Genomic DNA, 106,408 nt, shown 5'->3' on the forward strand with positions numbered 1-106,408 from the left:
ATTTAGGAAGAGAGTCCTCAGAATGAATCAAGGCTGATGTTTCTTACCCTTCTAAGAGTCTTTATCTCTTTTGGTAATAGAAGGATGGTGTCATTTTTTCTGTAAAAAGCAAGACTCTTTAAGCTTTTGTTTTGTTTTAGAAGTAAAATTCTGGTGCTTTGATTGAATTGAAAAAGGAAAAAGATATGAAAGTATGCATATCTTCAATGCGGTTCTCTGGATGTGTAATGCAGTATCAAGATCTAGGGAAGCTGTGTAATGATCCAAGAGCAAGGGCTGCCGTCTTGGCTGACATGGATGCTGTTGGGAGGGAAGCTCAGGCAAGTTATCTCAGATTCTCAACACCATGCCGATCTGGCTGTCCGATTTCTCCTTTAGATTTCTGCCTTCAAATTTTCTTCTTGACTTTACAAATTTCATTTACAGCTGAGAGGTTTTGAATTTGCAAAAGCTGTGACCTTGGTGCTTGAACCGTTTACGCTGGAGAATGACCTGCTTACTCCAACATTTAAGGCAAGTATTCAGTTTGAAATTCCTGAGAGGAATTACACGGCTCGATTAAAAATGAGTTTCTTGACTATTTTCTTGTGCTCCACCAGATCAAGAGACCTCAAGCAAAGGAATACTTTGGAAAAGCAATATCTGAAATGTATGCCGAGCTCTCAACCTCGGACCCCTCCCAGAAATCACTGTGAAGTAGAGAGCTTGTGAGAAGCAGAGCAAGTATGCCCCCCACAGAGCTTCTTGGAGCTTTCATCATCTAGTGCTAACCATCCTGCATCATAAATTTTTCTCGAAATAAAATTGAAATTAATTTATTATGGTGTTCCTCAGATCAGAGGATTGTACATTTTTGCCCCACAATAAGAAGCAATAATTTTGAAAGCTTCAGTTTCAATGTCCCAATGCACTGTCCATAAATTTAGAAGTAATAAGTGGACATACTGCATGCAAGATAGTTGATAGTTGATCAACTATAAACTAGCTAGCTAGCTAGCTAGTTTTTACTTATTTAGTTAGTTAGTCATATAAGGGCTAGCTCTTCTTATTCAATTCAGGATGCCATAACGCGTACGTTATTCAAACTGTATGTGATTTTACACATGATTCCGTTTTCCCCCCCTGTTTTTTTCCACATCATCAAAGATATTGTTCCATTTGTTACCTTTTTATAGGCGGACAATGAAATGCATATCAACAATAATATTAGATACAGTCTTAGAATATGTAAGATTGGCAATCTCTTTAAAAAAAAGTGAGGCATGTCATGAAAAATTGAGTTTTTTTTTCACTAGGATCTCATATGTGCTCCACTTTTTATAAAAGTGTCCACAAGTTTTTTGCTCTACATTTATAGAATGAGATTATGTGAATATAGGATGAGAATTTAGATCAATTCATGTCTCAGTACCAACACTAGAAATGAAAAGGAAATAGATAAGAGAAATTTTTCATCATCATCAAGTGAACTCAAACATAATAGAATTCTTAAAAAATAAATTCCAATATTAACATATATATTTAGAAATATAATCATAGAGAAAAGAAAAGAAAAGGAAAAAAAAAAAAAAAAACTCATGCGATTGAGCACCTTTTTGGCAATTAGGAACATTACTAACATCTTTATAAATTAATTACTTAATATGAAAAATAAAATTTTGATGGTGAGCTAAAATATTCTAAACAAAAGAAAATTGTAAAAGAATATTATAAGTTTAAATTATTAAGAAAAATAATTCCAATTTACAACTTTATTCTACCCAACAAACTTGTAAAAAAAAAAAAAAAACAGCTAATGTCACTACCATTTTTTCTTTTATAAAACTGTTGTGTAAAATCATTTATTTTTATAAGCTCTCGGTTGTAAAATAATTTGTAGTGGCGACACCTTGGTCATTAAATTGCTATAGACATTCTTCTATATAAATTAATTTATAAAAAAATTCAAAATTCAAGACTAGTGAAACAAAATTCGTGCAAGGTTTGGATAATGAATTGAAATGAGATAAAATAAAAATTAAATAAAATATTGTTGAAATATAATTTTTATTTTAAGATTTGAAAAAATTAAATTATTTATTATATTTTATATAAAAATTTAAAAAAATTGTAATTATAAAATAAAATGAGTTGAGAGATTTCTTATATCAGACAACTCCTAATTTGGTGGATATTTGTGAAAGAACCGTCTAGCTTGGGTTTTTTAGGAATGTAGGTATTGGTTTTTCTATTTTTAATTCGATTTCTTCCTTTTTTATCTTATTTGTTTTTCGACTCATGTGATTGACAATGAATAAAGGAAAGTAAAATGACAAGTAAATCCCACACAGGTCTTTTGAAAAATATGAATCTCCCTTTTTAATCAATCACGTGCATAAATGTTTTTAGTCAGGATGATCACGTTTGCTATAATGTCAATAATCGTTTTGCCTTTTTTTTTTTTTTTTTTTTGTTATCACGAAGATGAGTACGAAGAAAAGAGTAAATCCACAGCATTATTTTTCTGTAACATGCTCGGTGGACCGTGGAATGTGTTTGGATGAATAAAAAATGTAAGAAAATTTAGTCAAATTTGATGATGACCTTCCTCCAAGAGAAGAGAGACAACCAAGATTTACTTTATATAGCTTCCGAATGAATTTCTTACCCAACCATTGGGCCAAGCCCAGAAATTAGACTTTGGGCTTCCACTCATTTTACATTTTTCTTTTGATTACCCAGTTTAGATTAGATAAAATGAAATATTTTATTAAAAATTAAATAAACTATTATTATAATATTATTTTTATTTTAAGATTTAAAAAATTAAATATTTTCTTATATTTTGTATAAAAATTTAAGAAAGCTGTAAGATTATATAAAATAATATAAAATAAAATAGTTTGATTTTATATAACCAAACTATTCCCGCGCAAGACATTTTCCTTGACAGCTCAACCCTCAGAAATCAGAAGCCCTACAAGAGCAAAACTCATGCTTCGTTCCATCAATACATTGTTGTCTTATTGCTTTTAAGGTCCCATTTATTTTTACAAATATTTGATATTATCTCATCTTAACATCTAAATGCTAAAAATATAAATACTTTTCAATTTCAAATATTTATTTTTTTCATCTAATCATTTTAATTTTTTCAAATTTTCAAACAAAATACAAAAAATAATTTAACTTTTTCAAATATTAAAATAAAAATAATATTAAAACATAATATTCTAAAAATAAGTTAACTTTATAATATTTTCATTCAACTTTTTCTCTTTCATTTCTCAAAATTTTATAAAATATCTTAATTTAAATGTTTCACTACTATTTACAAAATATCTCATTACTATTTACAAATTTTTAATCTCATCTTATCAGTATAATTAAACGAGACCTAAGTCAATTATTAATTGAGAAGGTGGTATAAAATCTTCATTAATAATTTGTCTTTGCAAAACGATTATAATTATTTTTAAATAAAAATGTAATGTAAAAATTAAAATTAAAATAAATTTATTGAATTTTACGTTCTAAGATAAAAAAAAAAAAAAGGCCTTATTCCAAATTTTCGCCTTAGGCCCTACAATCTATTGAGCCGACACTGTCTCATCTTATCTGTGTAATGTGTAATCTAAAGAGACCTAAATATTATTTTACAGATAACTAAATATTATTGAGCCGACACTGTTTCAATTTTATTAGTCTGCTTTGAAGCCAAAAACCACTTGTAGGTTTGTATCTGAAAGTCGAAGGTGGCTTGGGTTGATGGGAACCAAAATAGTTAGGTACATGGTCCTCCTCCTTGGTTGTTTAAAACAACTTGCGTGTTCTATATAATTTAACCATAATCTTCTAATCCGTTTGAACAGTGGGATGAGATTATTTTTTATAAAAATTAAAAATTAAATAAAATATTATTTTTTTAATATTATTTTTATTTTAAGATTTAAAAAAATTATAATAATGAAATGGAATGAGATAAAATCGTTTCTGTATCCAAACAGAACCTTCATTTAATATTAATTAATTAAATATATTAACAAATCAAAATTAAAATTTTATAAACGATTGAAATTATTGCATTTTTAGCAATGAGCTAACAAAGTTTAAACATTTATCGTCTATCTTTTAGTATGTTACAAATTTAATTTAATTATTTTTAAAGTGATATAGTCTACGTGGTATAATATAAAAGTTATATAAAAATAAATTTATAAATTAACGTAATTTTTTTACATAATCTTTTAAATATATTTTAAATTTATTATATACGTTAAAGATAAAATTTAAAATATATATTTTTTTAAAAGCTTGCGAGTTAAAGAAATCAATTCCCTTAACAGAGCAGCGAGGCCACGTCATCATCCACTGCCGCGAATTCACGTTATTGTGCTGAGTCATCGTCAAATGAACATGACAGACTACAGTTCTACCGGTCATCCAGCGCGTTGGGGAAGCGAATGCACGAAGTTACTCTAAGCCTCGATGTACCCGACTGGGCCCGTGGTGCGCCCACCCCACTCCTTCGCTGCAGAGGAAATGGCAAAGACTCGAACTCTCGAAGAAACAAATAGACAGAGAAAGCCGAAAGGGGAAGACTGGAGAGAGACAAACACGGTTCGACGCTGCAGTCGGCAATACTTCTCAAATTCCCTCTCTCTTTTCTAAGCAATTTAATCTCAGTTTCAAGTAAAAGATTCTCCAATCTCTGCTCTGCTCCTCTTCGATTCTCGGGAATAACAGACTTGACTTCTTGAAGAAGACTTTGGGAATTAGATTCTAAGGGTGGTTTTTTTTTTTGGTCAAACTTGGGTTTGGAATTGATACGGACCGTTCAATCATGCTCTCCAATCACCTGCAAAATGGGATCGAGACCGCGAAGATGGTTTGGTCTCGGATCCCGAACGCCGAGGAAGGTGACCACGAGGACGCCGGGCTCTTGCGGAAGAGCGATGGGAGCAGCGTCGAGAGCCTTGAGTACGAAGTCGTCGAGAATCACGCTTATTGGGAAGAGCAGGTGGGATTTCTGAGTTAGTTCAGACGTTGTGATTCGGTTCGTTTTCCCGAGTTGATTTCTGAGTTCAATTTGTGTGCTTTGCGATCTACAGGACCAGCGAGGGAAGCTTTTTCTCGTATATTATGTGGTGGTGAAGTGGTTCTTTGCTTTGCTCATTGGCATTGGTTAGCTCTCAATTAAGTTTTTGGTTCTATCTACATATTACTTGGATTGATTTTAACGAGGATTGAATTCCGATCACTGGTCTAATTATTTTCGCGGTAGTTAATATATTATTGATTTAAGTGTCACTGCGCTGGAGATTTCTGTTTTTAGTTTAATGATGGTGATTAAGGACCGAAGACACTTCGGATGAAACGCGTGTTATAATTGCAATTGGTGGTATCATGGAAATCGAAGCACTTCAGCCTGTAATCAGATTTCCACTGGCTCTAATAAGATTTATAAATGACGTTTTTTCCCAACACTATTTTCCAATCAAAGCGTCAGGCCGTTGCATCTGCTCAGTCAGCCAATGATATATATTATAAAATGATATAAGGGGTATTCAGGTTGGGAGAACAAAGATGGACAGACAGAAAAAACAACACACACACACACACACACACACACAACTCCCGCATTAGTTAAGAGTGAAATTCATGATGTTTTTCTAGTTTTTGAGTTATCATTTCATTTTGGCGTTTAGATTATCGTGAGGGTATCAAAGCCAAGTGTATAGTTTTAGTTACTAGTGATGAATACCATGTTTGTTTGTTCCTTTTTTGTTCTTTTAATGTTTGTACATTCACTAGTGCACAGCTATTCATATCTTTTGGCGTTCATCTGATATATTGGGCTATTTTTCTGATTTCCATTTTCATGTTCCAGGTACTGGATTAGCTGCCGTTTTCATAAATCTTTCTGTTGAGAACTTTGCTGGTTGGAAGTTTGCATTGACTTTCTCTATAATACAAAAATCATATGTGGCTGGGTTTATCGTCTATGTATTAATCAACCTAGTTTTAGTCTTGTCCTCTGTATATATCATTACGCATTTCGCACCAGCTGCAGCTGGATCTGGAATTCCCGAAATCAAAGGTTATTTGAACGGTAAGCTGGGCCTGTCTCAATTTGCTTCTGAGATCTATTCATTAGTCAACTATCTCAATGTCATATATGTTGACCATGCCATGTCATTCTAATGTACAGGAGTTGACATTCACGGGGTTCTTCTTTTCAGAACCTTGATTGGAAAGGTATGGTCTATCTTGGGATTCTCAGCTATTTGTTAAGGTTACACTTGATATATTTTTTGGTTGTGGTCTTCCCCTTGCAATTTACAGATATTTGGAAGCATTGGCTCAGTTGGAGGTGGTCTAGCTCTGGGCAAAGAAGGTCCTCTTGTTCATACTGGTGCTTGTATTGCTTCTTTGCTTGGACAAGTAAGCACATGTTCTACTCAATAAAGGTTCTTATTTACTTATTAAAAAAAAAAAAAAGTAAGCACATGTTGCTGAGAATTAACTGCGTGTTGTAATTGGGCAGAACATTTTTCATTTTTTAATTTCTTTTGTGCCAATGAGCTTTTCTTAGATTGCACCTACTCCTATAGGAATGGGATAAGGGGTGAAGTTGTCGGTTTAAGATTCATTGGTGCATGTGTGACTTACCCATAAGAAATATAAATAAATTCTTATGTCCTCTCCCCACCCACCCCCTTTTTTAGAAAAAAAAATAGGGTTTCTATGGTCTAAATAAAAGATTAAAATTAAAAATATAATACAAAAATACCATGGGTTACATGGTTGTAATATCATTTGAAAATTATTTGCCCAAGAGCCTCACACAAAGAAGAAAACCAAATGTTTTTAATGGGCAGCTTATGGTCATTATAAAATCATATCTAATACATGGCTCTTGATTTTGTTATCTGGGAGGAATTTCTCATGCCAACACCACACAGCTGTGGAATTAAGGCACCAAGTGATGGACTATCACTTCACTAGGAAGCTACATATATTACCATATAACTGTTTTGACTTTTCCAAATCATGTGCTCATTTTCATTCCCCCTTATGAGTTTTAAATCCGTATCCAACTCCTAATTTTGTTGCAACAGCTTGAAGGTCAAATTTTTAGCTTGGAAATTATTTGTCTGAGTGGATGGTCCTTTTCATTGATACCAGTCATCTGGCTGACTCGTTGGTATCAATATTGTATTTAGGGTTTAGTGGGTTGTCTTTACTGATGAGGACATCTCCTATTAATGTTTTATCTATTTTATTAATGTCTTATCTATTTTGTTTAGGGTTTGTATTACCCTACTATTTAAGGACATCTTCTATTATTGTTATTTTATTAATGTGTTATTTGTTTTATTTAGCGTTGTATTGCCCTACTATTTAAGGACTTGTAAGAAACATTGGAACAATAGGTTTTGAATTAAGAATTGAGCGCCACAGCCGCCTCCTTCCAACCCCTCTTTGCTTTCTTCTTCTTCCTTTCTTCTCCTCTGGTTTCCTTTTCTTCTCTATTTCCTATTATTCTGCTTCTATTTCTTGTTCTCACTTCTATCCTACGTCATTTACTGTTATGGTTACTCAACCTGGCTTTGCCAACATGAGTCTTGGTTGGTTTTATAAGAGCTGCTCTGCATGATTTTTGATATCTAGACTCCCAGAAATATTTGCTTCTGCAACTTCTTGTAGAAGAAAAGAACATTTTTAAACACAACCATTTGTCATGTATAGTTCTCTTAAGCTTATCGTTGTGTTGTGGTAAAAGATTGGCTTTTGGTATGCTTGAAACTTGGTGGAATGTGTGTTCATGATTTTCTTGTTTCCGTTTCTTCTTCCTAAATAGGTGTTACATCTTGTATACGCCCTTGTTGCTGGTCCTTAACAGTTAGGTTAGGAGTATGGGTAGATGGAAAAACTTACATTCTAATACTTTGGTGGTGGAGTATATTATCTTTCTATGGCTAATGCTAATAACCAAACCTGCCGGCTAGATTGACGAAAGGAAAAATCTTACCTAGTGCATCTTAAAATCATGTGTTACAGAAGCCTTCTTCTTTTCCTTATGAGCTAAAATTTTCATTTTCTATGTTGTGTGTAATTCAGGGTGGATCCACCAAGTATCATCTAAGTTCGAGATGGTTGCAAATTTTTAAGAGTGATCGAGATCGCCGTGATCTTGTGAGTGGCTTTCACCTTTATTTTTGGTAGTCTGAACATCCATGCACGTCGTGATTTCCAAATTCAACCGAGTCTCTGGTATAAACATCATGCATTCTTGTTGATGATAGAAGAAAATGAATTTTCTTTATTCTTCTCCAAAGAGTAGGAGATAGTATCTTCTGGATTTGTGCTCTTGTCAGGGGTCTAACTTAACAATATTTTTTCATACTTCTTAGCATTTTTGTCCGGTGATGCTGTGCTTTGTCTAATTGCTTTTTGAGACAGCCATATTAATGATCTCAATGATTTATGTGAGTTTTATGGATATTATTGATATACCTTTGGATATTGCACTCCGAAAAGTATTTGGATTGGGTTTACGAAAAGAGAGAGGTACTGCATGCCATAAGAAACATGAAACTTTTTCCAGTTCAAATTTCTCTAGATGTTTCCATTGTTAGGTTATCTCTGTGTTAATATTTATTACCATGGTTGTTTCCTGCATAACGCAGTAAGGTTTAGTAATGGTGGATATCAGGGATTTGCCAATGGAATGTGTGTTTGGATAATTAGTTGGTTAGAGGGGGTATTACTGGAGGTAGGGAAGTGACTTGTTTGAATAATTCTATTTCTCTATCTGGATTTCAACTCCAAAATGATGGTACAAACTTTGATACTTCTCATTTATTTCATTGCAATCCATCAGTTTGGATGCATTATAGTATGTCAATTTTATAGCCCACTTCCCTTCCCCCCGACTGTACAACCATTGGGCAGAAATCCAGTCCATAGGAAACCTTTTCTATCAAATGTAAAAGCTAGTCTTTTTTTAGAACTGATACCTTATTACAATGTACTTTGGCTTCATATGGGTATATTCTACATGGTTTTCTGTGACAAACTGCTCCAAACGAATAATGACGTTGAAGTTTAACATTTTAACCGATAATCCTATTTTTCCTTTCTCATAATCAATTGTGCATATATTAATTGGCAGTACTGCAACCTCTGTTAGTTTTATGTTGACATGAAGACATTGTAAGTTGTAACTCAATTGTCATCTTATTATTTCTCACTGTGATTTGATATTATCTGACTATAGAGATGGCATAGCTCTGAAGTTTGCTCATTTTATTTGTCTGATGTTTTGAAAAGGTTACATGTGGGTGTGCAGCTGGAGTTGCTGCTGCTTTTAGGGCTCCAGTTGGTGGTGTATTATTTGCATTGGAAGAGGTTACATCTTGGTAAGAAGATCTTGTTCTTGATTGCATAAGTAATGTAGCATAAGGGTATGTGTGGGCGGGGGTGCCTGTTCATTTTCTCATCTATATCTTTGGACGCATTTTAAGTATGCTTCAGCACCTGCCTTGGTTACCTTGGAATGTGCTTCCTTCTATGCTCTTGCATGTTCCTTCTAGAAGTGGTTTGGTTTACACATTGATCTGTGAGAACTTTTCAATTCACTTGCACCATATGATTGAAGGTGGAGGAGTCAACTCATGTGGCGTGTCTTTTTCACTTCTGCTATTGTGGCTGTCGTGGTGCGTACTGCAATGGGGTGGTGTAAGAGTGGAAACTGTGGACATTTTGGCTCCGGTGGCTTCATTATATGGGACATATCAGGGTTAGGATCTAAGCTTCCTTCAGCTTCATATCTGCCTTGAGCTTTTGCTCCTTTTCTGACTGCTGCTTTTTTCAGTGGTCAAGAGGACTACTCTTTTGAGGAGTTGCTGCCAATGGCTGTTATCGGAGTTATTGGAGGTCTACTGGGTAAGGTTTTGCACTATGCATAATGCCCGAAATTTTTGCACTATGCTTGATACCCGAAATTTTCTTCATTAAGTTTTGGGTTCAATGTTGGGTCTTCTTTTACAGGAGCATTGTTTAATCAGCTTACTCTTTATATATCTTATTGGCGCCGAAATCATTTACACAAGAAAGGGAACCGAGTCAAGGTAGGCTTGTAAGTAACAGATATGGAACCTGCATGTTCTAAATGCACATGTTTGTTCTTCCAATTATGTACAGTTGTCTAACACTTGATTCATACCATTCATCTCTCCCCAAAAAACAATGCAGATAATTGAAGCATGCCTTGTCTCCCTGATAACCTCCATTATTTCCTTTGGATTACCACTTCTAAGAAAATGCAGTCCATGCCCTGATTCAGATCCTGATTCCGGTTTAGAATGCCCAAGGCCTCCCGGAATGTATGGGAATTATGTAAATGTAAGATCTGAGGCTGGTTGTTACTATCATTTTGGATTACTTTTCTTGTGTTGGCTATATTTGCTTCTTCTTTTTTTTTATGCTTTTTTATCTGCCATGTAGTTCCATTTGTGGAGTTCTATAGCGTACTAAGCATAAACTCCATTTCTCCATTTGATCCCACTGTTATAATCTTTCTCTACTGATGAAACCTGAAGTATCAAACTATTACATTCGACCATTTATTAAGCTTAAAGTCTATTTGAAATTTTGACCTTAAGAAACCAGGCTGTGAAAGTTGCTGACTAAATGTTTGTATAAATGTTTCACTTTCCCCCTTTTGGGGATACAAATGATTGCTCTCTTATTTTTCTAATACCACACCTGCCTCAACCAGTATTCATTAAATTCTCTTTCTCACATGACCAATATTTTGCATGGAAGATAAAGAAAACATTTTGTTTTATTTCACAGATAGAATCTTCTTTTTTAAGTTTTGAATACAAACCTTTTTTCCCCTCTTTTGTGGTGGTTTTGAATTTTTATAGTTCAGATATATGTTGTGGAAACTTGACATTAGCAAATTATTATCTTAATTTATGCCGTTTTCAGTTTTATTGCAGCAAGGAAAAGGAATACAATGACCTTGCTACTATTTTCTTCAATACTCAGGTTTTGTTGCTGAAAACTTTACCTCGTTAGCTTTACATGCTAGATTGCCATGGCGCCTCTTTGGTTTCTTATTTAAAGAAATATCTTTGTTTGGCAGGATGACGCCATAAGGAATTTGTTCAGTGCAAAAACCATTCATGAGTTCAGTGCCCAAAGTTTGTTGACCTTTTTGGTACTGCATTATCCTCCCAGCTTGTTGCGTAGTCTTTTGGACAAATATACTGCTCATGCACTGCCATATTTGGACTTTCTTACTTCATAGCATCTTGTTGTGATTAACTATGTTTAATCCTTGTGGTTATGAAGTCCCAGTCTTTAAATTTTGAAAGCCAAAGGTGTTTGCACCCCAATCATTGGTTCAACAAATTTGAAGCACTTTTTTGGCCGACCTAGTAGACAAGAAAATTTACTCTGAACCAAGGTGCTATGTGTGCATATTCATATACAGGCAGTGTGCAATAAATACAGCAGGAAAGGGTTGCATTACCACTTGCTACCCTAAAGAAAGCTTTTTTTTTTATAAGTAAAACCCTAAAGAAAGCTAGCTTTACAAAACTTAAGAAATAAACATACCTGTTGAAAGATATTAGAAAAGCATATGGTTTTCGACAAATTCTTTGATGGTTATGGGGCCCTTTTCACATGGCAGCTGAACCAGGACTTCTAATTAACATTTGAACCTAACTTTTAAAGTTCACATAATGTACGGAAATATTATTGCTACTTTTCTGCATGTGTTATAAGTTTGTAGAATTTTCAGTTTTTGCTTTCTTTTAATCCATTGCAGGTTATGTTTTATACCTTAGCTGTGGTGACATTTGGTACTGCTGTTCCAGCTGGTCAATTTGTTCCTGGAATAATGATAGGATCAACATATGGGCGTCTAGTCGGCATGTTTGTTGTTAACTTTTACAAGAAGCTCAGCATCGAAGAGGGAACGTGAGTAATATCATTTTTCTATCCCATGGAAATTTTGTATCAGATTCATATTTTACCTATAAAAACGTACCAGATTCATATAATTGTTATTCAAGCTTTAGAATTCTTCTTTGCTTTACAATTGGACTGGATGGGGACCTTAAATTTCTACTTGATTTCATCTTTCCTTCATTTTCTTGTATTATTTAATTTTAGATAATAACTTTGGGCATACTCATTTTATTTCATCCATGTACTTGGCCAATGCCCCCTCTCTCTGGTTTAGTTTTTTCTCTTTAGGAAATATTTTGTTTACTGGTAGTCAGAGAAAAAATCATTTTTATGTACTATATAATTCCCTACTTATGTTGGTTGGGGACTATAAAAGGTTTTTTGCTTGCCTTGTGTTTGTTTGTATACATGGGTTTTACCAACTCTTTTGATGTTAAACATATCATGAAAGGAACTTCTATTTTACTTCTAAAAAAAATGAAAGGAACTTCTATTTACTTTCTGAATTTCTAGAGACCAATTTTAGCTAAAGAAAACTGCCCTGAAGCACTGGGAAATGGGTTCCTTGTTTACCTATGATGAACTTTTGGATTGCTACCAACAATTGGCAAGAAAGAGTATATACCTTTTGTCTAGTCATTTCTAACGCTTAACTATGTGCCCTCTTTTTCATATCTTTCTATCTGCACCTTGCCTACACTTTTTGATGTGCTTTGTGTAATTTTTTGTGGAGTTTCTAGATATGCTTTACTGGGAGCTGCTTCTTTTCTTGGAGGGTCAATGAGGATGACGGTGTCTCTATGCGTCATTATGGTTGAGATAACAAATAACTTGAAGCTTTTACCCCTTATCATGCTTGTTCTTCTTATTTCAAAGGTATTTTTTAATGCTTGTCATTTTAGTAATAATTGCTCTGTGAAAGTACTTAAGAGCCTTCTCATGGCAGGCTGTTGGTGATGCTTTTAATGAAGGCCTATATGAAGAACAAGCACGACTTAGGGGCATTCCATTGCTGGAATCAAAACCCAAATATCAGATGCGGAAAATGACAGCGAAGGAGGCTTGCGGACAACGGGTTAATGCCATTTTATTGCTTTAGTTTTTCCTATTTACAATGTGGATACATTTTTTCAAAATTGTCCACATTTTACATTGCAGAACACGTTTGGACATGGGTGCCCTGAAGTGTTCATGTCATACTTACATTGAGATTTCTATTCTGTTACTTGTGTTGTTCATGCCATCATGAACTTACTTGGCACTGTTTTTGTACCTTTGAAGGTGGTGTCCTTCCCTCGCGTTGTTAAGGTTGCAGATATAGTTTCTATTTTACGGAGCAACAAACATAATGGTTTCCCTGTGAGCGCTTGTACTTTGCTCTCTATTCCTGTCTTTTAAAATAATGTTTTGGCCCTTTCTCAAGTATTTTTCAAACTTCGACTGACCCAGGTGATCGATCACACAAGGATTGGGGAAACACTTGTCATTGGACTTATGCCTCGCAGGTATCTCATATTGAGTTTGTTTTCTTTTTATATAAATAGTATCATTTCTTTCAGAAGAGGAAGCATGAGTTTTGTTGAAAACAAAATAACATTTTCATGGTTGGTTCATGATGCAGTCATTTGTTGGTACTTCTGCAGTCAAAAGTAGATTTCCAACTTAGTCCTTTGCCCAGTGATCCTAGACCTGGATCCAGGCCGATCAGGTAGGTGGAGGTTTACCACAGTTTAGTCATGCCTTTTCTTCACTCTCTGTAAAGCTTTTGACGGGTCATCTAAACTCCAGGCACACTCCTAGTGAATTTGTCAAACCTGCTTCCAGTAAAGGAATATCTATAGAGGATATACATCTTAGTTCAGATGACTTGGAAATGTACATTGATCTTGCCCCATTTTTGAATCCATCTCCATACATTGTCCCTGAAGATATGTCTCTGACAAAGGTGATAATTCCAACTCTTCTGCATATGATTGTTTTGCTTGTACCTGTGCTACATCCATTTCTAATCTTATCAACCAAGTATTGCATCTTCTTAATTGTGCAGGTATATAATCTTTTTCGCCAACTAGGTTTGAGACATATATTTGTTGTCCCTCGGCCATCTCGTGTGATTGGTTTGATTACCCGAAAGGATTTGTTGATTGAGGTATTGCTACCATGTTAGTACTTTTTATATTCTCCAATACATTAGGCATGTAATGATGGATATTGATGGATGCTAAAAAAACTGTATTTGATGGTATGCATGGCAGGATAGCGAGGAATCAGATACAGTGGAGCTCCAATCGACTAGTGTAAGGTCTCTATGATGCTTTACTCATGTTAGATAAACCAACTTTGATACTTGTGCGTTGGATAATCTAAAATTAATCCATAGGGCCAGCATAGTATTTTTATGTGGAAGTACAATTTGACCTTTAATTTTTGGAAGGTAACATATTGCCTATGAAAATGCGTTTAATTTCGGAGGTAATATCTACTCGTGTATGGTATATTAGATGTCTAACAGTGTATGATGTGGAAGCAAGTAAGAAGACAAGTTCTTCCTACTGTTTTATATTTTGAGCTTTAGCACAAATTACACTGCAGTTCTTCTTTCCTTTGTTCTGATGGGGTTATTTAACCGTCACCCCCTATTTAGATTTTACAGGACTAATAATATTTCCAAAATAAATTTTCTTTCTGGGAAGCTGCTGGATAATTAGTCCTTTAAATGCTAGTATTAGATACCATTAGTGAGTTTGTCATTGATTTAATAGTATCAGGGGCTTGCACTTATGGGCTTTCTTAAGCACATAGTGATGTGCCTGCATGAATGTTTCTTTGATGAGCATAACTCATATACCTTAATTTGTATATTTGTTGTTGTTCCTTCCCTAAATTCAGATTCTATTTTTTGTGTTTTAGCGTATTCCATCTGAAACAAAGATACAGCTGCAGAAATGGATTGGAACAAGAAAATAAGTCTTAATGTTTGGTGTACTGCAAGATGGCCCGGTTTGGATACAAATCAATCTCAACTCATCTCATCTAACCATTACAACTTTTCCAAATTCCCTCACAAAATATAATAAACAATTCAATTTTTTCAAATCTCAAAACAATAATAATATTAAAAAATAATATTCTAACAATATTTTATTCAACTTTCATCTTAACTCATCTCATCTTAACTTACTATCCAAATGGCACCATAGTGAATTTCTTTTCAAAATCTCTTATATTTAATGCTTCTGTTTGTAAACTGTACATTTCAATGGTAGTGAAGCTGCCAGTTTCTTTGAAAGTTTACATTTGGAATGAATCTTCAGATCTTGTGCATGTCAAATTATATTTTGCTTTCAAGCTTAAGTGTCAATGACCAATTTATATATTGTTCAGTTAAATTCTCTCTAGTGGAACTTACTCTCTGGCCTTGCACATAACAATCTGGTACTTGACTCGGCCATTTTGTTCCAACCCGTGCTGTCATTCTATTACTTGTAGAACTTTTTACCTGTATTTTCAAATCTGAACAGCAGTCTGTTGCTATTTATTTTCAATATTCTTAATCCTGTCTATAATCATCTGAATGCAGATCTCGGCATCGTGATAGAAGCATGTTGAGGAATGGAGATGCAGAAAGCCCACTTCTCAATGTTCTTCTTGTCCAAGGTCATACATCCAGCTGATGTTGATGTCCAGTCTCCCATGAAAGCAATTCTTTTAGCCTAATCCATTCTTTCCTCCTGAAATCTATTTTTTTTAATTTCCATTTTGTCTTTAATCTATTGAGCTTAGGCGTGAAATTGTTAATTGAATATTCCCCCCCTTTGAGCATGGGGGGATCGCGTGTCACGCCATCTGAATTTTGTATTGCATACACCAAGAAAAGGCATAATGACATGATAGATTAGAAGAGGAGCAAGCTTGTTCATATCAATCAAAATAACAAACTAACTGAGCTACTATGGAACTGTAGAAGAAGATGAATTTGGCGCGATGAATATGAATATATGCACGACTGAAATCTATAAGGGCTCGCTAGTCGGCTGCCCTGCTCTTACTGCTAGGCATGATTGCTTGTGCATTCTTCTTTTTTAAACATTATAATCCCTCGTCTTCCTCTGCCCTCTCCCTCCCTTTTCTTCATCTTCTCTTAGCTACTATCATTTTATTTTACATTTCACTCCTATCTCCTCACCTATCCTCATCCTTTTTCTTCTGTCTTTACATAAAATCCATTTCTACTGGATTACCTATTGCATTTATTACCAAAATCAACCTCTTGCTACTTCTATGGCTAGCATATTCAAATGTGATGTTGTAGTTGCAGATCTGAATCTTGCAAGATATACATGAACTTCTCTACTGCATTCAATTCTTAAAACAAATGAAGATGAGATCTACCTTTATAACCTATAAAGATGGAGTAGTGATTATTGAGCTGTAAATGACCTCGAGATTGGCTCGATCAAGTTTGAGTTCAGTTCGATTCGTTCATTTAACGAGCACCTTTCTAATTATTGCAGTTTTGATGCTCGACAATGTTGTTGTTTCCATGATTAATTATGGACAGGATGACCTCGTTCTCTTCTTAATGCTGGACAATGCTGCTATATTGAACTAATAAATGAGAATTTCAAAGAGTTAGGGCTCATTTGGATGTTGAGATCATCTCATCTCAAGATCCAAATATTACTCAAAAATTCAAATATGACTCAAATACAAATACTTTTTAATTTTAAATATTTAAAATTTTCATCTATTTATTATTAAATCATTAAAACTTTATCAAACTTTCAAACAAAACACAAAAAATAATTCAATTTTTTCAAATCATAAAATAAGAATAATAGTAAAAAATTATATTCTAACAATATTTTAATTTTATAATATTTTTATTCAAACTTTTTTTCTATTTTTTTTCAAAGTCTCATAAAACATATTAACTAAAATAAGTTTACTACTATTCACATTTTTTTTTATCCCATCTCAATATCCAAACCATCCCTTAGTCTAATTGATGTAATTAGAGCATCTTCATTGGCTTGACCAAATGAGAAGGATAGCCAAAATTTGGATAATCTGTGCCAAAAAGATCCCACATTGGGTTGGGCATATCTAAAATAATTTAGATTTCATCTACAGTGCTTGGCCAAAGATAGAAGACTACTGCTGGTTCATCAAATATTAAAATATTAGTTTCTCACTCCAAGCAAAAATACAATTTGGTTTATAATTAAAAAATTTAAATAGAAATTTAGATGAGTTTAATCAAATATTTGTTGTTATTAGCATTAAATAACTTTTAAAAATATGAATTTTTAATATGAATTTAATTAGAATATAATTATTATTGACATTTAATTGGTAGAATTACAAAATGTGATAAAAATAAATTAAATAAAAATTATTAAATTAATAATATTTGATTATTATATAGAGAGTGAATAGATAATCCAACGTGAAGATTGAATTTAAATAGAATACGTAAATGCAAAAAAATATAATATTGACTAAATTTTAAAGATGAATTTGATCAAGCCAACGAAGATATCTTAGAAATTTTTAAACTTTGTCAATTATCGAAATGTTTCAGAAATATGTAAGCCATGTCTATATATGAATCTATGATATGACATAGCCAATGAATATCACTCTACCACCATGCCCTAAATAATTCCCGGAAAAGTCCCAAAACAACATAATCCCCATAAATCCCACCAAAAAAAGGAGGGTTTAACTAAGAAACCCCTGATTAAGCAGAGCCAAAAACCAAAAGAGCAACAACAGCCATAGCCATTAAACCAAACGATCCGAAGCCATCCTTCAAAGCACTGAATGGAACAGCCTTACTCGGAGAAGGAACGGGAATACGAGCGGGAGGAACCAGAGGAGAGACCAATGCTGATGGAGTTGGAGCAGTAGTTGAAAGATTGCGAGGCACATTAATGTCGACCTTCTGGCCAGCTTGGCAGTGGCCGGGGACGCCGCAGAAAAAGAAGTGGTGACCGCGTCTAGTGATATTGATGGTGTCATTCCCAGTGGTGTAGGTGGCTAAAGGTGCTGACACATTACAAGCCCTGTACATTGCATGCGTTACTCGCATCACGTTGTGGAATTGGGCGTTGTACTCAAAATCTGTCACAAAAAAATACCAACCAAGAAAACGCAACACTGTTACCAGTAATCCCTTCTTCCAAGTATTTTTTTTTTTTTTGTTAGTTTCTTGTTAAGTGTCCAGATGAAGTTTTCAACCTTTACCAAACATTCTGAATGGACGTGGTGCCCTATTTTGATGGATACCGTGGAAACGCATTATTGAATGCAAAGTGAGAGTATAATCATGAAAGCGTGGATGTGTTGGTGGAAAGGAATGTGTGCGTGTGGGGGCCAAATGCCCATGATGTAGCATGGCCGACCTAATCATGTAGCCTCCTTCCACATACGGATAGTTTCTTTGTTATAATGGCATATTGCAGTTATCCATTCTTTGTTTTGAGACGTCATTTCTAATGTGAGAACAGTAAGTAGTCAGACAATGCCTACACTGATAACTTGATAAGAAATTGAGGCAATGGCCGGCTGGGAAACTCATCTTGCGATGAAAACTGCAGTAGGTTGGTTCCTTGAAGAGCCCCAAAGCACACTTTAACCAGAAATAGAAGAATCAGGGGGAACTACAGATCGAGAAACCTCCCAGGCTTTTACGAGTATTTTATGCTCATCTAATCTATAACCCAAAACAAGATCCTTTTCTCGCCCAGAATGAGGCCAGATGAGTCGAGCCAAGGATTATGCTGGAAAACTCAGACCCTATTTGTGCGCAAATTAATGAACATCCAATTCCAGGTAAATGGTGAATTAATTACACAATCCGAGAAGAATGCTGCATAACCCAATACCCCAAAAACTGCAGACTACCCAGAATGAAAATGAAATGAAGTCAGCAACATGTATTTTAGATTATGAAACAAACTTACGGATAATATCACCAACTCGAAAGGTCTTAGTAGCGGCCCACTGCTTATAGTCAATATTACCAATGGTGGTCCAACCAGCCGAGTCCCCAACCTTGTACACAGCCGCATTGGTTATATGTACCGCCGCCATCACCATGAGCAGAACGAAGCCTTTCCCCGCCAAAGCCATAGCCTGGAGCCCTGGAAGAGAGTGAATACGTTTGGTGTTGGGTGGGTGGTGACAATTTGGAGAACTTTCTGTCTACGATCGTTTATAAATCTTTTGGACTACTGACTTGCTCTTAACCGTTGGTGGTTGGAGCTTTAAGAAGAAAGTGTGTTTGGTCCTTCTGTACTTTTTTCTATGAATTATACGCTAAGCACCCTTTGCATATATATCTTGATTTGAAATAAAAGCTCTGAGAAAGAGATCAATATCATGAAAGCAGATTCTCAACAAAACTATACTCCCTAATTAAGAAACGATCCCTTTATTTTTTTTCCCAAACTTCATGTTAAAAAGGATTGAAATATAAGCAAAAAGGATTCATTCGTGACTGATGATTTTGTTTCCCTTTAAAATTATGTTTGGATCGGACTTGAATTAAAAGGGAAGAATGTTAGGGTCATATTGCAGGTGTGGTGGGTTGCGCATTAATTCGTCTTTCATTAGAAATTTGGAAGTTCCATCATGACACTGCCTACCCTACACTTTGATTTACTCATATTGCTTTGTATAGGGGAGAAGTACAGGCTTAATCTTTACAATTTCCTAATGAAAGTGTCACAATTAGCAAGCACGTGCATGCGTTTCATTAATATAAGGTCATTCCTGTCTGGTAGAAGTTGATCTCTAGCTCGCTTGCTTCTCAAGACAGTAATGTTCTCTGAACTATATCTCTCATGTGTACTGTGGGTTAATTAATGGATAATGACTTTTTTAGTATTAGAGACCATGAGATGAACTAAAGGCCATGAAATGAACATCTACAACTCACACAAAACCTTGAAGAGTTTTTTGTATATTAGAGAATATGGACAATAATTCATCACCATGTAATGTTGCGGCAATAAGAATTTCACATGCGTGGGGAGCTACAGACTAAGGGAAGAAACACAAACACTCTCTTAAAGCTTTTACAATCATAACCTTCCAAAGGAACCTAATCGACATGGATATTGGCAACATTTATCTTTTGTACCTCTTCAATGTCCAGTGTCTAATGTTCTTGTATAGCAAGTTCCTCCTAATACAATACTTTCTCTTTCTTTGCTTTTTGGTGGGTAAGGTAAGTATACTTCTCTAGTTTTACAGCTGATAAGAAGGATCAAATCCATTCTTGTACCCAATTTTCTTTTCACCATCGTCTTCATGGTCATCCATAAATCTCTTCCAAAGCCAGTGTTGCTTCCAGACTCTCTCTGCCATCTCTTCAATTGGGATGTTCTTCGTCTCCGGAAGCAGAAACAGCACGAAGCATGACATGATGAGAACCCAGCCGGAGAAGAAGAAGAAGATACCATACTTGAAATGGCAGAGCATTGAAAGGAATGCCTGTGCTATAACAAAAGTGAAAAGCAAATTGATACACACAGTCACACTCTGCCCTGCAGAGCGAGTCTCCAGTGGGAATGTCTCACTTGGGATCAGCCAACCTAGAGGCCCCCAAGACCATGCAAAAGCAGAAACAAAAGTGCACACCATGATAACAACTATAATTGCATAAGTTTTGTGGAGGTCTTCAGAGTGGTCCTTGACCTTGATTCCTAGAATGATTGCTATCACCACTTGAGAAAGGAACATCTGGACCCCAGCTTCCAATAAGAGCATTCGACGGCCAACTTTGTCCACCGAGTAGATGGATACAAGAGTGGAGAGGACATTCACAGCCCCTGTAATGACAGCTGAGTAGAGGGCAGCGTCACTGCCAAATCCCAGAGTGTCGAAGAGAACTGGAGCATAAAACATGATTGCATTGATGCCAGTGAATTGTTGGAAGATCTGTTGCAGACATTCAATTCAAATTAGAGAACAATATATAGGATAATCAGATTTTTTAACTAATCGACACCTATTGAGTATGATAATTGTTGTGACAATATTTATAAAGATGTGTAGAAAACAACGAGAGATGCTGACCTGCAAGGCTACGGCAATGACGAGCTGGGGCCTATTCCTGCGCTTAAGGAGATTCCTGAAGGGGTGCTTCACTAGTTTAGCCACACGGCTTGCCTCAACAAGCTCCAAGAACTCAGGCTCAATATTGTCAGTTCCCCGAATCTTTCTAAGCACAGCTTTTCCTTCGTCCAAGCGACCACGCTCGATCAGACTGTTGGGAGTGTCCACCACGAGGAGAGCCCCCACCGTAAGAAGACCTGCAGGAATGCCAGCCAAACCCAACGACAGCCTCCAACCCCATCCCCCTTTGATTCTGTACGTAGTTGCATAACAAAACATATATCAGTAGCTGGTTAATTAGCAACAAAGCCTACATGACTAGGAAACAAAACCTTACAAGATGATGACCAATATATCATATACTCTCTCCAAGCTAACATCTTGAATGAAATAATACTATGCTCAGGTATAAGAGTTTCATTTAGGTCTCGTTTGAATATAAAAAAACTCTCAATCTATCTCATCTCATCATTACAATTCTTTTAAATTTTTGTACAAAATATTAGAAACAATTCAATTTTTTCAAATATTAAAATAATAATAATATTAAAGAATAATATTTTAACAATATTTTATTTAACTTATTTAAAACTATTTCATCTTACTATCTAAACAAGTCTTTAGTGTCTGCAAATTTTGCATATGCAAATTAATCTCGAGAAAAAATATATATATATTTACAAAGCTTCATTTTTTATTGACTTAACATGACGTAAAAGCGAATTTCTACATACATTAGCTTATAAAATTGGTGTTCTTAACTTTTTCAAAATTCTAATCATGTATTTCCCAACAAGCAATATGTTAAGACACTGTCTTCTATATATAACAAAAGTTTTTCATAAAAAACATTATCCTCGTAATGAAAATAATTAAAGTGAAAGGTCTAGAGAAGTGATCATCATAGTATACGCCGCTAGCTGTACAAGTGATCAAGGGTTTTGACTAAATAAATTTTACGGGTCTTGTCGTGATCTTCAAAAATTTTAAAAATAAAAAATAAATATCCTTTTCTCTTCCTACAATATTAATATGCATGGTTGATATAATATTAGACATATAATAGGGATTAGTAGGATTGGTAAGTCATCGATCATTAATTGTTCAACAAAGTGAACAGGTGTGCCCTCTTGAGTTCAAAATAAACACGTCATGTTCATTATTAACTGCATGCGCTGTGCCTGTAGATGTATTGAAAATATATATATATGTTTGCTGGCCTTTCTAATACTGACATTTATATTAAATGAACTGATATAAGATAGCTGGGACAGTACGTTACCTTAATTAATTAGAAGGGATTTAAAATTAGAAAAAACCTTTGTGTCTGGGAATTGCTGCCAATAACTCGATCGAGTACTCTATATATAGCTTAAAAAAATTGGAGCGAAGGAATAGATCATCATCAAAATGAAGAATAGGAGCTTACTTAGCAGTGCCATAATTGACAAGGCTCGCGAAGAGTATGCCAATGGTCACATTAAGTTGGAATAATATGTTCAAACCTCCACGTATCCTCGTCGGTGCTATCTCCGATAGAAACAATGGCACAGCCTGCAGTACCTCATATATATATCCAACATATTTCAATTAACTTTATAAGATCAAATTTAATATATATTATAAAAATAAATCTAATTACGTACTTTCTATTGTCCAGCAGAAATTACTGTGCAGTACGCGGAGTCGTTTCGCCCCCACAAAATCAAGTTGGGATATCTTTTGATTTTTTTTTTTTTTTTTTTTAAATTTTTCCCACCCCATAGACCAATGAAATTAAGGACCAAGTAATTAATACAAAAGGATAAGATGAACTATCCAACAATATTGCAGTACTGTAGTACTACGTACCCCACACAAAAAAGCAAAGTCAAGAAAGTAATTTAAAATAGAGATCCAAAACATCACGTTATTCCACAAAAAGATCAATGACGTTTCCAAAAGAAAAATGATTCGAAAGCAGAAAGCCAAGATGCAAAGAAAGTGGGTTTTTAGTCGGCTTTCTCTGGATGAATCCAAGAGACTTTTATCATGACATTTTGATGTTTTCTCAAGCTAGCTAGCCAAGGCATGAAATGATACAAGATGCCTGTCTCTGTCACATCTAAGAATTTCACGTGCGAGAATATTAATAAAAAACAAAGCAGGTAACTCTCATAGCTTCCAATCGATGGTGATCTTGCATTGCAGTTCCTTCCCAGTTTCTAACCTATGGTTCTTGGGTCGTTATTAATTCGATCCCACCAAAGCCTTTCGATCACTTCCTTTTCTCTCTCTACTTTTAGATATTTCTCCTTCTGATCTTTGCATGGGAGATATTTTATTTTATTTTTACATATTTCACCAAATTAAGAAGAGAAATGTTATAATTATTACAAAAATATATAAAAATAAATTCATATAATATATTATATATTAAATCTATTTTATAATAAAAATAAATTTACAATCTAACATATCACATGAATTCATATCATTTTGTAAAATCTATTTGTGTTTAGGCCGGTTAGTTTGATTACACAAAATTAAAATATCTCATCTTATTTAATTATTATAATTTTTTTAAACACTTATATAAGATATAATAAATAATTTAATTTTTTTATATTTCAAAATAAAAATAATATTATAATATTATTATATTTCACTCTTAACAAAATATCTAATCATCTAAACTGCGTAACCATTCAAAGTACGTAAAGATATATAGAAGTACTACTACTGCATCCAGGGGCATAAAATGAAAACAAACCTGATTAGCGAAGCCAACCCCACATCCAAGCATGATTCTACCAATAATGAGCATGGCAAGGTTTTGGGCAGCAGCGTTAAAGACAGTCCCAGCGATGAAGAAAAGACCAGCAATCAACATGGTTAGCCTTCGACCAAGCCTTCTGGTCGTGTAGGAAGCGAAGAAAGTCGAGGTTAAACCGGCCAGGTATAGCGATGATGTGAACAATTGTAGGCCCTGATTATCATATTTGCAGTAATTGCTATTGATGTTTGGATCCTTCGTTTTCAGATAAACCACCGGGAAGAATTTTTCCAAGAAGTCGGGCATGGCCGTAACACCACCTTCATCATCATCATCATCAAATCGATCAGCCACCAGTAATTAAAATAATTAATAAAAAATTTACTGAACTTAATTTAAGGTAAGACAAACATATATAATTAGCAGTAAATATTAATGCATCGAAGATTTTTTTTATTGGTTTTGTAAGTTCATTTACATCATTTTCACAGTACCAAACAAAAATATTGAAGAAATAATAATTAAGCAAGAGGAAATTAATTTTTAAATCGCCGATTTTTAGGGTAATATAATTCGTATAAAAAGTTTGCCGACATGGTGCACATGATTCGGACCCAGCTAGATTCTCTTGGTCATCACGCTCAGCTGGAAAGCCAAACAAAACCTATTGAGAGTTGGGTCGATCTTCACGATGGTAGTTAAACTGTTAAAGGCCGTGAGGTACTCCCTAGAGTACCCTTATCTCTTTGATGAGAACAAGGATACATTTTTTTTAAAAAAAATCTATTTATCATACCGACATATTACTCGTAATATATATATTTTTTTAAATTTTTTTTATTAAATATGTAGTAAATGAATGATGAGTAAAAAAATTCTTAATTAATTTAAAAAATATATATATAAATAAAAATGGTATGAAGAGATGATGAGTAGCAATTTTTTTTTTCCTTTTTATTTCTTTTCTTGATAAAATAAACATGATAAGAGAAATATGTCAAAACTACATACGAAGAACGTTAAAAGAACGAAAGCTTTTAGCTATTTTCATGATAAGAAATATATTTACATGTACAGACATATGAATCTATGATCATGAAAAGTACTAAGCGTCCTTAATTTCTTGCCAAATTTGGAGACACCGAGACCAAAGCAATTCCTCTGTCTCGAAAGAAAATAAGCTAAAAAAAACATCTTAATATATATCATATGCACGTGCATACTAGAGAGAGAGAGAGTGAGTGCTCATGCGTCTGAAATATGAAATTACTTACCGGAAACACCAATATCGTAACCAAACATGAGGCCTCCGGTGGCGGCCATAACACATGATATGATAACAATAGGCGTGATCTTGGCCTCGAACTCGGTGCCTCCGCTGGACGGAACCGAGAACCCTCCCGCAGGCATGATTCCTATATATGTGAAAAAAGCACTCTGATATACAGGGAGAAGTTCAAGAAGAAGAAGAGAGTTTTGGATAATGTGTATTTGGATTCGGGAAGGTTTTGTGTGAGATGAGATGAGTGGCAGCGCATGGGCACGAGGGAAATATGAAAAATCAATGGGATGATGTTAAGTAAGAGTACTGGGGCACCACTGCCACATCTTTCCACACGTACTCTACTATTTCTATGGCCGAATCATGAGTTCACACTTGACGGCTAGTCAGCCAGGAGCGCGCTATGACTTCAATTTTAACAAGTTTTCTCTTCCATTTTACTTTGTATTTTAGTTGGCCGGTGACTTTGATATAAACCCAAAACATTTTAATTAAGAAAAATAAGGGGAAAAAAATTAAATATCGTGTAAACGAAAGAGAACTACTCCACATCATGATCTGCGGGTCTCTAAACCATGCATACTCTGAAGCAAATTGCGTGTGAGAATACGGCTTGCTTGCTTACAAATATATATGACATCATGAGGATGATCATGAATTTCTAACCAAATGTAATTAAATCAAACTCGGGAAAAAAATATTGTAATTAATTCTAGTGGGCGGAGTGGCCATCAAATTATAAATGGGTCATGACTCATGTATAATGACGATGGTCAAAGTCATGATTGGATTATAATCCACTCGGAAAATGGGAATTAGATAATCATGACTTGATGAGGAAATTTCAACTTAAAAAGAAAGCAAAATCATGAGCAGTACGTACGTTCGAAGAAGCCAGCAAAAGCTTCTTATAAAATTAGAACCTGCAAGTAAAAGCCATGCAAGTTTATTTACTGCAGGGGATGATGAGAAAATGGGAAATTATAAGTTATTAGGTTTTGAGGAAACAACCAAATAATCATCATCAAAGTATGACCTTTAGTTTTAGCCCTGTTTCCAAATTCCCCATGCACCATTAGTAGTGCTGAGTATTGTTATAGCTACCGTCACTAAAATTAGCTAGTAATAATGATAATATAGTAGTGCTACATGTAGTATTTATAATTTTTACTTACAAAACTCATTTTATTAATTTTGTTTTGAAATTTAAATTTTAAATTTTAAATTTTATAATTTTTAGCATATTAATAACTGACACATGTAAAAATAAAATTTTTCTAAATTTTTATTATGTACAAATATCATTTTTCATGACGATAATAATGTGTTATGCAACGCTTTTATATATATATATATATATATATATATAATAATGTTAGATACTGTTATAACAGTGTTTAACATTCAAAAATTATTATTTTTTATATAAATTTTGTATTTACTTATTTTTTGTATTTTTTTTTTTAAAAAATCAATATGCAACGCTTACGTACTATATTTAAATTATATTTATAGTGATGCTGATTCATTGATGAATGATACGGCCTACCGAAATTCAATGCGTGTAAAATGCATTTGTTGAAAATTGAGTTAAAAAAATAATAAATAATTATTGGTTACCCAATTCATGAGCATCCAAGATTTGAGAGTGATCTGTCGTGCTGATCTTACAATTATTAAATATATAATATCTGCTTTTTGGTCAATAAAAATTAATTAACAATGAGTCGTCGGTAAGTGACATTGAATGAGCAACCAATAAATTAAATACCAAAATTAGGAAGTAACTTATAGAATTATTATTGATAAATAAATAAATAAATATTTTATGTGTAAAGAAATTTTACTTTAAATATTAACATGATTTAATATAATCTTTTAAATTATAAAATTATTTTTATTATAAAATAAATATAATACTGTGTATATATATGTCTATTGGTTTATTCTTTATGACATGTACAAGGCGTCTTATCCTGATCGTGAATTAATTTTCTTATTTGGTTTCAATAACATTTTCTTGACTAAATAAAAAGTTGATTATTTTGATTATTAAGTTCATCTCAATTCATTATTATAATTTTTTAAAATTTTAATATAAAATATAATAAATAATTAAATAATTATAAATTTTAAAATAATAATAATATTAAAAAATAATATTTTATAATTTCAACTAAACTTAATTTAATACCTAAACGCAGTCAAACAGTACGCACACTTAACGAGGAAAAAGATGGAGTGGTACACTGTAACTGAAATGCTTTTTTTCAGTATTCACTAGCAAAAAAAAAAAACATTTTCCTCGTAAAAAATGTAGCAGCAATCGAAAACCAATTTGAATGTTCAAACGTCCAACAATGGTTTCAAATCCAAATAGCTCGAAATTCTCAAACTTTTACTAAGATTCTTTTTTTCTTTGACCACAAAAGCAACCAAAATTGACTATATATGTAATTCCATGTCAAAAACGAGTACTGACAGTAGGTAGTATTGGAGTTTGAGTATAGATCCATTAATATTAATTATGTTCTGTTCTCTTCGGATAATATATATATATATATTAATAAATATATAAAAGATAACATGATCCGTTCAAGGTGGCCTTTGTTGGCGTTCACGAGAAAACGAAGAAGTCGTTTCTGAAAGGAAAAACAGAAGTGATATATATGTGCACTCAAGTGCAAACATCGAACATCGCACTTTTTTTTTTCTTTTTTTTTTAAGTAGATAAATTTGATATCTATAAAAATTTATTTTTTTAAAAAATTAAACTTTATTTTTTTATTAAAAAGAGTATACGGTCTTGTACATTGAAATATTGTATCTAACATTATTTAGGACTGAGCCAAAATTTGACAATCTAACTCCGAATCCGAATCCGTACCGGCTCCGCTCCGACTCCGGAGTTGGAGGTTTTTTTCCCTTGGAAGTCGGAATCAGATTTGGAGTCACTGATGAACTGACTTCGGCTCCGCTCTGATCTGCCTCCGACGTGGCCCTTCGACTTCGCCTCTGCCTCCGATTTTATACTGATTTTATAAAAATATGTGTTTTTCTATATATTAGTTATTTAAATTTTATACAACTATATTTTTTACAGTTAGTTAAACTCAATAATATACTAGTTAAATAATATATTTATTTAAAACAAGTAACATACTAACATGCATTAAATTGAGAAAATTGAAATTTGAAAGCCTTCCAATTTTTTTTTTTTTTTTTTTAAAAAAAAAGGGGGTCAAATATGAAATTAAAAAATAAAAAAATCCGACTCCACTCCGACAAGTCGAAGTCGGAGGTCGGATTCGACCTTCGACAAAAATCAGAGTCAGAGTCGGAGGTTGGGCCCTCCGACTCCGAAAGGGTCGTTGCTCAACCCTAACATTACTATATTGACTCGTTAACAAAAATTTTATGACAGTCACTTTTGCGTACTCCTTACTCAATTCATTAATGTGATTGATTGCGTCATTTTTTTTAACATAAAATAAGTTTTGATCAATCACATCAGTAGAGTACGTAAAAAGTACGCAAAAGTGACTATATATAACATAACTCATTGGTTAAAAGGGTTTGGTCAAGAGCTTTGTTACTCATCATCTCCACACACCACACTTACTTTATTTTTTTAAAGCTGGTTTGGAGCATGAGATAAAATATAAAATTCTCATCTCATCTAATCATTACGCATTTTTCAAATCTACATACAAAATATAATAACTAATTCAACTTTTTCAAATATAAAAACAATAATAATATTAAAACATAATATTTTAAACTTTCAAACAAAACATAAAATTATCATCTCATCCTCCAAACCTGCCAAATTCTTAGTTTTATTCTTTCTAAATTAATTAAATTCTTCTACTCATCATTCATATATCACACATTTGATAATTGAGGTGAAACACCTTTTTCCTTTGAGAGAGAGAGAGAGTATTAATTCACAGCGGTGATAATTGACTTTGGTAAAAGAAGAGTGTTATAGCTACAAATGAATTATATAAAAATAATTCCACAAATTGGTATAGTTTCATATGATCCGTCAAATCTACTATATAATAAAAATAATTTTATAATTTGATAAATCACATGAAGCTATATTAATTTATAAAATTATTTTTATATAATCATTTTGTAATTATAATATTTCTCTTTGTTAAAAAGCTACTTCGTGCATGGGGAAACTTGGTCAGCTCATTCCCAAAATGGATTAGACTTTAGCTTACTTTGGGCCTACGAGGCTGGATGGGGCCTCATGGAATCAGATGAGCCTCCCCTCCCCACATACAAAAAGGCTTTTACTTTCAGCTTCTTCCGTTTATTAGCTTGGGAGCGATAATATCGATAAGATTTGTTTGTTGAATAATGCTAAATACAATTAGATGGAGTACAAAGACTTTTAAAAAAATAGGACTTATAATTTTTTTTTTAAAAGAACTTGGACATGTTTGTACATCTTGGGCTTGCACTAATCATCTATTATTTTAGAGCAATGTTATTCAGTACTATCTTCTCAACTATCATCCTTATCTTCCAAACATTTGATATCGTATAGAGGATTACGAGAGGATAATAATAAAAGAGTACAGCAAATAGCATTTTTCTAAAGAATAATGTTATATACAATCGTGAAATGCGTAAAAATCATGCAGTCATTTTGAAAAAAAGTGAGGTCTATTATTAAAAAATTAATTTTTTTTTATGTGAATCTCATATTTATTTATTTTTTTTAAAATGACTACACGATACTTGTACGCTCACGACTGTAAATATCATTTCTTTTCTCTAAAATAACAGAATCCAAATAACAAAAGACCCATTTTTAGAACCCAAATCCAGAGAATAAGGTGGCCGAATATAACAGATAGTTCTCGTCATCCCGCCATGACATGTCCTATTGCTGGCAATCTAGGCAACCAACACCGCTAGGGCAGGAGCTGCCAGCCTCTTCACCTTGGGCAAGTGCCCGCCACCTCGCCTAGGGCAAGTACCCTGATCTAGTACTGGCGATATTAGAAGGAAGTGTTGGTCAGCATCACATAAAATGATCAATTTATTTGGAACGAGTTATGAACAAACTTCAAGAAAACGGGATAATAAATGCAGAAAAGTGATCATATAGAATCATAGATCATCGTGTTCGCCTGCCTGCCTGCCTGCTCCAAAGTATACGTGACGAAATGGCTGTTACTAACTCTCCAAATAGAAAAACATTTAATACATCCCTCTCAATATAAGGGATAACTCCCACTCGACCCCTCCACCAAAATATCAACACCACCATGTAAACGGGAGTAACTAGTTTGAAAGAGCTTACTATGTATCACCTAAGATCCTAACTTGTTAAAAGTATTTCGTCTAATTGGCATAATGTCTAAGAATAATATTACATACAGTCATAAAATATATAAATACTGTATAGTCATTTTAAAAAAGAATAAAGTTTACTATTAAAAATTTAATTTCTTTTCATATGAGTTTTATATTTATTTATTTTTTTCAAAACGACTATATAATACTTATATATTCACAACTGTAAATATCTATTCTCATCCAATAAAGATTTAGAGACAAGAGTTTCTTCCTTTCTAAGGTGCATTGAACGTAAAAATTTCCCACTGTCAATATTGCATTGAAAACAAAAGTGGCCATGTTGGGTAATTTCTTGCTCTGTGTCTAAATTTCATAAAAAAATAAAAAAAATTGATAATTTATAGATTGGCAATCTAAGGACTGATGGCTTGAAAAGTGACACTTGTCACCATCCTACAACTCAACATCATGGCCATACGAAGCATCCATACACGTGACCTGAACCACATCATTATTTCAAACAAAAAGGAAAACTTTGACATGTCTTGGTAAAATTTTGACATCGTACTTCACTATTATATGTACACGTACCCATAGCGAATTTATCCTATATATAGATAGATAGGGGACCGATTTCCCAAAATGTTTTATCTAATTCCATTTGTGAAAATTAGAGATGAAATAATTGACATGTCATTAATTAAAATTACCATGTACCGGCCAAAAGAATTTTAGAGTCTAGCAACAAAAATGTACTAAACATTTTGATTTGTATCATTTTGATCTTTAAGTTTATATTTTTTAATTAATAATTTATGATTTTCAATTTTGAATAATATTAAATATAGTTCTATCACGTGCAAGTTCTGTCTACTCATTTTAAAAATAAGTGAGGTCCACCATTAGAATTCGTTTGGATATAAAAATCATCTCATCTCATCTCATTATTAAATTTTTTTTAAATTTTCATACAAAATGTAAGAAATAATTTAATATTTTTTAATTTCAAAACAATAATAATATTAAAAAATAATATTTTATTAAACTCATACAAAATCATCTTATTTTTTAAACAAACCCTTAAAAAAATATTTTCAATTGAGTTTCAGATTTATTTACTATTTTTAAAGAAAATATACGATATTTACGTATCTTAAGACTCAAAAAGTAAACACAATCTTGAAAAAGTGTTAAAAAACTATTTCTTCTGGTATGGTTCATTTTTTGAACAATGAGCATGCGCCAGACCTACATTTTAGACTCATACCTAGCATAGCATTACTTGTGTAATATATATGTATATACATTTGAATTTAAAAGCGGATAAAATTAAGAACAAGATCAAAGGTTGTTTGAGTTGCCCCAATATTTCGGTCTGACCAGTTAATATTATTGGTGACGTTACCCTTCCATCTAAATGCAAAAGTACTCTTCGAAGTGCAGGGCTGTGTTCCTACGACCTATGCATGGGAAAGGAATTAAGGAAGAGAAAGTTTGTGCCCCTACTGACTCCATTTTCGTACGACTCATACTTTGGAAAATAAAATTGTATGCCAAAGTAGCATTGATATTTCTGTACACCTACTCTATAATACACAGTCACGCTCTAGTGTCTACATTCAACAATATTTGAGTAAGTGCTTAAAATTATTGACGTTTAATATCTTCTCAGATTCTACTGTTAATTATGCTTGTCCATTGAAATCCAGCCAAAATATGGCATGAAATTGATTATCCTCTCCAAAAATATTAATTTTAATTTTATGTTATTTTATTACGTGTGCTTTGATTATTTATTTATTTATTTATGAACTTGGTTTATTTATTATTTTTGAATATCTATTTGGGGATTCTGCTTTTAATTGGTAATTTCTTACTTTCTAGGCGGCTCTGACAGGATAGATGGATTGCTTGAATGCAAGAGTACAGGGCATGCACCAAATCCAGGATAAGACATCATGCACCATAATACACCATAAAATTAGGGTCCCAGCCTTCAGGTACAACTCTAGTGGCATCATGATCCCCTATCTCATTTTCCTATCATGGCCATCATGATTATATCATCATAATCATTATACAACTGTACGGTGATCGTTATTCCCATACTAGTTTTACTCTTTAAACGAGTAACCATATCATAGCGTTGCAAATTTCGCATAATTTTTTTGTTTAAAAATAAATTAAAATTTATTATTAAAAATTAATATTTTTATTTAAATTTTAAATTTATCTATTTTTTAAAAAATTACACAAAATTTATACATTTTAAAATTATAAATATCATTTCTCAACTATAATGTTTTTTATTTTATTTTTTCCATATATTGAACTATAATTCTTGACCTGACCCCACTTTCCTGGTGCAGCCCACTGTAGACTTGACCACAAGAAATTAATTGACCAGAATCGTTTAAAGAATCACAAAGGACTTGTTTAGTGATCCTTAATGGTATTCTTTGGGAAAACTAATGGCACTCACTATAAATCCTCGTGGATGTTAAATTCTGATTTGCATCCATCCATCCTTTCAATTACTTGCACTTTTTTTCATTTTTGTCATTGAGTTCTAAAATCATAATCTGAATCCATTCATCTTGTATTTTGGTAGCATAATCTGTATTTAGATTTGGATTTTAAAATTATCCATAATTTTCAAATCCAAGACTTTAAAACAAGTTTCAAAACTTGTTTATTTTTATACAAATTCGAATCCAAATTTTAATATATGACCCAAATAAGACATTAAGATCTTAAAGTCCCGAATCCAAATCCATTCATCTAAATGTATTATCACTGAACAACTTTTGGTAAAGCATTTAATTCCTTTGAATTGTCACTATATATATATACATCTATGTATATTTTAAATAAGTTTTATAGTCATAAATAGCATATATACTTAAGAATAATGTTACTCATCATCTTCCTATCATTTCATGATGTGGTATTAGATTATTATAAACTATTTATTATATTTTACTTCTAAATATATTATTTAATGCCACGTCATGAGATGATGAGAGAATGATGAGAAAATAGATCATGAATAAATTTATTCTATACTTAATAATAAAAGTAATTTTTATAATCTAACATACATATAAATTACATCAATTTATAAATTTATTTCTAAGATATAATTTTATAATTAAAATATTTATATGCATATTAATAAGACTTTACAAAATTTTAAAATTATTTATTTATATTACTGTACTTTGTTTATATCACATCATATTCTCATTATCTTGTGGTCTGGAATTAAATAATTATAGATTATTTATTATATTTTATTTATGAAATTATCATTTAATATTAAATTACGAGATGATAAAAAAAAATATGAATAAATTTTTTCTTTACCTTATAAATGAGAGCAGCTCGGTTTCTCCCAACGGCTCTCTTTGATTAATTTTATTTTTTTAATTTATTGTGAAACGAAATTGAATACTAAAACAACAATAAAATTATGGTAAAAAACAGCCAATGACTGTTTCCCACTCGTCCAAAAAAGAGGCCAAGAATCTCTATTCTGACACGAGAGAATAAACAACCCTAAATATTGCCACCTTGCACTTTTGCAAACGTCGCACGTGGGATCTTCTCCACGTGGCTTATAACACGCTCGGCCCCATTAAAAATTTGATCGTCCGGAGAAATTTTATATAGATAAAAAATAATTCTTTTGTCCATACTCATAGCAGTGGGTTGGATCTTGTGCTCTTTTAATACAAGATAATCGTATTTTTTTAATCCCCTCCCTATCTTTTTTAATTAAGTATGAAAATACTTGTCGTGAGCCATTACAACTAAATATGGGTTTTTTAATGAATATAATAATATAACCAATAAACAAATATATATATTTAAAAGATGCATTAAAAATTTATTAACATGGCCATGTCAGGTAAAAAATAATCCAATTTCTAATAGAATAAACCCAACATGTCAGTATATTTTAAAAAGCAAAATGCCTTTATTTATATATGAATATTGTTCTTAATATTTTTAAAAAAATGAAAATATATAAATATCATACAATTCTTTTAAAAAAATAAGTAAATATAAAATACACATGAAAAAAGTAATAATTTTAATAATAAACCCTATTATTTTTTAAAAAGATATAAGATATTTATATACTGTACGACTGTATATAACATTACCTTTTCTTTTTGGCCGGAAATCATTAGGAAAATAGCATATACAGTCACTTTGATTATTAGAAAGAGATAATTAATTAACAAGGTGGAGATTTAAAAAACAAATGCCTTTTATTGTCCCACACTATGGACCTTTCTCATTGACATTTTTTGTTTCCATTATTTTTAATTAATATATAAATGAATAATTATAGATACAGTTTTTGGATCTAAAAGTCCAACACATTTATTTCAAAAAATAATAAAGTCCAGCATTATAAATTAAATATTTTTTTATGTAGATTTTAAATTTATATATATATTTTTTTATGATAGTGCACATAACTTATATTGTACAAATTATTATTATTGGATATTCCCAAGCATTTCAACCATTGGACTTGGAGGGATTTGTTAGGGTTTGGGTCCCACGTAAATTGCTCCACAGCTCGTCACTACCGAATCATTCTTTACATACAAAACACAGTACTAGAAATTTACAAATCGACCTTTAGATTATAATATTTCTTAGATGGGTTCTTTATCTCTTATCACTCTGTAAATTTATTTAATATATATAATAAATTAATCAGGATGCTATAAAATTAATACTTCTTAGCTGTTTAGCAAATATAGGTGCTTACAACTATATCGTTTATTAGTATTATCTTCCATTTAAGTTATATTTTAGTAAATAAAATAATATGTTTTTATTACTTAATTTAATAATTTAGCACGATTCGAGCTACATAATTATTATTTAATTTAATTTAATTAATTGAGTAGTTGGTGGGACTCAATTCTAGGCGAGAACAGTGAATGGTACTGCTCCTGTCGACGGCTAGGGTTAGGTTCTACGGTGAGAATAAAAGCCACGGAAGCCTGCGGTTGACGTAGCAAACTCCATGTACACGTGGCACATCTTATGGATTTCGTGATAGCGAAGTGATTTTTTTTTTTTTGTTTTTTTTTTTTTTTGGGAGCTTTTTTTGCCATAAGTTGCGAGGGAATGAAAACACTCCTTGCAAGAGCGACAAAGGGAGGCAAAAGGGTTCCCTTTATGGTGGGTCAACAATTTCCCCGTGGGCCACCTTCTCTGATGCAGACTCACTAGTCTCTCCCAAATCTAGCTATTTTTTTTAATGGATCAAATTGAGTTTATTTTAATATTTAAAATATATTATAAAATATTTATTTTAAGTTTTCCTTACATTTTAACTAATTTTTTTTATCCTATAAATTATCTTGAAAAATACATTACAATTTTAAAATTGAGGGGTAATTACTGAAAGGAACTTATAATAATTTTAATAATCTATTTTGTGATATATAAAAGAATGTCCGATAATCTAAAAAGATTATAAAATATATTTTACCGGTAACTTTTTTTAGCGGCATCGTAAATTTCCCTTTTTCTCGGTAATAAAAGATATTTACTGGCTTGTGAGAGGAAAGTGGGAAGGGTAGCCAATCAGAAGATCCAAGGTGACGAATAAAGCAAGAGACCGGATTAAAACGTGTCTTTTTCATGGGTTGACACGTAAAGACAATGACGTTGCCACGCTTTACAATTTTATGGAGCCCAGTAGTACTACTAAAATACAAATGTGCACTCCGCCATAAGCGCGTGGAGTACAACCAGGAACACAGCGGGGACCCACACCTCTCGGAAGTTCCATGACCGTGACTCGAGTTCTCTCCCAATCTCGGCCGTCAGATGTGATAAGCCAACGGCTGGGATCAACAGGGAGGGCCGCTTGGTTCGGTGCCAGCACGGACTTTGCTCGATCGTTGGAATCTGGTCCCGGTGGTGGGTTCGTTACGTTCGTATGCTTTAATAGAGTCTGTCTCCACGTAGGATAAATCGAACGGCAGATAAAACTCATGCCACAGGGTAATGGTTAAATATGGTACGTCCGATGGCAATTTGTATCCTTTCCAGGTGGTCCCACGAGTCAATTGCCGAAAATATTTTTGTGATTCAATATAATAAATAAATAAACATCCTTAATAATTGTGAACGGGGGAAGTGGGAACCGGAAAAAAGAATTTTGACCGGTTGGGGGGAACGATATTTTCTGCGGTCACCTAGATTCCTTGTGAACGTCATATTGCTTTTACCAAGGTCTCTCTGGAACCGGCGACAGCCGGTCACGACATCTCATGGGGAAATTCCAGCGCCTTCCCATAACAATGTTTCTGGCTCTAAATTTATTATTATTATTATTATTATTTGGTTTAAAATATTCATACCAAATCGGCAGTGAAGTTAAAGTAAACATGGAAGCTTGGGGAGGAAGAAATGACACTGACACGTGGCAGTAATAGCGGAAAATGTTTAAGCGCCCTCCGAGAGAAATGAGTTGGACGATGGAGATTATGCCATGTTGGTTTTAGCGACTTAGAACCGCTGGATATGTTGTGGAGTGAACGGCTAAGATGGAAGTATGTACTGCTGTGTGTGAATCCTGGTCGTTGACGGGGATCTGTAGTGGGTTTGGCTGAGAGTGAAATAGCGAGATGATGATATTATGAGATTAGACCACAAAGTGAAGACAGAAAGGTTGGGAAGAGAGAGAGGAGAGGGGCAACGGAGAGTGGGAGCACACAGAGAGTGAAAGAAGAAAGATAAACTAAAACTGAGATTTTTCTCTGCCTCCGCTAATACGTGGATGAGACAGATCTTCGACTCTAGTGAATACGCTTGCCGCCGGAGAAGCTCGCTACCTGAAATTTTCACTGGCCGCAACTCCATTTTCGGAGAATTATGGTCGGTTTCTCTTGATGAGCTACCGGATTAATCTTTTGGATGTAGCTGATTTGACAAAAGCAGATCGAAGCAGAGATGGATAGGAATAGAGAACAGAGAAGGGCAACCATGGCGGCTACGAATGGTTTATCCAGGCGTAGGCATAGAAATAGCAGTCTCAGAGACTCCCCAGGTGTGTAAATTTCTATTAGATCTAACGCTTCTCACCAATAACCACTTCTTCGACTTTGTTTTCGCTGATTTTTAGTGGCTTTTTGTCTTTTGTGGTGCACGTTTTGCAGAGGAAGACGGGCCGGTGGAGCTGCAAGAGACAGCGAGGCTAAGAGATCGAGGAAGCGGAAAGAAAGATCGTGATCGGGACCGTGACCGAGACCGAGACCGCGATAGGGATAGGCTGAGCCGTAGCAAGAGGAGAAGAGGCGATAGATTATTGCACGGGACCAACAGAGATGATGGTGGCGAGGAGAGCTCGGAGGAGAGCGTGAATGACGAAGAAGAAGACGAGGATGACGACGGAGCCGCGTCCATCAGGATGCTTCCGCCGAACCCCGCACCGTTATCTTCGTCAACATCGATACCCAATCATCGGAAAAGCTTTCCTCCTCCGGCCAAAGTTTTTAGAGCAGCGCCGACTTGGAAGGCCGCCGACGAGATGATTGGCGTTTCGGTTCCTAGAAAAGCACGGTCAGGTAAGCTGTGGAGGAGAAGGATAGCGTTCTGGATTTTACCATGTTTTTGCTGAAAAATCTTCAACTTTGTGGATATCCGATTTTGATGTTTGTTTTGTTTTGTTCTGATTTTTTTTTTTTCCCAGCATCTACGAAGAGGTCGCACGAATGTTGGGCGGGTAGTGGCAGCGTTGGTGGGGAGCAAATTAACCGGCAGGCGTCAACATCGCCGGTGAGACCAGGCCTAGTTTCAATGGCGGCGGCCGCGTCGCCGCCTCCGGCCTCGCCGTCTTCTTCCAATGCTTCGGGGCGGAAGAAGATGGTGAGTCCTGGTTTTGCAATTTTTAATTTCAATTCCATATGTATGTTTTCCTTGAAGTTTGTGGTTAAGTAACGAGGTTCTCTGCTGTTGTAGAAGCCCAATGGACCGAAACTGCGGCCGCCGAAATCGTCTTCCAAGCCTTCGTCGTCAGCTCAGGATGAGATCGAGATAGAGATAGCCGAGGTGTTGTACGGAATGGGAAGGCAGTCCCAGGGCCATCCCAAGCAGGAAATCTTGGCAACCGATTCTCTGAAGTTCGAACCCAGAGACGCCAATAGATCCTTCTGTGATGCTAAACCAATGGTCTCATCGCCGATTTCGAGCTCAACGTCTGCTGTACCTCAGTCATCGTCCATTTTGCCTCAGAATTGTGGCTCTTCTATCACTCCAATGTCCACCGTCGGTGGGTAGTGTGGACCTTTAGGGCTCACTGATATTGTATTTCTTCAATACTAATTTTCATTGTTTTTGCAAGGCTGAAATTCTGTTTTTCCTCGACTGACAAAATTGGTGTCTTTGACTCATAACAGTAGCACCAAAGAGGAAAAAACCGCGACCAGTCAAGTACGACGACGAGAACTCTTCGATTTTCACGGTCAGGAGCAGTCCCATTTCGTCCACCACGAAAGCCGAGACTGATAAGCCGACGAACATTGAAACTTCATTATCCTCTAACTTGGAGAAGAACTCGGGATCCACAGCTGAAAATGGTGGACTTTTGTACGATTTGGCCAATCCCGAAGCCGTTCCGGCCTCCGATGCGCAACGGGAGTTGACTGTTAAGCAGGAAAGCAATTATACATCGGATTCGAAGCTTTTGACCGAAGAGTCGGAGGATAAGGATGCGGGGGTGAGTAAGGAGGAACCTAGTCAGACGCCCAGGAAGGAATCTCCTGTGCTTAGATTGGATGATAATCGAGAAGATGCGATGGCGAATAAAGCGTGAGCATCTCAGATTTTTTTTCTTCTTTAGAACTTGTCAATTAAGCTGTGAAATGATATCTGATTGATTTTGGCGGGTTTGTGCAGGAATTCGACGATCTCTGAGATTGAGGGCCACAAAGAAAAGTTGCAGATAGATCTGATGGTAATGATCTTGTTGACGGCCTCCTCTCCTTGAGTCTTCACCAAAATTTTAATACCATTTAAAATTATTTTTGTCTTTTACTGAGTTGGGTTGGATTTGCAGGCTCCTCCCCCACTTCCGTTGAGAGCATCACCGGAAAGAGACAGTGAGACTGAGTTTGTGGCCGTAGATCCTAAATCTATGGTCGCAAATGCGGATACGGTGAGTGGGCCAGCCTGTGTCGCTTTTATCATTTTCCTCTCTCTCTCTCTCTCTCTGGTATTTATTGTTTTGGGCAGAATTTCATATGTTAACGTTTTGATCTAATTGGACGTGCAGGAAATTAAGAAGGAAGATGAGAAGGCAGTTAAAATAGGAAAGGAAGAGGCCGTGAATGTAGAAAACGAAAGGGCGAAAACTGTGGCAGCGGTAGAAACTGAATCTCAAAAGCCGGTTGATGGGCATGAGAGGAACATCGACCTCCAGCTGGACTTGGAGAAGACCGATAGAGATAGCGGCACCGCTAGTGTAAGCGGCAACAACAAGGTACACCATCATGTTCAGAAACACCACCAGCAGCAGTCACAGCATGCTATCACCGAAAGATCTGGTACTTCGCCTTATATTTTCTCTTTGCTTTACTGTTCTCCTGGAACATCCTCATGGCCTAATTGGGTTTCTGATTTTAATTTATTTTTCTCGTCTTTTCTGTCTGGCAGCCCAAACGAGCTCTCTACCTTTGCCAATGCCTGTTCCTGGCTGGCCGGGCGGTCTTCCTCACATGGGGTACGCTCGGGTTAATTTGTTTGTGTGGTCCTTGATCTTTCAGTTATTCGCGGTATGCCAGTGCTTTTGATAATCTTCTCCGGGGAAATGACACTTTTCTCTTCAGCAGATATATGGCACCTCTGCAGGGAGTTCTATCCGTGGATGGGAGCACCGTATCTCCTGCTGCTATACAAGTGAGTCTATACCACTTGGGTTATGTTTTTGGATATTCAATTCACCTTTTTCTTTGTGCTAATGAAGTTTCCAACTTTTGCAGCCACCACAGTTGCTTTTTGCTCAACCTAGGCCTAAGAGGTGTGCAACGCATTATTACATTGCTCGGAATATAATGTATCACCAGCAACTTGCGAGGATGAATCCTTTCTGGCCTGCCTCAGCTGGGTCTGCATCACTCTATGGCGCCAAGCCCGGCAATCTTAATTTGGCGCCTTCAGCAGAATTGCATGGAAACATTCCTGGTAGGGGTGTGAACTCCGCCCAAGACAAGGGGCAGGGTATTGCTGTGTATCCTGGTCATACCGGGAAGGATAAAGGTTCTCAAGCAGCAGCCAACATTGTGGATGCTGCCCAGAGAAAGCAAATGTTGATTCAGCAAGCTATGCCTCCTGGAGCACCAAGTAATATCTTGGTACGTTTATGTTTTGTGTGTACTTGCTATACAATTGTTTTTGCAACTTTTGTTGATAGTTTCTGAGTTTGTTGTGTATTGAATTGCAGCATACCCCTGCTTTCATTTTCCCCCTGACTCAGCAGCAGCCTGCAGGGGCAGCTGCTCCTGTCCGATCTGGCCCTGTAAAGTCTCATGTTGCTGGTAGTGTTGCTTCGTCAAGTGCATCTAGTTCTGCTCCAGTGAGTGCCCCAGCAACTGCGGCAGCTCCAGCAATGAGCTTCAACTACCCAAGTATGCCTGGAAACGAAACTCAGTATTTGGCAATTTTGCAGAACAATGCTTATACATTTCCACTTCCTGCTCATGTTGGAGCACCGCCAGCTTATAGAGGAACCCATGCACAGGCAATGCCATTCTTCAATGGGTCCTTCTATTCTTCTCAAATGCTCCATCCTGCACAAATTCTTCATCATCATCAGCAGCAGCAGCAGCAACAGCAACCACCTGCTCAGTCACAGCAAAGTCTACAACAAACTCATCAGAATGCAAGCATTGCCAGTGGTTCCTCGACTTCTCAGAGGCACTTGCAGAATCAGCAGCAGAGAGCACATGGGAATGGCGTCAACGGTGGTAGTGGAACTTTACAAGGGTTTCCTGCCCCCAAAAACCAATCTTCACAGCTGCAGCAGCAGCGGCAGCATGTACCTCACCAGCCTCGCCAACTTGAGTCTGAGATGGGTGGGGAAGATAGCCCGTCGACTGCCGATAGCCGTGTTACTCGTGCAAACATTGCTGATAGCCGTCTTTATAGCCAGAATTTTGCAGTACAGATGCACCCTCCAAACTTTGCTTTAATGAATCCTGCAGCAATGGGCTGTGCTGGTGTTACAAGCGGTGGCAGTACTGAGAAAAAACAGCAGCAGCAGCCACAACAGCCGGGCTCAAAGCCGGGAGTGGAACCTGTACCCTCTCAAGCTTTTGCAATGTCTTTTGCTTCCATTAATGGTGCTACTAGCACTCCTGCACTGGGCATTACATCGATTGCCCAGAGTCAAGCTTTTCTTCAGAGCCTTGGATGGCAGCCATGCACGGGGAGGGGAGACTCATCCTCCCCTGAGATGTCAAGGCAAGGTTATCAGAATATGGCTGCCGCCACTCAAGTGGCACAGCAGAAGAAAAATTTCCGTGCTTCTGAAGAAGGGAAAACTGGAGGCGGTGATTCTTCTAATGTGGAAGAAGAAAGAAAGGCCATGCCGGGAAAGGTTCCAGTGCCAGTTGGACAGTCTATTGCCTTCTCCAGGCAAGATTTGACTGATACCTCAGTTAACACCGTAAAGGGTAACAACGTTGTTGATAGTTCAGCTCGAGCTCTTAATCTTGGGTCTGCTCCTAGCAGGAGTTCTGGTCCTGTTATGCCTGCTGCTATCAGCACCGTCAATGCTCCTGGTTCCCAACAGCAACTGCACCGGAATCAGCAGATGCTACAACTTCAGAAGCAGAATCAATTCGCTGTAGCAGCAGCAGCAGCCACTGCTGCTCGAAGCAAAACTCCAGCGAGTAATGGAAGTGTTTACTCAGATCACCTCCCTTCACCTGTGGCCGCGAAGTTTACTAACTCACTCTCTTCTTTTCCCCAAAACCTTGTCCAAACGAGCAACAACACCCCAGCTCAGTCTCCTCAGTGGAAGAATCCTATACGTACAACCACTTCACAAGTTCCTTCTCCGTCTGTATCCTCTTCAACCTCCTCATCCCTTAAAAACCTTACTCAACAGCAAGGTAGAAACCAACAAAGCCACACGCAAATTTCTTTTGGAGCTAGTGCAAAACCATCAACAATAGCACAAGGGCAACAACCTTCCAACGGCAACCAGTCCGCATCTCCTCAGGTAATGGTTGGTTCACCCACAACTTCCTCGATGTCAAAGGGTGCTGGTGGAAGCCCAAGGACTACTGCTTCCTCTTCCACAGCCAACAAAGCTGGCCCAGGTTCTATGCTGTCATCAACGCAGGCCAAGGACTCAACATCGGTGCCCATGCGAAAGTCATCGCCAGTTGGGGGGAGGAATGTTCCTTCAATCCTTGGAAATTCCCATGTTGCCTCTACCTCGGGCAATTCAACTAGGCCTCAATTGCTACAACAGCAGCCACAGCAGTTACCAAAGCAAACAATGCAATCCCAGCTTTTCTTCTGTAATCCCTACATGCAAGCACCAACCAGCACAATCTCTGCATCAGCTGCTGGTGGCTATAATCTTCTAAGAAACCGCCGTGAGCAACAGCAGCAGTCACAGGGGTCATCGGGTACATCCTCAACTGGGATGTTGTCGTTGTGCCCTCCAGTTACACTTGCGAACATTAACACCTCTAATCCTGGAAAGGCAGTTGCTGCTGCTACAGCTGCTAGCCACATGAAGGGTGGCGGCTTACCCTCGCAGGGTATCCTCCACGTTACCCAGTTTGGTGCTGCACAGTCCTCCGGGAATCAGCATCAGCTTTTACCCTCTGGCTTCTCCTATGTTCATGCTATTCCCACACCGGTTCAGGTGAAGCCAGTAGAGCAGAAGCAACCTGCTGGTGAGTGAAATTCCCTTGGTGCTTTACATTGCAACGCTCCCATATGGGAGAAGTGAGCGTGAATTATGAAAAAATGTTCAATTTGAGGCTTAGTTTGTGCGAAGGAGGTTTCTTGCGTAAGTTCATTTGCATACCTTCTCTCAGCCTGAGAAGAAATGGAAGATGGTAACATTCGAGGAATCACGGCTGTGGAAGGCAATGCCCAGAGTCGGAACCCACAATTTTGGGTAGTTGAGCCGAGTGGGGAAGATGGTTCCATGTTGCATTTGCTCGGGATGTATGTCTATTCATGTGTGCACACTTCTTGTTCATATTTTGACGGGATTGATCCTGGATTATAATTAGAAATTTATATTGATTCTAATTGGGATGATGACATTGGAGGATGCTGGGGAAAAGGAGGGGGTGGATCGATGTTTCATTTCGTTGGAAAGATGAGGGAGAAATGGCGTGGAAGATGGAGAGGAAGGCAAGACCAACTCTTTCTCTTCTTTTGGGGCTGTAATGGAGTTCCGTTTTGCTTTAAGATTATTTCCGTTTGTTTCTCGGGTATTAGTTTTCCAGGGAAACCCGCAAAACAGTAATCTTTTTGACGTGTATATATGTCTGGCACATAAAACAGTAGTCCTCAATTTTTTATTTAAATCTTTGAGCCAATCTTTGTTGTCTTGCATGTGCTGCTGCTGCTGCTCCTATATCTGGAACCTTTATTCCCTTTATGCGCTCACGACGATGCTATTTTTTCTTAACCCATGTGCGCGTGAGAGAGAGAGAGAGAGAGAGATACGTCTATTTGCGGAGCTGTCAACAATGGAAAGAAGATACCGAGAGATTTGTGACCTTTGCCGCTGGCTTTGTTATATATAATATTTAAAAAAAAAAAGAAAGATAAGTGCACAGTGAAAAGTTGTTTCGTATTTGAATGAATAAGCTCTATTTTGGAGTCTTGCTTGTCTTTATATGGAGAGTTGGGCGTGGGCCATACTCTGTCTTTCCAGTCTGCATAGTGTATGTAGTAGTATTTGGATAACTACTATACTCAATACTCCCTTTGAAAAAATACAAAGTAGGTTGTTGGAAAAGGCCTCCCTCCTCTTTGTTGTCAGCATCATCGTACACGTGGCTCATACCCATTTTTGCAGATGTAATATGACTTAATTCTTTGGATTGAATATTATTCCCTAATTATTTTACAGACTAATTAAAATATATAACATTGGTCTAAACTCAAAAAGTCCACTTCCAATTTTGCTGTTCCTTGTGGTGGTCCAACCTCAAAGTTACAGTTCTTAGATTTTGGACCCCACTCTCCTCCCTAACTCAGATCGGTTTGAACTTGTACCTTCCAGAACACTACTCAAAGTAAAAAGGACTGAACTTCTGACATCCTCTGCCTTTATCCTTTGTAAATAAATTTATTTTTTTATTTATGCTGTGTAAACGTGTAATAAAAGATGTTCTGCTTAAGCATTCATCTTCAACCACACACGTGTTTGCACTCTCCTCTAATTTCCATTCCATTTACCGTCCAGTGTTTGAAGAAAAAGGGCAGCAGCCTCAGTTCATGAACCTAAAGAGTTGCATAGAATCATTGATCCAAGAAAATTAAATTGCTCAACTTGATGGAATATGGAGGAAATGAGAGTATTGGGACGGTTCCAACTTCCAAGTCACAGATCTTCCACTTTCACTTTGATTTCGATTTCTCATTCTCTCTCGCTTTTGATGATCAGAAAGACAAAATGTAATTTTTTTTTTCTTTCTTTATGTTGCTTTTCGTTTTCTTTTTCCCTATCTTTTTCGTGAAGATGGGACCCACAAAGGGAATCGATTTTTACGAAATGGGCATGGGCATGGCTTTGTCAACACATTAGTCTAATATAATATTCCAGCAACTCAAAAATGGATGAACACATCTATAAAGTAGTCAGGTTATATCACTTGGTGTTGACCCCACAATCACCGTCTATGACCCCAACATGCCAACAAACCCCATACCCACCTCCATTTTTCCTGTTCCCAACGCTTAAACCACCTTATAAAATACGATATTGCTGGTGGTCCAGGCCTAGGCCGGCCGTCACTCCAATAATGTTTCGAGGATTCATATCTCTCCCGATGAATTTGATATATATATATATATATATATATATATATATACTTTGGATAAAACTTCTTTTAATTATTTATAGTCACAACAACATCACTATTAATCTATTTGCAAATCTGTTACACATCAAATACACTCCGACACATCAACCAAGATAAACAAATATTTGTATTTTTCAAATTTTCTAATGACCGACATGCGAGTATATAGGTGACCTAATTGGAGGGCCCCTCGGGGGATTCAGTGATCTTTAGGCAAATCTGTCGAGGTAGGGGTGGGGGCATTTGTTCCCGGTGGACATTGATCAAATGATGCGATTGGAGAAGGTAACAAGGGAGCAAAAGCCTTGCCAACAGTGTTGCAACAATGTTTTTTTTTTTCATGAAAACGAAAGGCCATGTTAGCTAGGGAGCTCCATGCATGCGCAATATGTCATGCTTTTTTTTTTTTTTTTTTTTTTTTTATGGGTCTCCTAATTGTTTATATTATGGTAGTTGAGAAATGTCAAATCTCGAAAATTTCAAATATTTATATTGTGGCCCCTCCCCATGAAGTCATGAAAGTTCCCTTACAACCGATCACCTATGGCGATTTATGATTCGTAAACTGGCTTTTTCAAATGATATTATCTGAGAAAAATAGAATGGGCTGGGGAGAACCTGATCAGCACAATTCATCACCTTGTTATCAAATAAACGCCAAAAGCACACAAGATGATCATGAGAATAAAGAGAAGATCAGAAAGAGCTAAAAACACGGACATGTCTTCACTGTTCAAAAAATCTTAATTCGAACGCAGTTCATATCGAAGAACATACCATCAAAAGTTGAGAAAACGCATAGTAAATACAGGAAGTAGTTTAGTATTGCCCATCATATATCCATGCACGCATACATCCTCAATACCCAACGCTGCCATTGCCAATCATTGCATCTTTTCGTCATCGATGTCATTCCACTCATCGATCCTACTCTGCCTTCTTTCTGATCCCAAGTACTCTTTGATCGATGTTGGAAATAGAGCTCAACAGGATTGCACCCTGTCGTTTAACTTCGCTGGTCGGAACTAGGTTGCCTGGGGATGACCGGAAGTGGCCGGTAGCTAGCAGAGTCTGTGGAACAAGCTCTGCCTACACCGGCTTTTCCTTTCAACATCCTAGAGACGACTACTGACTGACTGACTGACTTAAATTTCTCAGAGAAAATGGCTCTATAGGGAAGGGATTTATTGTTGGGTGAGGTCCATCTACTCCTTTAGTTAACTGATGAAATCCGGCAAACATCTTGTCAATGTCAGAGATTTTAATTCTTCTTTGCACCACTACCATACTTTTTGAACGGTAGTTGGATAAACTATTATTCTTATTTTTTAGTTAATCGACATATTTTTTTAAAAAATAATTAAACTAAAAAAATCACTTAAATTATACCACATTAATAAATAAACTAAAAATTAAAAAATAATATTATATTTTTTATCAGCATTGTTGTTTGTTTGAGCTTGACTCTTGAGCCTTGATGGCAAATTCTATTTTATTTTTTTATTTCAGGATTTTTATGTGATAGCACTTGATTTTGATCTTTAACTTATTGGGCTTTTGGGGGCCAACCATTGATCAAGAGTAGGAAGTGGAAGGGACCCAACCCGCCACCTAATTTGGTTTTTAAATCAAAGCAAGTTAATGAATTGCACTTTGACGTGTCTTTTCAAACTTAAATTAGACAGGCGGGAAACTTTTATTTGGTTTCCTTAATCCTCCTTGTCTATGTTCAACTCAACTAATGCGGTCAATAAATTAGACAGGCGGAAATGATTTCAAGGTTGTTGCCAATTAATTACTCCTATTTTATTTTATTTTTAATTTATAAGGAGAAAAAACATAAATAGATAGAGTAATGTTAAAGATAGTTTGAAGTTGTGTAAATTTTTTTTTTAATTTCTTTTAAAAAGAGTTCATCGTTAAAAAGAAATATTTTTTTATATATTTTTTAGAATTTTTTATAAGGGTGTGCACAATTTAAATATAATTTCTTAAATAAATATATATATATTTTTTTTTTGACCACCATCCAAGCATTTACCAGCCAAAAAGTCCAAATTGGAGAAGCGTGGGTGGTGGGGAAAAGATCGTAGGGCCCACAGTTACATAACTGTGTCCAGAAAACTGACAACAATGTTACAAACAAGATCACAACCGGAAGATGGGGTCCACCCCCATCACCCACGTCAATTGTGTCGGTCCTTTCCAAAATCCCACGAGCCCCCTCACCACGCCGACATGTGTCTTTACGTCTGCCACGTTTTCCTTTCACTTTGGCTTGGATCTTCAGTACTTCACGTCCCATGATTTACGCACAATATTTTTATAATATTTTATATAATTATGTTTTAAATTAAAAATATTTTTATAAATTAAAAATATTTTATATAAATAAAAATATTATATATAAAAATAAAGAGTCAGAAAGCATTTTTAGATCTTATGCCATTGACCGAATATTGTAAGAATAAAATCCATCTGAAAAAACTGGAATTTCTAATATATTTTCTATGAATAAATCATAAGATTACATTTTACGTAATTTTAATTTATGTTTTTATTATTCTAATAAATATATATTCGGCGCCGCCCACTATTTACGATGGGGCCCACTACCACGTTGTTGGAGGATTAGCTGTCACACAGTATGTCAGTATGAGCATATGAATGACCCGATGTTGGGAATTTTGACTCATATTTCTCAAAATCCAACCCGAAAATCTATCAAATTGATCAGATGTGACAGTCGGGTAAGTTTTGGAGGGACAATAGAAGCTACACTACAGTAGACTAATCTCGGTCTAGTTTAAATTTGTACGCTTTATATATGATTTGTATTTTTTAATAATAGATCATGTAAAAAATAAATAAATAAATTCAATTTTAGATCCAACTAATTTCAAGTGATTTGTCAAATAGTCTTCTTTATTTATAGACTTTGTATTATCTAAACAAAATAAAATTAAAAAAATAAAATCCAATATGGTACCCATATTTCAACATAAAATCAAAAGTTTTATTTATTTATTTTCATTTATTTCTATGATAAAATATATTTAATTTTAATATTTTCCTCAATTATTATGATTAGAATATTATAGTGCTTATTAAGTTATTAGCTGATATAGGCCTGTACAAAATAACTGATAAATTATTAAATTATGATTAGAGTGAACCCACTCGAACCGGTTTTATCGGATTGTTATCAACCCGACTAGGAATAAATTTTTTGTCTCAATGTCAATATGTCGATAAAATTGCGAGAAACACGACTTAAAGAATGATATGATGTAATAAAGAAAATAGAATTTTTTTTTTTATTCCAGTGAAAAGTTCACGGGGGCTACACTTTTCACCTCAATTTTCGATACTGTGCAAATATTCCCTTAGACTCAACGGCAAAGCAAATTGAAGCCTTCGTTTTCGTTCACTGCAGCCTAGAGTGGTTACTTTAGCCATTTTGCTGACCAAGTTGAAGCTCTCATTTTCGTTCTCCGCAAGGATGGGCAGATGTGCGTGTGTTTAGATTCAATTTCCAGCTAGCATTCACCCATAAACAACTAGCACAAAGAGAGAGAGAGGTTACTGAGGATGTTTGACGTTTGTTGTGGCCTCTCGAGAAAGGGGAGATGGGAGTGGGTCACTAGGCATTGTAAAGAAGAGTGGGGAGAGGTTCTGTTGAAGCTACGAAGTGAAAGTTAGGGATGAGTTTTGAGAAATTCCAAACGTAACATCTTGGTGATGGCGATGATGATGTTTTCCTTTTCCTTTTTCTCTTTTTATTTGCATTTGTTTATCTTCTGCAAGTATTATTTTTAAATTAATAACATTCCTAAGTCCCAACTTAGTTTCAAAAAGGGTGGCTTGAAATGCAGAAAAAGTCTCTGCTAGCAGTTCATCTGGATATAAATCCCAATATTAAGATTGATGTTACCCCACCATATTGGAAAAATCAGAATCTTTTACGGGGGGGAAAAAAAAAAGAAAAAGTCTAAACACCAAGTTGTCTTACTTGTCCCTTATCTCTTCCTTTCCTTGTTCTGTTTGATCTTCATCCTCATGCTTACAACAATTTATTTAGCCATTCATTTTCAGTTTTTAAGAATTATTTTCTTCTATTTTCTCATCTTTTTATATATATAGTTAAAGGAAATGTCCGATGTAGTGTCGTTCGCCTCATCAACGCCTACACTTTATCCTTTTTAACTTCTATCGGGTGCCATCTACCACCTCATAAAAAATATAAATAAATAACTAACGCATGTATCCCACACGTTTTCACTAATGCATATGGCACAAATGTGACAATCCAGTACCAAAATATTTTCTTTCCTTGTTAAGAAACAATCCTTCAATTTTATTTTCTATGGAGTTTCTCAAGAAAGGGGTAATGAATATCTCTATGGGATGTTGAGGGGATATTCCCATCCTTGACCCTAGCCTGGGTAGGATATTGAAGCCCATCTCGGCCCGAATTGCTCCTCTCTGATAGGCCCAAGAATCACCAACGAAACTCGGCCCATAGATTGTACCAGATGAGGAGAACAGACAGTAAGTAAATAGAGATCATAGACAACCCTCCATTCCTTGATGATGCAGACGGGAAGTAACTGCATCAATTGTCTATCATCAAGATGCCATTTAGGAAGCCACACTGCATTAACGTCGCCACCTCAGAAGTCACGTTGCATTAAAGACTGCAGCCTGGCAACTGTAACAACGATGCTTACCCTTGACACATGGTATGAAATGTTTTATTTATACTTCGTATGAAAGTCAGACTCCATGTTAGAATAATTTCTTGGAACACTTTAATTCTACTATAATTCTCCAAGAAAAAAAATTGACTTTGGCATCAGAGGTTCTCCCGACTACCACCGAGCCCACCTTTATCTATGTGGTTTCAAGTAAAAGGATTCAGGCCTGGATTGCTGTAACTTGGCTTAGGTATACGAACTACGTCATCAACTGGATGTTTCAAAACTACAAACTATGGTACACCTTGAATTGATCGGGGTCTCCAATTATATATAGCTTCTCAATCCGCCATATAAACCATATCAAAACAGCACTTTCGGTGGTCACTTCTTTGGTTAGTAAAAAAATATGGATGGAGAGCAATTCATTGAACCCATATCGTTATTTATTTATTTATTTTTTCTTTTTCACAAAAAAACACGTTTATTGCAAACTTACAATTAGAATGTTAAACTGAACTCTCCACTCCCTTATTTTATATAAATTAATTCTTTTAGGTAATGATAAATTACACAAAAAGGGGTCCACAAGGACTACAACATTATATGAAAGGATGGTGCGTGTGATAATTTTTCCTTGATGAGTTGACAAGATAGTTTTTATTTTTTTTAAGATTAGACAATCATGTTCGTATTTTGCAGAGTTCCACACTCCCCAAGGCCATGATCTGAAGATAAGAGTCGTGCTGCGACGGTGTAGCACGAGATATTTCACCATAATTCCAAATGTATCGTTTTTCTAACTCTATTATTCCTTTAATTAAACTCATTGAACCTGCTTTTTCCTTCTATTTTCTTGACGTGTCTTTGTCAAATCAAACTTAAAAAAAAAAATTAAAAAAAAATGTCTTTCCTCCAACAATGATTGTATGAGAAAATCAAAGCATTATTTTATATGAAAATGGATCTTAGACGTAATTATATATATTTGGGTTGAGATTTGATATATATATATATATATGGCATTCGTGTGGTTACTGTATTCACGACCGCCAAGAAATCTATGGCGTTGGATATGCCCATCAGAGTTTAGTGCTTCTTTTATATATAATAAATATCAACAAATTTATTTTATTTATATAATTACTGCACACCCATCATCACCTGTGGCCTATGATTAATTAATTAATTATTTTTATTTTTATTTTTATTTTTCTAAGACATCATCAAAAGCTTACTTTACTTTGAAACCACATCGTTATTTTATTCTGTACTAATCATTTCTTTAATCAGTTGCAATCTTTCTCTTTCTCGATTTTACTCATAACATTATTGAGAGGGCAATTTGATTATTTAATCGAAGCTCATTCGTGGCCATGATGAACTGAAACCATCAGTGTATATATATATATATATATATATATATTATACATACATCCAAATAAATAATTGAATATTATTCTATTTAGGATGTTTTGAGTTTTATCTCTTCCATAAATTTAGAGAAGTGTTAAGAGTTGCATGAGATTTCATAAAAATAAACTTACAGATTAATATGATTTTATGTAATAAATTATATTTATTATATAATAAAAATAATTTTATAATGACATACCACATCAATCCTCGAACTTAGCAGGAGAAACACATGCTTCAATGCACCATGAAGATAAGTTATTAGGGTTCAATGCACCACTTTATTCCCTAACCTCTATATAATAATTTAAACAGGGCTCCTTAAATATATTTCTAGATGCCATTATGCACCCACTAACCAACTTGTTTAGTGGAGAATCCATGACTGAATCCTCATTTCTTGTAGTAATCTTTTAAGCAACTTCTATGGGGAGTACTTCTTCCATGAGCATCTTTAAACTACCATTTAAATAATAAACCACTTCAGAGGAATGGTGTGAGTGTCAAAGATATAACAGAGATGTTTTAAAACCTCAACTGTTAATGAGCTTTATATAATCTTTGCTTGCATTGCAAAAGAATAATAAGATTCCAGTTTCTAATTTCATCAGAAGTCCACAATGGGCTAAAAATTACCCAAAACAATGCTTCCCTCAGCTTAAAACAGGGAAATAAACCTGCAGATTTTACTTCTTGTCCATTGTTTTCCTAATTCTATACAGGCTTCTAATAGGGGCTTCCGATGTAAAGTTTTTGTGTGGACGTCACATATTGCCTTGTTGAAAATTCCATAAGTTCTACTTGTAGGGGACAACAAGGCTGCCACTTCATTTGGGTATTAAGTGATAGATTCAATTGAATGTGCTGATGTAGATGACCTGTTTGTCGATGCAGCTACCTCATTTTCCTGTTGTTTCTTCAGATAACTTTGGGCAGTTGCTGTCACAAACTTGACCAAGAAGTTCATGAGCATGAGCCACACAACGGTATTCCAGATTGAAGCAAGTGAGAAGTCCCATTTCTTTACCTGGGAAGGTTTTACAAGATATTATACAGAAAAAATGAGGTTAGATGTCTTTACACAAATGATGATGTGAGGCTCTGACGTCAAAACCTTGCCAAAATTAGATGGATGCCTCATATGCCATGGCTGAATACCTTAATATTTGAGGCCACAGGAGGAGGTGCTGTTAGATACTTGGCTTTGACAGCATTGAGTTTGACAACAAGGCCAGGCAAGACAGAAGCAAAACCAGGAATAAGGCTCAGTAACCATATCAATTCGTTTTCAATCCAGTTAAGGAGTTGATTATTGCAAACTGAGATGACAAAAACCGTCTGCAGAAAAAGATAAAAAAATAAATAAAAGCCAAAACAGATTAGGGCTTATGAAATTAACACCACACACACACATATTCTGATGATGATGAACCTTGGAGACCGTGCAAATGATACATGTTTTTTATCCGGTTTAACTCTGGACCCACGCAATGCACTCACACCATATGGAAACAGATTTGGGCTTCTGAAATTAACACCACACACACACATATTCTGAAAATGATGAACCCTGGAGACCATGCAACTGATAATGATCAACTCTGGACCCACGCAATGCACTCACACCATACGGATTAGGTAAATCATCGGCTTTTCAACGATGGGATGTGACCCTTGGATAGAGTTCAAACCTGATCTGGTGGGATCATATCCCCAAAACCAATGCCCTTACGACTTGAGCCAACCCCTAGGGGTTTATATATGTATATGTATGTGTGAACGAATGCATGCAAGCATGAAATATATTTTCCTCTGCCATACTTCATTAACGGATTGATATATCTATACATATATATGTTTTAAATGGCAGTCTGATTATCCAACTGTTGTAAACGATGTGAACAACGCAATTGGCAAGGCCATAGGAAAATACTAAAAGCAAAATGAAACAAATTACAAACTAAAACTAAGAATATGATCCGCAGAATTTGAGAATTCACAAACCTGTATGTGAGTTTTAATAATTGCCTTTCCAATCAATGTGGCAAGAAAAAACTTCCAAAATGAAATCCCAAATTGTCCACACATAATTCCAGCAAGGTCAAATAGAGGATTTGGCACCTGAAAAATAGTAGAGTTAATTGGCAGCATACATAATAAAAAACAACACTGTTGCCATTGAAGAATGCACATCACATGAAAAGTTATGAGAACCGGAACTGTCTATGATAAGCATTGCCATTGACATATGCTGCGTTATATTATTTAAAATACAAGAAAAATATAATTTCAAATTGAACTTGGGAGCTCATAAAAATTTACAAATGAAAGTAATTGTCAGCACAGAACATACAGGTTCAGGTTTTAGAAATTCAGGGCCTGTTGAGGTATTAAAGGGTTTACATTCCACAAGGGTTGAGAGTCCACTATCTATTCAAAATTCTTTTAAGGGATTGTTAGTGAAAAAAAAAGGAAAACAAATTATTATACAGTGTTGCATATTAACCGGTTCCAATAAGGCGATATATAAAGTATTTGAGTAACAAAGTTGGAGAAACTCCAAACTAACCGATGCGAGAACTAAAATTGTAAAGAAGTTCAAGTGCTGCGAGTGTGATAAAAGCCAGTGTTTGATTTGATTTAGTCGAGTAGCAATGAATCCTTTGCCTTCAGTTGGGGAGGCATCCAATTCTTGCAAAGCCTCCAATTTGCTACCTGATATGCTTGCTGCATTAAGTGGTATATTAGTAAGAGGAAGATTAGTATATGTGCAAAGTAATATCATCAATAAGTATAGTCTTATCCTACGAATGCTAATGTTGATCCTTAACAACACATCAAGCATGATTGGCATATTTGTTTAGGTTGCTAAGGAAGTGCTGATGTTTTTGCCAAGCCAAGGAAGCTAGCTAAGCAGTATGATCATGCCCTTGATGTTCAACTTAAAACATTAAATTTCACTCAAATGAATTTCAATTTATATACTATCTTACTAACCTTTCCTTAGTTTGGATATTTTGGGTATCTTATATTCCTTATTTTGAGGTTTAATATAGTGAATAGTTGCATTGGAAGTTTACAATGTTATAGAACTATTATTAGCTGGTGCTGTAGTATATGAGAATGTAGCATGCCTAACCTTAAAAAAAAGGGGGTGTACAATTATCCTACCCATGTATCTATGAAATGCTGTTACATTTTTATTTTAACTTGCAATAAAATGCATCATTATAAGGCCCAGTGAAACTGAAAAAGAAAAAAGCCCATGGGCTGCTCAATAAGTACAATCAAGGTTTTAACTTTGGCTCAAAATTAACCTAGGGGTTGGCTCAATTCAAAAAGGCCTTGGGCTTGGTGGTATGCTCCCCCACGTCATGGTCTAAGGTTCAAATCCCCTTGAGTGCAAACAATCTCTAGGGGCCATCGGACTGAGATTTTTCCCTTTAATTATCCAACGTGCAGTTGCGGGAAACTTCTTGCCGAGGGCCTGTGCACCCCCATGATTAGTCGGGACACTGTTCCCGAACACCCGGTGCCAATAAAAAAAATTATCCTTTCTCCACTAATATTTCATTTTAATAAGAAGAATATACAGATATATGCAGAAGATAGCAAATGAGCATCAAGTTAGGTATATTTTATTAGTAGTCAAACTATAATCCTTCCACTGCAATCTAATCCATGTATTTAGGTTTTATAGGGTTTACAAAAGTTATATAGGCTTAAGAGAATCCTAGGACATAAATAATATTGACATCCTCATGTTCACAATAATTTTTTCATCTCGGCAATCCTCATTTTCACAAAGTCAATAATACATCTGCCTCAACACAAAATGAATAAACCCCCCTCCCTCTCTCAGGAGGTCCAACCCACAGAAATTATAATTAGTCCCAAAAGTATTATTTAAGTAGGAATATATATATTTTTTTATAAGTAAGAAGTTTTATTAATCCACGTAAAAAGGCAATGCCCAAGTACACAAGAAGTATACAGCCTAGTTACAAACTACACGCTACGGAAAGTAGCATAAAAGGTTATTAAAGTTTAAGTAGGAATATATACTAGCTCAAAACGAAGTAGGGAGATATATTAGTCTCAGAAATCTCAGTTCAGTAGGAAATATAACACAAGCTATATTCTTCATACCTGCCCTTGAGATGAAGTATGGAGGAAGCTCACCAACAGCAGTCCCAAGACCCCATAGAACAGCCTCAATCTGAACCTGTGGCAATATGCTGCTAAGTGGAACACGCAAACCATGTAATGATGGGAACAATGGGGGCCCGAATTCAGAGCAATCCTTATCAAGCCATGAAGGACCGTTTTTCAACTGAATAGTATCATAAGGGGCACTTTTTAAATCCACGCGTCCACACTGCATTGCTTTTATGGTGAACAGTGCAATATGGGGCCCCAAATAAAGGACAAAAGTATGCAAACCAGATCCTGAAGAAAAACAAACGGAATGAACATTGATTTTACAATTTCAGGGTTCATACATTACACAGGACTGGTCAAGACATTTCAAACTAAGATGTTTCTAAAAAGAATAATGGAAAAAATACTTCCTCAAGTTATATACTACCTACATATTTTCAAACAAATATAAAAAAACCAATTCATTTTTTCCTAGTTCATAACATAATACCTATGATAACTAACAAAATTTGCCGCCTAAGATCAATTAGTTACATGAGCACAAAACTCATCTGACCACTAACACACATGACCTTCAAGAATTTGTTTTCCTTACCAAGCCCAATCGAAGATGCGACTCCAAGAGAAATCCACCATAGTCCAAACCGGATATATTTAGAAAGCTCCTCAACGTGCTGCAGAAACATGAGTCAACATCAATTTATCTGAGTGACAAAACAACACGAAGACAAATGCCAAGAAAAGAATAAAAGCTAAATAATCAACAATAAAATGCTAAAATTGAACTCAAATGGAATCCACCATCCTGTTTGCAGAAAGAGAGAAACTTTAATCTAATTTTTTTTTTATAAGTAAATAAACTTTAACCTTATTACAACCAAAAACCTTAAAATATTGCTAGGAAACTGATTAAAGGTCAGAACTATAATAATTATATGCAATTTAAGTTGGTAACGAGACATTTAGAACTAATCGCACATACAGGATGGTGTCAGGAAGTCAACATTTTAATCAGAACAGGGAGATTTTTCCCTGGGATACAAGTGAGCCAGATATTCACAAATGGGATATGAACCACATTTAGGTGGTCTTTTTGACGTAAACATTTTTTATGGGGAACTTTTCAGCATTTTCTGATACTTGGTTTAAGCATAAAGTATTGGCAAACAGAAAGTGATTTCCAAATCAAAGAAAGTTAACCCATTGTGGGTGCAACATGACTTCCTGAAACAGCAAAAAACTTATTTTCCTTGGTCCATCTCTTTCCCTCCCAACTCGCCATATGGGGGGGGCTGAGTCATCACAATGCACTGGATGGTGACAAGGCTGACCATGTACTTTGGTCTGTGTAGATTGCATTCATGCACTCACACACAAGAACATACTAGTCTCTCAACTCCTTGGTCAGCGCACTGACTTCAGTCTAGTCTTAGAAGCAAGTGCAGTGGCAACATTCAATTGGATTTCCCCAACCAGGTAATCACTGTAGCCAGCAGAGAGCAGCTCCTCATTGACAGGGAGAGATTATGCGTGGAGGAAAAGGCAGTTTCCTAAAGAAAGGTGGAGCCTCTGCTTGGCGGCTCAGTTTCTAGTGGCCTTCTCGCTCTGAGATTAGGAAGATTCATCCTCATAGTTGTTTTTGTTGTTATGGCTGATTTTTTGACATCAAAGAAATAAGAGGATAAGAAGGTGGACAATAGAGGGTTACAGAAGGTTGTATTTGTGTGAGAGATAGGAGTGCAGGTGGAGGAGAATGACCTTCTGTACGGTACGAAAGTGTTTTCGACATCATTTCCAATATTTTTTAAAACATTTAAAAACCAGCAATTTTCCCCAAAAATAGTTTCCACTGAAACTATTGGAAACTATTTTTGGGGTGGGAAACCTTCTGTGCAAAACAAGCATAGCCTTATAAATTGCTGCTTATTTTCTTGTAATATTTGCCTATTAAAAAAAAGGGTATAGCCTTACAAAGATCCTGTCATCCACTCACAAACAATAATGTGCTACCAAAAATGGAGCTGCTAAGATAAAGAAAACCCAACAGTAAAGCACAGGCAGTGCCCATTACAGTCTCCCCCTTTTGAAAAAGCTTTTCCCCCCAAAACTCCTCCCCTGCCCCCAACTCTCAGGACGAAGGGAAAAGCCTCCTCCCCCATCTTTGAATCCAAAATCCCCTCCTTCCTCCCTCTTCCCCTTTCTCCTCTATCTTTGGTCCTTCTCTCCCATTTTTTCCATTTTTCCCGCTTTCTTCTTAGGTTTTTGCAAGCTAGATCTATTACTTTCAAACCACCACCAACCATTCAGCCAATGCACCCCATACTGATGGAACCATTGCCTCTCCATCTCCAAGCTCCATTGATCTGTAGTCCCTTTCAATTGATGTGTGGCTGTCGCATGCCGTTGCTAATGCGTGTGACTATCACACGCTACCTCTGTTCCTCTGTTTACGACATTCTCGGCCACTTTAAGACTAGGTTTTGGAATCCAAGCCCCTTTTAGCGGATCATTGGTTTGTTTTCCAACACTTTTCCTTTATTTCTTTTTCTTTTTTACTCCGTTTTCGTACCCATTTTATCCAGAAGGAAAAAAAAAACCCCTAATTTCCCAGGTACCAGCATGCAACCCGACCTAGCGGCACCTCAAAGGAACTTCTTCCTTTGAGAGACAGCCTTATGTCATCTCTTTGCATGAAGAAGAAATTTGTTCTTACTTTTTTTCCTATGATAGTGAGAATAAGGGCGTGGAAAACTCTACCAGATGGTCTGAAGCAGTCAAATCCAATGCAACATTAGTTGTTGCGGTTATACACAGCACCGCAAACTCAGTAGGATTGCATAAAAAACCACCCTTTATGAAAGTTCCATCCTTGGTTCTGTTGAGAAACATGGATCTGGACCAAAATTTTGGCTCTAATGCCCTTCTTTTATTTATTTATTTATTTTTTGATAAGTAAAACAAGTATTTATTAATCCAACAACTGTCAATTACAAAGTCAAAATATGCCCTATTTATGTAGGTGCATTAGAAACAAGAAGTCATGAAAATCCATGCCATTAAAGTCCACAGCAATGGCCCAAGTACAAAGAGTCCTAAAAAATAAAATTTTTAGCTCCGCCATAGATCTCTCTTATCTTAAAAAATCCTCTTATTGTGCTCCTGCCACAAGCACCACATAATACAGATAGAGATCATCTTCCAAACCGCTTTGATCTGTCACACACCTCGAATTGAGGTCCAGCAAGCCAAAACATCCAACATGGTTTCTGGCATAACCCATGCTAGATCCATTCTGTTAAACACCTCAACCCATAGAGTCCTGGCTACCTCGCAATGTAAAAGTAAATGATTTACCAACTCACCCCCTCTTTTACACATGTAACACCAGTCTACAATGATTATTCTCATATTTATCAGATTATCCGTAGTGAGAATCTTGCCTAAAGACGCTGTCCACACAAAGACAGAAGCTTTAGGAGGAGCCTTATGACGTCAAAGCCTTCTCCAGGAAAACTGTATCTTAGGAACTTGTGTGAGTACCTTGTAGAAGGAACGAACAGTGAACACCATTCCCTGTTGGACTCCACCACAAATCATCTTCATGCTGGATATTTGGACGACAAGAATATAAGAGACTATAAAAAACTACAAAACTCCCCATCTCCCAATCCTGTGCCGCCCGGTTGAAATTGATGTTCCAGTGAATGTTCCTTCTTGAGACTTCCATAACCTCCGCCACCGTGGCATCTATAGCCCTTGCGATCAAGAAAAGTGTAGGAAACAAATCTTGTAGAGTACTGTTGGTACACTATGCATCCTTACAAAATCTGATCTTGGAGCCTGTACTCAATTGCAGTCTAGTGTGTTGATGGAAGACCTCCCACCCTCTTCTAATATGTTTCCATAGCCCAATTCCAGAGGCCCCTCTAACTTTTCTAGTACACCAACCCTCCCCTAAATCCCCATATTTGTTCTCGATCACAGTCTTCCATAAGGCTTATGGTTCATTGATATATCGCCACAACTATTTGCCAAGTAACGCTCGATTGAACAACCTCAAATTTCTGATACCCAAACCACCATTAGAGATAGGACGGCATACCATCTCCCACTTGACTAGATGAAATTTAAACTCTTCTCCTAAGCCCCCTCATAGAAAATCTCTCTGTAGCTTCTCAAGTCGACCCGCCACACTTGCCGGTATAGGGAATAAGGATAAGAAGTAAGTGAGTAGATTAGAAAGTGTCCTTTTGATAAACGTAATCCAGCCCCTTTTTGATAAGTACATTCTCTTCCATCTTGCTAGTCTCCTCTATACTTTTTCAATCACTGTATCCCAAATCGAGCGCGCCCGCGAAGCTATACCCATCGGTAATCCCAAATACATCATAGGAAGAGATGCTATCTTACAACCCAGTGTGCCAGCCAACTCCCTTATATTCTAAACTTCTCCCACCGGCACCAACTCGGATTTATTATAATTCACTTTTAAACCAGACACTGCTTCAAAACAAAGCAACAGCGCCTTCACAGCCCTCAACTAGTCTTGATCGGCCTTGCACATAATAAGCGTATCATATGCAAACAACAAATGAGAAATAGTAGTAATACCTTTACTCGGCGATCCAATTTGGAAACCACTAATAAAACCATTAGTCACTAAAGTCGAGATTATCCTGCTTAGTGCCTCCATAACAATAACAAAAAGTAAAGGAGATAACGGATCCCTTCGTCTCAAACCACGAGAGCTCGGGAAAAACCTTCTAGGTTGCCATTGATCAACACAAAGAATCTTACCGTGGATATACACCAATTGATCCAAGACCTCAACTTTTCTCCAAACCCACACCTACCTAGTAGATATAGAAGCAAAATCCCAATTAACATGATCATACGTCTTTTTCATATCTAACTTACACATAATCCTAGAGTTGCCAGCCTTCAATCTACTGTCCAAACATTCATTGGCAATTAGAGTAGCATCAAGGATCTGTCTACCCTTCACAAAAGCATTTTGAGGCGTAGAAACAATCTTCCCCAAGACCCCACTTAACCAATTAGCAAGCACTTTTGCAATAATCATGTATGCACCATTCACTAAGCTAGTAGGTCGAAAATCTGTAATCTCAATGGCCCCTACCTTTTTAGGGATTAATGCAAGAAAAGTGGTGTTGAGGCTTTTCTCAAATTTTCCTACCGAGAAAAACTCCTGAAACATCTTCAAAAGATCTTCTTTAATCACCTCCCAATATTCTTGGAAAAAACCCATAGAGAACCCATCAGGACTAGGGGCCTAATCTTTTTCCATTTTCCTTACTACATCATAGACCTCTTCCTCTTCGAAAGCCCTCTCCATCCTAGCTACATCCCCCAGCTCAATAGTGTCAAAAACCAATCCATCCAGAGTAGGCCTCCACCCCAACTTGCTCAGTGAGGAGCTTTTCAAAGAAATCGATCACAGGGCCTTGAATAACCTCTTCTTCTCTACACTTGACCCCCTCAATTTTCAGCACCTCAATGTTATTATTTCTTCTATGAGAGTTTGCAATTCTATGGAAAAACTTCGTGCTCCGATCCCCTTCCTTTAACCAAAGAGCTCTTGATTTCTAGCGCCATGACATTTCTTCTTGTAGGATTATCTTCTCAAGATCTGCGACCAGCAAAGTTTTCTGTGCTTGCTTCTCCTCAGTAAGTGGTATCCCTTCTTGTAGTATTTCTAAATTCTGTATTTCCATCCACTTGGTATTTTTGTTCTCCTCTACATTGTCGAAAGACTGTTTATTCCACTCATTTAAGTCTCTTTTTAAGACTTTCAGTTTATTCACAAAAATGAAACTCGATGTACTCTCAAAATGATACGAAATCCACCATTGTTTGATCTTTTCCACAAAACCTTCAGACTTCAACCACATGTGCTCGAACTTAAAATACCTTCTACCACTACGAATACCTCCACAATCAAGCAAAATAGGCCAATGATCCGAGGCTAGGCGTACCAAACGCGTTTTCCATACATCCGGAAAATGGCTTTCTCACTCAGGTGAAATTAAGAAACAATCCAAGGGGGACCACATCTGATTATTCGACCATGTGGCTAGACCCCTACAAGTGGAAGGTCGATCAAATTCAAGTAAAAAATACACTCTGAGAACTTCAAACTTGCTGGCCTCAATCTTCTACTTCCAATACTTTCACTTTGGAAACAAACCACATTGAAATCCCCCCCAATACACCAAGGGAGCTCCCACCAGCTATGTACCCCTGCAAGCCCATCCCACAATAATCTTCTGTCGACATCTAGATTAGGCCCATACGCACCTGCAAATGCCCACAAGAAACCATCTGACACACAATTAAAAAAACATGCTATCATATATCTCCCTATGTAATCCTCCATTTTCTCCACCACCCGCCTATCCCACATCACCACAATTCCTCCCGATGCCCCTAAAGAGGCCAAGTATACCCAATCTACATAAATACTGCTCCATAGACTCCGCACAGTCTTCCTATTGATCATCTTCAGCTTCGTCTCCTGTAAGTATACAATGTCCACTTTCCACTCAAAAAGTAAATGCCGAATCCGGAGAAGCTTCTCTACCTCGTTTAGACCCCGAACATTCCAAGATACAATCTTGGGTTTCATTGGGGAACAATCAGCCCCTTCCCTTTTGCCCTATTCCTACTAGAGCTACCCTCCGAGTTCATTGACTTCATCAATCTTTTTAGTTCTCGACTTTTCTTCGAGTCCCCCTTCTTTTTTTGGTGGTGTCCAACTTCCATAGTAGTTAACAAAGCTATGAACTGCTCCTCATATCCATCACATTCAATCCCCACCACATGTTGAATTTCTTTTGCTTTATGTATTACCCAATCTGAAACTTGATCTAGGAAATAGTAACTCAATGGGATAGGATTCCCCATCTTGTTGTTCTAGAAGTCGTGAAACTCTCTCCCCACCGAAAACTCCTCCAAACCACAAGCCTCAGGGACGAAAAGTTCATCCTCCACTAAATGCATAAGGCCATCCGAGTCCTTCTCTTCCTCAGCTAACTCGAACTCCTCAAAAGGTTTCACAGACAAATCCGTTGGAGCCAAAAACACCCCAACACCATTCGTCGGCGAGTTCTGAACCTCCTTTGACGGAGAAAACCGAGAATCGAAACCCACCAATGTCTGTTGCACATAGAACACCGGAGACACCTCATCAGTGGCCTCCTCTACCTCTGTCGGCGTCGCCTGACCACTCGCCGTCGGCTGGCTGTCCGGCACAAAGCCAAGACTGTGTAGCTTAGCTGGGAATATCGAGCTAGGGCTCTCGACAGGCGAAATGGGTATGATCTTGGGCTGAGCTTCCCCGGGCCCTTGCCTACGATTTTATTTTTAATTTGATATATTGTACTTGTTGAATGGGAAGTTTTTTAGGACTCTCGACCTCCTCGTTTTGTATACTTATTTTTAATAAATTCAATGTTACTCATTAAAAAAACAACGGTAATGCAAAAGCTAGATACCTTCTCATGAGGGCCATCAATGGCTATAACAAGAATTCCGATAGCCACTGCCACTGTGCTCAAAAGCATTAGCCATCCACCTTTTGCTAACAGATATAATAGTGACCGCTTAAAATATTGAACAATAGCCAAAATGAAAAACTTCAAAGTTTTTATAGGTTGTGCACTGAGTGTCAGATTTTCAACTTCCTGTTGATGCTGCCTCTCATGGAGTTCTGCAAAATTCAACAACTCTATCAGCTAAAAAATTCATAATAAATACCAAATACCAATATTGGTCTTAGAAAGTAACAAAGCAATCTCTACTCTAAGAACAACAACGGATTTGGGGAGACAATAAAATCCATCCCTGTAACTAATTTCACCCCTAAGGAATAACTCATTCCACCAGCAAAGCTGCGAGGCATGGTAGATATACAACACATGGATCTCCAAGATGGAAACTTTAATTGAAAAAAGTCCGTAGAGAATCTCTCCTATATAATTTGATAAAATAGTTCCTAACACAATACCATTGCATATTACACACTCGTGAACCGGAAACCCACTGAAACGCGGATTTCCAAAGCGATGGAATTGCTTTTTGTTCACCATCACGAAAAAAAAACATAAAGTAATATAAATTTTGAGCATTTCGGTAAGCAAAGTCCAAGTCACCTTTTAATCTAGGAATCAGCTCGAAACCTCTTCTGGGTATCACCCACTAATATTTACGCTAATTCGGAGAGACAAAATCCTTACGGATCCAACAAATTTCAAACCTAAGTTTTTACAGCAAAATCTCCAACCTAACCCACATAAAGAAATTGAATAAAAGAAAACAAAATAGGTTTTTTTTTTTTGGTAAAATCAGCAGGCTAGAATATATGAAAGCAACGATTCAAAATACATAAAAAAAAATTCAAATATACAGATCAAAAATAAAAGTTTCAAATCAAAAGAAGGAAACTTTAGAGAAAATCCAGTAGAAACGATAATAATCAACAATGAGAAAAATAAGAATCAGAATCGCCTGCCTGAGATCGCCACGTCGTCACGTCGAGAGGGAGGAGGAGGAGATGATCGTGAACCCATTACTCTGACATGCCAGAATCGAAACACCCGATTCGGCTATATTAATATCTGAAAAAGGTGAAATAATTTCTGCAGGGGCGAGGTCTTTTATTCCCTTTGTGCGTATGTGTATGATTGGTTGCAAAAAATGGGGGCATGAATCAATTGCCGGAATTCGAAATGCCAAACATATCGGTTTAGAAATTTTTTTCTCTTTCTTTCTTTCTGGTATTTGAAATATGCTAAACAAAATCAGGCAGAAGTCTAGAGGAGCTAAAGAACAGAGAGGACTCGGGAGAGGAGTTTCCTTGGAGATCCGTCTCTGTAGATTTTATCCTCTCTCTCTTTCCCTCTCTCCCGTCGCTTACAACGAAAACAAAAAATGAAATATATATGTAACAAATTTAAGAACGGGTGATAAAAATAGTAATTTACTTCTTTTTTTTCTCCCAGAAAGGTGAGACTAAATTACATTAACACCCCTAAGCTTATGAATAATTTCGGTTAATATTTTTTCTTGAAAAATGCTAATGGACTTTAAAAAAAATTTATACATTCACTAACTTTTCACTTTTCTTTCTTTATGTTTTATTCTTTTTAATGTAAGTGAGTGGATATGCAAGTTTTTTATAAGTTTTTGTGAGTATAGTTAGTATTTTTACCTGATATTTTGATAAAAAAAATAAAAAATTAGGGACATGCTTTATAACAAGAAGAAGAATATTTATTTTTTAATAAATAAAGAGAAACAAAAAATTAATTGTGATATAATAAACAATTTTTTTCTTCATTTCTTGGAAAGACACATCCTTTGATTTTTTTTTATTTTTTTATTTTTTTAATTTTTGGTGGAGGTAAGTCTATCACTACAAATCCATATATACAGCAAAACATTCTTTGGGTTTTTTTTTTTTTTTCTTTGGCATTACTATTATAAAGTAAGAAAGAAATCAAAATTGTCTTCCAATCATGATCTCTAGACATCAATACCATTACAAGTCAAAGAGGGGGGAGTAAGAGACGGATATGTCACCTTCCTAGCTAGAAGTAGAAGATGTCCTTCTGGTACTTTAAAAGGATATTTGGACTTTATAGTTTATGCATCTATTGAGAACGGAATGAATAATTTAAAAAAAAAATTAAAAAATTAATGTCTTAGTAATTAAATGAACGAGTTGGATACGTAGTGTTGTTGAAACATGAATTTTTCTTTAGATAGGGGAACAATTTACAATGTCAATATATACATTCATTAAACTTTGGCTTACTATCATGATTGAGGCCTCAATCTGAGTTTTAGGCTTTTACCCTTCATTTAAATGAGGGTCCAAATAAATGATTGTAGTAATGTATTTTACCCTACTTTCTTAGATGGGACATAGTGTGGTTGAAACATGAACTTTTTTTAATTTACAAAAATGTTTTAGTCACAAAAGAAATTTTATAAAAATAAATCCATAAATTAACGTAACTTGATATAATACGTCAGATTGTAAAGTTATTTTTATTATAAAAAATCTAATAAATCAAATAAAACTACACCAATTTATAAGTTTAATTTTATAAAATTTCTTTGTGAGTTTAACACATCTATTTTCTTTATGGAGGAGAACAATCTAGGATGTCAATACAAACGTTCATTAAACTTTGAGCTACTACTATAATTCAGACCTTAAGTTGAATTCTTCTACCACCTCAGCAAAATATCAATTTTAGTTTTAGGCTCTTAGCATATATATATATATATATATATGGGTGGTGCTACAGCCCCCGCTGGGAGCTCCCGCTGGGGCTGTAGTATTATTTACTATATATTTTATTTAAATAATTTTTATATAGATTTTTTAATATTTTAAAATATTTTAAAAAAATAAAATAAAATTAAAATATTATTAAGAAAATATTTTTTTAATTCAAAAGTAAAAAATATATATTAAAAAATACTTTCTTAATCACGAAGTAAAATAAAAAATTATAAAAAAATATTTTTTTATAATTTTTTATTTTACTTCATGATTAAGAAAATATTTTTTAATAATATTATGATTTTTTTTTAAAATATTTAAAATAGTCATATTACAGCCCCCATTGGGGGCTCCCGTTGAGCTTAACATGTACTTTTTTATATGTAATTTTTTAATTTATTTTTTATATAGATTTTTTTTACACTTATAAATATTTTTAAAAAATAAAATAAATTTAAAATATCATTAAAAAAAATTTCCTTAATCAGAAAGTAAAAAAAAAATATCATTAAAAAACACTTCCTTAATCAGAAAGTAAAAAAAAAAATCATTAAAAAACACTTCCTTAATCAGAAAGTAAAAAAAAAATCATTAAAAAACACTTTCTTAATTAGAAAGTCAAAAAAAAAAAACACTTCCTTAATCAGAAAGTAAAATATAAATCATTAAATATTAATTTTTATTCTACTTCGTAATTAAGAAAATATTTTTAAATAATATTATAATTTTTTATTTTATTTTTTAAAATATTTAAAATTATTAAAAATATCTATATAAAAATAAATTTAAAAAAATATATAAAAAAAATGCTACAGGCCCAGCGGGAGCTCCCAGCGGGAGCCCCCAGCGGGGCATGTAGCATTTTCCATATATATATATAGAGAGAGAGAGAGAGAGAGAGAGAGAGATGAAATTACCCTTAATAACGAGGGTACTCCAAATTATCATTTGATGGTAGTTTCGAGAGGAAAAAAATTTATAAAAAAAAAAAGAAGCATTTTTGCCTACTTTCTTGGATGGGACATCATCTATCGATCAAATCCACGTAATAAATTAATAAAACAAAGGGATTCCTTGTAAGTAATTATTTAGGTAGGAACATTTTTATATCATGTGGTTTTGAAAGCAAGATGGAGCTAATAATAAGATGCCTTGTAAGGGATCCCAACAGGCATGCAACGGGAACAGAATATGCTTTAATTCCAACATCCTACTCAACCAAACAAAATATCTAACGTTTAGAACAAGTTTCCACCTTGGTTGGGTTGATTTGAAGACACGCTTTCTGACATGATTATTATATCATTCTTTTTCGTTACTATTATTGGCTTTCTTTTCTGATTGCTAGCTAGCCGTTCTTCCCCAAGCCGGAATTTTTTATATAGAAGACAAACCAATCGACAGTGCCATGATCATGAGCATGGGTTGGGCATGCATGCAGCTTATCCAACTGCTAAGCAACTTATTATTATTTTTTCATATATGCATGCATGCATGCATGATTTATGCCACTTTTTTCGACTAACTGCATGCATGCGATACATGATTAATTCGGTAATTTTTTTTTTTTTTTGAAAAATGATAAAAGCTGTGTCATAATTTTCAGTTGCTTTGCTTATAAGTCAACAGCTAGCGTTTTACATGTTCCTCTGATTGCAAATGCGTATGGGTTAAATCCCGCTTGATCACGAATATTGCTCAAAATAAAGGCAGTGACAGGGTTACAATCTTATTATTATCTGTCTACTATTTAAGTGCATTTTAAATTTTTTTATTTTATTATTATTTTCTCTTAAATATTTTTTTAATATCTTTAATCATTACAAAAAATTAAAATAATATATAACTTTATTAATATACACTTCTTTAATCATTAAGTAAAATATAAAAAGAATAGTAAGTGAGTAGTACTAACTCTATCATTATTCCCAAATAAAATCATGCAAATAAAGAAAAAACTAAACTGTTATAGATACATAATAATAAGTAATATATATATATATATATATATATCTTCCTATAACTTAAAAGAGATTATATTCTTATTATTGTTTATTATTGTTCATCAACAGTAATGAACAGTAAAGATACTTTCTTTTTTTTTTATTTTTCTGTTTTCTTTTTGGGTTCGTCCATGTGAATGTATCTTCCTATTACTGTTTATTACTATTCATCAACAGTAATGAACAATAAAGATTTTTTTTTATGAGTTTTTTTTCCTCCTATGTTTGTTTGGTTTTTCTATTTCTTTTTGAGTTTGTCCGTGTGAATGTCAATGTGCGACGTAATACCACAATCCACGTCCCTCTCTATATCATCACAACAAAACCACGGTAAAATCATAATAAAATCACCACAAAATACCACAAAATAAAAAAATCATCACACAAGTCATCACACAACTCACCAAATCAACACACAGATTTTTACGTAAATCGCAAATCATGGTCATCAACTGGAGCTTGGGAATGAGGGAGAGTCCGTGAGAGAGTAAGAGAGAGTGGGCATGCATGAGGGGTAGATCGGGGCCATGGGTGGTTGTAGTAGGTCGATGGTGGCTAGAGAAGGCTCATGTCATGACGGTGGCTGGACACCGTGGGTCGTGGTGCACGGTGGTGGAAGTGGGAGAACCTGTGCGTGAGGGAGGTGGACTTTGTGGGAGCAAATGGCAGGGAGATGGAGGCCGAGCTCGCTGGAGGGGGATGACCGATGGAAGAGGAGGCTACCGTGGAGGTGGTGGCACCAGAGGATGGAGCACGGCGGCGCAGCAACATCAAGCCCATTCTGTCTGTGCATAGCCGAGAGAGAGGAAGAGAGAGCGTGAGAGAAGGAGACTGGTGTAAGGGGACTCGCCGGAGTGAGGTGGTGCTGGTGGAAAGGGCGGTGAGGCTCACCGGTGCACAGCGGCATCGGGCTGGGCAGAGGAAGATTCGGCTGGGAGAGGGCTAGCGTACTGTGTACGCGTGAGCTGAGGGAGGAGAGAGAGAGAGAGAGAGAGAGAGAGAGAGAGAGAGAGAGAGAGAGAGAGAGAGAGAGAGAGAGAGAGAGAGAGAGAGAGGAGGAAAAAGTGAGGGAAAATGAAGAGGGTCTAAGTATTTATCCAGTCCTTTCGTCTTGAGGTCTTCAAAATGATCTAATTATAAAAGATTAAAATACTGATTTGAATATACATAAACACTTAATTAAAAACATTGAAATAAATTAAATAGATGATGAAATTTTATTAAATATTTTTAAGTAATTAATCTCAACCCTTCATTTTAAGTCCTTAGATTTGATCTAACAATAGAAATTTAAACACTGATTTAAACTAATTTAAAATTTAAATAATTAATATATAAATAGCATATCATACATAAACTATCAAATTTAATTTATAAAATATTAATCTTAAGAGAATAATATTATATTATACACTAAAAATCAACTTTAATTTATAAAATACTAATTTTTCATCATTAAATAAATGATGAAATTTTACTGTATATTTTTAAGAGAAAAAAATTATCTAATTAATTTAAATTTTTAATATAATTTAAATATCATAATAAATGATGAACATAAATAAATAATAATTTTATTCTTATATATTAGATTATTTTAATATTCAAAATTACATTTTATTTTTTTCTTTAATTTGGCAGATGTTTGCACGTTTAACAGTGCTAGTATAATATATATATATATATATATATATATATATGTATAACCCATCTCATGCATCTATATATATATTTTTTATTGTAATTCTAAAACGCAGACAAAAGTAACGCTTCTTTCGATATATTGAGCAATAAGAAATATTGCTTGTTCTACACATAAATCGTGCATGCGCGAGTACAAAAGTTTCAAATTGGCGTGGTAAAATAATCATGTAATCCAAAATATTTTTACCGTAAAGTACTATATTTAACATATTACATTAAGTCATAGATATCCGTATATATATATATATATAATAAATTATGTTTTTCTTTAATAATCTCTATGCATACCTAGCACGCACTTCTCCTATATACTATTTTAGCTAGTTTAAGGAAATGTTTGGATAGTGAATTGAGATGAGATGAGATAAGATAAAAGTTAAAAATTAATTAAAATATTGTTAAAATATTATTTTTATTTTAAAATTTAAAAAATTTTAATTATTTATTATATTTAATTTATTTAAAAATTTAAAAAAATTATAATGAGTAGATAAAATAATATGAGTTGAAATGTTTGCTAAATTCAAACAAGGCCTAAGTGCCCCCCAAACATTGGGAAATTAAGTTCCAGACAGCTAGCTTATGGCATGCAAATGAAATCTCAAACCTGCAGGTTATAGTTCCGCGTGCAAGTCAAGGTTTACGGTACCCTTAAACTTGTATATAAGACGTGAGGTTAAGATCAATAAGACGAGCAAACGGCAAGTAATTTCCATTGAAACCCCAACTTAATTTCCACCCGGGCTGGGGCCATTCGCGCCATATGATAAAGAATGCAGCCACTTTTGGCACCGTCCTTTTCAGTTTTCACCACATGATCATCTATCTTCTTCCTTTTTTGGTGCTGATTTTTTTAAATTATCTTTTGATTCTTGAAATCGTACGTTGACATTTTTTATAACACACACATATATATATATATACACACTAGTAAAGGGCAAACACGTGCATTGCACGTGTGCCCAATTATGAAAATATAAAAAATATTTTAAAAATTAATATTTATCAAATTTAAAAATATGTAATAATAAAAAATAGGTTAATATATATATATATATAATTATAAAATGTAATAGTTTTGTTTATATTTTAAGATTCACATTGATTATAAAAATAATCATATATATAACTTGTAGAATATTTATGATTATAACATAGGAATTTGCACGAACATGTTTATAATTACACAATGTTTTATTGTACATAAAAAAGTGACTATTGAAGCTAATGCGTTATCATCATAATTACAAATAAAAAGTAAGAGCTATCTCATAATTACATATGAATTTCTTATAGTTATACATTATAATAACTGGAAGTCTAGAAGAAAATTTTTGAAATAGCTATTTTGCTGTCCCAGGTATGTAATTGACAGATAATACATTAAGTTTGTTTTGGCGTAGTTTCCCAAATTCATTCATAGATGCACCCAAAACAATCATCCACTCTTTATCTTGAATCCTATTTGTAATGTTCTCTATGTACGAATGATCCTCCTGTAATGACAAAAACATATAAAAAAATGATTTGTTAAACTTGTTAAATGTGTCTGAAAGTATAAATTTTACCTGCTCTGCATGCTGTATAATATCTGTTGTTGTACAATCAAGAATTCGTTCTACTGTAAGTTCGAAGGCTACTGTAAACTTCCCTCTAACCATGAATGTTGATCTCTGCATTAAAATTGGCAATTAAATGTATGAATAAAAATTTAATAATACCATATTAATTGAAGTTAATAAACAACCAATATCCTTAGTCCAAACATATGAATTATTTCAAATTCATAACACAAAAATCACAAGTTTTCATCTTCTATTTCCATTTTATTAAAAGTAACATCTAATCTCCATATTTCCAAAAAGGATAAAAAGAAAAAATTGTATAGAAATTATTTTGACTGATCAAATAAAATGACAAATGTAAATCACACATCATAAACCTGACTTCGATAATGTATGTATTAAATGTATCAATAAAAGTTTAGTATTATTAAATTAATTGAATCATAACAAACAATTAACATTTTAAATTTAAGCACATGCATTTTTTCAAATTAAGAATGCATAGTTAACAAGTTTTTATGCTTTATCTCCATTTTATTCTAACCAATCTCCAATCTTTATATTTCAAATCCACAATATACAATTTAGAAGCTCTTATCTTCCATCTCCATTTCATCCCGACCAACCTCCAATCTCCATATTTTTTTCAAATCCAGAATACACAATTTACAAACATGCACTGTTTCAAAGGCACAAAACAGATTCAAAGTTCTTATCGTCTATCTCCATTTGATCCCAACTAACCTCCAATCTCTATATATCAAAAAAACATAAGAAAACAAAAGAAGTGAAAAAGATAATTCTTTATAACAAGTAAGAGATGATTTTAAACAATAAAATTATACCGTCTTTGCTGGAATAAACTTTAAGGCTTCGGCAATTTCTGATATTTTTATTAATGGATCGGTAGAACCGCCTGAAGTTGATGCACCTGGCCTATTCAAATTTTTGGCAATTATTTCTTCAAGTAACGAATTGTAAATCTTGTACATGGTATATAATAAGTACATATCATAAAAATTAACTGATAAGAAAACCTAAACAATTACATACAGTATTTTTTGGAAGTAAAAACCATATATCATATATTTTCAGGTGGTAATTTTTTCTAAGTTTAGTCTTCAATTTGTGAACTTTTGTGTACCAACTATGTGATAAATGGTCTACAGTCTGCAATTTTTTTTTTTAATTTACGTCCCTAAACATGCCATAAGAGCAGATATTGTATATGACATAATTGAAAGGAGAACAAACATATCCAAATAATAGACCTAAAAATAGAGAAAAAATTAATCGGAGAAGGAAAATAATTACATACCTAGTTATCTTTGGAACTTCAAAACGAGGAACTAATCTATCAACACTGAACCACTAAAAGTTTGTGCGATGTGAGTGAGAAGATTTTGATTTTAAAGGTGTAGGATGTAACAGGAAATGAAGTAGAAAGTAAAAATGAGTTTTGCTTTTATATGAATCGAGAAGGGGTGAAATCAACAGAACAAAAGGATAAGAACAAAAAAAAAAAAAAAAATTATTAAACTTTTACTAATCTGATAATAATACTGCAAACGGTGGAAGCGGTGGTAGACGTGGAGAGAACGTGAAAGACTATCCAATTTCTACAAATCCGAGATTAACAAATGCCAAACAATCCAAGCGGTGACTGTTTCGTCAGCCATGCGAAAAAACCATATCCAAAAGTAAAAGAAAGTATATCCAATAAATAAATAAAACAGATAAAAAAAATAAGTAGATAAAATAGTAGAATTTATGTGAAGTTCGGAAGAAGTGGAAAAGAAAATAACATTAAAATTTTTTTGCAGAACCGACACTAGTTAGCGGGGACATTCAAGTAAAGGAAAAGTGATTTTACACAAAATCCATTAAACACATACATGACGGCAGACATCAGTAAAATGAATTGAAATACAGGGACAAATTCGGAAGAAATGATGAACGACACCTACCTGCTTATTGACGTTTATTATATATAAGATATATATATATATATATATATATATATAATCATGATATATATGCATCGAGTCCAGGCCGGCCCGACTTTAAAAATATAATCTCATCTTTATCTTATTAATCAATTAACTGATCATTACGTACAAGTATTCCGGACATGACACAAATCATACATTGAGATGGAATTTTATACAAACTCTCTCTCTCTCTCTCTCTCTCTCTCTCTATATATATATATATTCCGTGTCAATGAACAAAATAAATTACATAAGAGTAACACACCTTGCAGAAATCAAAAGGCGCCTATACATGAGGTCACATGGGGCACATGTCACAGTGACAAATATCCAATATTTTTGTTCCTCTCCTAATATATATATATATATATATATGGTGAAAACAGATATCAAGGATAGAAAGTGAAAACAAATATAAAAACAGGGGCAGTGCTGCCAAAAAAACATTACACGACAGAAATTGAAGGATATCAACGAAAAATGAATCGAAAAGTAGGGGTAAAATGAATAGAAAGTGAATAACACATCAAAAAAATGAATGTAAAAATAGGGATAAAAATGAAAAAAAAAAGAAGATAAATTAAGATCTGCCTGCTTATTGGCTGTTATTATATATAAGATATATGGTGAGATATTATAAAGCAAAACAGGCAGTTAAATTAGTTGTTATCATGATCGATGCATGTGCCATGCCATGCACATTGACATTGCACAATAGGCCAGACAACTTGACAGTTTTCTATGAAATTTCTTGTTACCTTTTAATTAAACACAAAAGATCGAAAGGTCTGTCCTATCACGTTTTTTCACAGAATATATGTATATATATAGTATTAATCACCAAGCATTTAATCGTGTCTTGATATGCGAAACCCACACAAACAAACAAACAAACGGAAAAAGGGCGGTTTAGATAGAAGAGATAACGTCTAACTGTCAACAACTCCATTGAACCTTGCTTTGGCATATTAATATATTAATATGATCAGACATGTATAACTTAATAATTTAGCTACCTTCAATAGTAGTAGTACTGGAAAGCTTTGGTTGCTGATGAGCTATATTTTAATTAATTAATTATAATGTTTAAATTGTAGAGAAAATTAGAAGCACGTGATCAGTTGTTGTGGATCAGCTAGCTCATGTATATAATATCTTATATGAGACATGACATTTTACAATTGTGCATGATATATACATCACGTGAATTTTACCATGTATTTAATATTATTATTCATACTGTTTTTTCACAACACTTATTAATTAATTTCGTAGGGTCTAAAAAGTTTACGTGTTTGTCTTTTTCTGAATTATTGAAAATTTCTAATACAAAATAATATCATACGAAAAATTTATTGATAGTTAAGCGCACTCCACGACTTTACGTAGCATTATTTAATTTCAAAAGATAAGAAGAGATCATAAACTTAAAATGTTTCATACCTAATTAACAACTTTGAGACGTCACGGCATGCAGCATCAACATGAAATTGCATATTTGACGCGAGAGTATGGCAAGGGGTCCACATTTTTTGAGCCATGTGTTTGATTTGTTGCTCGGGTCACTCGTGATTGTCCATATCTAATTTAATAGTACTAACTTTTTCTATGATAAAAGAGAGTATCATTCCTTGTATTTTCTAACATAATTAACACTATTTATAAAGTTCAAAATGGTGCATGTCAGGCCTTATGGTATTAATGATAGATTAATTGTTCGTATCCAGTGCCACTGATCCTTATTGCTACGTATCAGAGCGGGATTCCATGCATAAAATACAATGACCGAATAATATCTATATATATATATATATAGTAATAAAAAAAAGTTATTCTATTATGAAGTCGGTGTTTAGAACATATTATTCACATTATTTAAATAATAATAATTAATTTATAGGATTCAAATTTTAAAATTGATCTTTTAAATCAAATTATAAATTTTTTTTATAATCATGTGCTCTGATTGAGAATATAATTTATCTTATAAAAATGATCAATCTAATCGTGAAATGTCATGTTGGGCCTTTTGGGTTGGGATAGCAATCAGCATCATGAACAAATCTTTCCAGACCTAGAGGTAATTTTAATTTTAATTTAATTTAATTTTTCCTGAATGGCCGATAATGGGATTAGGATAATGAAGTAAAATTATAAATGATTATTTTGAATAACAGATTTGGCTTGAGTTTGCTATAGGATTTGTCCATACTTCTATGTAAAATAGATAATCAAAATCTATTTATTCTATGTTAATTAACTACTTTTTAAGAACACCATCTAGCAATTTATATGATATATTTATATAAATGATCGTTTTTTTATGTTAAATTGTGTAAAGGAATGTGAAAAAGATGATATATTTATCAATTCTTCTGTAAATATTCAAGCATTTGGGGGTGAAAACTGAGCAGTACCGATATCGGATCATGATGTCCATGTCCCACACGTCGCCCAGCATCTACATAAGGAAGTACTCTACCTGTTTAAATTTCCAAGAGCTACTCATGATCAATGAGTCTTCAACAGTACTAATTAAGGTCATTTTCAATGAAGCTTAATTTGGATGATTTAATTTTGCTTCAAAAGAAAGAAAGAATTCATGTCATTATACTGGCCGTGAGTCTGGTGTGAACGAAAGGTACTGGAAAGATCATGAGGAGCTCGATCGATCCTCATCGTTCCTGTCTCTCATCAGGTGTGATCAGATGTGTGCAATTCATATTCATAGCCTATGAATCATAGATTTCATGCTAAAGATAGATGATGTTAATATATATAAGAATTTAGGGTAATATTCCCATATATTCTCACAACTGTCATGATCCTTAGAAGTCCTAGAATTAATTGTTGTTTGCCTTATGGAATCATAAATGAAGTGGACCTTCCCCATTTTGATCCCGCTAGACTTATCGATCCTAATTGATATATATATATATATATATATATATAACTATAGGATAAAAAAATATTTAAATACATAATAATGGTTGGATAAAAATTAGGTCACGCAAGATTTGTTTTCTTTACTTTATTTTAAAAGTAGGATATATCATATATGTGTTAGATGAAATTAATTCAAATTATTTCAAGCAGAGGGAGGATACGTCACTTAGAGGCTGCTAGAGCTTCCAAATAATGTCACACTTTAAAATCAATTTTTTATTTATTTATGCATTCATTGATATATTTAATTAAATGGACTTTTATTTTAAAGAGTCTCAAGATGATTTATGATTTCTTTTAGAAATTAATTAACCATATATTGGTTGATGAATTAATTGGAGCAGTTAAAAAATCGGTGATAAATTATTTAATTGACGATTATTTAGCTGATGGTAATTTTACTACTCCTGATTTTAACTCGTGTGGAATCAAATATTTTTAATTATAAAATAATTTTATTTAAAAATCTTTACAACACATAATAAAATTTTCAAAGTCGTGGGTGAAAATGGAGAATCAGATTTTTTTTAAGAAAAATTATATTTACAAGTCGGCGTGAAAAATATACATTCTATACAATTGACATGACAATATTTGATTTACAAGAAAAATTTAAAATTTAAATCTCTTATAAATCAAGTCTTATCATGTCAACAATATAAAATGTGTGTTTTACATAAAGATTTAGAAATAGAAGAATTTTTTTTTAATTAAAATTTTTTCTACTTAACAATTCTATACTATACATCTGTTGAGAGAAAAATAAAAAATAAAAAACAATAAATGTGTGACATAGGATTGTAAAATATTTCTTGTTTAATTAAAGAGAGAGAGAGAGAACGATCGGAAATTTCTGTAGGATCCCACGGTACAGGCGGCATCATCAATTTTTGAGCTGCTGGATGCCATAAATACCCAAGTCTTGCAGAAGTCAATAACTGAGAGAGAGAGCGAGAGAGAGAGACATTGCAACCATCAAAACAGAGCTGTGAATTTTGTCCCCCCCAGCCAAATCTTCCTCTATATGTGTACCGAATATTATCTGGTCCTCTCTTATTTTAGATCGCATTAAGCTTCCCTACCAACTATCAAGCTCTCTGTCCTTTTTTTTTTTTGTTTAATTCTTGTGCTACTGTGTTTGATGAGGTTTTGTCCCAGTTCAGAGATCATATAGCGAACAATGGAGAAGCTCCGTGGCAAGAACAAAAAGAAGCAGAACCACAAGGTGGGTGACAACAAGAAGGTCAAAGGGACAGTAGTGTTATTGAAGAAAAACGTGTTGGACTTCAAAGATGTGAAAGCCTCATTGCTTGATCGGATTCATGAATTGTTGGGCAAGTGTGTCTCCCTGCAGCTCATCAGTTCTGCTCGTCCCGATCCAGGTCACCCAAAATCTCTCTCTCTCTCCCTCTCTCTCTCTCTCTCCTTTGTTTTGTTTTACTGTACGAGTGCATTAACTAGGTTTGTCTATGGCAGAGGATAAAAGCAGTCGCATTTAAATCAAAGCATCAAATGCCTTCTTCTCAAAGTATCCTTCCCCATCTATTGCGATTTCTTTCTGGCTAGTCATCAACTTTAATATGATAAGAATACAAGTTTATCAATATGTAAAAACGAGATTGGTCGAAGTAAAAATGTGATCACCAAGATACCCACATAGCCGAAGCCAAATACTTTGAAAAATGGATCATGTTGCCAAGGTCAATTAAGTGGGATCAACACTTGGTTCATGAGTATGGTTTCATGCTTTGTTAATCTTTTTATTTGAGAAACCAACTAACTGGAAGTTAATCAACTGCAATGTAAATCTTTCAATCAAGTAGCTTTGTGAACAACTTTCAAGCATTTGCTTCTTTTATGTTTCTGGGGAAGATGCAGTGATCGAGATTGAAGGAGCTGAGAAACTAAAATATATTGTTGCCTACTTGTTTAGAGGATGGATTAAGAGGGGAGCTCGGAAAGGTGGCATACTTGGAGAAATGGATTAGAACAATTACGCATTTTCCAGGGGGAGAAACTGTATTCCCCGTTACATTCGAGTGGGACGACTCCATGGGTGCTCCTGGAGCTTTAATTGTCAAAAATCACCACCACAGCCAGTTTTATCTTAAGACAGTAACCTTGGAAGATGTTCCTGGGCATGGTCGTATGGTTTTCGTCTGCAATTCTTGGGTTTACCCTGCACATCGTTACAAATACAACCGTGTGTTCTTCTCAAACAAGGTGATTTTGAGTTTGGTTTAATGTAATAGATCTGACAGATGGTTTGTCCCTCTTGAAATCTCAGTTGTGATCTTACGTGGGCCACTCTGGATTATCCAGAGGCAGGTCTGCTTCTCTTCGATACTTTATGTTTATTTAGATAGTGGCCGCAATATCATCATATTCATAGGTGTTTTTAGACCCCGTAAGTTAAACTTTTTGAAGATGGTTGCTAGCATGAGATGTTGCCGGCCATCTGTGTTGTGCTTTCTTCTTCTTGATTATTCTGTTTAAAGTAACAATGATCAAATTGGGTAAAAAGTTAATTTTGGGCAAAATGGTTGATGGATGCTTTGCCAAAAGGAATATTGTTATGAAAATCCACTAAACTTATAAATTTTAATGCTAGACCTACCTTCCATGTCAAACCCCTGAGATGTTAAGGAAGTACAGGGAAGGAGAGCTAGTAAATCTGCGGGGCAATGGATCAGAGGAGCTCAAGGAATGGGACAGAGTTTATGATTATGCTTACTACAATGATTTGGGAAGTCCAGACAAAGGTCCAGACTATGCACGCCCTGTTCTTGGTGGATCAAAGGAGTATCCCTATCCCAGAAGAGGAAGAACTGGTCGAAAACCTACAAAAACTGGTGAGAGAAATAAACGGATTCCTCTTTCAATATATTTAAAGCAAGTCTTAAATTTTTGTTCTCTTTAATTTCGAATGGCATAAAGCATGTAAAGATTACATCCTTTTGAGCTAGGAACTTGATATTCTCATTGTAACAGACCCCAATTCTGAGAGCAGATTGCCACTTCTAAGCCTTGACATTTATGTTCCAAGAGATGAGCGGTTTGGCCATGTGAAGTTCTCGGATTTTCTTGCCTATGCTCTGAAGTCCCTAGTTCAGATATTGCTCCCAGAGCTGGCATCTTTATGTGATAAAACCATTAATGAGTTTGACACCATTAAAGATGTACTTAATCTCTATGAACGGGGTATTAAGCTACCAAATGGACCTACACTTGGTAAAATTAGAGAGTGCATTCCTTGGGAGCTTTTGAGGGAACTCGTTCGTAATGATGGTGAACGATTCCTCAAATTTCCAATGCCTGATGTGATCAAAGGTATGTGTAAATTTTCTCCCCATTTCTTGTGGCATTAGATAGTTCAAAATCTTAGATACTTCAAAACTTTTATGATTTTTAAGCTCTTTTAACAGCAAACCTAATGCTTTTTTGGTATAATTGCAGAGGACAGGTCTGCTTGGAGGACAGATGAAGAGTTTGCACGAGAAATGCTTGCTGGAGTGAACCCTGTTATCATCAGCCGCCTCCAAGTAAAATAAAACTGACTATATAACATGATTTATAATGTTAAGTAGTCCCTCAGCGTTAACATACCGAAATGCCTGTCTGCAGAAATTTCCCCCAACCAGTGAGCTGGACCCTAAAGTCTATGGGAATCAAAATAGTACAATAAGAGAAGAGCACATTGAGAAGAACCTGAAAGGGATCACTGTAGATCGAGTATGCCTCATACTTCATATGTTTCCTGACTATATCTACATTATCAAACCAACATGATATCCATTATCTGTTGCTACACTTTTTTCTAGATAGGTAACTGATTTTCTATTTGTCTGTTATAGGCAATAAAAAACAACGGGCTATTCATATTAGATCATCATGATGCACTGATGCCATACCTGACTAGAATAAACTCGACAACCACAAAAACATATGCCACACGAACGCTCCTTTTGCTGCAAGATGATGGGACATTGAAGCCCTTGGCTATCGAGTTAAGCTTGCCACATCCACAAGGGGAGGCTCATGGTGCGGTCAGCATAGTTTTCACTCCAGCAGAGGAAGGTGTTGAAGGTTCGTTGTGGCAGCTGGCCAAAGCCTATGCCGCTGTTAACGATTCTGGCTACCATCAGCTCATTAGCCACTGGTATGATACCTAAGAAAAATACTGCATGGTAGCAGAAAGTAGAATATCTGACTCTGACCCAAAATGCATGCCAAAATGCTTCTAATCATGTTTGCAGGTTGAACACCCATGCGGTAATAGAGCCGTTTGTGATTGCAACAAACAGACAGCTGAGTGTGGTTCACCCAATATATAAGCTTTTGCATACACATTTCCGTGACACGATGCATATAAATGCCTTGGCACGGCAGATCCTCATCAATGCTGGTGGGGTGCTTGAGAGAACAGTCTTCCCAGCCAAGTTCGCCATGGAAATGTCTGCTTTTGTATATAAGAACTGGGAGTTCACAGAACAGGCATTACCTGCTGATTTGCTCAAGAGGTCAGCCAACTTTGTTAAATAATAATTTCAACAGTTTTGATCTTCAACATTGAATTTTGATCCAGTTTTTGCTTCATTTTAGAGGAATCGCAGTTCCAGACTCAAGCTACCCCCATGGCCTCAGACTTCTTATAGAGGATTATCCCTATGCTGTGGATGGGCTAGAGATCTGGTCAGCAATTGAGAATTGGGTTAGAGAATACTGCTCTTTTTACTATCCAACTGATGACACGGTCCAAGACGATTCTGAACTCCAATCATGGTGGATGGAGATCCGTAATAAGGGTCATGGTGACAAGAAAGATGAGCCATGGTGGCCTGAGATGCATACAAGGGCAGAGCTTGTCCAAGCCTGCACCATTATAATTTGGGTGGCTTCTGCCCTCCATGCAGCTGTCAATTTTGGGCAATACCCTTATGCTGGCTTCCTTCCAAATCGACCAACGGTAAGCCGCCGCTTCATACCTGAGCCAGGCACCTCCGAGTATGCCGAGCTTCTGTCAAACCCGGACTTAGCCTTCCTGAAAACAATAACAGCCCAGTTCCAAACCCTCCTCGGTGTATCACTGATAGAAATTTTGTCCCGGCATTCAACTGATGAGACTTATCTTGGGCAGAGAGATAATCCAGATTGGACCTCAGATGCTGAACCAATAGCAGCATTTGAAAGGTTTAGAAACAAGCTGATAGAAATAGAAAACAGAATTATGGAAATGAACAATAATAGGAGATGGAAGAACCGGGTCGGGCCAGTCAGGGTGCCTTACACCCTGCTCTATCCAAACACCTCAGATTACTCTAGAAATGGTGGCCTCACTGGAAAGGGAATTCCTAACAGCATCTCAATCTAGAATTTTTTGGTTTGATAGTAAGAGATTGTCAGATAGGTTCTAGCGTCCTCATTTTTCTTATTGATCTAGCATTGTAGGCAAAGGTAGTTGTGCATTATCTAGATAAATTTACAATCACGTGTGATGTACCTATTTTCTTATGTGTGAAATATATGAGCAGATTCAAAGAAACTATCCCCATATATATATATATATATATATATAATACCGAATAATCGTTACAATAACAATGCCATCGGAATTCAAATGGGCAAAGTGCTCCGCCATTAAATATCAGGTTTGGCACCAGGAGAGGTCCAACAGTTATGCACAAGCAAGCAAAAGTTTGGACATCCGATTAGACTGTGAAATCATCGCTTATTTCAAAATTTTAAATTGATGGAAAGAACTAGATTTAATTATTTGTATTATATTCTTAAGAGACCGCATCAAATAAGAGAGACACGTGCTAAAAACCATAAGGATTGTGCTGTTGAGATGCCTAAAACCTGCAATTGCAGTTGAAAACTTGATACGGTCTCCTTTGCGTCGCACAGCTCGACCAACTCTGCTTGTTGACCAGCCACCATGTTTAATATAAACAACGATATGAAAACAATTTTTGCGTAGTAAAGGATTTAACAAATTAAACACTCCAGAGAGCTACTTCGAACTAGGGGTGTGCATCCAGATACGAATTTGGATATTCAAGAATATTTGGAACTGTAGCCGGATTTTTAAAAACGGGTGGATACCCATTTGGGTAAAATCGGTTACAACCCGGACGGTATCCAGTTCATATACGGCCATGGTAGTGCCCACAGAAACACTCAAGAATGAAAAATGGATTCAGAACACAGCTCCTGCCAAAGCACTAAGGGTGTTGAACCGGACCGGATTTTTTCCGGTTCCGGTCCGAAACCCGGAAATCCGGGTGCATCCGGGCGGATAACCGCCCGGATTACACCCGGGCGGTCACCCGGGCGGTTAAAAAACTCCGGATCCGGTTACGGATCCGGTCATGTGACCCGGTTATCCGTAACCGGGTCATTTAAAGGCGAAAAAAACCCGCCTTCAATCCGTCTGTCACTCTCGTCTTCTCGAAAAGTTAGGGTTTGCTCGTCGCGAATCCGTCGTCACTCTCAGTCTCGAATATGCCTCGTCTTCAATCCGTCGTCTCTCTCGGTCTCTCTCTGTCACTCTCAGACCCGGTTATCCGTCCGTCACTCACACTCTCAGTCTTCTCGAATAGTTAGGGTTTGCTCGTCGCGAATCTGTCGTCACTCTCAGTCTCGAATCTGCCTCGTCCTCAATCCGTCGTCTCTCTCGGTCTCTCTCGGTCTCGAATCCGCCTTCTCTCTTAGTCTCTCTCGAATAGTTAGGGTTTGCTGTCTCATCTTCCGACCTCACCGAGACACGGAAACAGAAATTTCGAAGTGCTTAAGGTATTTTCCTTTGCTTTGTAAGCTTATTTCGACACTTTATTAGTGGATTTTTTCATTTGCTCTGTTTTTCACATGTAAGTTTTAATCACTGTTTTATGTAATACTCGGTTTGTTTAGTTTATATTATTTTTCCTTTGCTCTATTTTTCACATGGGATTTAGTTTTATTGCCATTACAGTGGGTTTACATGTAAGGGTTAATATCTTTATTTTTCCATGAAAATGGGTATCCTAGAAGAGACAACAAAACTACTCCATAAGCTGATCTTCTTATACTGAAAAAATCTTTCCACCGTGAGTTCATGTTAGGTGATACTTTTCTTCTGTGAATATGGTTGATTGTATTGTAGTGATACTAATTTATCTATCCACATTCACATGATCATATGATCATTAGTGGTGACAAAAAGTTTGGGGGAAATATGTTGTTTAGCCTAAGGCTTTGGAGTTATATAAGATGAGTGTCAACAATAAGATACTTGTGGTTATAGATCTGTAAAAAGAGTTTCTCCTCCTAAAACTAAAAGCCATCTACTTGCAGTAATGAAACAAGTGAGGTTCTGGTTTTGCATATTGGACCATAGAAGAAATATTTTTTTCTTAATGATTAAAAGCCATCATTTGTGCTTCTGCAGTTGGAATGCAACTTATGAGAATCTACTTACCATCAACAAGCCTTTCCCCCAGCCCATCCCCCTTCCTGTAAGTTGTTATGGATTGAGCATGTTTCCTCTATTTTCATTGCTTGTAAATGTTAATACACTATTCTACTTGAAAAGTACCAAGAGGGTGCTTGGATCATGTATTGCTTAAGATAATAACACTGTGAATGATGCAATTCTGTGCAGAAGGATTAATGACTTAATTGGAGAGGGTTCATCTTTTCATTGCCATTTTTTGCTTACTTTAGGATGCTTTTAGATGTACTGATTGAGTCTGATTGAAAGGTTGGTGCTGATCCTGTAGAAAGCCTTTGCATGTTTAAATATTATCTTAAAATATAAGTCATCAAATTCCTTGAAAATATATTCATAGTAGCATGCCGAGGGACAATTTCATTCATATTTTTCCTTTGTTATTGTGCCTGAATATGTGTGCAACATTAATAATTCTGCATCACACTTTCTTATGGAGAATTCATATTCATGAAATAAACAAGATTCTCGCTAAGTTTTTTTTTTTTTTTTTTGGAAATAGCTAAGTTATTTTGGTTAGCTGCATCTCATCATAATTATTTCATGGGAATGCTAGTCTTGCTCCGATTTTCTACCCGAATTCATACTGGGCTTGGGAAATCTATGTAGCATATATGACCATGATGGTCATTTTGTTGATGAAGTTGTGAAAAATTAAGATCTGTGGTTAGGGGTAAGAAAAGAGAAGTGTGAAATCATTGTGTTTATGGCTCTTTTTTCATGAGAAGACACATTTTATCTATTGGATCGAAAGATCTCTATGTTGGATATATCAGTCTCAAATATTGCTGAATATTGCAGGTTTGTTCATGGCCTTGCAGCCCCGGATTGCACCATTTGTTGCAAGGGAATATGTCTTTGCAAGGGAATATGGGTTGCATTTGGTCTATTTTGTAAATTTATTTCTTTTGTTCTTTGTAAATTTATATTTTAGTTTAATTAGTTGTGATGTATTATTTTTTCTTTTGTTTTTTGTAAATTTATGTCTTGCATTGTGATGTAACAACAATATTATTTGTTTTACACTTATTTATTTTGCTTTTTTATTTATTTTGTTTGTTAATTTATTATCAGAATTAAAAAAAAAAAAAAACTAAGTGCTATAAAAATATTTTTTTAAGTTTTAAAGTCTTTTAAAAAAAAAAAAAAAAAAAACCCGGATTAAATCCGGTTATAATCCGGATCCGGATTAAATCCGGATATCCGGTTACAATCCGGATATCCGGATTGAATCCGGTTATCCGCCCGGATTAAATCCGGATTAATTCGGGCGGATAACCGCCCGGATTTTAACATCCGGATCCGGATCCGGTTATGGCCGGATATCCGGATCCGGATCCGGATGAACACCCCTACAAAGCACAGGGAAACATGAGACTGCAAGTAGAACACTACATTGGGTTTATATTATCTATATAACTTTTCTCTTTCTTTCTGCATTTATATTACCAAAATCCTTAATCAATAAATAAAATATAAAAATATAAAAAAAATGAAATATAAATGATCAAAATGAAACGGCATAGTAAAATTATTCTTATTTATATCGCAAAGCTTACACTGCAACAAAACTTGATGCGCCGTATTGGAACTTTTGAATCTTCCGCTGATAGTGCAATTGAGAAGTAGGAGTATCAAGCAAGAATGGATACTGTTAGCCGAATATCTTGTTGAAACAGAGGAGCAACATGATCTAGGCAACTTTGAAACATTCAAATATTTGAACTGTATTATTTTGAAATCATTTAAACTTTAGTTTTTGAAATCCCGCAACATGTGTGGATTGTTATACAACTTGTACTATTTATAGTGTACGATGCACAGATGAATAAAAGCTCTAAAATCCTTTTCATCCAATCCTTTGTTTAAATTTTACATGATATAAGAGCCAATTGACCAACGTCACTCAAGCTCCTCTTTAACAATGCCTGCCACCCAACTTCCTCTATTCAACCCCTCCTCCTCTCTAAATATTTCCAAGCTCAATCGACATAATTTTCTTACATGGAAGGCGACTATGCTTCCTTATCTAAAGGGCTAAAAAGTTTATGCCTACGTTGATGGAACCCTCACACCTCCACCCAAACAGCTCACTGCTATCGATGGCACCACTTCTGCCAACCCCTTGTTTGACGTCTAGGAAACTCAGGATAATTTAATCCTCAGTTGTCTCACTTCTACGCTCACTGATGAAGTTTTAGCACAAGTCGCCCATTGTACCACCTCCCATGAGCTTTGGATGGCTCTCACATTGGCTTTTGCTTCCCAGTCTCAGGCTCAAGCGATCCATGTGCGCTCTCAACTATCCTTTGCTCGAAACACCACTCAGACAGCTACTGAATATTTTATGCACATTAAAAAGCTCACCGATGACCTTGCCTTTGCTGGTCAGCCCTTGAATTGTGATGATATCAGCACATATCTTCTTGCAGGATTGGGCCCCGAATATGATTCCCTGGTCACCACTATTGGTGCTCGTGCTACTTCCCTCACTCTTAAGGAGGTCCTTTCAATGTTACTTACATGTGAAGCACGTATTCAGTATCACTCTCAGTCCTTTTCTTCCACTTCCCCTTCAGCTAATGTCGCCACTAAGCAGCAAAATCTTTCCTTTTATCAGGGACGTGGAAATCAACGAGGCAGGGGGCGTGGCAATACTTCTTTCCGAAGTTCAGCTTGTGGAAATTTCTCTTCCCCCAATCCCAACAATCATTGTTGCCAATTATGTGACAAGCCCGACCATACAGCCTCGCGATGCTTCAAAAGGTTTGATCCGAATTTTTTAACACCCCCTCCTCGTCAAAATGCTCAAGCCAATCTCTCCACTACTCAGACCCAGACCTCTGGTAATCAAGAATGACATGCTGATACTGGAGCAACTCATCACTTGACTAACAATCTCAACCTTCGTGGTGAAGAGTATGTGGGTACTGATCAAATCCAAGTTGGTGATGGTTCAAGTTTGCATATAACTCATACTGGCACTACTATTTTACCTTCACATTCTAAATCTTTTGTTCTAGATCAAATTTTTGTTGTTCCCCAAATTACAAAAACTCTTATATCTGTCCAAAGATTTACTCAGGATAACTCTGTTTATTTTGAGTTCCATAACACTTTTTTTTTTCCCTGATAAAGGGTTACTCAGGAAACATCATGCATAAAGGCCACAGTAAAGATGGACTATATTGCTTCTCCAAGCCTCTGCAGCAAGCTGTCCCTTCTGCTTTCGTTGGTGTCCGAGTTTCCTTTTTCAGTTGGCATTGTCGTTTCGGACATGCCTCTTTTCGTATTGTTAATCACATTTTAAAACCCAATAATCTTCCTGTTGGTTTGAATAATAGACAATTTGTTTGTCCTGATTGTGAGTTAGCCAAGAGCCATAATTTATCTTTTTCGGCCTCTGTTCATCGTGCAAGTCAGCCATTAGAGCTGATTTATTCTGATGTATGGGGGCCCAGTTTTGTTATTTCCATTCATGGATCTCGATATTATGTTTGTTTTTTGGATGATCACACTAAATTTATTTGGCTTTTTCCTCTAAAAAATAAATCCGATATTAAAAACATTTTTTTTTACAATTCCAAACATATGTTGAACGCCATTTTGACAAAAAAAAACTATAGCCATCCAAACCAATTGGGGTGGTGAATATAGACATTTACACAATTATTTTAAAACTTGTGGCATTCAACATCGCCTAGCATGTCCTTATACACATGAACAAATGGGCTCGGTTGAAAGACGTCATCGTCAGATAGTTGAAATGAGTCTCGCTTTACTAGCTCATTCCAATCTACCTAAACCTTATTGGGAAGATGCCTTTCAAACGACAACTTATATAATTAATTAGCTGCCCACAAAAATTTTACAACATCAATCTCCTTTGGAAAAAGCTTACAATAAAAAACCTGATTACACTTTCATGCGTACTTTTAGATGTGCATGTTGGCCTAATTTACGACCTTTTAACAAACATAAAATTGACTTCCGCTCCAAAACATGTATTTTTATTGCCTATAGTCTCTCACATCAAGGCTACAGATGTCTCAATTTATCCACAGGAAAAATATTTGTGTCACGCCATGTTATATTCGATGAATCCTATTTTCCTTATCAGCCTTGTCACACAATACCATCCATTGTTCAACATACCACCTCTCTACCCATCACTTTACAGTCCACACAACCACATACACTTTTGTTTCTACAGGTGAACTTCTATGCAATCATGACAAAGCACCACAAGATTGTGATCCTCACCCACATACTCCTTTAAGCACAAACCAAGATCAGTCAAGCGACGTACCAGCTCCAACTCCGCATACTACTTCAGACTCACCAGATGTTCTATACCAGCCACCTATCGGCCCTCCCATACATACATCACCTCCTTCTCCACCACGGTGCATGCTCACTAGATCCCAAATAAATTCATTGAAACCGAAGACTCCCTTCGTAGGAATGATACGGTATCCTTTGCCGAAAGCACTTCTTGTTGAGTCTAACTTCATAACCGAGCCCACTTGCTTCACGGAGGCTTCAAAGGCTGCTGTCTGGAAGGAAGCAATGAATACATAGTTCAATGCCTTACTCTCAAACGGTACGTGGGAACTTGTTCCTGCAAAAAGCTCTTATAATCTTGTTGGCAATAAATGGGTATATTGAATTAAACGTCGTGCAGATGGAAGCATCGAAAGATATAAAGCCCGGCTAGTAGCCAAGGGCTATCATCAGCAAGAAAGACTTGATTTTATAGATACATTTAGCCCCGTCATAAAGCCGAGTATGGTTCAACTCGTGCTTTCACTTGTTGTAACTCATCAATGGTCTATTCGTCAACTAGACATTCAAAATGCCTTTCTCCACAGCATTCTCAAAGAGGAAGTATATATGCAACAACCACAAGTCTTCATTCATCCAAATTTTCCGGATCATGTGTGTCGACTAAAAAAAAGCTTATATGGTCTTCGTCAAGCTCCAAGAGCTTGGTTTTCTCGTCTCATTGAAAAATTAAAATCTTATGATTTTGGGATGGTGAGAAGCACTTACTTGTTTTGATATATGTTGACGATATTATCGTTATTGGTTCGGATTCAAGTCTTATTATTAGACTTATTACTCAGCTATCCCTTGATTTTCCAGTTAAGGATCTTGGTGTCTTATCATTTTTTCTTGGGGTGGAAACCATTCAGGATGGTGATGATTTTATTCTCACCCAACGAAAATATATAGCTGATCTTTTATGCAAAGTAAAGCTCGATAAAAGTAAACCATGTGCAACACCAATGTCTACAACTTGCAATCTTTCCAAATATGAGGGCTGTGCATTGGAAGATCTTCATTTATACAGGAGCACGGTTGGTGCTCTCCACTATCTGGGTTTTACACGGCCGAACATAGCATTTAGGTTGCGTTTGGATGTTGAAGTGAGTTGAGTTGAGTTGATAAAATATTGTTAGAATATTATTTATTATTATTATTATTATTTTGGGATTTGAAAAAGTTGAATTGTTTATTATATTTTGTATTAGAATTTGAAAAAGTTGTAATGATGAGTTGAGATGAGTTGAGAGAAATTGTGGTTCCAAACGAAGCCTTAGTGTCCATCGTGTGAGTAAGTATATGCATCAGCCTCGAGTTCCACATTGGCAAGTCGTAAAAAGGATCCTTCGCTACTTCAAAGACACCATTTTATTTGGATTGAGGATTACAAGTCAATCTAATCTCTTCATGGCTATAGAGATGCTGATTGGGCAGGGGATAGCGATGATCGTTGTAGTGTTGGGGCTTATTGTGTGTTTCATGAAAAAAACCTCATTTCTTGGAGCTGTAAACAGCAGCAAACGGTGGCTCGAAGTAGTACTGAGTCGGAGTACAAGTCACTATCCAACACAGCAGTAGAAATTTAATGGCTTCAGTCATTATTATCAACTATATTTTTTCTATTGCCCAAGTGCCCGACAATATGGTGTGACAATATTGGAGCAACATATTTGTCTTCAAATCCCGTTTTCCATGCACGCACAAAACATATTGAAATTGATTTTCACTACGTTCGTGATCAAGTTCTACAGAATAAGCTGAAAGTGTCTTTTTTTTATCTACACGAGATCAGATAGCAGATCTACTTACAAAACCATTGGCTACTGCTCGCTTTCATCTATTAGGAAGCAACCTTCATGTGCAAGAGCTGCCCTTTCGATTGAGGGGGTGTATTGAAACTTTTGAATCTTCTGCTGATAGTGCAACTTAGAAGCAGGAGTATCAAGCAACAACGGATACTGTTAGCCGAATATCTTGCTGAAATAGAGGAGCAACGTGATCTGGATAACTTTGAAACATTCAAATATTTGAATTGTATTATTTTGAAATCATTTAAACTTCAATTTTTGAAATCTTGCAACATGTGCGGATTGTTATACAACTTATACTATTTATAGTGTACGATGCACAGATGGATACAAGCTCTGATATCCTTTTCATCCAATCATTTGTTTAAATTTTACACGCCGCAACCACAAATTTTGTAAATAATTTTTTAATAGAGAAATGTTAAATTTACAAAGAGATGTCACGAAGGATTTGCAAATTAACGTAATATGCTAAATTCTTTGAATCATAAAAGAACGAGCTTAAAATTCCACGACAAATAATAATAGTGAAGCCCTTCTCTTTTAGTTTTGAAAGCGCTGATCCGGGCGGCCCACGATCCGTCGGGCTCTCTTTCGGTTTGTTCAAGATAAAGGACTTAAGGCTTAAAGCGCTAGTAAACGACGCCGTCATACACTCATACATGATACCACAACTAATTTTCGTGCAAAATAAGAGAATCTGAGTACCGAGCTCGTATCAGAATCACACATCCTATTGGTCAAAAGCCATATCGCCTTATCCAAATCCACATCCCCACCAGTCCGCCCATCCAAAAATCCTACAAACTCCCCCACACTTGACATTCTCAACTAGATTGAATCCCCACGCAACCATAGACAACGGTTGCACCAATCCTCATCCCCCATATCTCCTCAACCCATTAATGGCCATGGCAACCCAAGCCTCTCTCTTTACTCCACCTCTCTCCGCCTCAAAGTCCGGTGCCGACCGTGTCACCGTCCCAGGGAAACAATCACCAACCTTGTCTTTCACGAGTCCCAAGCCATTCAAGTCTTTTCCGGGACAGCGTACAATCAAGGCAGCTACTGCGGATGGCAAAACCGAGGCACCCACCAAGGAGGCTCCCGTGGGATTCACCCCGCCCGAGTTGGACCCCAGCACCCCCTCACCGATTTTCGCAGGCAGCACCGGAGGCCTACTGCGTAAGGCCCAAGTCGAAGAGTTCTATGTGATCACATGGGACTCTCCCAAGGAACAAATCTTTGAGATGCCCACTGGAGGTGCAGCCATTATGAGGCAGGGTCCGAACCTGCTCAAACTGGCTAGGAAAGAGCAGTGCTTGGCTTTGGGGACGAGGTTGAGATCTAAGTACAAGATCAAGTACCAGTTTTACAGGGTGTTCCCCAATGGAGAGGTCCAATATTTGCACCCCAAGGACGGTGTTTACCCGGAGAAGGTGAACCCCGGCCGTCAAGGAGTCGGAGTGAACTTCAGGTCAATTGGAAAGAATGTGAACCCGATTGAGGTCAAGTTCACCGGCAAGCAAGTATATGACTTGTGAGGTGTACGATGATATATAATATATGTATTTTATGTGTATGTGATTGTTGTTGGGTTATTGTTTGCCCATGAATCATGGCTAAATTTATCGATGCTCAACTTTTTTTATTCTTCACACAAGCTGACATTGGAAAACAATATCATATATGATGGATGCATGCGGTTGCTAGGAATTAATTGAATTTAAACAGGATTATTTTTTTTATTTTTTATTTTTTAAATTTGTTGGCCACGGGCAACTGTATGATATCATGAATGATTAATTCCGTCATCTTTAATTATCGAGAAAGGATTTAATCACAAAAATATTTTATAAAAATAAATCTACATAATTATCGTGATATAATATATTATATTATAAAATTATTTTTATTATAAAATATATTTAATATATCATATAAAATCATATCAATTTATAATTTTTTTTTTATAATTGTAACATTTTTAATTATGTACAATTGAAGTATAAGTGCAACGGGCAAGTGTTTGCAGGTACTAGCATGCAATCCACGAATGTAAATGATGAAAAAGATACAATATATATATTTTTTATAACGATTTCAAATTTCAAATGTATAATTGTATTTTTATTTTTTAAAAATATACTCTCAATTTAAAATGAAATAGTTAAAAAAAGTTGCGTCTCTGCCATTATTCTACACGTAGAATAAACTGCTCATGTCTTGTTTCGACAATAAATAAAAGCTAGCTTGTGATCGTCAAACTTGAATTTTTAATTCACATGACAATTTGGTAGTGCACATCTTTTTTTTTTTTCCTTCTCATGATGCCCTATGTCCAACATCAAAGATAATATGCAGATAGCTTAAATTAATATTAGAGTAGTATGTTACATGTATTTATAATTTTTATTTTATATATTTTTATTTATAAGATTTATTTTATCGGTTTTGTTTTAAAATTCAAAATAATTTTAAATTTCATAATTTTCAATGTATCAATAATTGATGAAACGTGGAGAACTAAATTTTTTGTAAGTTTTTCTTAAAGGCAAATAGCATTTTTCTTAACATTATTCTCTAAAACATAAGCTAACGGATGGAATAGACCGAGAAAAAATTAATAATGCTACAAAAGAATTCCGGAACCTAACGACCAAACGTCCACGTTTTGGTTTTGGTGATCGAGAACCTAAAACATTTAGAAAGAAAAAGGAAAGCAATATTTTTTTGCGAAAATTGCATTTAAAACGGACAACCCATTGATTTATTATGCCAGCTAGTTAATCAACAGAAATTAGGGAATGCGATTGAGAAAAGATGCAACACAGAAATAAAACTTTGGAAAATATTGATTCATGATAAAATTTAAAACAACAAGAATTTTCTCAAAAAGGGAAAATATAAATTAGTTGCATGAAAATCAAATATATAAATAAACAAGAATCTTTGCAAAAACTTGACCAAAATTGAAATCAGAATCACTTATAGAACTTAGAACAAAATATTTTCTAAAAAGACAAAAATGAATGTAAATAGAATATTTAAAAAAAAAAATTGATATTGTCCCAATACAAGGAAGATTAAGGGCAGGTTTGGGGCATAAAACAAAACACAAAATTCTCATCTCATCTCATCTCATCATTACACCTTTTTCAAATCCCCATACAAAATATAATAAACAATTCAACTTTTTCAAACCCCAATACACATTTTTCAAATCCCAAAACAATAATAATATTAAAACTTAATATTTTAAACTTCAAAACAAAATACAAAATTCTCATCTCACCCTCCAAACCTACCTTAAGTTTTTCTTGTCATATTTGTGTATGTTTATATTTTTAAGATAGTTCAGCACAATCAACATAAAATTTCAAGTGAATCTCCTTCATCAATTTAGGTTATCATCAAATAGGAACATATATCTAAATATTCGAAGATGATTGAGAGATTGGCAGTTTTGCGAGAATTTTCACTGAACATGCACATTAGGGATGGGGCCCCGTTGGGTCAGCCTACCCCTGTCCCCACTAGGGGTTTTCCATGCTGGGCAAAGGGCGGGCTAACCCCAACGGAGCCCCACCCCGCACCCCTTTCATATTTAATATAAAAAATTATATTTTTAATATTTATATAAATATATTATATATAGATATATATAATTTGTTAAAAATTTGAAATTGGATTCAAGTTAATGGATTAGGAGGCCAACCTTTATATAGGAGGTCAAGACAATACAATAATTATATTTAAGCAATGTGAGACTTACAATAGGCCAACCTTACTGTTAAGTCTCATATTGTTTAAGTATAACTATTGTATTGATTTGACCTCCTATATAAAGGTTGGCTTAGGAGGTTAAGATAATCTAAAATACAATTTTATTGAGTTTATATTCTTTTTGAATGTATAAATTTTAATTTTAATTATATTATAATTTTGGTCTAAAAAAAATTTTAGACCAAACAAATTTTTTATAGACCCAATGGGTCATTGGGTTGAGCGGGGGGCGGGGTCGGGTGCAGTTTCAACCCCACCCCCTGGAACTGGGGTTGGGGACCCCGCCCCCGCCTCCTTGGGGCGGGGTTGGAAACCTCTCCGCATGGTGCTGGGCGGAGTGCAAGATTGGCACCCCTAAGGCACATCGAAAATACTGTTCAAACACTATCTAGGACTCCAGACACATTAAGGAGATTTGGATTCGAAGATGACTTGAAATGAGTTGAGATGGATTATGAATAGTAGTGAGATTTGTGAGTTAAAGTTGCTGAATAATAATAAATAGTAGTGAGATGAGTTAAAATGAGTTGAGATGAATTGTGAATACAAACATCTCCTAAAGTGATTGTAAGCTGCGTGCAGTTGTTTTTGTTTTTTCAATGAACATGTCTTGGCCATTCTTTTCATAAGATATACAAACTAATCGGAATGGTGAAGGTTAATGGATGTGTGTTTTTGACAGAACAATTTTTTCAAGCATTATTCATAAACAAAGCACCACTTCAGCAAAGTGGCTCCCGATGAAGTAAGTAGTTGGTGATCTGTGTTCCAGATTGCAAATATAAGTTGCTCAAACTTCCGAAAAGTGAAGCACAAAGCAAAGACCAACCATTACCATTATATCATACCTTTCAAGTAAGTACAAATGCAGAAAGAAAGAAAGAAAGACAGAGAAAAGTTATATAGATAATATAAACCCAATGTAGTGTTCTACTTGCAGTCTCATGTTTCCTTGTGCTTTGGCAGGCCGAGCTGTGTTCTGAATCCATTTCTCATTCGTGAGTGTTTCTGTGGGCACTACCATGGCCGTATATGAACCTTGCTGTTCCCTCTGTGTACACATGAGTCTCATTGTCCAGCCTGCCAATGCTCCTCTCAAATCAGTTGCTGCTCAACATTCAGGAAAGGAAATTACAAACGCTCATGCAAAGGTAAACAAGATCAGCCTTACGTGTTCCGAACGGCTTTGCTCAAGGTGGAAGCCGATGAAAATGTTTTCCCATCAAGGTATCTGTTCTCCCCTTTCATCCTCTGTTTCATCCTGAGGTCCAACTCATCAGCACTCAAAGCAAATGGAGTATCAGAAGCCTGCCGTTTACAACAATGTTTAGTCTTCCAAATTAATTTCAATGTTTTTTCACAATATCGTAACTATCGTTGGGGTACTAACAAGAACTGTGAGATAAAAGGCATATATAAAGTAGCCTATTTTCTTCAAAATATGAACTGTCTTTCTTTTAAAAAGGTTTTGCTCTAAAGATCAGAGCTTGCATAAAATTTTGCACATGGGACAGCCTATTGAAAGGGGTTGATTTCTCATACCATGACCCATCCCCAAGTATCTGCGAAAGAAGGGACATGGGCCGAGTAAGGCACCACATCTGCACACGAAACAAGGAAGGTGACCCGCGTGATCATTTTAACAATTAAGTTCGGAAATGGAAAATATCTTCATTAAATCCAATCTTACTTACGCTTGAAAACCTGCCTTAGAGTGTTGTAAATGCAAGAGAATACCTCTGTATGGCTGAATATTCCAGCTGGTCCTGCCTAAGAAGAGTAGGTTGAGAAATGGTTACTTTTTTTGTTTTTTCCTCCGAGTCATGTACACTCTCGTTCCACTTTTATCAAACTATAATAATGATGTAATATATATTATATATTAACTATTAAATCCATTTTTATTATTGAAAATAACAAATTTAAAAGTTAATGACGTCATTATAATAAGATAGGAGAGTACTGCATGACATTTTCCTTTTCATCTTCTCTCCCTCTCTCTTTCTGATCCATACCCACACACACACACAGACAAACCTGTGTGACAAATAAGCCACCCTGATTAAGTCTAGGTTTGACAGTAAACTCATAGAAGGATTTGGTGTAGAGTTTATAACACGGGCCTCCCTCAATCGGGTCAGCCAAGTCGCCTATGATCACATCATAACACTCTTCTCTGCTTTCTAGCTCAGCCCTGCAGCAAACCACGAGGTTCTTAGTCGTTACAATGACATGACAGCCATGCATGTGACGCAAGTAGATAGTGGAACCTGGCGTCATTGATAATAAGCTCAAGTCTTGGATCACAGAAAGCATCCCTGTTCACTATTAAGTATGACTTGCAAAACTCCACCACCTCCTGCATATATGCCCCATGGAAAGATTGAAGATTGAAGAAACAAGAAAATCATAATTGTACTATCACATTACACAGGAAAATTGCAAAATAAACAATATGATGAGGGTTATTTGACTTAGAGAGGATCGTAAGATAATAATCCGAAAGACAGAGAGAAGATCAAGGGAAAAAAAACATATGACCCCCGAAACAAAAAACACCTAGTTTAGGGGAAAAAATAACTCAAAGAAAATCATGTTGATTGCAACATATAATATTGATCACCAAAATATGATGGAGATTTTACCTCATCAATGTCACACATGACAACCATCTCTACAGTATTATGTCTAAGAATCTCTCTTGCTGTGGAACCCTCACCTCCTCCCATAATAAAGATGGTCCTTGGACTAAGGATCAAACACAAATATTAGCTTGAAATATTGGCGCCTTTACACACTGTACAACACTAAAGAAAACGAGAGGAACAGGAAAATAATTCAAGTAGTAATTAAGAGGAAATGTTACTTGGGATGATGAAGAAGTGCTGGATGAACAAGAGATTCATGGTAGATGAATTCGTCTGTCTCTGCACTTTGAAGCTTTCCATCAATGACCAGAGCCTATTAATAAAACAAATATTTAGCGCAAAAGAAGTCGGAAGTACTGTTGCATTAGAAACGTAATATTTTCTCTTCCAAATTAGACTTTCTTTGATACACATGAAACCTTTCCAAAAGGTTTCGTGTCCAAAAGCGCAATGTCCTGGTACGGCGTAGCTCCTGTATGCAATATGCTGCATAAATAAATAAATAAAAATCAATGTTCAATATACAGGCCAGAGAAGGAAGACGAGAGAAAAATAATAATCCGAGCGTACGTATATAGTACCTGCAGGTTTATATATATAATCTTGTATATTTGATCTTAAACTAAAATATAATTTAAATACCGGCGTAGATTAACCCTTGTGACAACCGGCCATAATATACCTATTGAGAGAAAAGGACCATCTCAGATTCTCTTCAATCTCTTCCTCATACCAACAGCTCTTCCTATACCCATTTAGTACAAAGCCTTTTCCATGAACTCCATTTCCATTGGAATAAGAAATATCTGCCATTTTCCTATTAATGCTGAAAGAATCGAGAGAAAGATCAGAACCAAGCAGTGAAGGGGAGGAGAGAAGTCTGTCTTGGTGCAATATATTAATAGGCCGAGATCTCAGGCTGGGTTTAAGGGAAATCGAAAAGGTACTATGATTTTGTGTGTGGTATGAATGAATGTGAGATTTTATAGAATTAAGTGCATGGGTACTCTGCTTAATATATAGTGTGAATTATTAGGAGCCAAAATCCACGTGGATTAATTTTCGTGAAGGGAAAGAACATTGTGCGTGCCTGATTTCTAAGGTTGATCTGCTCGCGTGGTAATTTTAGTACTATAGGTGATGATCGATCTTTGCCATGTGCATGCGCAGTACGTAGGCATGGAAGCGAAGAAAATGCGAAGAAAGTGATTTTACATGTTTGATTTGGTAGGGTTAAAGATTGTTGAAGAATAATCTATTTGTGGATAAGGTCTTAGATATATTTATAAAGAATAAGCAATCATTTTTTATAGAACCAGTTTTATGAGATAGGCCCATGAATTTTTTTATGGTATCAGAACCTACCACATAACTAATGGGGGCCAACATGCACTACTTATCCTGTGATAAGGACCAGAAAAAAATACTGACATGCACGTGAGGGAGGGTATTGAGGAATAGTTTCACAATATTGTCTGTAGACAAGGTCTTAGATATGTTTATAAGAAATGAGTAACTATATTTTATAGAATCAGTTTTATGAGATGAGTTAGACCATAAATTTCTTTAAAGATTGTCTAGCTACCTTTAGCTATGCACTACTAGGAACAGCGGGACCTACGTACGTGAATTTCCTAATGTTCACTTGAAAATAGGGATATTGATATTGTGACTGCAAATATGGACAAAGATGTGGCATGGATTAATATGGTCATGAGACGGCATTAACGCATGATATGTATAGAGAATTTTATTAGTGGAAGGGAAAAGATAAAAAGGATGATCATGATTGAGGGGATGACAATTTACCTGAGAATTTGGTCATTCCTTTCTTCAGAAGTACTGTGTGCAAATCTTGGTTGGAGAGAGAGAGAGAGAGAGAGAGAGAGAGAGAGATCAGCGTGCAGAAGAAACCATCATCATATTCTCTTTGTTTGGCTCAAAAGATTGAGGAAGAGCATGCTGTTCCAGGCGCACTCATAATCACCATCACCAATTCACCATCAAACGCATCATCAATCCTCTCCACCCCACCATGATAAAAACAAAGAATAACAATCCTTAATTTTATGTATATATATATACATGTTTGAGTTCAACTTTTCTTATATATCATGCTTTTTTTCGCCACTTGTCAGAAGGTAATCCCCAAAAGAATCTTGTGATCCACTTTGTAGCTAAGTTCGGAGTTTAATTTATGATCAAAATGTTTCAAAAATTTAAGCTGATATGTTGTATATTAATTAAATGAAGTGAAGTGTATATATAAAATTTAATTATTTAAATTATATCTTAACAAGCAAGGACAGGACAACCGAAGAGACTTGGTTCGACTTGTGATGTAAGATTAACATCGGCATTATGATGTGCCCCTCCTGATAATGCCCCTCGATCCGGACCATTGGCGGACAAGGAGGGTTCACTGGGGGAGTGGTGTTTTCTTCCATGCACGCCAATTCCATGAACACAAAGTAATCATCCTTGTAGGGTTCGGGGGGTGACAATCGATTGCAGGATAGAGATCATATACATACATATATATATATATATATATATATGGTACCTGCAAAGACCTCAAAGCGATCAATCATTATGATCTTTGCTTGCTTCACTGTTTTGGTACCTACAAAGATCTTTGCTTGCTCTCTGCCCCTCATGGTCATGACCTGTAAAAATCATCACAAATGGAAATCTTTAGGTTCCCAAATGACGTTAATTTTAGTTTAATGACTCATATTTAATATTTATTAGACTTATATTTTGTTACACCTTGGATGGAAAGGTTTCAATTTATACAAAGTTAATGGAAAGAATAGCAAACCCCTGTGATTAATTTTGACTGTTTTAGCTAAGTTTGCAGTCATGTCAATTGAAGATCAGCTATATTATATGCCTAGAAATTAAACTCATCAGGAGGCCTGAAGATCAGAAAACTAAGAAGTTAACTGAGGCGAGGTGGCTAGGCTGATTACCTAATGTTTGGGCCATTACTAAGAGATTGGGAGAACGCCCAGTACTCGAACAGCATGCGTGCACTGCTTTGCATTCGGGAAGCTCACAAGGGTTGTCTGTTTAAAAAGTTGAACCAAGCCTCATACAGCTAGCTAGCATGAACTATGAACACTGAATTGGGTCACCAAAACACTAACCAGAAATGTAATTCTTAAGGGGTTTTAGGGTTGAGCATAAGGTTCGCCTCCTTATAATCCACTCAAACCTGTCCAGACCAATCCACCCACTCATCCATGTGCTTCAGAACGAAGGGAGAACTGAAATGCAACCTAGACTGGTCTAGGCCCAGGCATTCTCTGGGCTTCTCTCTACCTCCCATTGAGGCCAGTTTGTGATCAGGATAGAATTCTTTTAGAATTTGGTTAAGGAATAGAATAAGAAATTGATAGACACGATAGGTGAGTCGCATAGTATTTTTTATAAAGTATTTAATGTTGTGAAATTATCGTTTGTCTCGAAATGTTAAGATAATGAAAAAAAGTAAATTTTATTATTTATTTTTATATTTTAACACTCTTTATATGAAGGCTAGATTTTTTTTTAATGAGTAGTCTAACATGTGAAATATTTAATTAAATGGAGTAGAGTGTAGAGTCCGGATTCGAATTCAGGACCTTTACTCTGATATTATGTAAAATCACTATTTATACTAAAAGTTTAAGCTAATAGAAAAAGATAAATTTTATTATTTATTTTTATATCTAAACAGATGTTACCTAAGCAAATTGACAGAGATTTGAAAATAATTGCTTTAGTTCTTTCTTCCTACCGGACGGGTATTATGCAAAGAATAATATTAGGTATAAGTTTTAAATGTATAAATTTTGTATAAATTTCTTATTAAAATTTGGACCCCATAAAAAAGTAATTTTTTTACACTTTTTATATTTGGATTAATTTTTTTTTATAAAGAATTTGTGTAAAATTTATATATTTCGAATTTTTATATATGAGTAGTGTTAGGCCGCCGCCCCGCAATAATCGTTGAGTGTGCCTTAGCACAAATTTGGTTTTTTATTTTTAATATATTTAAATATTTTTAAAAAATAAAAAAATATATCAATTAACTAAAAATTTATTTGTTAATAATTAAGTAAAATTTTTTTAAATATATATACAGTCAAAATAAAAAGATAAATTCATGCGAAATACTAATATTTTCCTTTATATATGTCATTTTCGTTGGATAGCCGGTAAAAGTTTGAGTGTTATGTGCTCAGGCGCTATATATGCAGGCCTACCCATTAGCTTGCAGTTTCCGATATCCGGAGAAGGTCATGTGTTTCTGACGGATATTAGTTTTTTAAAAAATTTACTTAACCTCCTACTATTTATACAACCTCCACATTCTACATTATTTTTAATTTTTATTATTTTTTTCTTTTATTAAATATTTATTATATAAATAATGAATAAAAAATTTAAAATAATTTAAAAAGAATAAACTCAAAAAAAAATTTTAAAAAAATATTAAAAATTTAAAAAAGTGTGGAGTGTGGAGTGTGGTGGAGGTTGTGTAGCAAAACTCTTAAAAGAATAGTAAAACGAGAAAAATATAAGAATAAATTTCAAAAATTACACAAGACAGTACTAAAAAGAAAAACTTAAGTAGTTCGATTTAAATAAAGCCTATATCTATTATCACAAAAAGATCTACTGATATTTATTGAAGTAAATACAAACAAATATATAAATTTAATCATTTATATTTCTCGTAACATTGAATACATTATAAATTGTTCTAAACTAAAGCCTGATCAATGCACTCAATTCTTGCACTCCCGTTACAGTAAAATGTACACCGTTACTCTCACCTTGCCCATATCTCTTTAGTATGCGCACTAACATATAAAACAAAGGGGAGACAAAGCAGGGGCCTTAAATTGGCTAAATTTTACATAAAGTGATTGACTCTTGAGTTGAAAAGCAAGCCCCGAGTTTAACACAATCAATCTAGAATCTGAACTCGAATCAGTTTGGGTCAGTTTGAATATATATATATATATATATATATATATATATATATATGCATTGGTTACCGAGTATTTATTGGTGTAAAAAGGGATAGTGAGAGAAAAGTTTGTTTCAAGACCCGTTACAATGTCTCTTTTCTTAAAACAATATTTATCTCCACTAATAACGCTATGCACACGGGTTATAAGCGAATTTACTTTCAAGATACAATGAAGCTCATAACAAGTCTGTTTATCTAACTGCATTATGCACTAATGAGATTACACTCCGAATACTCTCAGATTTTACTATTCTATCAAGAAATTAGTAATTTACTCTCTTGAGAATGAATAGATTCTAACAAATTTTGAAGAAATGAAATATTTGGGAGAGAGAGAGAGAGAGAATTTCAAAATTGGCTTATGAGATTCTTTAATTCGTAGATCAATAAATCTATTTATAGATGATCAAAAGATGCGAAAGAAAAGTTATAACTTTTTATTTTTTTGAAACCTGATCCGAATAGGTATATTTATTGTGCTCGTTACCAAGTGACACAATTGTTGTACCTAGTCCAATGGTCATGCTGCTTCTCCTCTAGTCGGCTTGCCTAAGTTCAAGTCCCAACTGGTGTAAATATTAAAGAGAAAATCTTTCATATTTCATATGCCTACATAACAATTGATAAATGCTGTGACAAGTAGATCCCACCGACATTATTATAGCACCAGGCCCCCAGTTCATAGATCTACACTTTTCCTCTCTCTCTCTTCTCTCTCTATGTGTTGGATCATCTCCTGTAGTAAATCTATACCTATATTTTACATAAAGAACAACTTTATCAATTTGATTCGACACATTTAAGGACCACGACAATAACTTACCAAATTAAATGGGGAAAAAAGAACATGATTTTTGATTGGACAAAAAATAAAAAGTCTGGTTTTGAAGATGATTATCATCAATCAGATTCTTCGATATGCTTATTATCAACGCCGATTTCCTTATTTACCTTCGACTGAATCCCATAATAATTGACATGCCGTTTGGCCAAATTCGTGCTGGGCTTGTAACCGAAGTCCTCAAAAGCCAAGGGCACATTATTGGCATGGGTGTAGAGAACGTCTCCATTCCTCGGCATCTTGATCACGTGCTTCTTGGCCTTGATGCTCAATGGACACTAACTTTCTGATTGGCACTGGCGATGTGTTCTCGAGGTTGTAGATCCTCAATTGCGCTGGTCCCCGCTTCTTCCTATCACTTCTAGTGCTCGTCTCGGTTGTGTCCAATGCCCTTAAACATCCTGTTAGGGATCTCGATCTAGTCCCTAAATACTATATTGTCCTCGCCTTGGTTCTCCTTGTGATGACCGATAGCCTTAGCCCTCTTGCTTGGTCTTTTATCAATAATGGCAATGATGAGTTCCTAGGTTGATGAATGTATGATGTTTAGTGATGAAAATGATGATGATGATGAATTCGGGTGATCTAAGTGATGAATATGAGTGTTTGATACAATGTGGAACTGCTTGAAGGTTGCCCTTGATGTTGGGATCACTTGGGTGATGCTTAGGGTTGGTATAGCGAAGACAGACTCGAGTTTGGATAGTGGCTAAGTGGAATTACGAATTTGGAAAAGTTAGATTAGGGTTGGAGTGTAGGATGAGTTACTAGGGTTTGGAAGGATGTGGATGAGTGAGACTAGGGTTTGGTGGCTAGGGTTGGCCGACTTTAGGGTTTGGTTATTGTGGTCCCTAAATTGTAGGATCAAATATGGAAAAGGTGATTCGGTTCTGGCAATGGGACGAAGATCTTGTTTGACTAGATGGATTGAAAGGTTTGAGAGATTTAAGGGATTGAGTGATTCTAGAGAAGTTCCTAAAATTAAGGGATTGGCTAGGGTAAGATAACGAAGATAGGATTTGAATATGGCAAGAGGATGAAAGTTTTTAGTTGACTTGAAAGATTGGGATGAGTCAACTTTCTTAAAATTGAGAAAGTTGACAAGTGTGACTCTTGAGGGACGACTAGGATTTATGGAAGGTGGAAGAAGGATAATTTTGGTAAGAGGCAAATATGAGAATTAGGATATTGGCAAGATGGAGGCTTAGGGAGTTTCGGCTAGGGGAATTGGTGAATGAAAAAATGGTGAACTAGGGTTGTAGCTGAATATGGTAAGTGTGTAATGCACTTTGGTGGCCGTATGGTGTGTTTGGGGAGATGGAATGGATGTACGAAAATATGGATGAACAAGATGGGAAAAGTATGAACACTCAAGAATTATGAATGAACACAAAGATAACAAATCAACTTCGATTCACGAATTTCACAAAGTTGAAAAGAAATAAGATAAATTGAATCATACCTATTCACGAATTTCAAAGTGATGATCCTTTACTAAGGATTCACAAATTTCACCGAAGTAGCTTAAGTGCCAAGTACTGAAAAATGATCTCAAGAACAATAATCCGTTCACTTAGAAAATTTGCCAAAAGATGTAAACTAAATGACTAAAGGCCCTATTTATAGAAATTACAAAGTGAAAACTCTCAATAGGTTCATTGGAATATAATTAAATAAAATAAATAAATATAATAAAATAATATAGTCTTGCATGGCCAATGTGGCCTGTGACATATGTTGGCCCTTAGTGGCCTAGGCTGGCCCATGACATGGCTGGCGTGTGGGTGGCATGGCCAAGGCAAGGGCCTGGGCCCTAGGGCAGCATGTTGGGGTTGCTGCATGGGCACGCTAGCATGGCCCAAGCAAGGTGTCCGGGCGCTAGGTTGCGCGTGTGCTGGGCATGTGCGCTGGGCTTGCATGCTGCGCCCCCGAGCATGCTAGGCGTGCTATGCTCGCGCTGGCCTAGTCTGTTAGGGACCTCGGTCTAGTCCCTAAACACTAAGGTCCACGAGCTCACATTGGTAATGGTGATGACCGAGTGGGCCTTGTCAACTTGCTTGGCCTTCAACTTTCATGGCAATGGAGGGTCCCTATGTTGATGAAGGCTTAATGTTTGAGTGATGATGATGATGCAATGAGGTATTCTAAGTGTTTGATGGATGCAATGCAATGTGGTTCGGCTAGTGCTTGTTCTTGAGAATGGCGCCAAAATGGTATGGGCTAGGGTTGGAGCCGTGTAGTGACGTTAGGGTTTGGTGGCTAGGGTAACACGCAAAAGGGGTAGTGAAATTAGGGTTTGCGTGAATTTAGGGTTTGGATTCAGGTTGGCGAGGTTGGATGATGGAATGAGGTTGGATGGATTGGAGATAAGTATGGAAAGATTCCTAAATGGTAGGAATCTTTTAAGGAATGAAAGGGATTTAGTTTTGACTATTAGGAAAGGCTTTGGGTTGACTTGAGATAAAGTAGGAAATGAGGGATTTAAGGAATTGATGATGAATGACAATTCCTTAAATCAATGGATTTGATTATGGATGAATTTAAGGAATCCTAAATGATATGAATTTCCTTATTGGACTTCGAGATTTCGACTAGGGTTTAAGGAGGATGGAGGAAAGGCTATATGGTAAGTGGACTAGGGTCACCATAATAGTGGTAAAAAATGATGTATGGAAAGATTGAATGGATGCAATGAAATATATGAATACAATGGGAAGTATGAATACAATGGGAAGTATGAACACTCAAGAACTTGAATGAACATAAAGATAAACCAATTAACTTTGATTCACGAACTGCACAAAGATGAAAGGAAACCTCATAGATTGATAGAATCAATCACACCTATTCGCAAATTGCAAGGTGTGATTCAATCTTAAGGGATTCACGAATTGCACCCTAAAGAGCTCAAGTGTTAAGCATCGAAAATGATCTTAAGAATAATAATCCGTCCACAAAAGGAATTGTCAAAAAAATATAAAAGAAATGACTAAGGGTCCTATTTATAGAGACTATAAAGTGGAAACCCCCAAAAGGTTCCTTGGAAAATATTAAAATAAAAATAAAATAAAGCAATAATATAGTCTTGTTAAGGGCCATGGTGGCCTGTTGCATGCATTGGCCCATGGGTGGGCTAGAATGGTTCATGGCCCAAGACTGGCTGGTCTGGCTCATGGTTGGTCTGGTCTGGTCTGATGGTAGTTGTGGTAGGGTGCCATGCATGGGCCTGTTGGTGGGCACGGCATGGTGCCATGCATGGCCCGTTGCTGGACATGGCAGGGTGCCCTGCGTTGGTGCTGCATGGCCCAGGCAAGTGGCCTGGGCGTTGGCTTCGCATGGCCTAAGTAGGTGGCCTAGTCATTGATGCTGCAAGGCATGTGCTGGTGCCATGTGCTGGATGACATGCCTGTTGAGGCATGTCACTAACCTTGTTGGCTGCTGCTACTAAGGCGCGCGCACATGGGCTTGCAACGCAATGGCGTGCTTAAGGGCGTGTGTAGGGGAGTGCGCATGAGCATGTGCACGGGCGTGAGCATGCAGGGCTGCTTGCGATCATTAACCTGGCCAGGCATGTGCATAGACATGCGCATGCTGGGCAGCGCGCGACCAGTAGCCTCACCGGGCCCCTCATGCGTGTCAAGGCATGGGCCATGACACACATGTACGCTAGCAGTGGGTCTGCCTTGGCATATCAAGGGCAATGTCAAGGCTTGGCCCGATGCCACTTTCCTAGGGGTCTTGATATTCCTCCTGTCTTCAAGCACATCCTTGCCCTCAAGGATCAATTGAGGAAATCTCACCCCTATGTCATCATAGTCTTCCCACGTAGCCTCTTCTCTCGGCAGTCTTCCCCATTGAATTAAAACTTGCCACACCTTTCTTCTTTTTCTCCCCTTTGTGGCCACTCTATAGTCAAGAACCTCATTTGGTTGCAAAAGCATCCTCCCAATCTTCGTCAAATATTGGTAATTTTTCCACAATAAGCTTTGGGTCACCAACTCTTGGGTCACCAACTCTTTTCTTCAACATGGTCCCATGGAAAACTAGATGTAGCTTGGAGGTTGGAGGAAATTTCAACCTATAAGCCACCACTCCTAACCTTTCTAGCACCTTGAAAGGTCCATAGTACTTTTTGGAAA

The 106,408-nt window shown here is 35.7% G+C and overlaps 10 protein-coding genes and 1 long non-coding RNA gene across 16 annotated transcripts in view; 6 read left to right on the forward strand and 5 right to left on the reverse strand.

Moving 5' to 3' along the window:
• LOC109005861 (long chain acyl-CoA synthetase 6, peroxisomal-like) overlaps window positions 1–1,116 on the forward strand; it is a 10,778-nt gene extending 9,662 nt beyond the window's left edge. The window contains exons 21-23 of the mRNA XM_018984931.2: window positions 234–320; window positions 427–513; window positions 600–1,116. Of these exons, the coding sequence (XP_018840476.1) occupies window positions 234–320; window positions 427–513; window positions 600–695 (270 nt within the window). The 3' untranslated portion in view covers window positions 696–1,116. The remainder of the gene's footprint in view (window positions 1–233; window positions 321–426; window positions 514–599) is intronic.
• A 3,371-nt stretch (window positions 1,117–4,487) lies between these two features.
• LOC109005860 (chloride channel protein CLC-d-like) lies at window positions 4,488–15,876 on the forward strand. Of its 2 annotated transcripts, none has more exons than XM_035683431.1 (23): window positions 4,488–4,999; window positions 5,091–5,163; window positions 5,870–6,091; window positions 6,191–6,237; window positions 6,325–6,423; window positions 8,104–8,178; window positions 9,316–9,404; window positions 9,644–9,784; window positions 9,860–9,930; window positions 10,036–10,115; window positions 10,240–10,389; window positions 10,981–11,040; window positions 11,138–11,212; window positions 11,828–11,979; window positions 12,711–12,846; window positions 12,917–13,045; window positions 13,252–13,329; window positions 13,420–13,475; window positions 13,592–13,678; window positions 13,759–13,915; window positions 14,018–14,119; window positions 14,226–14,267; window positions 15,551–15,876. In XM_035683431.1, exons 1-23 carry the CDS (start codon window positions 4,823–4,825, stop codon window positions 15,563–15,565), a joined length of 2,313 nt encoding a protein of 770 aa, XP_035539324.1. In that variant the 5' UTR covers window positions 4,488–4,822; the 3' UTR covers window positions 15,566–15,876. The 2 variants fall into 2 exon arrangements, with proteins under 2 accessions (XP_035539324.1, XP_018840475.1); XM_018984930.2 differs by having other exon boundaries at window positions 4,538–4,999; window positions 14,226–14,272.
• Window positions 15,877–17,489: 1,613 nt separating this feature from the next.
• Window positions 17,490–19,271, reverse strand: LOC109005859 (mavicyanin-like). The gene is made up of 2 exons (XM_018984928.2): window positions 18,939–19,271; window positions 17,490–18,096 (listed from the first exon to the last, which is right to left on the reverse strand). Exons 1-2 carry the CDS (start codon window positions 19,105–19,107, stop codon window positions 17,714–17,716), a joined length of 552 nt encoding a protein of 183 aa, XP_018840473.1. The 5' UTR covers window positions 19,108–19,271; the 3' UTR covers window positions 17,490–17,713.
• Window positions 19,272–19,911: 640 nt separating this feature from the next.
• On the reverse strand, window positions 19,912–25,550 carry LOC109005858 (sugar transport protein 13-like). The gene is made up of 5 exons (XM_018984927.2): window positions 25,126–25,550; window positions 23,849–24,171; window positions 22,526–22,650; window positions 21,058–21,349; window positions 19,912–20,919 (listed from the first exon to the last, which is right to left on the reverse strand). The coding sequence occupies exons 1-5, from the start codon at window positions 25,259–25,261 to the stop codon at window positions 20,227–20,229; spliced, it is 1,569 nt and encodes a 522-aa protein (XP_018840472.1). The 5' UTR covers window positions 25,262–25,550; the 3' UTR covers window positions 19,912–20,226.
• An 11,594-nt stretch (window positions 25,551–37,144) lies between these two features.
• LOC109005855 (protein TIME FOR COFFEE-like) lies at window positions 37,145–44,056 on the forward strand. Of its 4 annotated transcripts, none has more exons than XM_018984920.2 (12): window positions 37,145–37,539; window positions 37,649–38,056; window positions 38,182–38,357; window positions 38,451–38,760; window positions 38,888–39,299; window positions 39,387–39,444; window positions 39,547–39,645; window positions 39,763–40,033; window positions 40,143–40,209; window positions 40,316–40,385; window positions 40,469–40,840; window positions 40,930–44,056. In XM_018984920.2, exons 1-12 carry the CDS (start codon window positions 37,443–37,445, stop codon window positions 43,405–43,407), a joined length of 4,818 nt encoding a protein of 1,605 aa, XP_018840465.1. In that variant the 5' UTR covers window positions 37,145–37,442; the 3' UTR covers window positions 43,408–44,056. The 4 variants fall into 4 exon arrangements, with proteins under 4 accessions (XP_018840465.1, XP_018840466.1, XP_018840469.1 ...); XM_018984921.2 differs by having other exon boundaries at window positions 40,319–40,385; XM_018984924.2 differs by having other exon boundaries at window positions 38,182–38,267.
• An 8,128-nt stretch (window positions 44,057–52,184) lies between these two features.
• On the reverse strand, window positions 52,185–64,757 carry LOC109005854 (vacuole membrane protein KMS1-like). Its single transcript, XM_018984919.2, has 8 exons — window positions 64,355–64,757; window positions 63,339–63,553; window positions 56,420–56,498; window positions 55,813–56,112; window positions 54,233–54,390; window positions 53,668–53,784; window positions 52,822–53,001; window positions 52,185–52,690 (listed from the first exon to the last, which is right to left on the reverse strand). Exons 1-8 carry the CDS (start codon window positions 64,410–64,412, stop codon window positions 52,502–52,504), a joined length of 1,296 nt encoding a protein of 431 aa, XP_018840464.1. The 5' UTR covers window positions 64,413–64,757; the 3' UTR covers window positions 52,185–52,501.
• Window positions 64,758–71,087: 6,330 nt separating this feature from the next.
• On the reverse strand, window positions 71,088–72,822 carry LOC109005778. 2 transcript variants are annotated; one of them, XR_004797782.1, is made up of 3 exons: window positions 72,727–72,822; window positions 71,412–71,516; window positions 71,088–71,339 (listed from the first exon to the last, which is right to left on the reverse strand). It is a non-coding gene; the product is annotated as an uncharacterized LOC109005778 (long non-coding RNA). The 2 variants fall into 2 exon arrangements; XR_004797781.1 differs by having other exon boundaries at window positions 71,088–71,516.
• Window positions 72,823–77,193: 4,371 nt separating this feature from the next.
• On the forward strand, window positions 77,194–81,887 carry LOC109005853 (probable linoleate 9S-lipoxygenase 5). Its single transcript, XM_018984918.2, has 9 exons — window positions 77,194–77,727; window positions 78,279–78,568; window positions 78,957–79,197; window positions 79,337–79,675; window positions 79,802–79,887; window positions 79,970–80,077; window positions 80,200–80,504; window positions 80,602–80,865; window positions 80,948–81,887. Exons 1-9 carry the CDS (start codon window positions 77,526–77,528, stop codon window positions 81,714–81,716), a joined length of 2,604 nt encoding a protein of 867 aa, XP_018840463.1. The 5' UTR covers window positions 77,194–77,525; the 3' UTR covers window positions 81,717–81,887.
• A 4,186-nt stretch (window positions 81,888–86,073) lies between these two features.
• Window positions 86,074–86,694, forward strand: LOC109005777. Its single transcript, XM_018984825.1, has one exon. It carries the CDS (start codon window positions 86,074–86,076, stop codon window positions 86,692–86,694), a length of 621 nt encoding a protein of 206 aa, XP_018840370.1.
• Window positions 86,695–90,365: 3,671 nt separating this feature from the next.
• Window positions 90,366–91,631, forward strand: LOC109005852 (photosystem I reaction center subunit II, chloroplastic-like). The gene has a single exon (XM_018984917.2). The coding sequence runs from the start codon at window positions 90,874–90,876 to the stop codon at window positions 91,510–91,512; it is 639 nt and encodes a 212-aa protein (XP_018840462.1). The 5' UTR covers window positions 90,366–90,873; the 3' UTR covers window positions 91,513–91,631.
• Window positions 91,632–94,560: 2,929 nt separating this feature from the next.
• Window positions 94,561–97,370, reverse strand: LOC109005851 (thermospermine synthase ACAULIS5-like). Its single transcript, XM_018984916.2, has 10 exons — window positions 97,085–97,370; window positions 96,822–96,888; window positions 96,621–96,715; window positions 96,400–96,502; window positions 96,025–96,113; window positions 95,792–95,948; window positions 95,449–95,524; window positions 95,297–95,355; window positions 94,926–95,062; window positions 94,561–94,834 (listed from the first exon to the last, which is right to left on the reverse strand). The coding sequence occupies exons 1-10, from the start codon at window positions 97,213–97,215 to the stop codon at window positions 94,747–94,749; spliced, it is 1,002 nt and encodes a 333-aa protein (XP_018840461.1). The 5' UTR covers window positions 97,216–97,370; the 3' UTR covers window positions 94,561–94,746.
• Window positions 97,371–106,408: the final 9,038 nt, after the last annotated feature.

Source organism: Juglans regia, chromosome 12 (genome assembly GCF_001411555.2).
Source record: "Juglans regia cultivar Chandler chromosome 12, Walnut 2.0, whole genome shotgun sequence".
NCBI classification, from domain to species: domain Eukaryota; kingdom Viridiplantae; phylum Streptophyta; class Magnoliopsida; order Fagales; family Juglandaceae; genus Juglans; species Juglans regia.

Excerpts from the sequence above, each read along its gene's own strand:
- LOC109005860 (XM_018984930.2), top strand. The coding sequence starts at position 4,823 with ATGCTCTCCAATCACCTGCAAAATGGGATCGAGACCGCGAAGATGGTT. Across the intron at positions 5,000-5,090 it reads ACGCTTATTGGGAAGAGCAG|GACCAGCGAGGGAAGCTTTT; the intron begins GTGGGATTTCTG and ends TGCGATCTACAG. Across the intron at positions 11,980-12,710 it reads CTCAGCATCGAAGAGGGAAC|ATATGCTTTACTGGGAGCTG; the intron begins GTGAGTAATATC and ends TGGAGTTTCTAG.
- LOC109005859 (XM_018984928.2), bottom strand. The coding sequence starts at position 19,107 with ATGGCTTTGGCGGGGAAAGGCTTCGTTCTGCTCATGGTGATGGCGGCG. Across the intron at positions 18,097-18,938 it reads TCGAGTTGGTGATATTATCC|ATTTTGAGTACAACGCCCAA; the intron begins GTAAGTTTGTTT and ends TTTTTGTGACAG.
- LOC109005858 (XM_018984927.2), bottom strand. The coding sequence starts at position 25,261 with ATGCCTGCGGGAGGGTTCTCGGTTCCGTCCAGCGGAGGCACCGAGTTC. Across the intron at positions 24,172-25,125 it reads TTACGATATTGGTGTTTCCG|GTGGTGTTACGGCCATGCCC; the intron begins GTAAGTAATTTC and ends ATGATGATGAAG. Across the intron at positions 21,350-22,525 it reads GTCAATTATGGCACTGCTAA|AATCAAAGGGGGATGGGGTT; the intron begins GTAAGCTCCTAT and ends AACTACGTACAG.
- LOC109005855 (XM_018984920.2), top strand. The coding sequence starts at position 37,443 with ATGGATAGGAATAGAGAACAGAGAAGGGCAACCATGGCGGCTACGAAT. Across the intron at positions 39,300-39,386 it reads GATGCGATGGCGAATAAAGC|GAATTCGACGATCTCTGAGA; the intron begins GTGAGCATCTCA and ends GGGTTTGTGCAG. Across the intron at positions 39,445-39,546 it reads AGTTGCAGATAGATCTGATG|GCTCCTCCCCCACTTCCGTT; the intron begins GTAATGATCTTG and ends TTGGATTTGCAG.
- LOC109005854 (XM_018984919.2), bottom strand. The coding sequence starts at position 64,412 with ATGGGTTCACGATCATCTCCTCCTCCTCCCTCTCGACGTGACGACGTG. Across the intron at positions 56,499-63,338 it reads TTGATGGCCCTCATGAGAAG|CACGTTGAGGAGCTTTCTAA; the intron begins GTATCTAGCTTT and ends ATGTTTCTGCAG. Across the intron at positions 53,002-53,667 it reads TTATTAAAACTCACATACAG|ACGGTTTTTGTCATCTCAGT; the intron begins GTTTGTGAATTC and ends CTTTTTCTGCAG.
- LOC109005853 (XM_018984918.2), top strand. The coding sequence starts at position 77,526 with ATGGAGAAGCTCCGTGGCAAGAACAAAAAGAAGCAGAACCACAAGGTG. Across the intron at positions 78,569-78,956 it reads GTGTGTTCTTCTCAAACAAG|ACCTACCTTCCATGTCAAAC; the intron begins GTGATTTTGAGT and ends TTTTAATGCTAG. Across the intron at positions 79,198-79,336 it reads TCGAAAACCTACAAAAACTG|ACCCCAATTCTGAGAGCAGA; the intron begins GTGAGAGAAATA and ends TCATTGTAACAG.
- LOC109005777 (XM_018984825.1), top strand. The coding sequence starts at position 86,074 with ATGGCTCTCACATTGGCTTTTGCTTCCCAGTCTCAGGCTCAAGCGATC.
- LOC109005852 (XM_018984917.2), top strand. The coding sequence starts at position 90,874 with ATGGCCATGGCAACCCAAGCCTCTCTCTTTACTCCACCTCTCTCCGCC.
- LOC109005851 (XM_018984916.2), bottom strand. The coding sequence starts at position 97,215 with ATGGCAGATATTTCTTATTCCAATGGAAATGGAGTTCATGGAAAAGGC. Across the intron at positions 95,356-95,448 it reads TCTAAGGCAGGTTTTCAAGC|ATGTGGTGCCTTACTCGGCC; the intron begins GTAAGTAAGATT and ends TTTCGTGTGCAG. Across the intron at positions 95,063-95,296 it reads ATACTTGGGGATGGGTCATG|GCTTCTGATACTCCATTTGC; the intron begins GTATGAGAAATC and ends TGTAAACGGCAG.